A 113318-nucleotide genomic window follows, 5' to 3' on the forward strand; every position below is an offset into this window, starting at 1 on the left:
ACATGTTAGCATTAGCATGTAGCTTAAGGCATCACTGGGCTAACCTACAGCACATAGCTGCTTGCATGGCCATAGACTCTTAATAAGTTTATTACATCATTATCTTATGGTTTGTTTGAATAACTACCTACATTTTTTTATTTAAAAGCTGTAGGCTAGCATGGTTTGAATCTGAACGTCAAAACGGCTTACAACAACTAACAGTAGACGTGTCCCAATTCAGCATCTAAGGGCGCGGTCACACTGGCCATCCGTACCGTGCTGTACCCAAGCACGATTACCTCTTGTACATAACGTCTTAATACAACACATGCACACTTTATGTTATTATGAAGCGTGCTCAGTTTACAAACAGGCGGACGAGAGAGAGAAAGAGACGCACAGTCGAGTCCGCGTCTGCACGAGCATGACAGCTACTTTACTGACTTTACAGCTTTATTTTAAGCCATTTTAATCAGACACAGCAATAAATAAATGAATTGTTCTCCGATGTGCGGGCGTCCGCGCGGACTCGCGGCGCGGACTCGGCCGCGCGGACGCCCAGACATCGGAGAACAACACAGAGCATGACAGCTACTTATATTGTGTCATGTTAGTCAGTTACAGCCATGAAACTCTGGATTTCTCCATAATGAAGGCTGTCAGCGTTGTGTACCCGCGTGCTTGTGCTCGTGCATGAAGTGAACCGTGCCTGAAGCACACCTCTCTGAAGTGTGCCAAAGCCAAGGAAGTGTACCGTGCCTGAGCACGATACGGAGCGGTCACACTGGCCAAACGAACTGGACTTTAGCGTTGAAGCGTGCTTGGGCACGGTACGGATGGCCAGTGTGACCGCGCCCTAAGGACCCAGCCTTCGTAGCCTTTGTAGATGTGCTCAGACCGATCCAAAATGAGACATTCCATTCTCCTGTTTGCATCACCAGCTGTTCAGGCTCTTACCATATCATTACTAAGAGCCACACCTAGCAACCTTGACAGCTGCACCAGAACTAGCTATCATAACCAACTTCACATAACTAAATCTATCATTTAAGAGATTAAAGTTTCAAGATTATTCTTGTTTACAACATTAGATTTTTTTTTAGCTTTTCCATTGAGTTGAAACTAAGTACTTACATTTAAAAGTGTTATCATCACCGGCTTGAAAGCCTGCCATTTCAATTTAATTGGCGCAATATGTTGAAAAGTGACACGCATTTGCAAGCAAAATTATAAGGCATGGGACCGGCTTCATAACGCAGCTGTGATGTAATCGGTCTTTAAATGTGCCCCTCAAGGACTCCGTTCCTGAATTGAGATACAACTCACATAACGTTGAAGCATCTGCACAACCAGGGTTCACCTTCATTGGGATTTAAAGCATTTTCTCTGACCTGTGTGGGCATGTAGAGACTGCTTTTGTCCCTCACACAGGTGTTTGTTGCACCTCTAGAATAGTTTACACCTTGAGTTAATAGGGTTGTCTTTATGTAAGCCCAACAACAGCTCTGCCTATTTTTGCTTCATATACCACTCACGTCCTCTTTGTATGAGGGATCATTTCATATCATTGCATGTTCAGTCTGCCAACCTGCATGGAGGTATAGGTGAATGTGACTGCAAACTATCCAGTCACAATTTAAAACACCGAACAACCCAGAAAAAGAAAATAAGACTTGTCATTTAAAGCCTCTGCAGACATGCAACAAACCTGACACAAGGTGCATCAGTGGGGAAATATTGTGATAGTAATGGTTGCCAACAAGTTTGCTGTCCCCCTTCATTTCATTACTGCCATCTTGTGCTTTCGTCAGCCTTACTGCATGTCTCATATCAGTATCTCAAGACTCATGTTTGAATCCCTTTTTACTGTCTCTTTAATGTATTTATCTATTCTGTATATTGTACACGTGTGTGCCAAGATGGACTTAGGTTTTAAGATTTTTCTGTAAACATGCTTTGTAGTTTCCTGTGGACTGTGGAATAACCTTTTATAGCCTGATAATAATGTATGCTTTCTCTGTATTTATCAAGTGTTTGTGTTCTAAATTAAAAAAACATCTTGACCGTATTCAGCCAGTATTTCTTTTGGACAATGGAGCTTTATGGATTTACATATACTACACTGAATGCCTAAAAGGGGAAAAACAGATGGATCACTTCAAGGACTCATTATAATTCTCTTTGGTTTCAATTTGCATTAATTAGCCTTTAGGCTACCATGACAGACTGTACAAATCTCACTTTGACTGTTTTTCCAGTTTCTTTGCTTTAAAACTCAAAACTTACACCTCAGCATGCAAATAAAATAAACAACAGTCAGAAAAGAAAATTAATTATCTAAGCAGTATCAGATTTGGTGCCTGTAGAGAGAAGTTTCTGTCAATAATCAACCCTGTCAGTATTTTTCTAATGTGGGGGTCATATTCTCTGTCACACTGAGAGTATTTCATAAAGCACTTGAGTCCCTCTGGATACTGTGCGGGCTGTTTAAAGCTGATAAATGCCTTACTTCTAAGGAGTTTTAATGATGAAAGAGATGTCACAAGGGTCGAAAGAAAAGAATCAATGAAGGTTTCACTCACAGAAACCTTCAGCAAAAAGCTGTCAGCTGCTCTCTTCGACCCTCAACGACCATTTCTAATTCTCGTTTTAGCTCTTAGATGTAACAAAGGATCTAAAGACTGTTTTTGAGGGGTCGAAAAACTTTTTTATCATTATTATTTTTAAAGGTCACATATTATTCTCCTTTTCAACAAGTCTAAATAAGTCTCAGAGATCCTCAAAAAAACACAAAACAAAATCAAAATCAAAAAAGTTTCTAGCTCAAAATCCACTCCAATCCTTTATTTTACCATGCCTATAAACCCCTCTATTTCAGCCCTTCTCAGAACAGGCTGTTTCAGTGTCTGTACCTTTAAATGCAAATGAGCTGTGTCTGACCACGCTGCTCTCTGGAAGGGCTTGGATGGCCCTGGCTTTCTTGCACCATGCCCAATTGTTTACGGTGGAAAGACAGACTCACAAGACATAACAAACACCTAGCTGTGGGAGTGTCACCCACCTGGGGGAGGCGTTACTGCCCTTTGTGATGTCATGAAGGGAAAATCTCTAAATGTCCTGAATTTCTGAAAAGTGGAGCAGGCAAAAGACGGGGAGGACGGACTTTTCTCATAATTTAGGGGTTTGCCGCAGGCTATGGAAACATATTAGTGTTAGAAGAACATGATAAAGTATATTTTGCACACCTTTAAGGATTTAATCACAATGTTACAGTCTTAAAACCTTGCTCTGCTTGGTGGTTCAAATTTGGTAAAAAAAACTTAAGGTTCGAGACAGACACTAAATTCAAAAGTCATGTTGATTTTCACTTCTTAGACAGCAACAACTCTTATAAACAGTGGCAGGGTAGCCCATTATATGGTGTTGTTTGACAGCATGCTCTGCCTAGTAATGGCCTTTTATGTGACTTGTCAGACCAGAGATTTATTCAGTTTTCTAGAGAATGCAGCCAGTAAGTGTTGTGATGTCTAACAGTATTTGCCTTTACATGTATAGCCCAAAGAAAGAATACATCAATTTATAGATAGTTTTGCCAGCTTTGTTTCCCCATAGATTGTAAAAAATAGCTTATGTTTAAGTTACGGTATATTTGTGGTTATTTAGGCCTACGCTCTTGATTATCTTCCACTTTACACTTCAGGATATGCAACTTCATTTCAGAAGAAACATGAGTGTTTTACTCCACCTCTAGATCTATTTCTTCAACGAATAAAACACGAGATAATCTTTTAAAATCTGTTCATTCTTCTGTTAAGACAGTCTCTTTAATAGAGCATTTAAGTAACTAATTGATGCTCCTCCTCAACCAACTTAAACATGAGGAAATGTGTTTTACAGCTTTTAAGAAACAGAATTATAATCGAGTAATGCAAAAACAGGAGGAGCCATCCTGAGTAACAGCTACGGTGGGTAGCATTTTAATCTTTAATCTTTCTAAAAGCGAGGACAAAAAGTGATGCACGTCTGTGAAAATGAATAATTTATCATCTGTATCTGTCAAGAGCTCTCGCCTTGTTAACATCAACAGAAATAATCAAAGGCCAGTCCGAGTGTTTCACCATGTTTCAGGAGGCTCATTACGCTGCTTCAACAGAGTTTTTATTACTTGTTGCCCATTAACCCTCCAATGTTTGAATGAATGTATCTAATACGAAGGCTGCTGCAAAGAAACTACATAATGAAGAGAGCAGACGTCGATTAAACACAAAGTGAGGGAGGAGATGGCTTACAGCAAATATCTAACAAAGTACTCTGAGGTGTTAATCTGTTGAATATGTCTTAACGACCGACGTGTATGTTTTATTCAATATTCCTTAAAAAGAGGGAAAAATATGGATGTAGTTGGATCTAATGGAGGACCCTGTCTATTTAATATCTGTGTCCCTCCTGTGTCAGTTCATACGTCTTCTGTTCCAGTGTCGGACTTCTTGGATTTGAAACAGTGAACTTTGGTTTTTGCCTTTTTTTGCCTTTTTTTTTTGTTCTCTGCAATTAGGTCCACATCCTCTTTGTTTTTTTATTACATTATTATTTTATATAAATGTTTAAAGTTAATTTATATACATGTTAAAGGTTAAACATTTGTGTCCATCGCAAGCAACGATAAATCTGCTTAGGAATCGATGAACAAAGAAAGAAAGCTCCCTTTCAGCGACAGATACCTGTGCAGTTATCTTCAACAATCAAACCTGCATTTGTTCAATGGCTCCAATTTTACAAAAATTAACATATGTTGGGTTTTTTGTTATGAGTTCAAGCTCCCAGACCCCTGAAGTCACCAAATTAAACCTACTGTTGTTTCAAAATACTCATCCTTATGCTGCATACTACTTTTATACTGAAAGAATATCCTCTAAAAAAGTAGCAGCTATATTTGCTGATGATTATGTGTATGTCCAACGTGCTCATCTTCCATAAACAGTCTTTTAGAATCATGGGGCTATTAGCAACAGAGACCGCCTTCAATGTGGACGTGAAGAAGAGGTTGCTATGAGACCGTCTGAGCTTTTATCCTGTGCTGTAGATTAAAGGGAGGCTGGAGAACATGTCAGCTGCTTTATATGTGAATCTACATCATATCTGGGGTGAATGAGCTTTTGTCTGTGACCGTATCTTTGTGGGATATTAATTAGCCCTGTGCTACTAACACGCATCCTTTCATGACATGTATACGCTCTTAGAATATGTTTATTTATATTACATAAAACTAATTAAGAATACGACGTGTAGTGTAGAGTTGAATTGCACACTTCGATATGATACTGGTCAAATTCATACGATATCAATATGTGCTTCAGTACAAAGATAGTGTTGTGGTCTGTTGCACTGTAAGCGACCGAAAGCAGACTCAAAAGCAGGATTGTGAGTTCATTGGGATTTATTTCAGAATTGGAGACTGTGCAAATGGCTGACCGGCAAGCTGGTTAGGAGACAGAACGCTATAGAGGAATTATGGCACTGGTCGAGCTCCCTCAGCAGACTGAGAATCTTTGGAGTGGAAAGAGTCTGCTGACACGGTAAGAAGTCTGGGTGCAATGATCTGCGGGAACAAAGGAAAAGCACGTTAGGAAATAGATGAGTCATTCGAAACTGTTTAAAATTGAGTGAAAGAAGAAGTCAAAAGTATTTTTCCTTTTTTTTTTTTTTTTTTTGGTAATCAGTTTTCCCACACGGAGGTACCAAAACACCTTGATCATGATAAAGCACAAGCGCGAATAGATGCTGAAGTAGACGTGCAAAGCGTTAACTGTATCATTCTCTTTCTGTCCGCACGTCAAACATTTCGATAATGATCCGACATCGGTGCTCTTTAAGCTATTCTGAGGCCTAAAAGCATGTTTGGTGTTCAGTCCACATCACTGATTAAGATGTAGCATCAACAGTCACTAAAACGAACAAGTGTGGAGAACAAACAGTGAGAAATGAACTATTGAATAAACTTGTACGAGAACTTTGTGTAAAAGTGCTTCAGTGGTCAGGAAAGTGACCTCTGAAGCGCTGCTGTTCTGTGTCAGTAAGTATGACAATCATGTCACACACACTAATGTGAAGCTGAGGAACATGACAGCGTTCCTGGAATAATCATATCAGTGATTGATAATCTTGTACCAGTGTGATCATGCATACTTCCCATGTTAAACAGACACCCGGGCATCAATATCTCTCACTCATAGAGGGTCCAATGTGTCACCATGGTGATAACACATGTATTTCATAGTGTGTCTATTGGCTCTCAAGTGTGATATTAAATGTCAGAGCCTCTTGCTGGCTTTGGTTCAGGCGGGAGGAGACGAGCTGGAAACCAGGGGAAGATGGGCCGTGATGTCCGTCACCGCAGACCCGCCAAGCGGAGGATGTTGTGGTTCAGGGTCGAAAACGTCCGACGAAAGTTGACGACCACCCCGATGACATCTTCCCCTGGTTGGAAGCTGCAGCCACGAGTGACTGTAGGCACTTGCTGGTGTAGGCATTTCGATGTATCTTATAGTCAAATTAACCTTTAAATCATTCTTTGGAATTTCTGTGTTCTGAGTATTAAATGGGTTGATGATAAATCCCTGTCATTCAGGTGAAACATTTAAATACTCCAACTTTATTTTCTAACAGAGCAAATCTTTTTTTTTTTTTTTTTCAGTTCATGGAGTCGATATAACTTCCCTCCAATGGCCCTTTGAGTCATTCAGGTGAAAAGTATATTTCATGTGCACGGCTGAGAGGGTCAGTCGGGATCAATACTCCCTGCTCTGCAATCAAAAACATCATAAAGAATCGCTCACAGCGAGGTCTCACAGCTCGATAACCTGTGTGTTTTTATATTTCAGAGAGCAACAGGGACATCAATAGTGTGTTGTTAATTCATATCTGATATGCCCCTGGTGGAAAGGGGTTTTCCTCAACCATATTCTCTCCTACTTGTAAATTATTTTTGATATGTCGAAATTTGGTTTATATGTAACGGAAATAGAAAGGGCTTCTTTAAGAATAATTTATTCTCAATAAATAAACTTAAAAAATAATTAATCAGCTAAAGTAAAAAGCTTGAGTATAGAGTATTGTGGAGCCCTAAGCAGTATTTCTTTTTCTGAGGTTTTCCTTACAGTCACTTTACTCTAAATGAATAGCCTGAATACGTCACAAATGATTGAGACGTTTATTGTTTGAAGCTGCTGGCAAAGTAAACTTATTGAATTCCTACAGGTGCTAAAAAAGAATCAAGGCTAAAACACTTTATCCAGTAGGTTAGATTATCACAACATTTATCCCACTTTACATTATTATCTAGGCCTACTTCTTTTTGTGTTTACTCAAAAAACAAAACCTTGAATCTGTTTGTTTTTCTCCAGCCCCCACCAGACACTAAAACACCTCGCCTCTCTTCATATACGAACCAGACTGCCCGCCTTTTTCTGTCTCTCCCTCACTTCAGTCGGGTTACTCGGTTCATCAGCAGTATGTTTCATTAAATCATCGTAAAACACAACCCAAGCTTTTGTTCGTTTTCAAACAGTATGTTTTTTTTTTTACAGCAGCTGAGTTAAAGATTGCTTGTGTTAGAAAATGTCAGTATCTGAATGTACAATGTTGTAGTTTCCTCGAGGTTTGGAGAGATTAAGAAATGAGTGAACTCATGAGGTTCAGCGAGATATATCCTCTGTGGACCCTGAATGTATGTTCAAAACTAAATAGGCCTACATGTTTTTGCATTTTAGTCAGGATTATGATAAATAATGGACAGAGAAAAACAGATTTATATTTCCGTAAGTAAAGCCAAAAATAGATAAAACAACCCCTCCATTTTTACTCACAAAGTACATTTTGTCCATTCTTACCATACATCTACATTTTCGAGCGCACTCTCTCTTTTGATCTTTTAAATCAGAATATAGAAAGACATCCTGCACTTGGCTGATGAATACAAGCTTTTACCGTCTTTATTGCCCATCCCAAAAGTGGACTTTAATTATGTCAGACAGCCTCATTTCATCTGCAATGTTAACCTTATTGGAGCTCAGTGTTCCTGCAGTTATGATGAGCTCTGTTGTCATTATGAACCTACTCCTTCCCTCTTGACATTTTCTGTTGTGTTGTGCCATTATTCGTTCACTGTTGTGATGTGGGGTCCTTCATGCTCTGATGAACGCACAAGCTGCTGCTCTCCGACCTGCAGCAGGAGACATTCAGTTTCATATCAATGTGGTGTCCAGGGAAATTAATACGGCTTGAAGTTAAACCATCATTAAGATTAAGATTTACTTTTATTGATCCCCGCAAGGGGACATTCTGTTTTTACACTCTATAAGTCATGCAACACACACACATAGGCTGAAATATACACACACGCTCAAACAGGATCCTGTGGACATGCACTAATGGAGAGATGTCAGAGTGACGGAGCTGGTGGTGGGGAGGGGGTTTGGTGCCTTGCTCAAGGGCACCTCGGCAGCGCTCAGGAAGTGATCTGGCACCTCTCCAGCTACCAGACCAACTTCCATATTTGGTCCGCATCAGGACCATCAGGCGACCCTCCGGTTCCCAACCCAAGTCCCTACAGACTGAGCTACTGCCCATAGAAAATTAAAGGGACACATAAAATACACTTTTGACTCACTACTCTGACAATGCCAAACTGGTTTAAAAAAGATAATGTGCAACTTGTCTTTTTTCTTACCTTTGAACATTGGTTGTAGACACACCAATTCATTTGAATATTATCTACCAGGCAGATCTCAGCGAATGCATCCTCACGATGTCACTCCTAGTCCTAAGAGTGTGTCTAAGGTGTAACAAAGGCAGAATGCTCTAGCTCAACACTGGAAGGACTTGAATCTGGAACCATCTGGCTGTGCCACCACACAAGGGAAGTGAACCAAAATGCAGTTCATCGTGGGTGAATATCTGTAAACGATGTCAGATAGGTTTGCCAAGCCTGTCTTCTCATTGATTGTCTGGTTTGCTTTTAAAGCAGAAGCATCAGAATTAAAGTGATTCTGTTTCATAACCTATTAAAATCTCCTCACAGTCCCTTTACTTCCTTGTTAAATAAAGGCTGGCAACGGGTTGTTGTTCATAGACCTCGTATTGTTGTGTGAATTATTTCTCAGAAAAGGCTAAGCAACAGAAAAGAGATTAAATGAGATTATTTAGAAAAGTCCCAGAAGAAATAAAAGATTGAAGGGATCACAATAAGGTCAACAGGTAATGTGCCACACTGCACTGTAAAAACAAAAAGTCATGATAACATCAAATTCTAAGTTAGTTTTACTTCAAGTCTATGAAAATGTTGTGTTGACTCAATATGTCACCTCAACTAATTGAAAGTTTTCCATCTTTGAAAAGTGATTCATATTAACTTAAAAATGGCGAGCTCTAGTTTCGATTGAGAGGAGTATTATTCTCACCTCGGTGTAGTGAGGGGGTTTCGGGGATGTGGATGGAGATGTACCTGTGCTGGGCAGTGAGTCTGAACGTGCTCTTTTGTAATCTGGAGAGTGGCTGGATTTCACAGTTTTTCTTGGTGAGTGAAGTTGACGTGCTCATGACGTCGAGTCTTTTGGAGCACCAGTTTAACCTAAAATAGCATTTCTTGAAATGTCTGACAGTCCACAACAGAATTATTTTAACACATAAACAAAATACATTTTTTTCCCATTACAATATTCACACATTGACTTCTTTATCACCAGCAAACATTTCAGACAATAAGATCCACCCCATCATCATTAGTGACCATGCTTTAGTCTCATTCAAATGGGATTCACCCAGTTTACATAAACCCATCACTATATGGTGCAGAAAAAGCTTTCGATAGAGTAAACTGGTCCTTTCTAAGAAACACACTACACAGATTTGGCCCTCGGGGAATCATTTATTAACTGGGTCAGTACACTATGACCCTGAACTGTATGACCCTCAGTCTTATTACAAGAAACAATTAAACTTATTCAATCATTCTCCACTATCTCTCATTACTCCATTAACTGGAACAAATCCTCCATTCTTACATTATATATTAATGGATGTGGAATCCCACACAACACAAATCTCTTTATGCACGAGACACATCTAATATATAGGTATTGAGGTGTCCCTCAGGCTGTCAGTTGACCAGTCTTATTTTCAGTCCACTACTGAAAACAATAAATGACGTGATGAAATCTCCACCGCTAGATGAACCTCCCACTATCCATCCATAGGCAGAATAGCAACCATTAAAATGAAAATTCTTCCAAAGATTCAGTACCTATTCACAATGATTCCGACACACCCATCTCGAGATCTCTCGCATGTCTCTCACATAGACTGTCTCTCACCAGTATACCTTTATGTCACCTCAACTAATTGAAAGTTTTCCAACTTTGAAAGGTGATTCATAACTTAAAAATGACGAGCTGTCGAACCCTCCTTGCTCGCAGAGACATCTGTTGTAAGTGCAACAGAGGATGTTGTGGAAGAATATTATAATCATTGCTATAACCTGACGTTACTTATTAATTCATTTATTATTATTAATAAAAATATAACAATTATTGTCATTTTTTGTGGTTTGTTTTTCCTTTCCTCTTTCTTCCCAGTCTGATTTTCCCTCAGAATCTCCATAGCCTTCACCAGAGAGCCTATTAAACACACAAGCACACACACTACCCCTTATTCTGTTCTCTTAAAATTGTGTGTTAAAAAAAAAAAGGCGAGGTCTCCCAAATATCAAATATTGAGTTAGTGTCAGGAATTTAACCCTTTAAATGCCAGTTTGATTACATGATTCTGGCATTTAAAGGGTTCAATTCCTGATAATTATTCAATATTTGATAGTTTTGAGCAGGGCTGGAGTTGTTGAAGAGATTTATGCAAAAAAAAAAGTAGAACAAAAGTATGTAAATTGGACATTTTCGCCCTCCAATGTCCAAACAGGGAACTACATCTTAAATCTGATGCTACACAAAAACTAACAATGCATTAAAGTCGATATTTTGGATAATCTTTGACATATCCAAGACTGATTTGAAAAAAATTCCCCAGCCACCAAATATTTGTTATATGGAAAATAACTCATTCAATTTTTTAAATTACTGACATCAAGTAATCAAACTGGCATTTAAAGGGTTAAATTCCTAAAAATGATTGAATGTTTGGTAGTTTTGAGCAGGGCTGAAGTTGTTGAAGAGATGTATGCAGAAAAAAGTAGAAAAAAATATCAATCTGTTCTATTTTTATAGCAGTTTTTTGTAAGTGGACATTTTTGTCCTTAGTGACTTAAGAGGGTAGTAAACATGTTTCACAGTGTTCCACTGATCTATTAAAAAAATTAAAATGTGCATTCCAAAATTTGTCAAGAGAGAGTCTTTCTTACAAAAAATGGTGCCATATGCACTAACACAGACAAAAAGATGGCCAGATGAAGAGGTAAAATTTGACCAAAGGGACAAAAATGTCCATAGTGATGGATGAGGGTTAATTACATACTGTTGCAGGAGGAAAGAAACCCCCGTGGTCTTACTGGGCGATACTATATTTTGTGCTCAGTTCACTCACAGTTCACAACAAATCAAACAAACTCGTGTCATGTTTTTGTTTTGTTATTTTGTTTGATAATTAATTTTCAGACCCAGCACACCCAGAGTGCCCTAATTTTTTAACATTATCATCCATCACACCAACTTGTTTCTCAGAGAGTTTTACAAACATTTCACAGTTACATCTATTTATTGTCACTGTTATTTCTAGACACTGAGGACGGCATAACAAAGGATACAAACGTCGGCATCCTCCTGGTAATAGAAGATGAGCTCGTCCTGGAGGATCAGGTCATTCAGCATGTCATGAAGGAGTATTTGTATGTGGTAGCTATGCTCATGGGTCTGCTGTATGTAATTACACTGACTAACAAAAGGAAGTGCAGTATACATTTAAAGTCATACAGAAGAACCTAATGAATATAGGCGGTGACCACTGCACCTTCAAGGGTCCATGGACTGAGAAAAAGACTTCTTCGTAAAGCTTTGTAGGCACTACACTGAGGTGGGGAGTTTTCTGAAAGTTGCCAAGAAATATTTGGACATAGTCTCAGATCTTTTCTGAAGTGTTTTTTTTTACCTACTAAGATCACCTCATTAAATGTGTAAATTATTGATTTTATAAGTTTATTGCATCTGAAGGCGCTGAGAAAAGTGACCGATAAATGGTAAACGCAGCAGAAGAAAGACGACCGTTTTTTGTACATTCTTGGGTGGAAATGTTTTTACCAACAAGCCAGCACAGTATTTTAAGTAAACACATTTGTAAATGTTTAGATGTGATATTTGATCTGATCTGCTATTAAAGGTTGAAGAACTTACGCTGGTTTCTATGATAAAACGAATAACCTGTAGAGATGATACCTTTTTTTTTATTGTTATTTGAAAGGAAGTTGAAAGTTTCACTTAGAAAGAGAATCACTAAAAATGTATAAACTAAACTGATTTAAGTCGACTAAAATAAAAATATATGTTCAGTTTAAATTGATGAATTAATTTAACTCAATATTTTAGGCGGATTCAACTTTTGATGAAGTATTTTTAATTTTTGATTTCAAGTCAAAAGAAATTGAAAGACCATTTTGCCGCAACTAGATAATATCACAGGAACTGAATTGTGATTTAAAGTTTTGTGAACTTAAAGATTTAAGTACAAGTGTGTCAAAAAAGAAAATTGTATTTCTTTGGAATAATCACACATTTGTCTCAACTTATCTTTTTAAGTTCAGTTAAGTTAAAATGTAAGGCAGCCCAGACACTAACTTTTTGAAGTTATAGCAACTAGTTTTTTTTGTTTTTTTTACAGTGTGAGTGGATTGGAGCTGTCAAGTGTTGCTGCAGACAGAGAGGATCATGGACGGTGAGAGCTGAGCCCTCATCTGGCTCGGCCTTGGACTTGGCAGCAGATGGTCTCCCTCTCAGACTCAGGCGTCAGCTGCTCACATGCAGTTAGACGCTGAGGTTTGCAGAGGGAAGCACACAGTCACACTCCTGACAAACTCCTGACAGCTCGCTCCCTGCTCAGTTTACTGGAGTTTCACAAACTCCCACTGGAGACATTTGATTCTGAGATTAGGCTCACATTCATACTCTGAAGATATGCCTCATTCCAGGTAGGACACACATATGTTGCTTTTCTTTTTGTGCCTTCATTATTCAGATGTTTTAGATGGGTGTCCTTTAGTAATTTGTTAGATGATGATACCCTCACTTATTGCAGAATGAAGTTACTAAAATTGTATACATGTGGGCTTTGGCAAACAGACTTTCATCAAATAAACAAGGAATACTCACAGCAGCTTGTCATCCTCCATATAGTTCTTTTTTTAAATTTTCTACCTGTTAAAGTGTAAGTGTTTCTACAGTTTACATTCAGTTTAACCAGAGGACAGCAGGATCACTCACCTGCCAAAGTTCCTTTAAATCCATTTGCAGCTTAAAAGGTCCCCACTGTAAACAAACACTGCAGCTATCGAGCGTTTCAGGCAGAATGAGAGGAGCGTGTAAACATGCTACTTGTCTGTGCAAAGCGTTTTTTCTTTTCTTTTGGACTAAAAAGTCCTCATACACATTGATTTATCAGCCCTATTGGAACTTGCATTATTATTATCCTTGCTTGTGTTGTACTTACTACTTGATGTACATCAAAGTGTCAGCTAGATGAACTGTAGAAATGTAGAATTACTAGTAGAAGTCATCTTACTAAAGAAATTGAACTGCTGGTACTTTTTGTATTTATTTATTTTTATTTTGTAATTCTGACCAACCAGAATCACAATCCAGGGGCAGCAATAAATGAGCTATTATAATATTATCACTAAATACATTTTTGACAGATTAATAAGGGTTAAGAGGTTTATTCAATCTAATCATAGTTATATGATATTTAATCACCCCCATTTTACCAGCTGCAAAGTCATAGTCATGCAACATTAGTTCTAATCCAGTTTTCTGTACAGTCTGTACTTTAGTTTTTCTCTAACCTAATTTTGGTGATGAATTTTTTATTGTTTTAATTATATTTTGAATGCAGGACAGTAACTCCAAACAGGCAATATCCACATTTTAGTATTTCTACTTTCCCTTGAACTAAAATAACTTTTTAGGCCGCTTACTTTTCGGTGGTGGTGGTGGGGGGGGGGGGGGGGGGTTAGCTGTTTGTTTTCGTTTATATTGTTCAGTAAACAGATTACCAAACCACATGCTCAGAACAATGAGCCCATGTGAGGATGGCACAAAGCCACCAGGTCACTTCCTCATCTGCATCCTGCTCTGGAACAAAAAAAAAAAGAGAAGAAGCAAGAACGAGCGACGTTTAGCTCAGAGGGGATCCTCAGTTTCCTTCTCTGGTTCCTGAGCACGGGAAAGACCACAAACTCCCCTCGGACATCCTCTTAAATCAAAAATAATGTCTAAAAATGAATCGTATTTAGAGGAATTACTTGTCAGGAGGGTCATAAAACCAGATGATTAATAGTTTTGAGGTTATAGACGTTATTGTGCCACGGCAGCTGAAAACACTCTCGTCCTTTTGCAGGTGCACAATAGGAAACAGTTTAGCAGAAGTTCTCCGTGCAGGAGCTTCCTCTCTCCCTGGACGAAACATGCAGGATGCTGTGTGCTCCCACTGTCAATGAACAAAGTGGAGTCCAACAACAACAACAACCGTCCAACAATAGAAGCAATAATCCTCCAAGATGGCAGTCCCTTCATTCAATGTCACTGAGGAGCCTGAAGCTGGATTAGCTGAGGTGGACATATGTGCACTTGACATTAATATCAAGCATGAAGTCATCCCATCTTTTGTGTGCTCTATTTGCCTGTCACTCGGACTCATCTACTGCTTTTTTGGTACGTATGTGCTCATATTAAATGTGCATGTTCACAGATCACGCAGCTAGTCCAGGATATTAACAAGGTGGTCATTATCTCTCTTGCATCGTCATGCTGTTAATTTGTTGTTCTGCTGTGTCTCAAGATTCATGACTCACCAACGCTGAGAATCTGACAAAAAAGTTATTCCAAAACCCCCTTCCCAATTTATCAGCAACTGAAGAGACAATTTAAAGTGAAACTCAAGAGGGATATGTTTGGCCTAATCTCAAGATAAAACAAAACATTTGATCAATACCTTAAGGCAGGGATTGGGCAACTTTGGTCACAGCAAGGGGCCACATTCATTTAATTCTCACTGCCAGAGGGCCAAATTGTAGAATACAAAAACGATTACAGTCAATTATGTCTCAAATTTAACTCAACATATACCAGTGATCAAATATTATTATGGACATATTTCTGGTTTTCACTATTTCATGGCAGATTTTGTCACGTTTTCTTCATGTTTCCAATTAATTGATGTGTAAAAATTGACCTGAGGGCCACGTTGAGGGTTGATGTCCGCATGTGGCTCCCGGGCCGCCAGTTGCCCAACCCTGCCTTAGGTGGTTAGGTGTTAGCTAACATTAGAATTCAGTCACTTTCTAGCTAATTTTAACGCTTAATACTGTTCTATCATATCATAGGAGGGCTGTAAATTTGGTCTTTATTTGTGTCGTCACTTGATATATTTCAGTAATCTAGAAAGTGGTTGGATGCTAACGATAGCCTAGGGTTAGCCCTAACCCTAACCCAGCTCCTGAATTTTAGCTGCTCATATATTAAAAAGCAGTTTAACAATTTGTAAACCTATAGCCATGTCAAATCAAGTCACATTTATTTATAAAGTGCAAAACAGCAGCACCTGACCAAAGTGCTGTACAGAAACAATATAGCCTACAGGAGTTTACAACATTTATACGAACAAAGAAATAACACTGAAGAAAACCTGAAACAAACGGCCTATTCAGGACGAGTGGACTCAAATGCTAATTTATAAAAATGTGTTTTGAGGCTGGGGGGGGGAGAGGGGGGGGGGGGGGCAGACCTGATGGCAGGGGCGAGGCTGTTCCACAGTTCAGGGGCTTTGACTGCAAAAGTAAGATCACCTTTGAGCTTGGAGGCCCATGTCGGACAATCTAAAGTGTCCAGGCTACGGAGGTCGGTTTTTAATGCTGATCAGTTAAACAATTGGCAACCTGGAAAACAGTGATTCAGCATTATCTTTAGCATTAGCGCTTCCCACCTTTAGCACCGTACAGAGAAAAATGACCGCTGTGTGAATATGGCGCATTACAGGTACCTGCTGTTGGAGTTTTTATAGTCACGTTTAATTAGCTCACCTGACAGCTTACAGCGCCGGTAGCAGATGTCTGTACGCTGCCAGGGGTTTAGTGTGGATAAACTGGAGGAGGCAGATGGGTCGTCCCGTTTGAATTTAACAGGCGGCGTGAACTGAACTCCCATCTGCTGCATTGTCTGTCGTTTCACTGGTTTCACTTTGTTAAACCTGACAGAAGCTCATGAGTTCAGTCACTGATGTGGTGTTTATGTACGTCACAGGTCGGAGCAGCTTGTAGAGCGGTACGTTGAGCAAAATGCTGCGAATGAGAAAACACAATGTAAGAAAATACACAGGACGTTTCCGAATAGGGAGTAGGGAGTTTCAGTATACTGAACCCTCGTGGTCATTCAGTATGCATTTTCTGGGTCCACCTCAGTATACTGAACATTTCAGTATGGATACTAACTTCCGGGTTTTATGCAGTATGGATCGGATGCGTGCTTTCAGGAAATGAATTGTATTTTACCACCCACAATGCTGTGCGAAATTAAACGTAAATCGTCACGTCACGTCCGCCTCCAAATCAAAACAAACGAGCGTGGATTAATATAATCAATTTTTAATCTACATTTAAAGTCCAGACTGAAATCGCTACTTTTAATTAACAACAGAAAATATAACAAATGTCTGCATTATTATAAAACCTTTCCCCCTCTATTTAAATAATGATGTCACTATTTAAATGCGTCTTTATTGGTTTATTTTTACTTTACTGTATATTAGTCTTTCATTTGTACTTTTCTTTATGTACTGTATGTTATTTAATCTGTCTTTTACTTGTGATATTGTTTTTTGTTTGCCTGACTGTATATGCGCATTACTCTTCTTGAATAAAGCTAAACAAAAAAAAAAACGGGTGGATGCGGCCGGTTCGGGTAACGTAAATGACGCCACTTCCATACTGAATGAATCAGACGAAGTAGGAACAAATATCTGCCTACTGTGTGTGCCTACTGAATAGTAGGTACTAAACAGTATACAGCACGGAGAGTAGGTACTGCCTACTGCCTACTGCCTACTGCCTACTGACAGATTGAGTCGGTACTTGGCAATTCGGACACAGCCATAGTCTTATTTGCTGCCACTGTTTTCTCGGGGAAACTATGTGGACACAAATCCAATAAACACAAACTGTGAGCGTGTTTGTGAGTAGTGTGTACTTTGCTCCCTAAAACACGTGACATTATGCAAACAATCAGCTGCCAAAGTCTGTTTTCTCATTAACTCTCACTCTGTTAGTGTTGCCTGAGAGGACTTTTAAAAATGCAAATAACTAATCAAATGTTCATAAAAAAAAACTACAGAGTCAGAGGTGCAGGTGTTTTATTGTGTTTAATCAAGAAGTTTGCTGATGTTACCAAAAAGGGGGATGAGATGCTGCTCTGACCTGCTGATTAATGCTCACATTTAAACACTGTATGTTTATTAGAGATGTTGGAGCTGGACATGAATATTGGAACGAATCCACTTTCAGCAATCTGTGACCCTTCAACTTCTCTGAGGTCATCCAAGCAGCTCAGTGTGTTTTCATTCAAAGAAAGTCAAGAAATCTGTGAAAGTACAAGTGTTATGCTACATGTACTCGATGGTTGAGCTTTAAGTGTGTGAGGATAACCAGTAATCTAAGGTAAAAAGTCAAATTCCTTTTTCCTCTTCCCAGGAAAATTATAAGAAATTATTTTCCAAATGTTTCACTTCTCCCATAATCCTAAAATAAGTATAAATGCTGAAAAACAATCATTTAAATAGCTTTACTGAGGCATGTGCACCTGTTTTACACTTCTTACATAAGAAGTCTATTCTTGACTTAAAGTAAAGAATTTGAAAGTCATTATTTCTTCTTTATAAAGATGTACAAAGGCAGATGCTACTCTCTGTAACCTTTGCTCTATTTTACTTCCCAGGTTACCGATGTTACAAGATGGTCATGTTCTTCTCCGGCTTCATGTTCAGCTCTGCGGCGGTGCTCCTGTTTTACCACAAGGAGCCCGTGTTGGACGTGACGCTGGGGGCCGAGACGAAGGCGGGGATCGGTCTGGCTGTGGATGTTCTCTGCGGGCTGACGACCATGCTGGTGCCCGCCCTGGGACTGATCTTCAGCGGCATGCAGCTGGGTGGCCTGCTCTCCCTCCCCCTTCTGGTGATCATGGGACAGTTTCACAGCCTCACTCCGGTGTGGGTGCCTCTCAGTGCCTTTTTGGCTGCTGGCATCGTCGCCGCTGTCTTCACACTTCAGTGGCAGAAACTTTTCACCATCATTTACACATCTGTGCTGGGAGCCACCACTGTGATGCTGTGTGTGGATTATATGATTGGGACGTTTGTGCTGCCAGATCAGGTGTACGATCTGCTCTGTCAAGCCGCCCCACGTCGGCTCTGCTGGTTCAGCTGGGCCATCACAGGGATATGGCCTACCTTGAGTCTGATAGGCGTGTTGGTGCAATGGAGGTTTACTGCCAAAGGAGTATCCCACAGAGACGGTGAGTTTACTCCAATCTGCCACTACTCATGCATTCAAACACTGGCCCCCTTGACAGCTCAATCCCTCCTCCTGTGATATTAAATACTCATTATTTTCTTTATTTTTTTTCCTCCCCTTTGGATGCTGCCCTGCCACAGATAAAAAACAGAAGAAATATGTAAAGAAGCACAGACACAGAGAGACGAGGGCAAGGCCTCGAGCTTACCGTCGGCGCAGACCTCCTGTGCTGAATCGCTACGCCGGGGACGTCCTGGCACCGGTAAGTGGCTCAAATAAAAGTTTTGTTTTTTCGTTTCATGTGACGTGAGAAATAGCCTGATCCTCAGAAGTGTGCCACCAAACTGCTGAAAATGAAGCCAATGCGGACTGGCTCTACAAAACAATAGAGCCCAAATTAAAAGCCCATTTTAACAGCAGAAATAAAAACCTGTTCATAGTCTGTTACAAAAAAAACTGTTTTGGTCTATTAAGCTCATTTTTTTTATTGAAAAAAAGTGCATGAGAAGACTTAATGGACGAATTTGAAGATGAAGAGTTGTGCATAATTAGACATAGTTAGTGCAGTGGCTAAACTGACTGACAGGTGGTCGTAGCTGTTCAATTGAGTTGAAACCAGTTACATATACCGATTATAGTGTCGTGGTCAGCTGCGTTAAAGTCCGCTACTTCCTTTGTATTGGTGCGCAATGAATCTCGGGATATGTTAGACCCTGAAGGATGCACCAGATGCTTCTTTCGTGACCCCGGAAAAGAAGGACTCGTTTGTTTGAGGCTGAAGCCGTTGACGTACCGCTGTGACGCAGTCGATCTTTAAATGTGCTCTTAGAAGGAGGCAGCTCCTGAATTGAGACACAGCTCATGTCTGCCACTGGGAGACGAGCGAGTTAGACTTGGTTGGAGAGGTCACTGTAGGGAAGACGCTGCCAGCAGAGATGTTTAAACAGCGTGTTTAACTTCTAATCTTTTAATGTAACAGAGATTTTTTTTTTTACATCTCATAAACCCATGTAGATGTTCGGTGCAATAACAACCTGTTGTACATCCGGTTTCTCTTTCAGAGTTATCTCCGGAGCCTACAGGAGCACCGGATGGGAACAGGCTCCTCCACCAGCAGCGTCAGCACCATCACCCACACACTGATTGACTTTGACTATGAGACAGGCTCCATGGTGCCTCTGACTGCTTCCTCTCCTGTCTTTAATTTCTGAAGGAACTCACAGCATCAGATATCTTTTTTTAAACTTATAGTTGAACAGTCATTCAAAAGTTCACTTCCGACAGAAACATATCAACCACTTCCCCTGCTGGTAGAGCCACTCTATAAGCAGTCATCATCAGACCCCCGCTTCGTTTGAACAGTTTGACTCACAGACACTTTTTGTTTTTAATATTGAGATGTTTTGTTTTGCACACCGCCATGATAAACTTAAATACTACCCAATGTACATCGTGCCTAGATTAGTTTGGGTTGTAAACAAGGAACTTGCTCCAACATATGTGAATAAATTATGAACATGTTTCAGAATAATATAGGAGAATGTTGTACAATTAAAACAAATAAAGCCTTGATTTAACAGAAAGCTTACCTGCTGTTGGAGTAATGTCTCGTTTCACTGTCTGTTAAAGCAGTGATGGGTAAATATATTTATATTTTGCAATTTTGATGAGTCATAAAATGTGTGAACTGACTCAGCAGTAATACACAGTTGCATGATGCGGCTGGTAAATGTTGGTGCAAGCTTATAAAGCTTAAAATAGTGTTGTACAATGTGACTGGATTTTTATACAAGAATAGAAATAATTGATATTTAACGTTTTTTTTAAAGATTTTTTTTTTAATTATTTCAGTTCTGCTTAAAAAAACTGTCTAGCAAATTCACATAAGAGGTATGACTTACCCTGGTTAATAAGAGACCTGCTACAAGCTGGAAGTGATCACAGAAGTTTATGTACTGATTTCTATTAATTGTATTTTATTTCATTTTATAAAAGTTTTTTTTTTTTTTTTTTTTAAAGAAATGTCAATTAGCCAGAGTTACCCTTTACAGATAATCGGCACTATTTCCCTCTTGCAAAATAAAAAAAAGTCATAGGAGCAATTAGCAATTAGCTTATACAATAAATACTTTCCCCAAAATATGTGAATGAAAAATGTTTGTATGAGTCACAGCTGTAAAGGAGGCTCAATACTGCTGAAATTCCTCACAGAACTTTTTTTTTTAAAATAATGACAAAAATACCAATGGCTGAATTCCAATTAGCTGTTTCAGTGAAGGTCCTCGTACGGTGTGTGCTGGCTCACTGTCATGGATGTGTCATCTAAAAACAACAGAGCCATTGTTATTTCTTAAACCTTTATTTTTTCCTACAATCACAAATCAAAATGTGAGCTAAAAGAAGGACCTATTCATTTTATACTGCAAGTGAATTTATTTTTATTTCAGGAACATTGAGCCCGTCATCAGTGGATAAAAACATCATACACCATCATTTTAGAGTGAATGGTTATAGCTACTTGAAAAAGATATTGTCTTGCTACAAAAATGTCCTTTGAAGCCAGAGCTCATACATAAATATCCCTCATTGTTATGTTTCTGAATGGTTGTGCAGGTTGAGGGTTCGTGTTGTGTCTCCGCTGCCCTCTGGTGGCTCAGTTATTACAATGCATCCAGCGTGCGGCCGTCCTCTGAGGATACCCCTTCTCAGCTGCTTGGTGGTTCTGGTTTACACGCCAGTACTCGCTGCCTTTAAACACGTAGATGTGACCGTTTGTCCACGTGAAAGCAGCATCGGTGCTGCTGGGTAAACCCTGAAAGAGTTTTCCAACGGGTTTGGGATATGAGCTGAAGTCTGTCGGGCCAATTTCATCCCACTGCCAGTACACGGAGCCCTAAAAATAACAAGTGATTAACTTCAACAAAACAATGACTTAAAATCAATCCAAGAAAATGTTTAAAATTGTATGGAAGCTCAAAACAGCCATTGTTGCATTGATTCTTTCTTGTGTAATCATTTTGAGACTACAGGTTAATTAGGCTTTTTATTTTTCATGTGAAAAAGTGTTATTCGTTTCAATATCTTGAGAAGACAAAAGCCTGAAAACAAGAGTACTGACTAATAATATCTGTGAGATGTGACTGAAGGAAATGGACAGCCAAAAAATCTGGCTCATGTGATCACACCCGATCTCAGCCTTCAAGATCTCCATCATGACTTACGAGGAGGATTCACAACTGAACAGTGATTACTACAGTCTGATTGGTTGAACTATTATGAGCCTAAATCAATTGCTACAGTTTGCCATGCTGGGATGGCAAACCTGATCTTTTATAAATATTATAAGTTTTTATTATAAGAACAGGTTAAAATTCTTATTTTATTAAGGAAAATAATATTCATGAGACAATAAAATAATGAATTGTGATCTTGAGATCAAGTCATTTAAAAAAAAGATTGGGTAAATGGCCATACTTGGCCTCCGTACTTTTGTACTTACTTTGATAAAAATAAGTTGTTTGTTCTTATTGAAGTAAAAGGCTGAGTCGATGTTAGCGGGGATATTTGCCAAGGCTCTTGGGAAGCCCTTGTCAAGTTTAAAGTTGGTGTATCTCCATATTTTGTTGCCTGTAACAAAAAACAATACGGTAATCAAGGATAGTTTTTCAGACATTGTTGAAATCCTGCTAACAATGTACATCAAACATGTGAGAATCTATACAACTCTGAAATAGAGCCACCCTTGAGAAAATAGGTCTTGCTGGTCCGCTGAGAGTGAACTGCTGCGTTGAGGCTCCCTGGAAGCTCCTTCCACAGAGCAGAGATCAGGACGGGAGAGTTATAACCGATACTGGACACTGTCCACACGTACTGACCGCTGAAGACGTACGTCTTACGTAAAGGACCTGCAGGGACACAAGAGGAAACACTGCTTAACACAGATGCAGTTTCTTTTGAGGGAAAATGTTGTATATACATATTTTCTTTGAGGATTTGTTCCCTGATTTTTGAACATCTATTTAAGAAAGGTACATAGAGGGGGAGACATATTCTAATTATTCTTCTGGCACTAAGACATCATCTGTAAGAGTTTGTGGCCTCTCTCAACTTTTGGGTTCCCTGAACTTGATGTAAAAGTATGTTTTTCCACATAGTGCAGTCTGAGTCTTTGTACCCAACATTACAGCATCCAGGCTGGCCTTGCAAGGATCTGGAGCTCCCCCAGGAGCTAACGGAGCTGGTTTTCTGGATGGAGGAGTTTTCTCTGGCTTTCCTGCAAAGAAACAACACATTATCATATACATGTGTATCATACACCCTGACACTGTGGTATACTCTTCTGACATTACCATATAAAGTCTGGATGCCATGTATATCATCCGGATGAAGCTTGAAGTCGGCTCGATAACCGTTGTACACAGGCCCCATTAGAGCGCTGTAGTACTGCGAGTGACCCAGACCGAGAGAGTGGCCAATCTCATGAGCGGCAACTATCCTCAGGTTGGAGCCGGAGGTCTTCCCTTCGGTCCACATTTCATCTTGGTCGAAATGCACAAGTCCTGACTCAGGGGCATCAGCGTGGGCTAACACTTGACCTTCAGGATAAAGAGAGACATCGTATTTAACACGTGAACATGTTTTTTTTTTTTACATGTGACATTTGTTACAAATTAAACAAAGATACGACAAAACGCTGCTGTGGGCTGGGGAAATATCCAGATGATGTCGTAAATATGACGAGATCTTGAGAAAACTAACTAAATGTACGGATTGTCCACATCGGGCTTCCATATATTTTACACAGTTTATAGTTTTTCTACTTTGTACTTGTAGTTTAATATTTCAGGATTGTTTTTCTATTTTTCAAACAGGACCTCGATGTTGCCTCCTTTCATGCACTAATTCTGAAATGACAATAAGACCTCCTTGAAGCCTTAAAGATTTTTTAAACTTCTCAGTTTGTCTTTAAAACATGCATATTTCTGTTGTTCCTACCTCTCCCATCAAAAGGCACAGGGCACGTCTTGTCTTTTCTGTGAAAGGAGATTTTGATGTCTGCTCTTCCTTCCTGCAGCTCCTTAAACCTCAGAGGTGAGACATCACTCCAGTACTTAAATGCACTCTGGATGGCCAACCGTGTCTTTCCTTTCCCCAGGTCTGGTGCGTAATTAAAGACGCGGTAGGTCAGCAGCTTCTTGCGCCAGTAACCTGTTCAAATGGAAAAGATTTAGGAGACTTTGAGTTTGATGTTTTTCCACAAACTTATGAGTAAAAATGTTCGAATTTTGAATATGAAAGTTGCTCACCCATGACTCGATATTTGAGGGATTTGTTATTGAAAGAGTCTTCTAGACCACATCGAGGTTTGCTCATCATTGCCAGAGTGGCTGAATCCAGTTTCCCAGATATTTCCACGTTTGTTGCCTTCTGAAATATTCTGACATACAAGCACGAGACATAACTATAGTTAAAGAACCCGGGGGTTAAAAACAGAAGGAGGCATTTGTTTGGAAGAAAATAAAATATGGTCACCTCAGGGCTTCGACTATCTCCTCTGGTGAATGGTTTTTGTCTCTGCTGTCCAGTGGGATGTGCAGGTAGCCATACTTCCTTAAATATGCCTGAAGAAAGAGAAATCATTGCAACACCAGTGGAATAAATATTCAGTTTTATAAATGAACAAATGTACTAACAGAACTCTGGTCCTGTATTAAAATAAGTTAAATGACTGCAAAGCACTGCAGCTCCTTTCTTTACGTGTATGAAGACTTCCCTTGTTAAATTAATTAAAACAAAATCAACCAATGGGATTTTTTTTAATGACTATTTATATTATAATCATACACATTTACCAAACAGCATCACTATGGTTTGTTCAAACTGACAGTTAAACTTAATAATTAACAGCAGAACGTTATAACATGTAACATAACCAGACGTATTGACAGAAATTATAATATTTGATTATTTCTATCGGGGTTATTAGGCAGCTTTTAAACAGTTTTTGTGCAGTTAAAACGTTTCTGAACCCTTTCCAATTCTGAATCAGAGTAAAGACTTAAAACCATGCAGTATAAAATATGAAATAATCCGAGGTCTGTAGAAAAGAAATGTTTCCGCATCTCCACAAAGTAGTATATTCTTACCACCGCCTCTGTGAACTCTTCTCTGCTCAGGGCGACAGATGAAGCTGTTGTCAGCAAAATTACAAGAAATATTAACTCCAGTCTGAAATCCATTTTTTGGTTTAAGCTTTCTTCTTTTTGCATTACTTAGGGAAAAGAAAAAAAGTCTAAAAAGGAACCAACACTATAAATTGACCTTAACGACAGATTAAAGGTTCTGGGTGTCTCTAAGCATCACAGAAGACCACAGCTCGTCCGTCCACATCCATCCTGCTGCTCGGAGCTGAAGCTGCTGTCTCATTTTAGAGATTCAGTTTTTATACCACCAAGTATCTGCTCGGGAACTGCCTCCAAACCACAACATCAACCTTCAAGAGGAATGTGATGAACAAAGAACTAAAGATGTTTGAGACACTCACAGCGGGATCGAGCACTCTGACACCACCGCCGAGACAGGACGGCCTTGAGGTGTTTAAGAATAACCTCTGAGTGGTTTTGTTTACGTCAAAGAAAGCAAATAAATTCATTATTAAGTGTGTTAGAATAAAAAAAAAGTTGATCTGCCCACCATCTATAAAAGGTGATGACTTATAACCTGTTATGTCATTGTGGTGGGAAAGAATCACGGATCTGGAGATCTAATTAAGCTGCAGGAGTTTGTGGGTACATTTTCTTCCAGACGTCATAAATTAAATTGTGTGAGATGTGACGATGTTTATATTTGTGAAACAATGTTCCTCATGAGTCTTTACATAGCTCACATAGTTAGAGCTCTGTGAAGAAAACAACTAACCGCACATCCTCCACGGGACAACAGCGAATTGTATTGTTCACAAATGTAGGAGCACATTCAAGGGGAAAAATAACGCCCCCATGAAACCAGCGCTACAAATCGTCTTCAGGAGGCAGACGGAGAACGCCTCCTTTGTAGGAGTTCAAACTGAAAAAAAAACAAAAAAAACACAGCAGACAGATGTGCTTGGAGACACACTTCCGCCTATGTGATAAAAAAAAAAGGATCACGTACTTTATCATACTGAACTTCATCAAAATAATGATTTTATGTCTCAAATGAAATGACCCATTACCAGAACATAATGATAGACTTTCTTTGAATGATGACTTAACATCACTTTTGAGTAGTAAGAGGATTTCTTAAAAAAAAAAAAACTGTATCTAAAAAAATGACTCTGCAAAATAATAATGACTAAGTGTGTAATGTAAGCAAGTAACTTCTCAAAAAAATGTTGACTTTTGGTGAAATGGTGAAAATAGTCTCAATGAAAAAACTAAAAACAAAGGCGCACACATCCCTGAGTGGGTGCTGGATCCAAAAAAACAAATAAAAAAGCAACAAAAAACCAAAAAAAAAGTCGTTTGACGAAGAGCATGTTGCCTCAAAACGTCACTTGTTAATAAATCCTTTAAACTGGAGCTCCTTGGTGTGCAGATCGTTTTTAAACATACAGTTGTGCTCATAAGTTTACATACCCTGGTCATTTTTCAGAGAATATGAATGATAATACAAAAATGTTTCTTTCACTCACGGTTAGTGGTTGGGTGAAGCCATTTATCATCAAACAATTGTGTTTTCTTTTTAAATCATAATGACAACAGAAACTACCCAAAATGACCCTGATCTAAAGTTTACATACCCTGGAGGTTTTGGCCAGATAACATACACACAAGTTGACACACATGGGTCTAAATGGCTACTGAAGGTAACCTGCCTCACCTGTGATCTGTTTGCTTGTAATCAGCGTGTGTGTGTAAAAAGTCAGTGAGTTTCTGGGCTCCTGACAGACCCCTGCATGTTTCATCCAGTGCTGCACTGACGTTGCTGGATTCCGAGCCATGGGGAAAGCAAAATAATTATCAAAGGATCTGCGGGAGAAGGTAGTTGAACTATATAAAACAGGAAAAGGATATAAAAAGATATCCAAGGATTTGAGAATGTCAATTAGCAGTGTTCAAACTCTAATCAGGAAGTGGAAAATTAGGTGATTCTGTTGAAACCAAGCCACGGTCAGGTAGACCAACAAAAATTTCAGGCACAACTGCCAGGAAAATTGTTCGGCGATGCGAAGAAAAACCCACAAATAACTTCAGCTGACATACAGGACTCTCTGAAAAACAGCGGTGTGGCTGTTTTGAAGATGCACAATAAGGAGGCACTTGAAGAAAAATGGGCTGCATGGTCGAGTCGCCAGAAGAAAGCCAATGCCACAAAGCAGCCCGCTTACAATACGCCAAACAGCACAGAGACAAGCCTCAAAACTTCTGGAACAAAGTTATTTGGAGTGATGAGACCAAAATGGAACTTTTTTGGCCACAACCATAAACGCTACATTTGGAGAGGAGTCAACAAGGCCTATGATGAAAAGTACACCAGTCCTACTGTGAAACGCGAAGGTGGATCGCTGATGTTTTGGGGATGTGTGAGCTACAAAGGCACAGGGAACTTGGTCAAAATTGACGGCAAGACGAATGCAGCATGTTATCAGAAAATACTGGAGGAGAATTTGCACTCATCAGCCCGGAAGCTGAGCACGGGGCGTACTTGGACGTTCCAACGTGACAACGATCCAAAACGCAAGGCCAAGTCGACATGTCATTGGCTGCAGCAGAAAAAAAGTGAAGGTTCTGGAGTCTCAGTCTCCTGACCTCGATATCATTGAGCCACTTTGGGGAGATCTCAAACGTGCAGTTCATGCAAGACAGCCCTAGAATTTACAGGAACTGGAGGCTTTTTTGCCAAGAAGAATGGGCAGCTCTACCATCTGAGAAAATTAAGTGCCTCATCCACAACTACCACAAAAGACTTCAAGCTGTAATTGATGTCAAAGGGGGCAATACACGGTATTAAGAACCAGGGGTAATTTGGGTAGTTTCTGTTTTCATTGTGATTTAAAAAGAGCAAACACAATTGTTTGATAATAAATGGCTTCACCCAACCACTAATCATGAGTGAAAGAAAAGTTTTTGTATTATCATTCATATTCTCTGAAAAATGACCAACAAATTCTGCCAGGGTATGTAAACTTATGAGCACAACTGTATACATATGTACATATCATGTTTTTTATTTGTTAAGCGTCTCGAGCCGGATGCAACAGAATGTGGTTCTCCTGCGTACTTGTCTGGTATAGAGTCTGAATGACAATAAAAGGAATCTTGAATTGAATCTTTTGCTTCTTTAGCTAAAAATAGTGACAGCAGTTTATAACGCATGACTCACTAGCGTAGCCTGATGAGAAACTTTCTTTAGATGATTCAGTGTCTCGAGGTAATCACTAACTCCCACAACTTAAACCACTTTCTTGTAATATTAGAATCTCAAAAAGTAAAGCGTCTAAAAAGGTTAGTATGCCAACGTTATGAGAAACCTCCATATAAAGACTCAAAGGTCACATATGATGCAAAATACACTTTACCATGTTTTTCTAACACACACGTGTCTCTATCGTGTGTACAATCCCCCATATTATGAGAAAAGTCCATCCTCTCCGATTTTAAGAAAATGTGTGCTCAAACAGGCCGTTTGAAGATTTTCCCTTCATGACATCACAAAGGGCAGTAACCCCTCCCCCAGGTGGGTGACACTCCCACAGCTAGGTGTTTGTTCTGCCCTCTGAGTCTGCCTTCTCACCATGAACAAATGGGCATGGTGCTAGCAACCCCAAGCCTCATCCCCTTCCAGAGAGGGGGCGTGGTCAAACACAGCTCATTTGCATTTAAAGCTACAGACACAGAAACAGCGTGTTCTGAGCAGGGCTGAAGTAGAGGTTTATAGGCATGATCAAATTCAGGTCCAGAGTGGATTTTGAACAAGACACTTCACAGAAATGTTTTTGGGGAGCTCTGAGACTTATTTAAACTTGTTGAACAGGAGGATAATATGCGACCTTTAATCTTTCAAAATTGTGAATCAGTCTGAAATGAATGACTTTGTATCTTAAAATAAAGACAAAAGCTGTTCAGTGTGTGGGTCCTCTGTAGCTCCGCAAACTTCATGAAAGTGAAATCAAGTTATCAAGGGTTCCCTTTCATGCGATTCCTGAGAAGCTCAACTCAGGGCAAGAAATCCCCACACAACGGAAGCTGTGCCGCAAACATGAACGTATTTCAAGTCAGAAAAATGTGAAGGAGAGACATCTTCTGCTTCAAGATTCAGGTTTTATATTTTTTATTGAGATTGACATTTATTCTCTATGAGTGTGTTTCTACTGAAAACAAACATCTTTTAAACACATAGCAGTTTTTTTTAAGCTTTATTTAAAAAAAAAAGGCTCAGCCGGTTCCTTAATCAGCCGGGCACTGTAGAAACAGAAGTAAATGGTGTTTTGTTTTTTTTGACTGTGGTAAGTATTTAGGACATCAGTATGGTGTATTTGAGTTCAAATAATATAAAAAGGGGTCCATGTTCATTAGGGTAAAGGAACCTGTCATCCTCTGCAGCAGTGTGGCTCAGTGTGGTGAAGCTCTGTGGCACCGTGCAATAAAACTGTATCTGGCTGTGATTACACATAATACTTTTGGGTTTGTCTTGTGACAAAACGAAAATATACAACTTCATAAGCTGTATACATTAATTGTACATGTTTCCAAATGATCCAATCACAACAAAAAAAGTTAAAAAAAGTTACGTCCTGACTTCTGAAATACTTTCATTCAGGTAACTCACAGAGTTCCTGTCCACTCTTCTACCAAAAAGCAACATGACATAAACACCTGATGCAGCATGTATTTTTAATTGATGTAAAGACAGTTCCTCGACATTAGTGCGACTTCAAGAGTGTTGATTCTCAGAGCAAACAAAATCTATTCTCTGGAACAATTTCATGTGTCAGTAATACCTGATGATGCTATGAAAAGGTACAAAAATGGAGAGGACAGACTAACACAAAACAATCACAATGATGTCTTTAAAAGATATTTATAAATGAGTGACCTGGCCAGTTAAAGTGTTTGAGCAGGAGTCATTATAATGTAAAACTAGAAAACAGACTTGTCAGTTCTGGAGATGTGTTGCCTGCTACATAAGCGTCTTGTTATTCTCAGCTTAAGACATGCCGAGTCTGAGGTCTCGTCCAGAGTTCATGATGAATATCAAACAGGTAGAATTTTTTTTTTTATCTTAAAGGAAGCTATGATGACGGAGCTGTAAAGGTCCCTTCGCTGTCTTTCAGTATGTTTAGTCTGTCTGAATCTTTCGGCTTTCCTTTAATTGCTTCAAGAATCACGCTCGAGCTCCTGTAGCTCCTCTTTCAAAGCCAGTGCCCGAGCCAGCTTTTCCATCTGATCCTTTGTCAGCTCTTTAATTTCCCCTGAGTCCACTTTCTGTTGCAATTCCTCGACTTGTCGCAGCTTCTTTTTCAGGTTTTTGATCTTCTTGGCCTTTTCGGCTGCTGCTGAGGAATCATCGGTGGAAGAGACTGACTCCGGCGCCGCTGCTGCTGTCTTGTCTGAAGACTCCCCGCCCTCTGATATTGACACGTTCTCGACAGCGTCGCTCACCAAGTCCACATCGGGGTCCTCGTCCTGGCCCTGATTCTGCTGTTTTCGTTTCTCTTTACGTTTCATGTTTCGTTTGGCAGACTTTGAGAGACCGGCGTTGTCGCTGTCCCCGCAGCCAGGGATCTTTTGCTGCTTGGTTGGAGCGTCCTCAGACTGGCTCATCCCAGGAGGCAGGTCTGGTTTGCTCTTAAAAAACTTCACATACTTGTTTTCATAGCTGAAACAGAAAGAAACGGGATAATGAGATGAAACACAAGTCAGAGAACTAAGTCATTTTTCAGTTTCTGAAAGCATTTTTGCCCCTTCTGAGTACAACCCCATCGTGCTTTCACACTAACGTTAGGATCACTACGTCCTGTAGGAAGGTAAGAACTACACTTACACTGGCACTTCCTCCTGGGGGACATAACCATCCTTCACTCGTCGTGGCTTCCTCCATGTTCCATCAGGTCGCTGTGTGGAAGCAATGTATTTCCCTGAAGAGCAACAGGGACAAATCTTAGAGAGGTGCTCATAACTCATTGCATGAATAACTCTGCACATTCTTAGGCCAGCAGACCCTTAAATCCCCCCCTGTCCACTTGAACATTTATCATGACATAGAAAAGTTGAAAGCTGGGACTAAAAGGAGAAAACATCAACAGACACTTCTGCTTTTGTTATTGCTCTGTAATGTTATCCACTATTTATTTATTTTATTTTAAATGAAAATCTTTTGTCCTATGTTCCTTTTTTTAGTTTGACAGTGTAACATCTATCAAATAGAGTCTATAGATAAAATATATCCTCATTACCAAATTAAGATTTACAACGTTGATTACTGTTAATGGCCCTGTTCAGTAATATAACTGGGGACATAGTTTTAGATCTTCTCTGATCATTTGATACCCATGTTGATGGAATCAAACGAGAGGAAAATAAATGAAATATCAAGTGATGTGTTTGGAGAGAAAACAAAAACATGATTTTAACGGATGTCATTATACAGTCACAAAACACGGCTAAACGATCAAACACACCAGCCCGCAATGACCCTGGACTAACAGCACTCAAATAACGTGGATCATTAATGGCAAAAACAAATATTTTACATTTAGGCACCAAGTTCAGCATTTCTGAACTAGAGTATTGGAGATCAAATAAATTACTTATGGGTCCTTTTTGGACATGGACTGCACACATATAATGGGAACTATCAAATAAGATGGAGCTGTGGTACTTTGGTCTCATTCTGGTGAAGCTGCTTTAAGTTTTCAGGCCACCAGATGTCACTCTGCATTCAGAATTTAAAGCCGAGGTTTGTAGGAATCAACTACCATCTTCTTTTGAGGGTTCTTTAGTTCATTTAGACAACAAGGTTGGGAACAATTTTCTAAGAACATTGTATGCATTACAATCATAAAATAATTAGGCACGCATTGATTGATGCATCGCTTTGACATCGGTACCGGCTGATATATGAGAGATCTTAGGTCATCAGCACAAAACCTTCTGTCGCTGCCTAGATCGAGGACGAGGTGCAACGAGGGCTTTTTTCTATTGCAGGACCAAAACTATGGAACTCTTTGCCCCCAGACATCCGTCTCTCTCCCACTATTGGTGTTTTTAAAACTCGCCTTAAAACATATTTTTACTCAATTGCTTTTAATGTTCAGTAACCCATCAAGCACAAAAAACCCACAGCTCTGTTATTCTTGTGTTACACTGGAATTAACTGTCACTTGTTCTTTTTTTTTTATTGTTGTTGTTCTTGTCTGTTACTTTTTAATGCTTTGTTTCTGCAATGTTCAGCACGTTGCATCAATCGATGTTGTGTTTAAAGTGCCATATAAATAAAGTTTATGTGATTAGTAATTTGATTTAAAGTAATTTGAAGTAATTTGATTTGATATATGGCAAATAATGTGGCATGAACGACGTCATTAGTGCTAAATCAATTTAAGGCTGCCATCTAGTTCACCTAACTACTGATTAGGAGAAGAGGTTTTTAAATTAGGCAGATTAAGTCACCTGACTGAAAATGGTGGCATCTTGGGAGACTTACACCAAAAGAAGCCATGAAACAAGACTCGGCTAAATTGTTATTTTAAATATCGGTATCGGCCCTGATTTTCCCAAATGATGCATCTCTAATAATAATAATAATAATTATTATAATAATAATAATAATAATAATAATAATGATAATAATAATAATCAGCAGGACTGTTTTAAGTTAAATGTGTTAATTGATGTATTATGTCATTTAAGTATTATGAGTATTATAATACACTCACCATGTTGTTTTATCTTTTAAATGATAAATACAATAAACAAATATGGAATTCCAAAAGACACGTTGTTAACGGCTCTTCGTCTACAGAGATTTTTTTAAAAGGAAACTGTCTTCACATTTAATCCATGAGGTCAACCTTTTGCATATATAATATATATTTCTTTTTTTTCTCCATCAACTCACTCATTTCACTCCATTTTTAATAGATGAATGCCTGTTTCATTTAGCTGATAGAGGGTTAACACTCTCAGTCTTTCTATTGTATGTATGTGTCTAAGTGTGTGTGTGAATACGTGTATAGGTTACTATATGTGTGTTTATATTTTGTTTTGAAATTGTGTAATTGGATTTGTTTAGTTGATTTATTTGTCTCTTAAGGGGTGAGTTGTATAAGCCTGTTGGCTTCTTGACCTCTCCTGACCTTTTATCTTTTTGTTAATCCTATTTTGATGTATTCTTATATGTGTGCTAATGAATAAATAATGTAAAATAAATAATAAATAATGAACAATAAATGCACAACTCGCAACTCTAATGTAACAAATGACAGTCAGGCATCAGGATAGTTAAATAAAAACACAATTTAAATGTATTATACATCTGAGTTTTGTCAGATCTGTTTTAATAATCAATGAACTCAATGTGCAATCATAGCAGAAATAGCTATGTAGCATTTATCCAGCTAATGTTATTGTGGCAGCTGCAGTGTCTATGTAATCTATAAAAAAGGTTATTTACATTAAAAACACAGAAATTCGTAACGAGGTGTGTGTTACCTGCAGCTGCATACAGGACACTATTTTCACAATAACGTTAGCCATTTGAGCTAAGACTAGCATCGAGAAGCTACAGCAAAACAACAAACACTGAATCAATAATAACAGATACTGTTCCAGAATATTACATGTAAAATAAATAAAGTAATTCTGATCAAACTTGTGGCTGCTGTTTTAAATTCAAATGATTCGTTTGTACAAAGAGCTGGCACATGTATTCGTCTTACCAGAATCATCTGTGACATAGGGGGTTGCCATTTTGGTGTAACGTGTTGCTCCGCTCCCCTCAGTCGGTTTGTTGTCGGTTTGTTGTCGGTTTGTTGTTCGGTTGTCTCCAAAAACGTCCCCTCGCTCACTTTGATCCCGCACAGCAGGAAAATAAAACTTTCTTCTCGACGTTTGCTTCCCTCGGGGTGAGAGCTGTCATGGCAGCTATCAGGGTGATGACTTTTTGTGGCGCCGCGCGGGACAGCTACCGACACCAGTGTGTTGCCAGATCTCGCGAGAGAAACAAGCAACCAACCAGCTCTATGAGAACAACAGGAGCGACCTGGCTCCTCATAGAAAATAAATGAAGCCCAACAGGTGACATAACCTACCACATAGTGTAAAAGAGAGGCCACTTGATAGCAGTATATACATAGATACATATAAATAAGATATATATATATATATATATATATACAGTATATATATAGCAGGGATGGGCAACTTTGGTCACAGCAAGGGCCACATTCATTTGATTCTTACCGCCAGGGGGCCAAATTTTTGGATACAAAAACGATTTCAGTTAATTATGTCTCAAATTTAACTCAACATATACCAGTGATCAATTATTATTATGGACATGTTTCTGGTTTTCATGATTTCATGGCTGATTTTGTCATGTTTTCTTCATGTTTCCAAATAATTTATATGTAAAAATGGACCTGAGGGCCACGTTGAGGGTTGATGGGGGCCGCATGTGGCTGCCAGTTGCCCACCCCTGGTATATATTGTGTCATTTTGATTTGATTTGTGTCACGGGGTTGTGGACGGATCCTGGAAAAGTTTTATTGTGGAGAGTTGGGAGAGAATCGGTCGGGGTTCATACAAGGGAGCAAAACAAGCCCAAACAAGCAACTGCACTTTAGAAAACAAGCCCAAAAAACCTGCAACCCGCGACTGACGATATTTGCAAGCTACTTTACAGGAAAAACAAGCCCAAAGTCGCTTATAACAAGCGGACCTGGCAACACTGCTACCGACACAACAACCGCTCAGCTGTGTTTCAAAGCGGGCGACGCCGGGCGACAAACCGAGCGAACCGAGCGAACCCTGTTCTTCGGCTTCGGAAATGACGACGTGGATCATTCGTGTTGCCATGTTTGTTAAATATACTTAGCGCTGTGTAAGAGCTTGTTGGAGTGGATAGTATCTTCCTATTTAGCTTATATGAGCATGCGGATTTACATTTCATTTTATTATTATGCACTTTGCTTTGCATTGTGCGAAGTTTGCATTAAAGTATTTACCTCCTGACCAAGCAAATAATTTAATTCAGACAACTATCAGAGTTCCTGTCTACTCTTCTATTAAAAAACAACATGACATAAACATTTGATGCAGCATGTATTTTTAATTGATGTAAAGACAGTTCCTCAACATTAGTGCGACTCCAAGAATCCATCCAAACATTTACAAAGTGTTAATTCTCAGAGCAAACAAAATCTATTACCTGATGATGACTCCAATCAACTTAGTATGATCAACTTATTTGCATTTAAAAGGACACTTGACTGAATAAACACTGCGGTCAGTGTTGGCTTTCTTCTTGATAACCTTATTCAACCCAATACAACACCTCATCAAGGTTTCTAATGTCCAGTCTTTTGCTGGATTTCTAAAAAAAATATGTTGATTTAATATCACTTATTTTTTTGTTGATGAAATCTCAGTTCAATGTTGTATTGATTGAACAATATTATACCGGGAGATATATATATATATATATATATATATATATATATATATATATATATATATATATATAGGCCTTTTAACATCAGGGTCTCAGATATTAGAGACAAGTGTTACTATAAGACAAAGTTAACATCACCAATAACTATGAAGTCAGTGTTAAAACATGTTACTGTAGAATATACCTCACTAGCTTTGTTAAAATCCTTTCTCAACTTAAACAAAATCTCTTAAAAATGTCACCCATTTATTGATTCCTGGTATAGAAACATAAATCTGCATTTTTGCATGACTAAGGCTACTCACATTTAATGTGAATTAAATATAACTTTATAAAAATGAAGAACATTAGTCTCAAGTCTACATTTGGCATGGACTACAAATCTTGCAAATGTGTGACCATTTTTTCTGTAGATTCTTTTTATTTATTTATTTAATCTAGATGGAATTATCTAAATTAATCAAACTGATTGGTCAAAGGTGAGTTTATGTTATGATATATTTTCCCTTTGGGTGTATAAGATTTTTTAAATCACACATAGCGCATCACATTATATACATTATATTTTAATGGCTGTGTCAAGTGCACCACCAGTAGCATAATAAAATGATTGGTATCTGGTATATAAACAACACACCTTCAGAAGGTCAACACTTCTTTATTATTTTATATTCAGGTCTAATTACAGATTTTTTTCCCTCAACTGTTTATTGCTTTAAATTAAACATATATTTTCATCCCTGCACGGGTTATGTACATTTCTTGTATAAATCTATTTTTAATTTCACAGTTTATTCAGGTATTCTTTAAATCTTTTCTCGGGTTAATATATATGTATGGGAGGGGGGAGGGGCGTCGGTTTGTAACAAATGTTTCATGTCACGTACGTCTTTGTAACCTGCTACTGGATGCTTTGAATTTCCCTCGGGATCAATAAAGTATCTATCTATCTATGAACTTAACTGTGAAGATATGCACACAAAATGCGGTGTACAAATATTAAAATATGAAAAACTTTAGAGTAGAGTGAGTTTCCTTATTATCCTGAAGAATAAGTTGTACAGCTAGACATTTACTCAAAGTAGATCCTCACCAAATGACGATTGACGGAACAGAACACATGTTGAGACACGTCTCTACGCAAACAATGTGTTAAAAAAAAGGGGGGTTGTTTGAGTCCGACCTGGCAACCCCGGAGGAGTCTTGTCTAGGAAAATATTGCCCACAGCAGACTACTTGGCAGTGAAGACGACTGGCGACAGGAGCTGCGGCAACCCGTTACCAGAATCTACTGTGCAGTTTTTTTTCCTCCAACACCAAGTACGTATTTAATATTATTCGGCCTCCAGCACGTAGAGAGAAAAAACCCTTTTTTGCTGTTAAATTTAACGCTTTCATTGTAGCATAGCTGTTCAATTGAGTGGCTAAATGATGCCTAATCTTACAGCACACCATTGAATAACACGGCTAGCTAGCTAATGCTGCATTCAAAGCTCCATCACTAAAGAAGCATTCACACTTTAGTCTGCTTTCAGTCGTGTTCAGCGTCGCTTTGGTCATTTCATTAACGTTTGAACGCAGATTCTCCTGGTCAGTGACGCGGAGTATTTACAAAGCTAATTACAAAAAGCTGTGATGGTGGCAGGGCTAACTAAAACGGAACCCTCCGGACTTCAGTCTTTTTTTTATATATATATATAGATGTGTGTGGAATAATGTGCCGCTTTTGAAAAAAACCAAAAAAGACCCCGTTGTGCCAGAAGGAAATAAAGCTAAAGGTTGTAATTAAAAGTTGTAACATTTGACACAGTCATCATGTGTCATGATTAATTCACGCCGCACAGCAGAGGTTTTGGTGAGCTGCCGTTAACACCAAGTTTGATGTTTCATGACCAAAAGTCGTGAAGCTCTTGACCCAAAAGATATTGTTGGAGATCCTGTCCAGTTTTTTTTTTTTTTTTTAAATCTTGCATTAAAACTAATATTGAATCCCAAGCGGTGTAGATAAATGCATCGATCAATTATCGAAGATCGAGCCAAACGATTCTCGATAAATTGCTGCGTGAAAACGGCACAGCCCCTGTCCGATATGCGAGTTTTAACTTAATTTAAAAACCCCGTTTTAATCTTTCTTGCACGGCACGCGTAGAGCCCCTTATGTTAAAGCTCGTAAACTAAAAGATGACCGGTGATGATGTCATTTTTGGAGCGAAGTATGCCTAGAAATTGCACTCATTGACCTGCAGCCGTTTTGACTTAATTATGCTACTGCGACAGAAAATAATCTCTTGGTTTCCGTTCCACGTGTCACACATAACCACTTTATTTTTAAGCTCCGTACTTCTTCGCGTTCAAACAAACTTTTGCAGCGTTATTTGAGTTCTGCTGACTTTGCGCTTCTTCCACGTTGCGTCACTCAACACACCTGGCTCCTCTCTCTCTCTCTCTCTCTCTCTCTCTCTCTCTGTCGGCGGATTCATGCACCATCCCTCTTGGTAAACATGAATGCATCCTCCTGGTGTTTGCGTGATCGCCCTGTTGCAGTGTCACTTGTGTTCATTGTGCTTGTTGTGTGAGTTTTGACGTCTGCAGGAAGGTGTGGTGGAACCTGGACCGTGGCATGCCTGAGTCCTAATCAGGAGGGTGTGGGGTTTGTGCAGCGTTTAAGTTTCCCTTTCTGCAGAAGAGGGTCAGAAAGAGAAACCGAGAGGAGGAAAAAACAGCTGCTGGCCATTAAAAACCAGCCCAGATTGCTGAAGGCCTTGTTGACACATTTTTAAGACTTGAAGGGTCATAACTGAAGCAGACTCGGTTTTGGTATCAGTAGATTATTGATTGCTCAGCAGGGGGGATGACATGTTTTCAAACTCAGATTATACAGTTGTTACTTTCTCCTCCTTCAAAGTGAAGAAATGGAAACAATCCTTTTATTGTTGTATTGCAAAAAAAAAGTATATAAAAAAAATACAGTGCAGACTTAAAGCCCATTCTGGACCCTTCTACATGTATGCTGGGCTTCAAATGACCAAACAGTACACACATTTAGCCAGAACATTTTTTTTTTTTCCACCACTGACCAGTTCTGAACTTTTAAGTTTGCTCTTGTGAGCAGATCAGTTGGATGAGGGAAGTTTCTGAATCAGCTCTGATGTCATCTTTTGGCAGGTTCATTTTTATCCACGTTGCTTGTAGTTTTCCCAGTTGGACACGGACATTGCTTTTATGAGACGCCTCTTCACTCGGGAGAGGGGAGAGGGGGAGGGGGGTGTGTGTTTTTTTTCTCTCTTTTCTGTTTCTTTGTGAAACTTCTGTTTAGTCTTCATCAACCAAGCATGAAATGCACTAACAGATACAACAAGAAGTCGTCTTTTTATGTGCATGTGTTACCCGATCTGTTTAGTGTGGAAATAATCTTGAAGTTAAAAATTGTAGCGTTCAGTGTCACACGTTGAAATGAATTGATAGCTTACCTTTTAGTATATTACAATTAATAACTGTGCCAAGTTTGGGAATGTAAGGAGTACGGGTGACCGAAAAGGGATCTTTGGGGCCGATACCGATATTAGGAAGAGAAAAAAATCAGACGCTTTAATCATTCTGAGATCTGTAGAGGTAGACGGATTTAGAGATATTTTTGCCTTGATCCCTCAAATGCAGTTTTTAAAACACTTGTAATATGTAATGTTGACAAGATGGTCACTCAACTGGAAAGTTACTGTGCATGTATGTGCATCACCGTGTGACACTCTGGAGAGTGGTGACGCTTGTTTAAATCCTTGAAACCCACTCTGCTGGTGACAGCCACAAAGAGAACTGCTCGTGTTATACAATGATACTCACATGAAATGCTGTTTGACTGGTGAACATATCTAGTAACATGGTAATGATTTGTTACTGATAGTCACTAGTAAGGAGTATAGAGATATCTGTGTATAAATGTCAGGGCTTAAACAAGAGGGCGAAAAATACCGGAAAAAATGATACTCAATATAAGAGCCCACTTCTGTAATCACTTCCTGAAGTGTTTGCATTTCATTATTCCCTCCTCTGCTTGTCTAACAGCTAAAACAACGACTGTGTTCAAATAAGAAATGTGTTGTTGAGTCATCAACCTTTTTTAATAAGGTATAAAATAACAACGTACCTGTACTATATCAGCATGACTTCTAGCAGTAGGCTTCTTCTCTGTTGCAGTTTTTCTGTCGAAACGAGAGTTACAGATTTGAAAAGTTAAGCGCCAATCCCTGTTCAAAGGCACAAATTCAAAAATCTCAGTTATGACGCTGACTTGATCAACAACCGTTTGTGCAATCGTTCATGAGTTTGGCTAAGGGAAACTCCAAAATGCTTGCCGTAGTTCTCAATCATGACTGTGAAAAAACATGTCAAATTCTTGACTGCACAGTCATCCAAAGGGCCCAGACCATGAAGGCGTTGTTGACATACTGTGTTTCCCTCATCACATTATTATCAGTCCCCCCCTCCTGCAGAGAAGAGAGAAAGGGGGACGTTTTCTTTAAAGATGTGCGTCTGTATTTTCTGTCTAACTTTCCTTCCTCCAAACTAAACCCAGTGTTTCTGCCAAGTGCAATATCAACTGCAGATTTTTTTTTTTTCGAGAATGCTCTGCCAGACAGACAATAACTTACAGAAATCTGTTTTTCATTTATAATTCATAGCCGGAGGAAACAGATTTCAGTTGATTTATATTCACATTATTTTCTGATCGTACAGAAGAGGAGATTTGGTGGCTGAGCATTTTGCTGCACACAGCATGGAAACAGGTCATTTCAATGCAGATGTTTGTTTTCCACATCCTAAACCGTGGCACTAAACCACGTTCAGTGTCTGGTTATTTTAACACATTTCTTTCTGCCTCCTCCCTCCCCCCCTCCCCCAGATTTGGATCAACTGAGCGGAGAAACAGGAGGAAATCCTGAATCCTAGCCTAAATGGTGAAGACGTGATCCGAGCCTCATTCTTCCAACCTTCCTGCCAGATAGTTGAAAGCCTTGTTGGCATCTTCTCTAAAAGTGAAAGTAACCAAAACGAGGAGCTCTTTTTCAAACACCGGCCTCAATCTATCTGAAGGGTTAGAACAGTGTGAAGAAGTATATGACACAGCGTTTCCTGGACACTTCTGTGTGACAACATGGCAAAGAAGAACAGCCAGAGGGGTACGTGTTCGCTTTATTCACTTATTTAAAAGAAATGAGCTACCGTAAAACTTCAAATAAAAGCCCATTCCACTCTAAGGCCCAGTCCGCTTTACTAACGCGGCCTTGCACCACGTATTGACAAATAAAAACGGGTCTCAATTAGAGTCCCTGATGCGTTTAGTGTTTGAATAATTTTATAATAACTTCAACATCTGTCCAAGAAAGATGGAAAAAAATGCGAGAATGTTTACCGGCCGTGCTCTAGTAAGAAGCAAGATCAAACTAGAAATTCATGATTCATTTTGTTTATTGCACATTACTGCAAGTATTGTTTGAAAATAATTATGGGCCCGTCTCGTATTGAAGCCTGTCCCAAATAAAGGCAGGGTTATTTCATGACTCACTGAAGTCAGTAAAAGCTATTAATAGAAGTTTTACGGTAATTAAACATCAAGATTTAATTGTAAATATTAGTTGAAAAACATGTTGCTAAATGATTGAACAGGTTAGGGTATGCCTCCTTGGCTTTTGCCAGGATTATAACGGAGTAGTTGTAAAACTTTGAGTGTAGTCTAACAGATGGCGTTGCTTTGAACCGAATAGTTATTCAGGAAATAGTTGTGGACATTTACAGTGATATTAACCTACTTTCACTTACAGGGAAAAACAACTTTTATAAGGGACCCATATTTTCTTTTTCCCCGTCTTGTCTTTTTAAAGGTTGTAGATTAACTCTGGACTTTACTCTGCTCCCTCACACTCAGCTGTTAACTTTTGTTTATCCTGTAGAAAAAGAAAGAAATGCCCTCATTTATTCCTCACCTTCACTCAGCTGCTGAACTGATTGGTTTTATTCTTTAGTCTGATAACAGAAACCTTCAGGTTTTTCAAAGCCGTCACTGATTGTTAGTCATGTAAATAAGATGCAAATTCCAGACTGTGCAGCCACAGATGTGATGACTTTTTGTCATGTCCTGGCTGGTGGCTGAAGTGGCGATGTGCTCAAATGTTTTAATAGCTCATCCTGTACTGACACGGTGCCGTTGGTTGTACAGTGATGCCTACAGAAAAAAGTATCAGGCTTCAAAAGAACAAATAATGTGATTTTGATGCATACACGTGGCTGACTAGTCTTTCCAGGAAATCTCCATGTAGATGTCTGTGGCTTGTTTTGATTTGCAAATGATGTGCCACAGTGGTTTTGCATATGTGATCCAAGCCCTGAACCAATAAGGAAGTCTGGTTTTTGACGTATTTTTCTAGATACGTCCGGAGTCGTGTTTGACACTCGCTCAAAGATGGTGATGTCCCAGGGAGGAACAGCTGAGAGGATGAAGGAGAAGGTAAGACATATTACACCTGCTGCAATATGAGAGCCTGCGGATTCATATCTAAGGGATACATTGACACCTAAAACCACAAAATATGTGTAATAATCAAGGGCTTCTTTTCTGCTCACTTAGTGAAACATTTCCACGCTGTGTTGGTGGATTTGTTCCTGAGCATTGACATTCAGTTCCTTTACTTCTGGGCTCTGAACAGCAATTGCCCAGTGGGCTTTTTTTTGGCAACAGAAAACACAAGAGGGCAAGTTATCGGAGCATGAGCAGTAATACTAAAGAGAAAAGAAGACTCTTGAATCTTACTCCTGCCTATGCGCAATAATTTATCAGTGTCTGTAACTATTACTGAGTAATTCAAGAGTTTAAAACCCTTAGAGAACCTGAAAGTCTGAGGTGTTTGCTTGAGGTGCTTAATTTATATAATGCCATATCCTCTCAAACTTGTCTTTTTTTTAAAACTGCTAATACATAAGAAGGCACTTTAGGGAAAATTAGACTGCACAGATTATCACCGTGGTTTCATTTTGTTCTCCATTGAGAGTTATTTATGTTTTTGTTTTCTGAAAAATATTTTGTGGGCTTTGGGCCGCATCATCATTTTCATGATCTATTAATCTGCCACATGTTTTTTTTTGTAAGAAATCATTAGAAGTTTGACTTTTGAATCATACAAAAAACAAGAGCCAAAGTTGATGTCTTCAAACAGCTTTTTGAGTTGGAGAGAGTCCAAAACCAAAGAGTTATTCTGAGAAGTTCAATATGCGACTGGAAAGACGGTTACTGTATGCCCACTGTGGACAAGCTGGAACAATCAAAATGTTTACATTATTTGATTAACTTTCTAAATGTTCTGTTTAAAATGTTAATCCAGTACTAGTGACTAATGTTTTAGTATTCATACCTTCTACCATGTAGTAAGTGTCAGTGGCAAAACTTCTGAAAAATGCTTCTGTGTGCTTTGGATAACAATTAAAAAAAATAAATAAAACTACAGCATTGGGTTTGTGTACACATCTTCAGACTCTATAAGGATATTGTTTCATTTATTCTTTAGTTGTGTGTTTGCGTCACAGACTGTATAAAACATGAACGTAGTCTCGTAGGTGTTATGGAGCCTTACGGTGGTGGTCGCCATATTGGAGGTGCTGACTCTATACTTGACTTTTGGTCAATTTGGAAATTGGCCACATAGGTGGAGTTGAGTTGGGCCTTTTAGCCTCTGAACAAACAGCTACAAACCTGTCGATCAAATCAGCCATGGCCTTAGTATTGCAGATCATGTATTCTTTATGTAATTAAAAGTGATGGGTTATTGGAAAATAACCCCGGCGATCCTGAACAGGCAAAGCCTCAAAGTAGTATTGGCTTCAGGCTTGTTTCACACTATTTACCTTACTCTGAAAGATGATGATTTTGAAAATAAGCAAAAAATAATCCTTGAAAAGATTGTTTACATTTGTGGAATACAAATTTGAAGCACAGTACATTTTTCTGCCCTTTTTAGTTAAATGTTTTTTTAATGTTGAGACTCATTCTTGTGAACTTCCTGTTGAGTCACCTTGGACGCTATTTGAGATGGTGTTGAACCCTGTTCCTCTTGTGCCCTTCTTTTTTACAGATCAGTGCTGTCAGGGCAGTCGTCCCCAACAAAAGCAACAATGAGATCGTGCTGGTGTTACAACATTTTGAGAACAGTGTGGACAAGGCCGTCCAAGCTTTCTTAGAAGGTATGAGGATGTCATTGTTTGGCCTTAGAGCCTTCCCTATAAATAATAAGAGCATGTATTTACATGAAGTCACACAGAACTGGTAATGTGGCATATTTAAGGGCAATTATGGTTTAAAGAGCGTTAATCACACCACATAAAGAGAAGAATGAAGAAAGCATCAAGGATGTTTTTTTAGTATTATGACACACACCTCAATGACACACCACTGGTCTAATGAGTCCACGAGAACTTCACAGCACTTCACTTGCTTGTTCACTGCATTTTACTTGTATGTTTTGTCCCGGCATGAAGTCCACGTTGCTAAGTTGAACCTTGAAAAAAAGAATTCACGCCACGCTTTGCATTCAGACGTCTGAGCGTCATTTACACGCCTCTAGTTTCACAAGTTTAAATTTAGAAACAGGAGGTTCTCCCTGCACGTCACACGTCTTTGTTCCTCTTTTAACCGGTATCTAAACATCGCCTGAGGGCCGTCAGATTTTTCAGATGGGTTATTACGACATTTTACAGCCTGTGAAGTGTCTCGGTGTGCTTTCGTCATCACTGTTTGCTTTACGCCACAGGCAGTGCAGTGGAGATCCTGAAGGAGTGGAATGTCACCGGTAAAAAGAAGGTGAGAACAGGAACGCCGCCCGTAACTTGAATACCTGTATGTTGAGTAAGCATTGAGATATTTAAAAGTATACAATGTCTTTCTTCATTTGTAAACCATCCTGGCCGGGCTTCAGGCTTTATTTTAGCTTGGGCTCAAATCAAACCTTTTTCACTGTGTGAACTGAGTTGTTCCGAGTCACTGCTCTGATTAGTTTAGAGATAATAGACAAAAGGAATTTAAACAAAGAGGTTTGACATTGATATCTCCATGTCCAGCCCAAGAAGAAAAAGAAGCCCAAGCCTCAGGTCGAGGCCACGGCAGAGCCCGCTCCGCCAGATGCAGAATTGCCCGAGGAGGGCAAAGACGAGATGAACGGCTTTCATGCCAACGGATCGGTAATGGACGGAGATTCAATTGATTCTCTGAGTGAACAGTTGGACTCTGCCTCCCTGGATGCAGCCGAGCTGGACTCTGAACTGGCTACATCCGAAACCACCGGTAATCACAGCTCTGACACACGATGAAGGCAAAGAAAGAGAAGGCTAAAGTCTGCGCAGATCAGTTCAAAAAGCTCTGTATGGGGTTTGAGCTAGACTGTAGTCACTCAGTACGCTTACATGCACAGTTAAGTCTAGCTTGGGTGATGGCTCGAGTAGGTCATTCAATTGGACTGCTGTGTTAGCATGTGGCAAACTGGATGTTTGTGGAGGAGTGAAAAACGTGGACAACTTAACTCCTTTTTTAAATTTCAAACATACTGAACTCTTTTGCTTTTTGTACAGATTCGATGCACACTATCCCTTTTAGTTTGTGTTGATATCTTAAGGCACACAACAATGCAACTTCTGCTATGTTGATCCAGTTAAGGGGCAAACATACAAAAGTTATTGGATCCCTAACCACATTTACTAGATGTGTTAGTCCGACCTCAAGAAATTCCACTTTGTGGGATTTCAATCGGACTAACATGTTGACATTTCTTTAAAAGTCCAGTTTGAGTCGGACTAACACAATAAATCGTCTTTTTGTAAGTGCATGTAAACATACTGAGAGGTCTTACTATATGTGACTGAATATTTTGTCCTATAATATCCTCCTGTATACCAATTTCTCTTGGGGAATCTTAAAGAAAACCTAAATATCCAAATAATCTGCTGACTTTTCCGAAGCGTATCTTTCTCGTTTAAGGAGCTTTAGTTTGCAGACCGGTGTATTTACTTGTTGTTGTTTGTCGTCTCTAAGGTCCAGAAGCAGAAAGTGTTGGTAGTGCCCCAAGTCCTGCCTTACCCCAAGTGGTAAGGAATCACCATGGTCCCAGAGGCAACAAGAACCGACACAGGGCAGGATCAAATTCACAATCGTCTAGTTCCTCATTAGCACTGACCTCTGATGAGCAAGGATCATCAGGAGTCAAGAAGATGGGTAAAGAAACCTTTTAACTCTTAACGTTCAAAATGACCTTGTCCCGCATAGAGTTTATTGTCAGACGACCGTAATAAAGTGATGCACTTTGGGTTGTTACCAAGGCACGTCTTCTGAAAATATGACGCTTCCCTGTGTTCCCCTGCTGCCTCAGCTCCGAACATCGACCGCTCTGTGAAGGACCTGCAGAGATGCACTGCCTCGCTGACTCGCTACAGGATGGTGGTCAAAGAGGAGATGGACTCCTCCATTAAGAGAATGAAGCAGACATTTGCTGAACTTCAGACTTGGTGAGTCCTTGTCTTTTGTTTGGCTGTACTTGAATCTTACGTTGACAAAATACACATTTTTTTTTTTTTTTTTTTTTTAAGGGAGAGATAACAAAACTCCTTTTAAGGACTTTTCCACTGCAGGAACATAGATTGTGTTGCTGTTTGATAGTTCCAGTTCTTAAAGGCGTTTACTCCAGGTGGAGTACTTCACTAATGGTTCCAAAGTGTAGAGATGAGGGTTGCAGGGTTTCCCTTCACTGCTTTACTCACTGAGGACTACGAACTGTTACTCCAGCAGAAATCTCAGGACATATGATGGCACTTATTGTTTTTTGTTTATTGACATTTACAAACAGAAGTCTGATTTTCTGCACATTTCTTTGAACATTTAGTCCCAGGTACTCCTTTTTTAAAAACATGGATTATTATGTAGCCAGTTTTTGTATGGGTTTTCACAGTCAAAGATTAGGGACCTGTGAAACTCAGAGCACATTACTCCACTGATGTAAAAATACATTAATTAAAGGCTTTGTTTATGCCAAACTGTGCGTGCAAGTATACAACAGAGATGAGTAGTTATACTTTATTATTGCAGGTTGTGTTTTGTAATATTGCCGTCCCTGCCTTAGTTGCATGTTCGCTGATTCCGGTGGGGTGTTATTAGTTTTTTATAGGTCATGCTGCAGTCAAAGTGCATTTTTCGTACCTTTGTCCGACTTGATGACACTGGTTCACCACTTTGCATAAAGCGAAACTGACTGTTACAGGTTTCACAATTCCTCTGAATGATGATGCACTATTCTAGAGTTTTTGAACACTAAGATGTGGTGGAGTATTAAAACTATGAAATCCATTCAAATAGAAAAGAAAAGAAAATGTCTTGTGTCATTATGTTTAATAAAACGTTAAGCTGTCAGCGGGATGTACTGTGCATATTAGTTATACCTCAAAACAAGCACAGTGCAGGGGGCAGAGTTCATCCCCAGGTGCTTGTTCCCTGATTAGATCACAAACTTCATAAACACCACAAGCAGACTGAAGATTCACTTTTTCAGCTGTAAAGCAGTGATAGGGGCATGATTACTCAGCAGGATGAGATGACGTTAATGATGGTGTTATGGATCATGCAGGGTTATAGATAAAGACTGAAGCTTCAATATTACACGTTCATACGGGATCATTATATTTTCTGTCACCATTATCCTGGACGTGATAGTTGCAATGCACGATAATATCCTGATTATCACAATAAGCCCTGAACTCTTATAACAGTGCTGGAATATGTTCAAAATGATATTACCTACTATTTAGTGGGGGAGGGAAATGACTGTCTACTTTAGGTGTTGATTGAATATTTATTTAATAATCTAAATAGAAATGTAAAGTCTAATCCAACCCATAAATATCTCAATTTAAAGAATGGTTTTCCTTTTTGAATGATTTTTGTTTTTCTGTGACGGGAAAAAAAAAAGTATCTTGCCTTGAGTGGGATATATTGGGCAGATGATTTAAATAATTTTTTTGTACCACTGCATCCACTGAATGGCCATTAACATGAGTGAACACAACGTCAATCAGAGCTTCCATGGATTAAAGGTGATGTGGTTTTTGTGTAAGTGCCAGAGAGAAACCACAACTTGGAAATTGTGCGTAGTTTTAAAAGTCAAGTAACCACTATCCCTTAGCTTGCCAGTTTACATAGTAACTCAACTCTGAGTACACAATCAAATATTAGACTGACATCGTTGAATAATGTCATATTAAAAAGTATGACACAACACTCAGTGAAACACCTAGCCAAGTAGTACAAGGCCATGCCATTAAAGTGATTATTGTAGTTAGCGGTGCGTTAAGGAATGTCGATGAATAGCCACAACATTTACATGTTGAATAGAGGTGTAATGGTACAGTTAACCTCACATCTTTGTTTGTTAACTTGATGCTAACACATAATGATAATACTTAGCATTGTGAGCGTGGTCATTTTAACTAGGGCCCGGCCGATATGGGATTTCTTGGGGCCGATACCATTATTGATATGAGTGAGCGAAAAATCTGATACCGATATATTAGCCGATATCTTTCTTAGATCTTGATCTATAGATAGATAGACATGTACACATGTATTGTGTTGACGCAGTTATCAAACACTTGTGGAAAAGAGCTGTGCATCACCGCTTGAAACTCTGGAGAGTGATAATGCTCGTTGTAATCTATTTAACACACTCTGCTGGTGACCGGGAACTGCTAGTGTAATACAATGATTCTCACATGAAATACTGTTTGACTGGTGAATAAATCTAGTAATATCTGAGATAAAATTAGCCGATACTGATCACTGGATAAGCTATTATCGGCTGGACGATAAATCAGTTGGGCTGAAATTTTAAGGTAAAAAACAATTAATATGAAATATACGTAAGCTATATTACTTTACAATGTTAATGAATGTTTAAGAGATTCTAAGTTAGTTTCTTAGCAACTCTAAAGTATTGAATGCTACAGTTGTGTAATTGGTCAAAAGGCGGTGTTTAATTTAGCTCAAATGATCAGCAAATCAAGGGGGCGGGACACTGCACCTGTCACTCATTTACCTTACAGAATGGAAGAGGTTGCTGAGTTGCTCGGCTGTCAAAAAAGAAGCCCGTTTAGAGAGATGTTTTTATTGTAACTTTAAGGGTTCTCCTAATCCGTTGTATATTTCAAATGCTGCCTTCGGACATGAACTTCTGACGTTAGGACAGTCGAGTTCTGAAATGTTCTGGTGTTGACTTTCACACGTGCACTTCACAGCATTAGTCAGTGTTGAACTCACTTGCATGACTTGATAAACATTTTTCGATTTACGTGAGTGTGTGTACCTTGGTAGAGGCTGCAGAAGAAGCAAGAGGATTATTATCTACTGTTGATAGAACATATAATACAGACCAATAGTGTGAGCAGTCATGAAGAGAATAAGCCAATGACACTGTCCTCAGTGTGAGTGGAACATTTACTTTGAGTTATAGGGCGGGGTGATGAATGTTCAGACTATTATCCTGTGTGTTCAATGGACGCCCGAGGCAGACATGCATTCATACATTTTACTCTGTTGCGTATAACAACAAGTACATCCAGTTGTTTATTTTTAGACCTTAACTATTTTTAGTCTCATATCCCCAGAGTTTCAAAGGCACCCAAAATCATAGAAATAAAAATGACTTTCCCCTCTCGAGTGGGGCAGAAAATGATCACAAGAAAATATGCTTTGTTATCTCGAGAAATTGAGAGAAACTAATAGGTTAACATGTGGAAACAAGCTTTGTTAACTTGAGACATGTCAGTGATTTAATCTGTGATGGAAAAGCTCAAACGTACCGCATCACAGGGCACTTAGTTTGTAGACGATAAATATGGATGATTAAAGGGTTAAAACGGAGCCACTCAACCAAGAGAAAGATACTGGTAAAAAAAAATGTTGTATTCTACTGTCAGAGTTTCCAAGATTTTTTAAAGTACCTGTAGAGTGAGCGTTAAAAATGCTTCTGTGCAGTAAAAACATTGAATTCATCTCCTTATTGTGGTGACATTTTTGGCTGTTATGGGATCTTTGTGACTTAGCTTTTAAACTCTGACAGTCTTCATTTACTTCAAGTGTTTAAGCAGGAAACATCATTTTTTTCAAACAACTTGGTACCATGTGGAAAATAACAGATGAACTCATGCAACAACGTGAGCTTGATGCAGGAAGCAGCATCCACTTTGTTAATAATTCTTTAATAATGACCTGTTTTCCTTTTTACATATTTGATTTTCCACCACAACATGTTAGTTCCTGCATTCTGGTGAATATGTATCTAAGTGTTGGTTATCCAAAGTGTCTGCTGTAGTTTTGCTGTTTTGCTGTTTTGCATTGTCATTCTGTGACTCTGCTCCAAAAGCGGCAGCTGCCTCTTTGTTTAATGTTATTGGAATTGATTCTTAATCTCAGTGCAAAGTCAGCGTTCACAACATTTCCTCTTATCTTGAAGTGAGCAAAGAAAAATGACCCCCCCTCCCCCCCCCTCTCTTTGTCTTCTCTTCTTTCCAGTTTAATGGACAGAGAAGTGACCCTACTGGGGGAAATGGACAAAGTGAAAGCAGAGTCAAGTAAGTACAAGTATTTTCAAGATTGTAGCCTGAACTTAAAAAAAAAAAAAAAGCCTGCCTCCAACACAGCACCTGGGAGCTGTTAGTATCCCTCATATAATATGATCACCTGACTCGAGGGCTTCTGACCTAAATCACTTCCGGAAAGGTAGTAAAAGAGATTTCTGTGGAACAGCAAGCCCCAGTTTCTTCAAAAATGCAGCAGTGCCCCTGAGGGCTCAGGTATACCTGGAGCATACCTCTGTGTATGTATGTGTAACATGACAGAGCAAGACTGCATAGTTGTACAAGTAGGCCATTCTCTCTCTCTCTTTATTCTGCCCTCTCAGTGTGGAGTGTTGTGTGTTCCAGGCCTGGAAAAAGAAGTGAATAGTGTCAGGTGTCAAGGGAGACTCAATGCTGTCTTTGTGCGAGGTGTGTGGGGAATAGAGAGGAAACCAAGAAATGCGAGTGTTTCTTCGGCTTTACAAAAGACAGGTTTCCCGTAGATGTGTTTTTGCTAATCAGCTTCCTCTAAAACTCCTGTGTTCCTCTTCGAACCCTCTGCAGGAAATGTGTAACTGATAAACTGCTCTGCACACAGAGATATTCAAATGAAAGAACCCTCTAGCCGTTTTCACATGTAGTCCAAAGGAATGACAACATCAACAAAAGAGCGGGGGAACAACTTACTTGCGAATATCCTGCGGCGTTCTCACATCGGCCCACTTGGACATGCAATACAAAGTTTGGCAGTTTGCGTTCACATGTAAATCTCCTCCGGGAAAGATCCAGAGTTTTTCAGGAGATTTCTGCAAGTGTGAAAGCTTTATCTGACTGTTGTTTAGTACAGTCCATTGTTTATGATCCATATAGATCTTCAGCTTACATACTTTAATCTTCAAGAAGACATTTAAACGTTATTTATTTTGTCTGATCAACATTTCAAAGCCTGAAACATTGAGTTTTATATCCCAAATAGGACATAGAGCAGCAGCTCTTAACAATGAAGCAACTGGAACCAGGATGTTTTTTTGAATGAATGAAAAACTTATCGGTTAATAATCAATGCTAATCTTACCAGAAACAAATTTTAACAAATTAATTCTCTCACCTCTCATCAAAAAGTCTGTGGATGTTTTTCAGGCGTTGGTTTGATCCTTTCACCGCTTCATGCTCTTTTATAGAAGTGTGTGACACAATTTCCTGGAGTCAAATTCTTTCTTGTTTTGTCAAGGCAACGGTCCAAAACCAGAAGATGTTCCCGTAATATTTTATCCACACAGACAGGGACAGCAAATCCTCCCATCTAGAAGCTTTACCCACACAATGTTAAGTCATTCGATGATCATTAGATTATTAAAAGAAGTGATTGACATTCTGTTTGTCAACTAATCCGTTTATTTATGCGTCATTTCAGCTTCACATTAGTGCAGTGTATGTTTCTTAAACGGTGCTGCATGTATCTGGTGTCAGTCCTTCAGGATCAAAAAACATCCACTTTATTTTAGTTTCTCCTTTGCCAGATTTTCAGCATCAAACAGAAATAGATCACACATTTTCAGAGCAGCAGGAGATTTCTTTAGATTTTCTTCAAGTACATCAGCAGACAGGACAAACACGAGAGATCTTGTAGAGCTGAAGTAAATGAATACCTGCTGTCCAAAGAAATGAGTGCTATTGAGTTTGAGGTTCAAAACTGAATCCAGGTCACTGAGTTTAAATATAGAGAAGGAAAAAAAAAAAAAACGTGTTTTAGTGTGTGATGACACTTGGGTGACATGTTTGTCTTTACATCAGCACGTACAGAACATCTTGATTGGAAAGCGGCTTTATCTTCGACCTTTGTTTGCCTTTGGATGTCACAGTCAGTCAGACACACTTTGAACTTTGTCATTTCAAAAGACCGCAGCTGAGTTCTTACGGGAAAATGAAACTTAAAGGGAAGGGAAGCATTCGGGATTGCAGGGAGTTTTCGTGCTGAGACGGAAATGATTAGTTGATGAATTATCAGCAAATAGTAATTGATGGTTATTTTGAAAATGAATTCATCACATGAGTCACTTTTAAAGAAAAATACAAAATCTACGTCATTCCTTACTGACATGGTGATATTCCCTTAAATGGACCAAATCTGTCTGAATATATTTATGGATTTATAAGAAAGACAAAAAAACACAGTGCTTGAAATAAATAGAAAAATGTCCTTATGATTGGTGACCTATGTTCTCCTCATGACAGAGTTGCATATCTGTTAAAGATGACATTTTGTATGTTTCAGTGATGAATTTAGACGCCCGGCAGAAGAGAGCAGAGGAGCTCAGGCGGCTGACAGATCAGTCAGGTTCTATGTCTGAGGAACAGTTGACTGAGCTGCGTGCAGACATCAAGGTACTCTTAACAATACTGCAGCTCCGGTTTGGCCTTGTGTGTCTTATCTCTTAATGCTTGACTCGGTACACACTACAGCTGAGAACATGGGGAAATGGGGGTTCATTTTTGAGGCACAGCTGAATGCAGATTTTAAACACGTGGACAAAGAGGTTTTTGTCCACTCCAAGGTTAGCAAAAATGTGATGAATATAGGAGAGTAACTACATATACATTTACTTACTGCTATGTGGAGCGTGCTGGTGATTCACATGATCTCTCTTTCTTTCTTCACAGCACTTTGTGAGTGAGCGTAAATATGACGAGGACCTTGGAAAAGCTGTGAGATTTACATTTGATCTTGAACCGCTGAAGGCGAGCATCATTGGGTTTGGATCAGGTACAGAGTCCTTTTTCATCTGTTATGTCTCCCTTTTTTTTTTTTGTTTGAGTTCTCTAGTGAAATTTCTAAAAATAAACTCCCCTCCTCCTCCATCTTATTATAAATTATAAAAACATCTTCCCCACCAATCACGAAACACAAACGCAAGCATATCAGCTTTTCAGGATTTTATCAGCGGCAGCAGACTGGGAGTACACTGAGAGTGGCTAATACGCTTTGTATTTAAAAAGGTGTATTTTCTCTCTAAATCCCTTAAAATGCCTCATTTTCAGAGTTAAAGAGCTGAAATGAGAACGAAAGACATGACTTCCTAAATCAGATTTTTTATCTCCCTTTTTTTTTTTTACCCATAATCATCCTAAAACTTAGTCAGGCTTAACGTTACCTTGCTATATAAACATATTCCTGTCAACCTAAGATGAGAAAATCAAATGAAGGAGTGAAATATACAACACTATATTTAACCATATACTACAATACGCATACTTTTTTACTCTACTACAATATCACTTTGCATTTTCCACAGAATTGTTTTAGCTCCCACGCATATTCTTGAGGTGATATTTTAATAAACAGAAATGTGTTTTAGACTTCACATCACTTTGCCGACGCTCACGCGGGGATCTGTTTCATAAAGTAGGACTATAAACAATCCCCTATAGAAAGAGCAAACTAATATCTGAAATAAAAAGGGATTTCTGTACATCTTCAAGCCGTCTGCAGCTCAACCTGTTTCTCCTCTCTGCAAACTTAAGAGAGAATGTCTACGCTCACCGCACGCCGCTGTGGGCCAACCTTTTATTAGACTCATGTTACACAATCCGTCTCAGACTGTACCACATCACTTTTTAGATGGTTTGAAGAACGCCCTGTGAATCACGTCATGAGATGTGTTTTTAAAACGGATATCCGCTCGTCTATCAGCAGCACTCTCATGACGTGAAAATATGTAACACAAATACATCTTACAGCTTTAAAGCTCCAATAAATCTGCTATGGAGGTGCTTTTTGATTTCAAATTATAACGTGTTTCCTGTAAAACCAGAATGATGTGGAGGGACTTGTTATTATTGATTTGTGTTTAGAGCAGCCAAAACCTCTAAAGGTTGGAGCTAACCCAATCCCCATCATGTTTAATGAAGAAAACACAGCATCAATCCGTCTGACAGTAAACTCTGCAACAAGCCTGGCTAATGACACTGCTTGTTTATCGGTTCATCGTCACTGTCAGCTTGTGTGTGTTTGTTTGTTTGTGTGGCTGCTCTTCCTTTGAGACACAAATGACAGATGTGGAAGTTGTGTTTATAATGACAAACATGAAGTTGCTGTGGTTAACGTTTGACCGTCCACTTCCTCAGATGGTGAGGGGAACTTTGCTATCCCGCTAACTATCTTGCAGGTCCTGAGCTACGAGCTAGTTAAGTCGGTATCTTAAGTCAAAGTGGAGGAACCTTAAAAATCCAAGTTTTTTTTGTTGGATGTAAAATAAGTATACACCCCCTAGGAAAAAACATGAATTCAATATTTGATTAATATACACAGTGACTTGGATTTTTAGTTTGATTTGATGGGCACTTAAAAACCTACAGCCCCTCATTTAGTAACACTGCTTCATAATCCAGTGCCATGTTGCACTGTTACTGATTGAACTTGTTTGTTTTTTTCACAGTTTACCATCCACGTACAGGCTACTCAAATCGGTCCCGCTGTAGCTCGACATCCTCTTCTGTCACCAGCCCAGGCCTGCTAGAAACGCCTCCTCCTCCTGTTGTGACCCAAAGCGCCCCCAGCGAAAACCGCCCTCCGCCAAACAAACAGGTCGGCTGCTTGAACCTTCTGCGGAAGCCTCGACGTTAACTCAAGTTTTGTTTACTTTCGGGGCGACCTGGATAATTCTCGTGTTATTCTCCCCTCAGATTTTCCAAGGCAACCGGCGTACTTTCCAGGGACAGGGGTATCACTCGGGGGGTCAGCGGTATAACGGCGGCTCCTACCACAACAGGAATGCCAGTCGTGGGAACCACCGCTACCACGGCGACGGCGACGCTCCTTCGACTCACTCTAACAACTCGAGAGGTCCTCCCCGCTCCTCCTCATCCGCCTACAACCAAGATCGACCCTCTCATAACGGGCTGCCCCAGAGGCCTCCGCGGACGCCCTGCCCTTGACATTGGAAACCCTCGTTCTCAATCAAACCCGTCTACTTTCCCTCGCACTCTCCTCTCCTCTCATCTCCCCCACACCCTACACACTCTTCCCCCCCCCCCTCTACTAACTCCTTTCAATGAAGAATAGAATACAAGTTTACATATTTCTGTAAGTTGAGCTATAGTGCCACCTCTCCGCATCAATCCATTCATTCCTCAAACTTGAAAAAGCTCTCACTGCTCTGTAATCGCTCCTGCTTTTGCATTTCTTCCATTCTGTTTAAGGTAACAGCTTCTATCTTTAGGCCCCCCTTGAGAGATCTCATTGCTATGCTACAGTCAGTTCTCTGGCATTAATTTGGGCAGAGACTGACAGGACTACCTGCAACAACTTGTGCACTATTGAAGTTGAGCTCTTAGTACTATTTCTATTTTTGCCGTGGCTTGTGTCAGCTCTCTGACTTTGCACCTCAGATATATATATATATTTTTTTTCTTTTTGTCTCCCAGAACCATTTCAATGCCTTCACCGTGGAAAGTGAAGTGACAGCGCAGAAGTAGTTCTAGCATTAAACAGGGCATTTCTGTCATTAGGAGAGTAGACATGCAATCAACACTACAGACTATCGTTAATCTTTGTAGGCTTAAAAAAAAAAAAAAAGAAGAAGAAACATATCAAACTGTAATCCAGAGCTTTTTGTATGGCTGCTACAAACTGTGGGAACGTGTTGACGCTCAAAGAACTTAGGAGTGTTTGAGGGTAACTGAACAGAGAGGTTGCCTTCTTAAAGGAATAGTGGGACATTTGGGATGCTACTCTTTCCTTTTCTTAATGGGTAATTTGATACCACTCTTATTTCTGTATGCCCAATTTGAAGCTGTAACCTGCAGCTGGTCAGCTTTACTTAGCATGAAGACTGGAAGATCGTGGAAACTTCAATGTGTTGGCCTGCGAGCCTCTTTGACCTCATGTCTAACTAAGTTTAAGATCACAAGTCTTAACGGTGTATCGTTTATTTGGATCATGATTTGAATTCAAAAAGCCTGATATGATGCCCCGCATAATCAGCTCAATAAGAGGTCTGCAATAAAAAAAAGAACAATATCATATGTCCATTTAATACAATCAGTTTATTACTATCAAACAACAACAAAAATGCTTTAACAATATAGTTTCTGACCTGTGAGACATTTATCTGGGAAAACAATCTGTTCTTCATATAATCACATATCCACCTGAAAGATGACAACAGGGAGGTTTTGGGCTGTCATTGATATTGTTAATCATTAAATAGATATGTAGATCAATTTATCATTACACTCGCACTAATTAGCTCTGAAGTTTTTACAGCTGTAACACGCACACAAAACAAGTTTGTGGTTTAATGGACGGGAAGAGCAAAGCGATCTGTTGACTCATCTGCGGTTAGCTTACCAGCCCGTTGGTTTTAGCTTCTTGTTTACATTACAGTAAGAGTGACATCAATCTTCTCGTCTCAACTGCCCAGAAAATAAATAAGCAAACAAACGTGGCACTGTTCCTTGACACGCTTTCCTCAAGTCGGTGATGAATCGCCCTCCCTACGGCCAGCAGGGTTACCGTGTGTTGCTGTTGTCCTCGGCTTGCTGTCCGTTCTTTTATAACGAAGAGAGGGCTCATTACCTTTTTTGTAGAATGATGTTCAATATGTTCAAACTCACAACAAAGAAAACTGTCCACATGCTGTGTCTTGACATTTACTCTGGATTTTCTTCCACTATCATCTGTGTGATCTTTTGTCTTTTGTTATATGCACATGAATGGCATATTTCTGACGTGCTTGCCTTCAGTCACAGAGAGACTTCACATTTGCCTTTTCTAGAAACGTGGATGTCTGCATTACGATGGCTTGCTAATCAGATGGTACTTGTAGAGCGGACACGCAGTTTATGAATATATGTGAGAATAAGATGCAAGGTCTTTTCTTCCCCTTTTTTTATATTCTCACTGTACCCGTTATGTGAAAGTAACATTGATCAAGCTGATGAATGATTAGGATGGTTTTGTTGATTTCTCTTTTTTTTTTTCTTTCTCTATGGCTGCCAAGTAGATGCGTCATGGCTGTTTTGTCTCTTTCCAGCTTGTAACTAAATGCTGGTGAGCACCTCATTGGTGATCTTTTTCATGGCGTGTTTTCTCACAGTGGGCTTGTATTTTAGGGAAAGAGACCCCTGGTGACTCCTCGTCTTCTTGTAGTTATGTACATACAGTTTGTTGAGCTGCAAGGCTGTGGTGTGAAACTGGTGGTAACATTATTGCTGCGTCTTCTTCATAATGCGTCGTCTTCCCTTGAGCAGACTTTTGGTAAACATGTATTTAAAATGATATCTCCCCCCCCCTCCTCCTCCCCCCCCCCCCCTTTTTTTTTGTGATCATAGGGAGATTCTTATAATTTGAGATTTAAAAAAAAATATTTACCCCAGTCATTATGTTTTTGAATAGAAAGAGAAAGGGGCACCATCTTGTTTGCTATCTTTGACAGTTATGTGCTGTAATGACACATAAATATGTAACCTTGACTTTAAAGAGTAGTTCAACAATTTTGGAAATACACTTCTGCCCGTTTTACTCTTTAGATAAAGAATAAACTTTACTTTTTGGTGTTGCTTATTGAGGTGTGTTGTCAAGGGAAGAATGTGCTCATTGTTGCCCCTTGTGGCTGTCGGGTGAATAACACCCAGTCATTCACAACTTGCGGCTTTGGTGCACTGCAATGAGGAAAAGAAGACACAGTTCAAGAAACTGACTTGGCTGATGAATTAAATAGAGAAATTTAAGCTTAATTTAAAGTATTTAATAACATTATTTTTCGATTTTTTATGGGGGGAAACACTTGTTTTGTTAACGCTATGTTTAATAAACTGCCCGCTCCTGTTAAAGAACAGCGCACAGCTTAGGTGTCTCACCTTTGTTCGACGTTTAAAGATTTATCCAAAGTTAAACAAGGCGACTTAACAAGGAAACTGTTTCAGGTCTGAAGTTTAAAAAGTCCTTGTAGCAACCCTGCACCAAAAGCTCTTGTTAAAACGCTGTATCTTTATTGATACAAGACTACATGGTGATCTGGTAATTGGTACCCAATTGGTTGCCAGGCAACTGCTCGTAGCAGAGTCTAGCTAGCGCTTCCCCACTTTGTGAAATACCGATTTACTGTGTTTACACCTGCGTATACGTGTGTATTTCAGAATCAACAAGTTTACGTGTTAGTGGGTCTTCATGCTACCTGTTCCCCTGTCGACCTGCTCAAATCTAAGCTACCAACTGCTTCTTAGAAGTCTCCTTGTCTACTGCCAGAAAGCGTAGAAGTGTATTTCCAGAACTGACTATTCCCATAAGTCATTTTGAGGTGTTCTCCTATGCTATAACGTCACAAAGAGTTTTACTGACTGACACATATTGTACCAAACTATTTTCCTCATACAGTTCTCTGCTTGATGATAGTGGGCTGCAGTTTCCAGGCAGCAGATGATAAAAAAAAAAAAAAAAAAAAATCGGCTTTTATTCCAACATATCTCCGATGTTGGACTTGTCAAGACTCGGAAGAGAGATTTTGTTTGTTTCACTTTAACCACTTTTTATTTTTTGTTTTACATTCCAAACTGTAGGAATTTTTAGTTTATCGCCAAAGAAATGATTTCGTCCTGTTTAATGTGTTGCCTTTTTTTTTTTTTTTTTCTTTCTTCCTCTTCTCTTTCAACTTGTAAAGATGTTCCAAAGGGGATAAATTCAACACGTCACCTTCTCTGCTTCTCATTCCCAACCCACTATTATTTCTGATTCCTTACTGTATATACATTATGTAGCTTTATAAGTTTGTGCTCACATGGGGCATTTTGTATGTGATATTCATATTAGGCATAATGGAAGTTAAAAAATTTAGTTTGTTCATTGTTTCAGTAATCTCTGTGTCCTTCCTCTCAAGACGACCTTTCTGAGACAACTGTAAACTCAAGTGCCTTTTTCTTGTCTCCCACCGATTCTTCAACGTCCCCTCCACCAGAATATGGACCAAAGACATAAACCGTCCCAAACACCCCTCTCCTCTCTTTGCCCCCCACTCACTGAATTGCACACTTTTCATTTACTACAAATAAACAGTTTGCAATATTGAATGTGCTTGTTTTCTTTCAGCAGCTATAATCAGATTAACTGAAGGTGACTGAACTGAGGTTTTAACAGGAGGTCAATGAGAACAACTGCAGGGTAGGAAGTCATTCTATGTACTCTCTTCTTTTGACTCCATGCGCTGCAAGTTTGTGTTGGGAGAAATGTGAGCAACAGATTTATTGGTTTGCCTTAAAAGCAGATCTGAACAGTTCAAACACAACTTTTAAAACACACAATGTCTGCACAGCCAGCAGAGGGCACCCTTACTCTTAGAAAAGGCTTGAGGAATTTCAAGTGTGCACTATTATAAAGAAAAATCTGATCTACATAAGCAACAAAAATACAATGCAAGTGTATTCTGCTACAATTAATTGTCCTGCATTCATAATCCTAGTTCAGGAATAACAGAAATAAGTATTTGATACCTAGAAATGTTTCGTCAATGAACAGGTAAGTGTTTTTTAAGAAAGCTGTCCATGTAGTCCTGTGATTCCTGTCCTCGGTTTTGGACCCCTTCTCAGGAGAAAGTAAAATGATGTCTACCTTTTACCTTTTTTGTTTGCTTAAATATGAATCGCACTCTGAAACTGAAGCGTCACCATATTACCAATGAATGTAATTCTCCCGTAACGTGCCTTTAGTTCACTCAGGTGTTCATAGGTATTTGTTTATTTTACTGTAAAGACACTTTGAACAATTTACTGTAAACTGTTCAACATCTCGTTATTCATTTTCATTTAAACAAAACTATGCAAAAATGCTTTTCACAGAAATGTCACCTTTGCTCTTCAGTTCATATGATTCAAATGTTTGTTGTGATTACATCACTGGAGCTGCCCGTAAAGGTTATCGAACCTGTCGTGAAAGGTTACTGGAGAAAGTGAAACCAAATATGCTTAATACTTCTAACTCAAACAAAACTTAATTGATACATTTGAATGGACTTTTCTGAAACATGCGAGTGTAAAATGTTTCTCACTCCCTGCTGGTACCACACTACTCATCCTCTAGATCTCATGATACATTTATTTACATGAGCACAAAAGCAAAGATGGATGAAATACAAATAGCTTTATTACAAATTGAATCATTATTTAAAACTGGCCGCAGTGCTGTAGCAGAATGTTCAAGCAACGAAGACATTCATAAACGATGGGAAAGTTAAATTGGGAAAACGAACAACGTGATACTAACTGAAGTGTCAGAGATCAGCCCGAAGTGTGGAGGGGGTGGGATCGTATCACGGTGCAGGTCAAAGCCCCATCACAGAGGGAAACGCAGCAGCACCTGTTGGAGGAAGAAGAGCGCTTTCAATCCACTCTTGAGACTCTGTTTCTCATCCAGTCCAGCACATAAACCCGCGATCGCTTCCTTATCATCCGCATTAAAACTCATTTCACTGTAACGTCGTACTTTTTGGGCTACCTTGACCATCGCCTGGGTCCGATTCGGGGACTTTCCAGTCCATCTGGCGGCCTTTTTCGTAGAGTCCCTTCAGGACCTTCCTAACTTCGTCATTCCCGCCTCCTCGACTCAGCTCCAGGTACTTCCTGTACAGCTGTAGAGCGGTGCGAGCGTCCTCTATGCTGTCGTGGGTTTCCCCCTGGATGCTTAGGTCTGGGAAGAAAGAAGTCGGAATGATCCTCCATAATGCTTTCCAACTATTAGGCAGTGACGCAGATATTGGGATTAACATCCAAACGCTTATGTTACAAAACATAATCCCAGAAATCAATTCAACTTGATTTTCAAAACAACAGGTCATGTTTAAGTCACTTTATAAACAAGCCAATATGTCAGATTATGAATTAATAATTGGGAGCAGATATGCAGTTGTGATAGTTGAGTTGCTTTAGCCCTCAACCTGTGCTGCAGTCAAAGAGTTTCATTCTTTAACCTGCGATCACAAAGTCGGCCACACCTGTTTCTGGTTATGATAGCTAACTTGAAGGCAAACATTTCTTTAATTACACTTCATCCAGTAATGCATGATCATTACTTTTCATTTGGACTTGTGTTTGGTCAGCCTGATGAATAAAAAGGTCAAATATTTATCCTCTTTAATCTCTGTTTTGTGTTTTTACTCCACCCACTCCTGAAGGGAATATCTCTCTCTCCTTGCACCGTCATCACACTCTTTGAAAGCGCCCAATTAACCACAAGTTTTCCTTTGTTTTTAATGTTGTTTATTCCTCTTCTTAACAAACAATTTTAGCATTCTTTTCTTACCGGGATGGAGGAGACACAGGCCGGTGCGTTACCTGGCGATAGATTCTTTTTTCGGAGATTTTGTGGCTGCTTCGCTGCGGTCTAAAAACAGTGCGACTGCAAACCTGAGAACCCAGTTCCCCGACTGGGCACAGCTGATATTCATTAGCAGCCGCTCTAGCTCGTTCAATTGTGGGGCAGAGTTTGTATTATCAATTAATAATTAATTTAAATAATAAATAATCAATAAACAACTCAAAATTGAAATTTTTCAACTATTTGGCTTCAACGCTCTTATTAAGTCATCATCTGAAGTAGGTGATCATTCTCCGTACATTTTACCCTTGTGAATGTTTTTGACTGTACTAGCCGCGACTTACCTAGAAAATACCAGGCCAGGAATCTCAGAGAAATCATCCTCTTGCGTGGCAAATGGAACAAGTAGACGGTGTCGACGACTTGGTCTTTGAGAACCTGAAAAACAGCAAAAAGACAATTTGAAGCCTGAAGCTGCTCCAAGGAAACAATCTGCAGAGATGTCTTACAGTTGTTTAACAAGGGAACTCTGAAGTAGCTGTGAAATAATAATACCAGTAAGTTGATGACCCGAAAGTCCTTCTGTAAACCGTGGCCGACAAAGCGGACTCCTGTGTCGATGAGGAAGCGCAGCTTTAAGTAGGTGGACTTCAGCGTGGTCAGATGCTTTGAAGAAATCTTTGCATCCAAGTCTCCTGGTTTGATTCCCGAATATTGTGTCAGATAGTCTACAACCTGAAAGGGACAAACGCATGAACACACATGAGCAGCTGTGTTTTATACTTCTTCCTGCTCCTTTTCAGGCATATCAATTGAATATATGTAATTTTCTTTTTCTCTTTCTTTTTTTTGAAATTATTTGAACATTTTGTATTTTTGATATGTTTGATTTTATTTGATATGTCTGAAATGTAATCAATCAATCTGTTTAAAATGTCAGGAACAGTTGATCCTACGATGACCTCCTTTAATGTTTTGAATGAAATGTTTCCTGACTTAGAGGAGGAGTACGGAAATCAGATAATATTCAAATCAAAGAAGGAAGAATCAGAACTTTTTACTCTCTGGAATCTCTCACCTGCTCCTGAGTGGAGATGTAGTCATCGATGAAGGGCACCCCCTCGTTGGGGCCCTGACCCCTCACGCAGGTGATCCTGGCCACAGACATCTGACTGGGCTTGATGGTCGACTTGGTGCCGTCACTGCGCAGCTCTGCCTCTTCCTGCAAACACACACGAACATAAGAAAGTTTGATTTCTAGGATCTGAGTTTGATAACATTTAAGTGTTTTGCCTCGTCTTGTGTAGAACTGACTGAAACACCACAAATGCCTTCTGGGAAAAAAAATACCTAAAGGTTAATTTCTATTGAGTGTAGGAGACTAGAGCAACCTGTTCAGCCTATCTAGATTGAATCTGCTTTATTACAAAGAGTACCTGGAGCTTGTTTACAATGTGAGTTGCCCTTCTCGACTCACCTGGTTGAGCGTGACAAACTCAGCATCCAGCCCCACCAGGTCCCCGGCCTGTGGCATCTCGCTGACCATGAGGGGGATGAAGGTGGCGTGACTCTTCCTCTGTTTCCGAGCCAGCGACGCCTCAGTCAGCAGCACGCTGGCATCGATCGGGTTTTTAACTAAAACGAACGTACAATCAGGTCAGAAATGTATTCTACCGGCGAGCAACAGCTCATGATTTGATGTCCTGAAACTTACTGCGGAGGTCGTATTTGGCGTGGTAGTTCCGTTTGGAGTAATACAGAATGGCCGGCACTTTCCAGCTCATGTCAAACTGAGCCACTTCAGTCTTTGACAAATAAACAACGTCAATACTTTTACATGACTCCAAACGTGATATTTTATCAGCTGAATTCACCAAATATTTACCTTGTCAATTGGCTCAATTAGGAAATCATTGAAGAGGTACCACTGCTGGTGAGTGACTCCCTGAAACAGAAATGATTATCAAAATCCGTTTTCAAACTCAGGATCAACGAGGCCAACGTTGTCTCTACTCAAACAAGCAGTCCTCTCTAATCTGAGCTTCAATTTACCTCTTTTCTCTGATGGTACGTCTCCCCCACTTTGATGTGCGCCACCAGGTTTCCTCCCGTGCGAGCGTCCAAGACGTGCGGCACCGTGACAACCAAGTCGTAGAGAGACGTGCCCTCCGTCTCCTCCTCGGCACTCAGCTGGTCAGAGACGGTGAGAGGAGGCATCAGACGCACCGGAGATTAAAAACCCAGCCAATAAAATGTTCAGCGAGAAAAAAAAATGATCCAAATGAGTGTTTGATTCTAGAAATGTGTTGTGAATGATTCCCCCCCGCTCTCACCTCCTCGCCCTCAGGCCAGCTGCTGATCTCCAGGCCCTGACTTTTGCTGATGGACATCTTGAGAGAGAGAGGGATCCAGACGTGCCGCAGATCCTCCGCCCGGGTGTCAAAGGTGAAGCCTTCTGTGTTGCAATCCTCCCCGCTACAAGGATGCAAACAAGCAAGAGTGAACATTACCATCAGCGTCGTCTACCACCAGACTGCCGAAGGAGCTTGGAATCCACGGTCAGGCTCTGCGCAAGACCGTCAGATCACTTTCAGAGGCGGGCCGAAAGAAGCAGCCGGTGGATTTGGATCAAGCGGAAAAGATCCACGCTGGGCCCCAAGTATGTCAGGGCGAATCTTTGGGACGGTTTGACACGGGACACACGCTGAGGGCTGATCATCCTGCAGCGGGCCGCCCCTTGTGGAGGGTGTATGGTGAAAGGCCGAAACACCCGGTGATGCAAGGGTACACTACTGATGATGTGGCCTGTGCTCAACTGTCCTGAAGATTACCCAGGCCAAGAGAGCGTCTACCACTCTCAACAACTCAACAAATGCCGTGAAATGCTCCCCACCTATTGGCACAAAGGATTTCTTAAACATCACGTCCTGTGTATTTGATTCTTAAGTAGAGTGCTCACATATTATTAATTACATTGAAGAAAAAGCTTCAGATTTTATTTCATTGAATTGGTTAGTGTTTTGATTTATCAGTTACCAAAACAGAGCATTAATACTTTGCTGTTTTTTTTTATTAACAGTAGAATCCAACGCTAAAAGATAATTCATGATATTTTTTATTCTAAGGCTTGAATAAAGGTGTTATCGTCAAACTGGAGAAGCTGGAAGCCACACGTGTTTTTTAATCCTTAGAATGGACATTTTCAATAATCAATGATTGCTGGCAGTTGATTTTCTGTCAATACAAATACTTCAAACAACTGTCATTTTAATCTGTGTTTGTACGGGATGTTAAGATGAATTCAGCTGAAACGTTTGATTTGTTTGTTCCGATTCATTAGATGATAGAAATACATTTTCATTGGGAGCCACACAGATCCACTAGAATTCAAATTTCCTGATCATATCTAAGGATTTGCTGCTCTCTCTCTCTCTCTCTCTCTCTCTCTCTTTTAAATTAAAGGTCATGCACTTCACCATGTTTTTCTAACACTTATATGTGTCACGCTCCATCCTCTCCATCTTTAGTCTGCTCCACTTTCCAGAAAACTTGTGCTCGAACGGGCCGTTTGGAGATTTTCTCTTTGTGACATCACAAAGGGCAGTAACCCCTCCAGCAGGTGGGTGACACTCTCATAGCTAGGTGGTTTTGGGTTGTGACATGATGATGGGCTTTTATTTATCATTTATTTCTGATGTCTTATAGACTAAGGGATAACGGATCATATTTAAAAGAGAATTTCAAATGGGAACAATCAACATAGCTATCATAAATGTCCACGCAAATATGAAACCCTCATTATCGGATATCAAAAGAGGAATCTTACTCCAAGCACCACTCGGTGGGCATGGGTGGGGGTTCTTTGGGTTTTGCAGGTTCCATCGCCTCTTTTTGCTTTGCCTTGTTGAAGGCGTACTGTGAAGAAAACCAAAAATAATGACATCATTCAACTGCAGGCTTGTCAACAATCAGCTTAATCAATACATTTGAAAACTTACCAGGTAGAAAAAAAAAAAAAAAGGACCAAAAAGTCACTTACATCTGCCTGGACCTTCCAGAATTCAGCCTCTTTAGCGCTGTTCACCTCACAGTTGATGACAAGAACATCAGGCAGACAGCGGATGTTGCGCGTCTGAACCTACAGTAACACAATCGAACAGTTCTCATCAGGCAGAGTCATCTGACACCAGAGAGCTGGTGTCTGTTTGAGACACTGCGGCTCAGTCTGAACGCGTGTTGTCACTCACCGTGGGCTGATACTTCTCACAGTTCTCGCACCACGCCTGAGTGCTCTGCTCCAGGCAGATGCTTTTCTTTAAGATCTCAGCAAAGTCGTACTCCTTTATCGTTTTGTCTGTCGGGTCAAAGTGAAATAATTGTATCCGTCATTGCACTACGGTCACTTTATTTATCTCATTGTTATATTGTATATATTAGTTCTGTTGTTCCATTATTCACCATGCACCTTATTAACTTATCATTTAGTATTGTCTACTTGCACATAGCTCTGTATATACATATTTATTTCTCGTTTACTGCACATAGTTCTGGTTACATCTGTTTACATCTGTTAGTCCGATCACTGTCCACTCATATCTACTCTTTTATATTTTATATTTTGTATTTTTAAGTTAAGTTTAAGCTTTAAGCTGTATTTAAATTGACACTTTATATTTAGGTTAAAATGTTTCGTCTACTTGCACTGTTGTTAATTTACTGCTCTGTGTGTCTTTGAATTGCCCCCCCCCCCCCCGGGAACAAATAAAGTTTTTTTGAATTGAATTGTAAGCTAAGCAAATCACAGATCGTCCTCAATGTGACTTTTCTGACCATTGCTGTCCAAAACACTTGTCAAGTGAAGAACTCGAGACTATCCAAGCACAGCGGTGACTAAAGGAGGACTAGCAACTCACCTTGAGAGCTCTGCTCAGGGTAATGCATGGTGAAGAGCAGCGTGAGGGAGGTGCGCACCGTCTCCTTGCCACAGCGACACAGACTGCTGTTCTCAACCTCACAGCCGAACAGTTTTCCGATTTCAGACTCACCAGAGGAGCCCAGAGAACTGCATGAACACAACACCGACAAATAAGTGATTCAAGTCCCCTCAATCTTCAGCTTCTGTGACAGCTTTGTTTTCCGACCCACCCCCTGACTTCCTTCTAGTTTTTGTCACCGCAGTGAGATGCGTCTGTGTGGCCTGTTCCCACCTGCTGCTGGCTCCCCTGTAGGCCTGCGGGCCCTCCTGCTCCTGGGTCTCCTGGTGGAGCTGGGTGAGGATGAAGCGGTTCCAGCTCTGGATTAGGCGGCCGAGTCTGGCCTTCCCCGTCTGCTCGTCTGAGTCTGCGAGGATCAGACCCAGCGCTGAAGCCTCAGGGATGGTTCGAAATGCTCGGAGAAAGTTACTGGCCTTGAAAGGAGGAGACGGGAGATTAGTTTGGAAATCTACATCGGAGAAAACAGCTGAGACAATTTGACGTCGACATTTTTTAACACCACCGAATAACCCACAGGGATCCACCCCGACGGAAAAAAAACCTACCTGGCATGGATCTCCTCGCGACAAATCCAACATGTGGAAGAGGAAGCCGAGCTCACAGGCCAAACAAAACTCCTTTTGGCACAAATGATTCTGGACTAGACACCGGATTGGCTCCAGGAAATATAACACCTAATGTGCCAAGAGAGAAACAAAAAGGATTAAATCTGCTGTCATGAAATCAAACCGCGTTCTTTCAAATCTCTAAAAAGCAATTCTACAGATACCGTCTGTCTTTCTCACCTGGATCATGCAGTTGCAGTAAGCATTGGGAATGTGAGGCTCCAGACCAGCAAACAGAGTTCTGTTGTAATGTTTGAAATCAAAGTCCTCCAGTCCAAGCTTGGAGTATTTAATTGTGACCTGGTCAACGACAAATATGTTAGCACAAATTCTTTTCCTACACAGAGACATCAAACAGATTATTGTAAGATGTCTTTAGTTTTTATATGGAACCATAAATAATCACGGTGGGTCTAACCTTTCTGTACTTTTTAGGCACCATGTAGAGGTGTGGCTCTTCATCTCGGCCAATCGGTGACTCGGGCACCTGGTTGTAGTTATCGTAATCCAGCTCCACGTCTTTAATTTTGTAAGGAACCTGAAGGCGACACAGAAAACGTCTTTTAAAAAAGCTGGGACCTATTCATGAACAATATAATACTAAGACTGTTGAAAGCCTTTACAAAAGCCAAAGACTGTGGCAAAAGATCGACATCGCGTGTTATTGACGTGCCTGGTTCCGGGGCCGGGTACGAGGATTTGCTGCGTAACCAATAAAGCCGACAGTTTTCATCGTGCGCAGGATTTCTGGGTCCACAGGAGGAGCTCGCCTGTGACAAAGAACAGTTTGTTTTTACAGGAAACACTTTAGTGAACAGTGTCAAACATGTCCCCCTCTGTTACATCAATGAGGGCAGATATGAAACAACACAATTCAGCATGATGAACTGCAGACTCCGAATCGACCCACAAGTTACAGAAACACCACTTTTAAACAGCTTCAGCCAAAACTCAACGTCACTACTGTTGCGGAGGACTCGCTGGCCGACGTCGTTACCTGCCAAACTGGCTGTAGTAGAAATAATGTGGATTTTGACCTCAGTTGATTATTTGTTATATTTTGCCCCTTTAATTATTATTTCTGGTAATTAGCAGTGGGCGTGGTTCACTTTGTTTTTACCTGTGACATTGGGGGTGGCAGGAGGCTAGACAAAGAGGGTGAGAGAGTCTGAAATATGTTCTGTTGACCGTCATCATCATCTTTATCACCATCATGTTTTGGACCTTTCGTTTCGAATGAGTTTTTCCCTATTTTGTTTAATAAATCTCTCAACATATCTGGACTTAAAGGAATTTTCTTACACAAACAAGTCACAGGTAAAAGGCCCACTTCACCTCTGTGCGGTATTTGATATCGTGCCACAACACTGGCAACTGAGTGAGTGAACATTTTGACATTTTAAATGCTGCAAGGCTGGATCCAAAAGGAAACTGATCTTTCACAACTCATCCTGAAGACTTTTTAGACGGAGTTGAACTTTCAATAATGGTTAAAAGTCTGCTGTGCTGTCAGAAGGGCTGGGCGATACATCAAGTTTTTTAAGATATATCTTTGTATTTGGAATAGGGTAAGACAATATTGTTAATATTTATATAGTTAATGTTGCATTAAAATAACGTCTTCTACAGAGCTGCACCTACTTCTCTTCTAACTGCCTGTCGCTCTTCACCCCGCTCCTCCTCTCTCCCTCTCTGAGCCAAAGTTAAAGAAAAACTAAACACACAGCTGTGTTTATTAAGTTATGCAGTAAAGGACAATTTTATTTATTTATTTTATAATATTCCTATTTAATATCATAAACTGATACTTTATATTTCATGTACATGTTGATCTTGTGCAGCTGACTTGTAATTCCCCTTGAGCAGAAACAGAGAGATTACATTTGCAACATATTCAAATTCTGCTGGTTTTATCAAATCGAGCGTGAAAAAACAGTTTCACAAACATGAACATCATGTCAACGTGACGTGATGTAAAACACTGACATCACCTCGGGTGCAGTCACACAAAGACGACTGCAGTAAATGGAATTAACAAGTTCCTTACTGTGAATCGATATTTTTTTTTTTATGGCGAGGAGGAAGATCAAACATGTCAACTTTGATAGATTGGTTTCATTCTGTGAAATGGCTTCACATCAGAGATAAAGCAGACTATATTGTACAGTTCTGCAATTGTCAACAAATCCCATGAACACACACATGAAGCAACAATGACTTTGTCTGTCTCTAAACTCTTTCCCACTTCCCTCTCTGGTTTGTGGTATGACGTCCCCGAGCCCGCCGCTTCCTTCTGAAGAACTAAATCTTGAAAAACTGCTTACGGGTGTTTACTTTTTGTCACAGACGCTCAGTATTTTTCTTAAATGGTTGTAAACTGCTCTTTTTATTATAAAAGTACTGAAACTAGAGATAATGGTTTATAAATTGGCAATTAATTAAGTGCACTTGTGATTATTTTCAGCAGCAGGACAGGGCCTCTGAGGTGAATCAATGTAAACACAAGCAGCTCCTGTGACTGTGTTACCTGGGGCTGGGTGTAGCCATCGTGGAGGACCAGTCCGACAGCAGCTGCTCGGTGCTGGTCAGCGGCATGGGGATGAGCGAGAGGGGCAGCAGGTCGTGGTTCCAGTCCAGCTGAGGCAGCGTGTCCACGAGGCAGGGCAGGGCGAACTCCGTCTCCCGGGAGTAGTCGTTGAAAGAGACCTCTGGGGCGTCCGACCACAGGTGCACGCACCCTCCAGAGTCCCCGAACGCCATGCACTGCTTGCTGGCCGACACGTCGAAGCTCATGAGCAGCTGGCCCACGGTGTTGACGTGGAAAACGTCCGCCATGTTCGCAAGACCAGTTGGCTCGCAGAACTGGCACTGACCTGGAGAAAGAGGAAGATGGAACTTTAATTACAAGGTGCATGAGAACATGTTTCAAATACATGAGTGGCTAAGGTGAAGATGTCTCTAAATGCTTTTACATGTAGCATCAACAATTACTTCTAATTACCAATATTAAGAAAAACAATGTATTGTAGTGACTAATATTTAGTAATGCAAAAAATTATGCTTTTTTGCTGTTGTTCTTCCTGTTTTATTAAGATACCAAAGAAAGAGACACATGTATCAGTCTACAAACACACCGACTTATGCACCACATTAAGGAGACCCCACATTCCCGTCGGTACCTGACTGTGAGATGATCGCCAGCCGTGATGTGTACGTAGGGATGAAACGCAAGAACAGAGGGTCCACGTGCACCTGGAGCGGCGTTACGGCCCGCATCATACGGAGGTCAAACACCATGAGGAAACGGTCGCATGCCAACCCGTTCAAACCTCGACTGGAGAACCCGCACGCAGCCAGGAGGTTTCCGTGGACGTCGAAGTCTGAGAGGCTGCCGGAGAACGCGTCAAACTCGTGCTCGGTCTTGAAGCTGCGCAAATCCCGCAGGGTTACCTGAGAAATCAGGAGTTTTTGTGTGAACTGAACAATCATCTCCCATTAACTGATGATGAAGAAATGGTTACCTTTCTGTTTGTTTATTTGATTTAACATGAAGAAGATTTACCAACAAAGATAGGGAATGAGTCGAAGGGAAAGAATTCAGACAGCCATGGTGGAAAAGATGATTGTACAGCTTCAAAACTAAAGATCAAGTAACTGTGGTGAAATACTGAAATGAGTTTGAATAACAAGAAAAATACACATGATGAATAAAGATAAAAACATACCTTGCCAGACGTGTGCCCACAGAAGAAGAAACGGCTGGTTTGTCGCATTATTGCCACTCCTGGTACCTCAACATTGAACTGTTACGTACAAAGAAAACAAATCAATCTGATGTGTTTATTTGTGCTGTTTGTGTGTTTATTATGTCAAATGTGCTCCAGTCGTCCTACTATCTCACCTTCTGAGTTTCTTGAACAGTATTTAAGTCCACTTCCACCACGTAATTTTGTAATCCACCCATAAGCAAGGTGTTGTTATCCGTCATGAGGAGACTGTGCATGTCAGCGCCTTCCTCCATCCTGGAATGACAAAAATGTTACTAGAATTAATTCTTTTTTTTTCAAATTTATCTTATTTTATATTTCTGCAATAATTTTACATTTCATACTGTGCAATATTTATTTTATATTTCTGCAATATCTATTTATATTCTGTCATGCTACTACCTGTAAATAACTCCTACCATACATTGCCCATCTTACCTGAATGAGAGTTCCTGTTTTTTATTTTCTTCTTTTGTTGTTTTTAGCTGTGGATGCTTGTATGTGTGTGCACTTTAAGGTGAAGCCAAATAATTGTATAATGACAATACAGACATTCTATTCTATTCTATTCTATCATTTTGAAGCCGCAAATTGTCGACAATCTGTTTCAGCAGAAGAGCATTTACCCCAGTTAACGGTTATTTGTGTCACTTACGGGTAATCGAACATAAAAAGGCCCCCACGAGTGTGACACTTGAGGTTAGACTTGGAAAGGAAGAGGACGCCTGTTTCCAAACTCTGAATGTGTCGGATGTCGTCGGATCCGTGCGCTTGAAAAGAAGAATGGCGGCCCATTGTCGGTCCGAAGAACGAGGTGACGTGACCCTGAAGAGAATAATGAAAGGAATCAGAAAGAAAAACAAGGCTGCAAAGTATTTGTTAATTTCCATAACACTGAAAGACATGTTTTAATAAAAATATATATATATATATATATGCTGTGTCCATCACATAGAATATGTAAAGAGAAAATTGTGTAAATGTATTTGTGTTTTGTACAGAGCAAAGGACAGTTTGGATTCTGCTTCTCTCCGTATGTTGTACTGTTCGCTTACTCTTCCATATTTCACTTATTGCAATGAGGTATGTGACCAACACTAAACCTTTGTTTGTGTTACAGAAAAGAGCGATCAGACTTACAAACAAACGTTAGAGAACTACACTAACAGACTGTTTAGAAGCTCACGTGTGATGAATATTCAGGATCTAGTTCACTCGAAAACATTATTAGTCATGTTTAAAGCCAAGAAATAGATCGTTACCCGAAAATGCACAGCAGCCGTTTGTGTTTACATCTAATGAGGAGGATCGTAGACGGCAGATTTAATTTGAAAAGTCCATTTGCACGCGCTACATTAAAAACAAATCTCAGTAAACGGAGTTAAACTGTGGAATTCTCTCGATGATCATTTAAAATGCTGCTCAAGTATCATTCAATTTAAAAGAATGTATAAAGAAATTATGAACGTATTGAGTTAATCTAACTGATTGTATTTGACTGTTTCTATATTTTTTTATCTATTTTTGTTTTGTGAAAGAAAGAGAAAACAAACAGGTTAGCCATCTTATCATTCCAAGTCACTTTAATCATCACTTGTCACTTTATCTTGTCATTCTCTGCAAATACTGTCTCAATTCTCAATTCCCCCCAGTTAACTTCATCATTCATTTTGTACTTGTATATACCCCCTGTTCTCATTTTTATTTATCTTATCTAATCTGTTTAATGTGTATTGTTGATCTTTCTTGTCTGTGCTGCTGTAAAGCCCGAATTTCCCCTCTGAGGATCAATAAAGTTTTATCCTATCCTTATTCTGTTAAACAGTTTATTGTGTTGTTATGAAAAGGGGGGGGGGGGGGGGGGCAGGTATTATATCTTCTTCCTGCTCCTGTTTGCTCATGAACAGTGTTTCAGCATTATGAGAAAATATTATTTTTGTTGTGTATTATGGTGTTGAAAGCAAACACTGAATTGAGCAAATAAATCAATCAAATATGAAATGAACTAATCCGGTTCTTACTCTGTGGTTACCCATCCAGAGCATTTCCTCCTGGAGGTCAAAATGTGTGGCGGTGACTGGGATGCCCACTTCAGAAACTGCGCTGTGCAGCTCAGAAAACATCCCCTCCATGAGGTGCACAGACTCGGGGCCCGTCACGGCCAGCCCCTCCGGATCGAGCTCCACACCCTGCAGTAAGTTGGGGTTCAGGTGCGGGTCCATGGAGGGCTCCATCCCCGCGTCCAGAGACCCGTGAAGGCCGGCTGGGTACTCACCCATCCCGGCGTCGAGACCGTCAAAGTTCATCATGGATACAGTGAACTTAACCTACGGAGAAACGACAACTTGTGTTAATAGTTTCAGTGTTGTCATGTGGTCCGCTGGTTGATGTTTACCGCTTGTTTACGGAGCTAACGTTAGCACACTGTGGCTACGTTTAATTAAAGTTTCTACACCCCCCAAAATAAAACTCGCGTTACTAAATAACGGCGTGCGTAACCTTTTCAAAGCAAAGCGAAATACTTGAATGTGAATGTAAAGTTTGCACTAACCTATTCTTGTGTTTTTGTTTTGCACACAGGAGTCCATGCTCGCTTCATTCACAACAATAACACAGATTGCGAAAACACTTCCGGGGCAAACCGGGTTGCGTTCAAGAGCAGAGTAAAAGCTCCAATTCTACAATTCAACTTGTATTAGCAGACGCTTTTATCCAAAGCGACGTACATCAGAGAGTAAGAACAACACAAGCAAGGATCTAGAAAAAAAAATGGAACAATGTCAGTAAGAGCAAACGATCAGCTTTGAGTCTGATTGGACACACAGGTGCTGACAGGAAGTGACCAGAGGCAAAGCACAACATTGACGGCAGTTCTTGAGAGCTCTAATCAGTATAGAAACCATCTTATCAGTCGTCGTTATCAAACAAAAACCATCGTCACAACCATCACCATCATCAATAATATGGAGACCATCATCATTAAGTTAGTAGGTATTCATGAAAGAGCAGGGTCTTTAGCTTTTACTTAAAGGTGCAGAGGGACTCATTCCACCACCAGGGGGGGCGACAGAGGAGAAGAGTCTAGTCCAGGGGTGGGCAACTGGCGGCCCCCATCAACTCTCAACGTGGCCCTCGGGTCAATTTTTACACATCAATTAATTGGAAACATGAAGAAAACGTGACAAAATCTGCCATGAAATCATGAAAACCAGATATATGTCCATAATAATATTTGATCACTGGTATATGTTGAGTTCAATTTGAGACATTATTGACTGTAATCATTTTTGTATACTACTATTTGGCCCCCTGGCAGTGAGAATTAAATGAATGTGGCCCCTTGCTGTCACCAAAGTTGCCCAATCCCTGGTCTAGTCAGCGTCTTAGGACCCTGTTGTGAAGGTTGGATCAGACGCCTTTCATTGGCAGAGCGTAGCGGGCGGGGGAGGGGGGGGGGGGGGGGGGAGTGTAGACCTGGATGAGAGAGTTAAAGTGAGGAGGAGACGTTTTTAGTCGCCGTTTTGTAAGCGAGCAGCAGAGTTTTAAATTTGATGCGAGCAGTAACTGGGAGCCAGTGTGAGGAGATGAACAGCGGAGTGACATGTGCTCTTTTGGGAAGGTTGAAGACCAGTCGCGAAAGCTCTAATCAGTATAGAAACCATCTTATAAGTCGTCGTTATCAAACAAAAACCATCGTCACAACCATCATCATCACCAATAATATGGAGACCATCATCATTAAGTTAGTAGGTATTCATGAAAGAGCTGGGTCTTTAGCTTTTTCTTAAAGGTGCAGAGGGACTCATTCCACCACCAGGGGGGCGACAGAGGAGAAGTAGTCAGAGACTTCGGACCCTGTTGTGAAGGTTGGATCAGACGCCTTTCTTCTCCTACACTTCTGACCTCCTGACTGGTTTGGTTATTCGCAGGTGTACGAGATCCTCTTTTTTTAATTATTATTATGCACCACAACCTTTCTACAGCTCATTTTCGACATTGATATTCCAGTCATGGTTGAAAGGGTACGATGTCGAAAAACGGATATTTGTGTAGGCTCTATGAATATTCGACTACCTCTGCACCCCCTCTGGTCAGAGTATGAACTCTTGAATTCAGGGCGCAGGTACATAATGCCCAGGATGAGGACTAAAAGAGGCATTACATCCTTTGTACCGCGCAGTATTCAGCTGCTTAACAAGAGCTGATTATACAGGACGAACTCGACACTCTGCACTTTATTTAACCTGCTGAAATCCCTCATTGAATCATGTGATGATTTAGTGTGTTTTTATGTGTTCTTACGTGCTGTCCTGTAAATTTTTGTTTGTATTGTGTTTTTTTTAGCTCTCTGTGCAAGGCAAATTCCCCTAGGGGCAATAAAGGTTTCATTCATTCATTCATTCAATAGGCCACTATCAGACAAACGTTCTTCATCGTCGTTAAAATAAGCAATATTATAACAACTTCACAAAAAGATAGTAGGTAATCGTTAGCTATATTTACACAAACAAAGCAAAGTAAGTGACTCCAGACCATTTGAAGGACCCTGAAGGCACCACGGTTAATTTGTAGAGCTTATTTTTATTTGTATTTTTATTTGTATTTTTATTTGTATTTTTAATTTATATTTTTATTTTAATTTTAATTTTTTCCTTTTTGCTCACTCTTCTTTTCTGTGGTAGAAATGAGCTAACAGAAATATTTATCCATGCCTGTATAGATGATGCACTTACATGTAGATCTCTGCTCATTCTGACAGTTTATGTTATTTTTCTTCAAAACTATCAAATAAAAAGTATTAAAAAAAATAATAATTTGTAGAGCTGTCATGATTGGTCGATAACAGAAATCAATCAACATAAAATACAACTTTTTTTTCCCCCGAACAATATTCAAAACCTTATTTATTTTACCTTTAAAATTGCCTGCTGAATACCACTAAATAGGTAATATCTGAGACATCCAGGACTACTTTCTGGACCCTTGGTCATAGGCTATGAGTACCACGTACGCAATGTCACCTGAGCAGTAAATTAAGCAGCTTTACGCACTTGGTTTGACTTTGTTAATAAAAAATGCAGAAGTAGTTCCGGGATATCTATTTTTTACGAACCCCTAATTTGTCTGATTAGACCATGACGTCTAGTAAACTGGTCAGTTACGGGTAGATCCACATTAGGCACTATACAGATGATTAAACATAAAAGAGAAAGATAATGTCAGCAGAAAAAGGTTTTCTCTGGAAGAGAAGAGGGGCACATCGCGGTCTCATTATGGAAAGTTTGTCCCTTAAGTGCGGAGAATTCAGCTCATCTGAAATGTTTAAAAGGTTAATTTCACTTCCCCGGCACATTCAAAGATGTGAAACTTGATAAATAAAAGCAACCCAAATTTCACAGTTAAATGATGTCTAGAGATGAGACAAAATATGAAAGATAAAAGTAAAAAATAAATACAATAGCCATATCCCAATTTAAGTGGGATAATTCCCTGTGAATTGTTGCCTAATTAGCCTACAAAACGCGAGCCTGATCCTTTTCTTCCCTTTTTGTATTCAATAACAATAAGATCATATAATGTGTCCATTCATGACTCATTTGCTCACACAACCCGTTCTGTGTCTTCCTGCCGATGTAATGTGCACTCACCATGAACTCACCTGAGGGATACCCAGGAAAACCCTCCCTGACTCACTGCCCCCTCCTGCGCTTATTTACACGTTTAAAAAGCAGGACTCACATCACATCACATCACAACACTCACAGGAGGGACAAGCACATCAGAAAAAAAAACATAGTGCACTTGAAGTAAAATTTCTTAACGATGGCTTTTTGTTTTGCGACTTTTGCTGCAGCTCTCTTTTGGCTCCTCGCGGCAGCGTCCTGCGCTCCAGCCGGACACAGTCTCCAGGACGCATGCGCGGCTGTACGGCGCAGCTCTCTGGAGCTAAACCGCCAAGCCAGGATTGTGTCCATAGAGGTAAGTTTATTCATTTGTTTTTAGCATTTCTGCTCATCTAAATGTTGGTTTTCGTATAATTAAGATACAACTTTTACAAACATGTATTTTGCTAGTTCTAATATGTTGAAGTATAATAAAATAAAGCAATATCCCAGGTTTTTGTAGGTCTACAGAATAGCAGTGGTGATATTCTGTGAAACATCTGTCACTCGAGTGTGATATTGCTTAAATACAACAGTTATACATGCAGAAAGTAGCGCTACTAAGTAGAATACAACAATTTTTTTAACTCCACCAACTCAAAATGTTCCACAATTTAACTGAAACTAAACTGTTGCCAAGCAACCCAAACATTTTATTCTACTGCTCTTTTGCTATACTCTGTTGGTGTCCATGGTTACCACAGAGCAGCTACTTCAGTATGCACCTTTACTTGTATGTTTAAAAATTATAATTTAATCATGAAACCAGTGAAATGAGAGCATGTTGTGGGATTATGAGGTCTGAGATTGATGAATAAAGAAGAACACTGGCAGCTGTAAATGTCAATTAAAAGTATTCAGAACTCATAGCGTCACTTGTGGAATGCCTTGTGTCCAATCAGATTGCTTGGCTGTTGAAATCCACAATATAATAATATAAACAAATAAAAATGTATGTGCTGCTAACTTTAACTTTGTGGATTTATCATAATGTTTAATTATCTTTAACATTACACTTAGCATTAGTTCCATAGTGTCTTCATCATTTATGTAACGCAAACAGTGCACTGAGCTTGTGTTTCTCAAATGGTCTTTAGGCACGAAACGGTGACAAATCTGAGTCTAATTTCACCACCACCCTGGCTTGGTTGGAAGCTAAAGACATGTGTGATCCCGAGGCGCTCAAGCAGAAGTCATCGGTCAGTAAAATGACCACTAAATATAATATTGATTTTATTATCACATCAGTGATAGTAAGAAGTGATGACTTTTCTGATTGTGATTCTTTTCTCTCTCTCTCCCCCCTCAGACGTGTGTTGGGAAGATCCTCGATGTCCTGAGGAGCTACAACTCCTACGTGGAGATGATTGCTGGATTTCCGTCCTGCTCACAGTTTGCCAACAAAGTGAAGCCGGCTCTCCACAACCTGCTGAGAGACATGAGCAGATGTGTGAACTCAAGGACGGGGATGAATCAGCAGGAGGTAAGCTCAATAAAAAATATCCCAAAAAAAAGTTCAGAGAACATTTTTAATTATTCCTTCAACTTCAGATGCCTCATAGCTGAGATCAAAGTTTAACAGCAGCTTCATTCATTATTATTATTTTTTTGTTGTTCTGATTCTGCAGGAGACCCCCATCAGCACAGAAGACACGCAGCCCCCTCACTACTGGCATGATGCTACGTTCTGTCACTACACCCTGGACAGGCTCTTCTCCTTCTCCATCGTCAGCGCTCGAGTCTTCGCTTCGGGTGATCCGGCTCGTCACTCAGACGGCTCGGCTCAGACGTGCATGTAGAGCATGAAATGTTGCTGCCATGAATTGTAAAAGAACGCTTTGTTTGATCATATTGATCAAAGTCTCTCGTACAGCTTTCAGGAGCCGATGATTTATCTGCAAAAGGGTTTCTTTCTACAAAAGTTTCACTCTTGTTTCTCCCATGTGTGCATGGAAGGTATTTCCAATGGAATTATATCTATATATTATTATTATATTTATTGAAATCATATTTATCGTATTTATTTATTTATATTTATTCTAATCAGTTGTGTTTTTGTATTTATTTGTACGTATGTATACAATGTGCAAAATAAACAACCTGACTCCAATCTAAGTTATCTTGTGTCCCACAGATTCTGTTTTCTTTATTAGTTGTGTTTCCCTCCACTGAAAACAGTCATGATAAATATGTCCACAGTAAAAAAGTAAGAGGTAAACTTGCACTGAGAATTTTTCTTTTTCCTTGAATGAATTTCCAAAACAAAACAGCCAGTCAAGCACACTGAGACGAGGAGGAAGTTGTAAATTCCTAAAAGAATCCTCCAGCTCTGTGGAGATCCACAACTTCCTGCATACTTCCTCCCAGAGAGGCGGCCTGTCCTTTAAAGCAGCTGTTACCTCACACTCTGATGATGCCTTGTTTAGTGGCACTTCAAAGCATTAAAAAAGGAAGATGTTTAAATGAAGTAGGAAGTAGCTCAGCGTCAATGTACAGGATTGCTCAACGAGGACGCTTGTTGTCACTGTGACGTCATATCCAGAGCTCAATGAACCGTCTTCATGCCCTGCACACAAAAAAATCCTGTCTGATGGTAAAACGTTTTCAAAGTCAGCCCGTCTGTTTTAATCACCTGTATCTAAACACTTCACAAAGTGCATGACATGGAAGGTAAGATGATGTCATGATGACATAATATGAACAAGGGCACAGAAAGGGACAGAAACAAAAAAAAAAAACTAGGAGTACAACCTGCTGCAGTGAGTCTGGGTCAAAAGAAGAAGGGAGGTGAAAAAGGAGTAGAGGAGGAGACAAATGAGAAGAGTTAGCAGAACTGTCCGGACCAAAACCATATGTATCAAACATTCAGTCATCAAAAGAACATTTTAAGAATATCTGTACATTTTCTGGACAACATATTGGTGTGACATACTGCAGCTCCATATGTCAGACATTGATGCATAAAGATGCTTATTTCCATCAACTGCAAATTATGTTTATTACTTTATAAGACTGTCAGGGCTGTGGCTCAGTTGGTGGAGTCGTCACCTCTCAACCGGGAGGCCGAGAGTTCAATCCCCACCTGGGCAACATGTCTGATGTGTCCTTGGGCAAGACACTTAACCCCAAGTTGCTCCCACTGCTTCAGTGATGGTGTATGAATGGGATTAGTTACTTCTGATGTATGATACTACATAGTGATCACTACCATCAGTGTGTGAAAGGGTGGGTGAGACCTGCGGTGTAAAAGCACTTTGAGTAGTCAGAAGACTGCTATATAAGCTCAAGTCCATTTACCATTTCAGGACATAAAAATGAGATGATGAAGAAGATTTTTTTGGTAATTACATAATGAATTTAAACAGGCAGACTTATAAACTCTATAAAAACACGTTCACATTAACACTCAGCCAAGACAGTTACTGAACCTCAGCTCTCCCTGATCAGACACTCAGCACATTATTCCCTCATTTCCCCGCAGCCCCAGGAACACTTCCATCTTCCCAGTGGTCTTGTGGAAGCAGAAGTCCAGCCTCAGCCGGGCTGTATTTGATCCCTTCGAGTCAGGTAAACCGCCAATTTAAAAAGAAGAAGAAGAAGAAGAAGAAGAAATTGTGCTTTTGGTGAATTGACACCAGTTGAGCGTATAATTAATAAACCCCTTGCAAAATGTCAGAATACTAATCTTTGGAAAACTGTACGAGCAGGGGTTATCTATCTGGGAGCACGGAAAGTGACAAACAGTGAAAAAATTTTTTTTTTTAATGGCCGTGACGCGTTCATGGCTGTGTTACTTCAAATAGATTGTTTGTGTGAGGTGTGCAAGAATGAAGCTCAACCTGTTAAGAGATTTATGACATCATTTACAGCGTTGGCTGAGCCTGTAAACAAGAAAGTTTGACCTGATTATGGTGCCAGACAAGAGAGTAAGAGGTCAACGAAGACATCCCACAAAAGAACCAACAGCTGCCGAAATAATCGACTCAAGGGTCGTAAATATGTCCAAATAGAAACGTTTACCAAAAATGACTAAGTCAGCAAGGCAGACTTCATCCTCTAATCAACATGTCATTTGTATTGCGCAATACATCACTTCCCTGTTTCATTTCTTCACACACTTCTCGTTATAGCAGGAAACAATCTGCAGGGTGCCCGGTAACCACCTGTGCGCCTTTGTTTTCATTCCTGTGCGTTAGTCATTCGTGTTTTCATGCATGAGATTACATTTCCCTGCATGCAGGTGACAGCTGAAAGTTTGAGCTGTGACCGTTCGAGGGAGATCAAAATAAATCTGTAGACAGACGAGGGACGGACACATATTAGTGTTCGATTAAAAAAAATGGTAAAGTTCATGTTGCTGCATAATATGTGACCTTTAAGTCACGAAAAGCCTTTATTAAAATGGTATTATTAGCTCATATCAAGTCAAGTTATAAAGACAAAAGTTACATTGTAAAGTAAATTAAACACACTACAACTATGATAGATGCTATCGTTACCAGCAACAACATCTAGTCTAGTTCTTTCATACACAACTCGGCTTTTTTACACATACATTATCCTGATATGTATCCCCTATAATAAACTATTCTATGGGCTGTGAGGTTATGATGTGGTGAAATATAATTCAAATAGACTTATATTAAAGTAGGTGAATGCTCAAGTATTATCTGCAAGATGTCCTGAAGACTGTTAAAAGTATTCATGCTGCACAGTGCATGTTTCAGAAATGTCATATTATCATATAATGTACTTTAGGTTATGGAAATATGCTGCAGGTGTATTTTAGCATTTGCAGCCTTTAAATGTTGGAGGTGCTTGAGGTGGATATTCTTCCCTCTACTCTACAGGCTGCTTGGTAAAAAAAAATTGTACCTTTTTGAATTGTCATACATGTTTTCAACATAAATAGCAACAGACAGAACGATCTCCACCCACCACTCATAGACGCATACATAGAAATATAAGATGTGCACATGAAAAATGAGTTACAGTAAATGAGTGTCAAAACAAGCCTTACTTCCACAGGATGTCACAGACATGTAAAAATAAGTGTGTCATTTTTTAATTACATCACTTCCTTATTTAATTTCTCTGCACACTGTTCAGCATGCCGGTAACTACCTGTTTGTTTTTCTTTTCGTCCTGGCTGCAGTCCTCTTACTGTATCTTTTTTTCACATAAACTGATCACATGTTCGGTATCCCATCTCAATCCACTACGTTATGAGTACCTTTTGCTATAAAAAATAAGTCAAACTGAGTGAAAAGTACAATACTTGCCTTTGAAAGGTGGTGGAGTGGTTGCGTGACGAGATTAAAACCCCACCGCTCGTCTACTGCCCTGAGATGAATGTGACTTTTTTGTTGCCACCTCAAAGGTTGTGCATCCTGGTGAAATGCATCACGTGAACACAATATGAACTAAAGCTTTAAACTATTTGTTCACAAACCTCTCAATGGATTAGCCCCTGAATATACAACAGATCTGCTGATTCCTTTTACAGCCCACATGTCACCGACGTCATCCTCACAACATCTCCTCTCAGTCCCACTATTACGCCTTAAATCCAAAGGTGACAGGGCTTTTTCTGTTGCTGCCCCCCCCCCCCCCCCCCCCCCCCGGCTCTGAAATACATTCCTGTCCCACATTTAGTCATGCTCAAACAATTTTAAGTCAAACTTCAAGATTTACTTACATTTCTCCTAATCTAAACCTTTTATCCCTCATTTTAAACTCTCATCCATATAGTTTGTACATTGTTATTTTATTATTGTATGTTATAGTGTCTGCTGTGAAGCACTTTGGTTTGGTTGCTTTTAAATGTTCTTTATAAAAAGAAGTGACTTGACTAAAGCTCCTATAAAAGCGGTATATAGACCCAATGTCCCTCTAAGCACGTGAAAGTAACTTTAGCCAATAATTCATGATTAAATTGATCTAATGTTGTATTTTTGTGGTGCATTAAACAGGAGTACTTGAAGGATAAGGATTGCCTCACTATATATTTCTCTTATTGAAGTAATAAATAATATTTAGGCCTAAGTCTCAAAAAAAAAAATCCACATTTTGGTGGTTTGTCTCTGAAATGTTTCCTACTCCTCCAGCAGAAGATATAAATGTTTAACAACACATCGCTAACTTTTCACCTGCTCTTTTGTAATGTTAACAGACAAAGAGGAAGGTATTTTACCTGCTTTTTGTAAAGTGTCTCGAGATAACACTTGTTATGAGTTGACGCTCTACAAATAAAAATTGATTGATTGATTGATTGATAACACATCGCCTACATTTTACTTAAAGGCTCAGTTTTTTTTTTTGGAAACAGCTAGAAACTGTTCAGCAAACGCTACTCAAGCATGAGTTAATGGTAGGTTACTTCTTATACTTTTACTTTGTTACTGCATTTTTTTTTCTTAGAATACTGATGCAGTCTTATTTCTTTTAATGTACATTATGGTAGGCTATAAAAAAAAATCAAGCAGTTAGAAAATTAACCGTACCTTACCTGAAGTATAAAAGTTTTAAAATGAGATTTATAATATTTTTTTTTTTAGAAAAAATAAGTTAAGATTTTTCTATGGTGGTTGTTTCATGTTTAACTGTTTATTCTTGGATAAAGGCACCTTCCAAATTATAAATAACTTTAAGGGGGGGTGGAGAGTAAAACCTGAGAATTACAGGTGAAACATCATCCCTGTGTATCCGGTTTCATTGTTGACATTTAGTAGAATTTATGAACTCTTAACTTTTATAATGAACAAAATGTACTTTTGACAATGACAAGGCTGTTCGGGGATTTTTTTTTTTTTTTTTGGAAGACAGCTGATCTCTTCCAGAAGTCGTGCTTCCCCTCCTCACACCTGCCTCTCACCTGTACACCGAACAGGACACCGGCTGGAGTTTTGACAGCAGAAGAACCAGCCCAAATCTAAAAGGAAGGCGGGGTTAAAGAAGAAACAAGGAATTTCCTGGTGAGCTACGACAACGCAGGAAGGTAAAGACTGCTCCGTTAAAATGTCAGCTTTAAGCTCCAACGTGCTGGACGAGGCTTGTTAATGTTTACTTTAACAGATGTTACAAACTCCACCTGGGTGAACTTAATGTGCGAGACATCGGGATTAAAGTAACTTTGAGCTAACGTTAGCATGTTAACCTGTGGGTAGAAACTCAGCTGTTAACTAGATTTCACACGTTGTTGAACTTTATTTTTGAAGCTGGAGATGTTGTGATATAAAATAACTTTTCACATTTGAACCTTATTTATTCTTTAACGCAGTGTTTGGCAGCGTAGTGTCTGAATGTTGCAGCTAGCTGTAACTTTAGCTGAGAGAAGGGGGGGGGGGGGGGGGGGGGGGGAGTCCTGTGAGAGGAAGCGCGTGTTTTGTTACTCAGAGCAGCTCAGCTGGGCGGGGTCTTCACCTTCCGATGATGCCATCTGGTTTACACGATAAAAATCAAATTGAAAGCTCGAGAAAAGGTGCAACCCTTTAAATGTCCTACCATAGATTCATCTACTATTGAAGGTTTAAACACGTGTAGGAGTGTAATGCTCGCAAAACGAAAAAAAGCCCCTTCAAAATAATAGAAATGTTAAAAAATATATATTTTTTTGCTGAATAGATGTCTGAAACAATTAACAGTCTTCAAAGTAGATGTTCATTAAATGTCCTTAAATGTATTGTCGATAAACATACTAACCCTTGCATCTCTAAACTAGTCAGACCGTGTTTTATTTTGAAAGATTAACTATTTTTTTGATCTTTTGTTTTTGCACCACAAATAACTTCACTAAAGAATCTAAACCAGGGATGGGCAAACTTTGGTCACAGCAAGGAGCCACATTCATTTAATTCTCAATGCCAGAGGGCCAAATTATAGAATACAAAAAACAACTACAGTCGATTATATCTTAAATTTATCTCAACATACACCAGTGATCAAATATTATTATGGACATATTTCTGGTTTTCATGATTTCATGGCAGATTTTGTCATCTTTTCTTCATGTTTCAAATTAATTGATATGTCAAAATTGACCTGAGGGCCACATTGAGGGTTGATGGGGGCTGCATGTGGCCCCCGGGTCGCCAGTTGCCCAACCCTGATCTATACTGTCTGTACTTTTCTGCAGCATAGTTTTCTGTTCAAATTAAATAACTATTTTTGACAGCCCTAGCACACAAATGTATCAATTCAAACAAAACATGATGGTTGAATCAAATTTTCATACCGGTATAACATGAAAAAACAATCATTTGAATCTCTACCAAACCTGTGTTGTTTGGTGGTAGTCTGAAACGTATTTCCATTAGCAGTGTTCTGCATATAGTTCATTGGGATTTTACTTTAATTTGATTTATACAGATCAGCCTCATCACTATTTTTAAATTCCTTATGCGTTATTATACTTTTATTTATATAGCACCTTTAAAACATATCAACTGTTTTCTGTGTCAGTCTGCTTGCTGTAATGTTGTTGGAGAGGCAGGATAACCCGTCTGTGGTTGGGTCAAATAACATCCCCCTGTTTGAATGTCCTCCTGAACATTTCCATTTTGCATTTCCTGATATCGAAGATGAACGTGGGCGTAGCTCACAGCGAGGTGAACCCCAACACGAGGGTGATGAACAGTAGAGGAATCTGGCTCACCTACCTGCTGCTGACTGTGGTGTTGCACATAGTGCTGCTGAGCATCCCCTTCTTCACCGTGCCGCTCGTCTGGACCCTCACCAACGTCATCCACAACCTGGTCAGTCAGAGCCGTCCTCTATAATATCTCTGGTTGATGCCCAATACACTTTCACATCTGTCTGTTAAATATCAAACTAGCTGTTAGATATCAGATTTCAATTGATCTTTTTTGTGGCTGAATATAATTGTCTCTCTTTGTCCCGTGCAGGTGATGTACCTGTTTCTGCACACCGTGAAGGGCACCCCCTTTGAGACACCGGACCAAGGCAAAGCTCGTCTGCTTACGCACTGGGAACAGATGGACTACGGTGTCCAGTTCACATCTTCTCGCAAATTCCTCACCATCTCACCAATTGTTTTGTAAGTATGTCTGCTGCTTGTATTGACAAATTCATCTACAGTACAGGACAGTTTGGATTTTATTTTAATCCTGCATCATGATGGCTAAATCAACATGTAGTTAGAATTCATCTTTTAGACCAGGGATGGGGCAACTTTGGTCACAGCAAGGGGCCACATTCATTTAATTCTCACTGCCAGAGGGGCCAAATTGTAGAATATAAAAACGATTACAGTAAATTATGTCTCAAATTTCTCTCAACATATACCAGTGATCAAATATTATTATGGACATATTTCTGGTTTTCATGTTTTCTTCATGTTTCAAATTAATTGATATGTCAAAATTGACCTGAGGGCCACGTTGAGGGTTGATGGGGGGGCCGCATGTGGCCCCCGGGCCGCCAGTTGCCCAACCCTGTTTTAGACCATCTGAAAAAAGAGCTCAACAGGGACCGCCCACTTTTTCAGATCTGATTCAGCGCCAAAACGGCTTTAAAAAAAAGAATAAGGCCGAAGGTACAAGACTGTACATCATTTTCTTCAGGAGTCAAGGAACTACCCATCCCACAATCCATTGCGAAGGATATCACTTCTTCTTAAAAGCTGTATCATGGTTTTAGTGTTATACTGATAATACAAGTGTTGTAATATCTTGTAATTGTGTTGTTGAATATATACATGTAACGAGGTTATTAGTACATTTCGTGTTAGCTAACTAACTAGCTTGCCTGCTAATGAAACTACCCGTTCAAATTCGGCGCAGGAAACATTGCCATGGTAACAGCGACCCCCATCAAACCCAGAAAATTAATGGGATTTTTACTGCCAGAACCACAGTGAGGATCAGGACAATTCACCTCTCAAGCTTTCCATTGTAATTCCGCTCATGTGCATGTGATTAACGATTTTTTGGAAATACATTTCTAGAGTTCTTCTTCAATCGGTCATTTAGGAAACACAATTTTTTTTAGGCTCCGTTTTACAAAAGTAGATTTTTTTTATTCATAAGAAGCCACCATTGATTGAGGTTTAGACTTTTCAAAATAAGGTTTCTCCTGACATGTTGATGCTACATTGACACTATTCGTCTCTCTCTGCAGGTATATTCTTGCCAGTTTCTACACAAAGTACGACCCCACACATTTCCTGATCAACACGAGCTCCCTCCTAAGTGTCGTCCTCCCGAAGTTGCCTCAATTTCACGGCGTACGGATATTCGGGATCAACAAGTACTGACAGAACTGTCGAACCACTGGATTTTAACCAGACACTGGACTTGTAGTTTTCTGTTTCTGATGAACTTTTTATGTTTAGAGGTTGAGGAGAAGGGGACCAGATTGTTGTTTTTTTTTTGTCTTTTCTGTACAGACTGTGTGGAGTAACATGGGAAAGATGCAGTCTGTGCTGCTTGTTGCAGTCAGGAAAAGTAAATGCACTGCTGCTGTTTCATGACAGTCATTTTTGTCTGCACTGAAGTTACTGATTTATATTTCTCCCAGCTTTCAGATGCATGTTTGTGCCTTATTTTCTTTCAAAAATCATCAGCCTCTATTGAAGTTCTTCTGTGACAAACTGCACTGGCTGCAGGTCTGCAAAGCTGTCCTTTTGTTGCCTTATGTGTGGATAAATTCATTGTGGCAACACGTTACTTTTTCCGTTACTTGTACAGGTTTTTTTGAACGCGTTTTTCTCTCATTTTACTAAAATACTAAAGATTTCCATGCAGCATGCATTTCCACGCTAACAGTGCACACTGCAGTCTGTGTTTTGCTACGATACACACGATTCTTTCATGTTATTTACTGATCGCTATGAAGCTGGATTTCTTTTCCTGCTTATAAAATGAGCAGAAGGACCTACATGTGTAAGTGGTTGTCTTATCTTTATTGCACAAGCTGCAAAATTCTTACAGCGAGGTTTGTGAGATTCATTTGTTGCAGTGAGGGCCAGGTTGTCAGCTGTGGGGAACTCCAGGCCCTTTGCATGAAGCCCGTCTATAGGAGCTGTCAGTGTTTGAAATGTGCTCATAAATCCAAGGGATTCCCCCACACTACTTCCTGCAATTGCAGCGAGGTTTTCCTGTTTTGTAGCATTTCTCTGGGAATGTGAAACATGCAAACAGTGTTTGGTGGATCAGCTGTTTTATACGCATCTGTGTAATCAAGCGTAAACATTTGAAAACCAGTTATCAGGGGTGTTCCCTGGCCTCAAGGGCTGCATGTAAATCACAGTAATATAAAGAAGCCTGCAGTGGGATGTCGAGGACAGCTAGGCTAAATGTTATCAGATATGGATCAGAGTGGGAGAGAACCGAGAGACGACATCCTTTTTCTCCCAACATATACTGTAGAGTAACAAATTCAGAAGAGCACTATCTCACTTAAAACAGCAAGTTCTGCTTCCACTTTTAATAAAACATGAACTCAGTAAAACTTGCAGAAAGGTGTTTTAAAACTGACACTATGACTCAGTTATGTAGCTCCAAGAAACACATGACAGTTGTCATTTGTATTTCAAGATCACTGACGAAAGATTTTACTAACAATGCTCACATTGAATGATTCATTCCTCGATATGCAGATTCAACTTTTGAACGGTGGCCCTCACAGTGAAATGAAGCCACTGTATGTTTAGTTTAGTTCAGCCATCTGTGGTTTCTCAGGTGGACATTCCACAGATAATTTTTATCTTCTTCCTAATGGCCATTTTTCTTCAAACAGCTTAGGCTTGATGCTTTATGGTCTGTTTTTCAACTTCTAAATAAACTGTTGGGTAGCCTCATCTCTAAACGTATTATCTCATTCTGACAAAAAAATCGTGTGACAAGCCTCGAAGCAGGACACCCCCCCCCCCCCCCCCCCCCGATCCTCCTTCATAAAGTCCAAATCGGACCAAAAATCGGGGATACAATCGTCTAGTGTGTGGCCAGCTTTAGGAGCAGATAGTAGCTTTATCATTCAGATAAATGCAGTATGATAAAAAGGGAAATATAACCCTAAACCTTTGCAAAGAAGGATTTAAAAGGGAGAATTAAATTGAAGTGGTATGTGCCTCAGTTTTTATTTTGGTAAATAAGATAATGCACCTAGCGGTTATTTGTCCCCCTCCACATACATTTTTTTTAGTATACATTTGAGCCAAGAAATTCAAAATCAACTCAATCACTTAATTTACCAGAAACATGATCATAGTCTTTTAAAAATAATGCTAATGCATGACTCAAATATATATATTTTTTTATTCAAAATACTTTGGGACCCTTCCACTGATCTATGTCCGGTAAAATGAAAACAAGTGAAAAACAAACGTTCCCAATCTCCTCCCCGAGCAGAATACTAAGCGTCTACCTCCCACCACGTGGTGCTGCTGTTCAGAGAGGGGAGAACGGCCTCATGATGTACTGGAGGGACAAGTGGATGCTCTCATTGTTGTGAGGCCAATTCAGAGCCTTAAGGATGTGAACACAATGTTTAGAAAACTAAAAACAACATACACCTTTTCCAAAGCTTCAGCTAAAGACTACACAAACTTCACACAGTAAAAGTTCTATATTGCTTTGACCTCCAGCTTGTTTCACTGTATTTGTAACTGTAACAGAAGCCTGTGTTCCCTTAAAAAAAAAAAAAGAAGACACTTGGCTTTAGTGCACATTTTTTTTGTAACTACATTTCTTTGCTGATAACAGATCCGACCACACCGTTCTGTTGTGATCATCAGTGTTTTGTCATTGTAAGGCAGAACATGCGGTGGCTCTTGTGGCCGACATGAAAATCCTGACTTTTCTCATTGCCGCCCATCACAGGAAGAAAAAAAGAAGTCAGTCAGGACATTTGCACATGAGCCACTGTGGGCTTCTCTCTGGTCACTCCTCAGTGAAAGGCAGTATTCACTGTTTTCGTTTAGTTTTTTTTCCCCATACATGTGCGGTGTCACTCTGGTTTCATTATAGGTTTCAGATCCTCGTCCTCGTCGTCCGTGTCGAAAAATTCATCTTCAAAAAAGGATCCTCCAAAGCCATATTCCTGCGCGTGGACAGACACCTCATTGGACATCAAGTGAGGAGACCCTTCAACAAAATCAGCAAATCTGTGGATCAAAGTCACCATAGCATGTGTGATATTTAAACTGTTTACTGGTATTAGGACCCAGACACAACAGATCAACTTGTGATAGAAGCTAAGCCGGTTCATGAGGTGTTTTTATTTTAGCAAAGCGAGGTATGGGGCTGAGCCTTATGGTAATCATTTATCTTAATGAATTATGTAAAAGAACTTCACAATAGTCACCTTTTAGGGGACTGGATTCTGGACACGGTCTTCCAGGGGCTGAACTCGGGACTGTTGCAGTACTTCCTCAGCTCATCCAGGGCACGCCGAGTCTCCTCCTCCCCCTGCCTCTGATACTCCTCTTCAGTCAACAGCCGAGGTGGTTCTGGCTTCCAATAAATGTATCGTTTCATTTTCCTGCATTAAAAAACAGCAAGTGCTCAATAAAATAGTAGCAGAAATAAATCTGTTTATTGAGGTAAATTGCGAAATAAGAGCATGTTTGTATTACTGCTTTGAATTTCAGTACTTAAAGCAAACTCAACTCTTAATCAACAAGCGTGGCTTTCCAAAGAACAAATTTATCTTAAATTGTCAGTAGTATTAAATCACCTTCACCATAAAAAAACATTAAAAAAGTTATTGTTAAAACATTTGTGCCACTATTGTTTTTAACCACCGAGCACTGTAATTCATGAAATAACAAAAGTTAATGAATATTGTCCTATTGCGCCACCTCCTGTCCACATTGCAAACACCCACCTCCATGCAGCAAACGCCAGAATGATGGGGTACTCCAGATATTTGGAGATCAGAGCTGCTACGATGATGGCGAAGGCAACTTGCTGAATTTGAATCCCGAAATAAATCAGCAGCAGACCAAAGATCTGCAGCATCCACGATAAGATGTTAATGCGCTTCTCATCCACAAGAGGGCCATAAAGGTAACACACAGCGAAACTGACGAATCCCACCACTGCTACATAACCTGACAAATACAACAAGACACATGTTTTATTTCACAGAAATGAGGAGGAAGTTTAAAAAAGACAGATGAGAGTTCAATTCAAAGGTTATTTATGATACATGTCTTAAGGTGAAACATGTATGAGATGCTTAAATTACATTTACACTGAAGTACTATTCAGTTAATCTTTTATATTAAAAGTCTTGCTTTGGTTTGATGTTTCAGAAAAGACACTAGCTATATAAGGTTGATGTTCATGAAGAGTTTGTACCTAATGCCATGTGCCAGTGTTCTTGCACAATAAATTTGAGGTTCTTGAAGACAAGCTGGATGGCATACAAAGAAAACGACCAGCCGCCAACGATCAACACATAGAAGGGGCTTTTCTGCGTGGATAAATAAAGACAGAGTAAACAACAAATAGGAATAATTACTCTATAATTCATAAAATGATGGATATTGGAGGAAAATTAAAAACCTTACCTTTGGCAAAAAGCGTGCCAAAATGAAAAAGAGGATGATGAGAGAAGCGATCATGCCCGTGCTCATACCGGCAGAGTAGAAGAAAACTTGACTCCTTTATGTAAGGGAGAAGAAATGGTGAATAACATATCATAGATCTGTTAAATACAAACAAAGGAATATAAGTTAGAAATGTTACCTGCTGAGTGATTCTGCAAAGAGAAACAACAATATTCCAGCAAGGAATACCAGAAACAGATAGATATCAAATTCTGCAAGGAGAATAGAAACCTTGTGTTGGCCATAAAAAAAATCTCGTTAATAAACTAAAATAAAACGTTCGACTTGATGTGTTTTACACTCACTGCGGAGGGGCTTGACAGTGTACCGACTCCCGTCAGCTGGTTCAATCTTGAAGCACGTCTTCTTGCTGAACAGGCTGACGCTGATAGTGGTTTCATTGTGTCGCTCCCGTAAAAAGCTCTGAATAAAGCCCCAGATACTGAATTGGTCCAGCTCCTGCAGCTTCTCCTCACCTTGCACAGTATCCACCTTGAACACATTGGAGCTCCAAATGTTGACCTGTCAGAAATAAACAGTTACTATTGAACATATTAACAGAGTTTTGACATCAGGAATTATAAGACATAATCTTTGTTAAAAGCAGCTGTTGAAAATACAAATGCCTATCAGATTAAATTCTGAGTTTTCTTTTTCTTCTTCTGTGTTTCACAGATCACAAAATGTGCACATTTAAACAACACATATCAAATCAATGCACTTTGACGTAAAAAAAAAAAAAAAAGTGCATTAAAAACACTTCCAGTTACTTACCTGAATTCTCGTCCATGTTTGCCTCCAGGAGGGAACTACTGAGTTTTTGTAACAGAACTTGTTGGACCCTGACATGACATAGATCTCCCCATCCTGGAGATCAGTTATTGAATGCGTGTTACCTGGGTTCGACAAGCAGAGGCATGTAAGTAAACGATTGCATCATATGTGACATTAGAAGTTGCCTTGTACAAGAGAAACCTGAGGTTAAAAAAAAAAACAAGTTTGCAGAATGGAAAGTCATTAAAGGGGTAACAGCAGTGAAGTAATATGATTTATATTTTCAATGTGTATCCATGCCATGAGAAGACTAAAACTAAACACACACTTCCTATATCAGCACTCGTGAAATAAGTAGTTTTCTCTTTTTACCCGTCTTATTTTCTAGTCAGACACTGTAACTAAAGCTCAATCAAGGATTAAGATAAGATATACTTTATTCATCCCAGCAGGGAAATGTAGGTGTTCCAGCAGCCAGCATACATACAAACACACAACACATATATACATACAAACACACAACACAACACATATATATATACATATCCCACCCATACACAAAAAAAACATGAGCCCACAATACATAGCCAGGATAAAAAAAAAAGTGGTATGGATGGTCCATGTGCATAAGTAGCTGTTACTCATAGATAACAGTACAAAATACTAAAACTGCCAGTGCATAGTATGATAGATAAATAAATAATTATTATAAAAAAGAAGTCAAGTGTGCAAATACACAGTTTGATATATATATGCAGCTCAGGCTAAAGTTTAAAAGTGTAAAAGTCTTCTGTCCTTACTTAAAGGGGAGTCGTAGTGTAGTAGTGCATATGCTCAGTTTATTTTTAGCTGTAGGTGAATAGTTGTCTTGGGTGTGTACAAACCTGTATTTTTTTTTTTTAATTACTCCTTGTAAAAAAAAAAGAAAAAAAGAGCAGCTTCATGTAAGTGTTTCTGTAATTGTGTCTACTGAACCCTTCTTGTAAATCTAGGTTAAATCAGAAAACTGTATTGCAGCTGTTCTACGAGTCCACAGATATTCCTTCAGGGTGACTACATTGGCAATAAAAAGTCCATTACATAAGTTGTTCATGTTGTTGTCTTTGTCTTTGCAGCATCAGTTACACATTGAGCATGCTGTAGCAGAAGAGCAACACCTTTCTGTTTCTGTTTCTGTGTAACGCACTGATTTTTAAAATGTGCATGTTTTGATCCTGGAGGGTCAGACATGTAAATCGAGCAACGACAATAAGGTTGTTCATGTGCTGTTAAAAGACACAAGTACAATATGTAATTGAATGAAACTAAATGACTATATAACACAGAATCGGAGGACAAATCAGCAGTGACCGGGCTGTGAGGTTAGGTGGCCCAAAAGCTTAGCTCCAAGAAACTTACATGAGAGTTTCAAACACCAAACACAAGCTAACACGAGTTAGCTAACGTGTTACTTTTTCTATGTACGTATCGTAATAAACGCCGTTATGTGTAGTTGCTGCGTTAAAATACTTCTTACCCGTATTCTGGTGTGAGGTTTGAGGTAAACAGGTGAAAAACAAAGTGAAAACAATTAATTTAGTGCTGATAGAAACGAAACCGTTTGTCATTTTCATGCATCCCGCCATGACGATAGCACCATATCATCCCTCCTCTCATGTTTGGCACCGCCCCCTTCCTCCTCCGGCAACCTGATTGAGCGACAGGACGTCCAGCCAATCGAAAAAGCCATATTGGGGGACGTCATCGTCGTTGTGCATTCAACAGTTCAACGTCTGTGCATACTGATAGTATGGAGGACTAAAAGTGCCAAAATGAAATATATAAATATATAATTAATTAAATCATTAAATGTGTCATCAATTATTTAATATTGGAAATAAATCAACAAATATATAAATAAATATAGAATTATTTAATTAATTAAATGCACGTGTTATTATGGAGGACTAAAAGTGCCAAAATGAAATATATAAATATATAATTAATTAAATCATTAAATGTGCCATCAATTATTTAATATTGGAAATAAATCAACAAATACATAAATAAATATATTATTATTTAATTAATTAAATGCTTGTGTTATTAAATAATTAAATAATTATTTAAATGTGTCATTAATTATTTTAAATTGGTAATATATAAATAAATACATAAATAATTTATGAAATACATAAATAATTAAATTAATGTTTAAATACTTATTTAAAATGTTCATTCATTCTATGTAAAAACACATCTATTTATTCCACTATTTATTTAATTATTTCATTATTTCCTGCTCCTCCATAGTTATAAGCTGCTGACAATGAAACTGTTTAAAATCATAAATTATGAATGAAATGCTGAAATATGATTGCTGGTTGCTTATATGTTGTCTTAATAGCCAACTGTTTTAAATACATAGTAGTTAAATTATAACCATATTGCATTGGATTTCCATTTTGAAGCTTTTGACCTGGCTGGATTATTAAAATATCTCAAATCTGGACACCTTTTATTTAAGCCTACTTCATATTTTTTTTGTACATTCTTAATTTTTATTTTTTTATTTAAATTGTAATGTGTTCACTTTTTGTTTGCAATCTTTGCTCTTTGCTGCTGTAACAATGTAAATTTCCCCGTTGTGGGATAAATAAAGAATTATCTTATCTTATAGTTGGGGTTCAGTGGTCTCGGATACATCAGACATTACGGTAACTGAAGTGACTTTGTTGCTTTGCGCTTTATGAACACCATTACGGTAACTTCGCTCCCTTCCACCTGTCAAACATGGCGCTGTCCTGTTCGAGTCTGTGTAGCCATTTGTCTTTCATCCGACTATGTGGCCTCAGGACAAACATAATAATCAATGGCCTTTACTCTCCTGTTAAGTCCTGTCAGCCCAGGTATGTCCACGCCCCCTTGGCTTATTTCTAAACGTGTTGTCACTTTGTTTTTGCTCATAGGACACTGAACCCTTGCTAAGCTAGCTGCACATCTTGATGATGAATGATAAGAAACATTTCAGCAGACGGTGCCACGGTGTGAAGAGATGTGTGTGCACAGTAGATTTAGTTCAATATCAGACCTACACGCCTTGCACTTAAACACCATGTTACTTTATATTTTGTAGTACCAAACACTGAGGCTTACAAAAGGGTGTAGCAATGATTTCCGGGTAGTCTTATGCAGATATAGTTGATAACTCTTTGTTGTTTACCTCCTCTTCTTCTTCTTCTCTGCAGGTTGTCCCTGTGTAGACACTACTCATCATCCAAAGCTAGACATGGTGTTGTCCGATATGTCACCACTAAGCTCCAGAGGGTAAATAGCAAATACGAAGCTTTCCTCAAAAGGCGATTTCCTCGCTTTTTCCTGCTTTACAACACGTTTGTTAAAGGTAGGTCAACTTTAAACTAACCTTTAAAGAATAAATCCCACTTATCAAGGCCAAGACAGTTTGGACAGATGGCTGTTTAAAATGAGTTCTGCTTTTGCTTTAGTTTTGAGGCAGTTTCTCCTTGCCACTGTAAGGCAAAATGTGGATTAATGTTGGGTCTTTGTAGATAAAATAAAAAAGAGTAAGTTATTTTAACTTCTCTATTTTTTAACAAAACATAAAAAAGAGTAAGTTATTTTAACTTCTCTATTTTTTAACAAAACATAAAAAAGAATAAGTTATTTTAACTTCTCTACTTTTTAACAAAACATAAAAAAGAGTAAGTTATTTTAACTTCTCTACTTTTTAACAAAACATAAAAAAGAGTAAGGTATTTTAACTTCTCTATTTTTTAACAAAACATAAAATAAGAGTAAGTTATTTTAACTTCTCTATTTTTTAACAAAACATAAAAAAGAGTAAGTTATTTTAACTTCTCTATTTTTTAACAAAACATAAAAAAGAGTAAGTTATTTTAACTGCTCTATTTTTTAACAAAACATAAAAAAGAATAAGTTATTTTAACTGCTCTATTTTTTAACAAAACATAAAAAAGAGTAAGGTATTTTAACTTCTCTATTTTTTAACAAAACATAATAAAGAGTAAGGTATTTTAACTTCTCTATTTTTTAACAAAACATAAAAAAGAGTAAGGTATTTTAACTTCTCTATTTTTTAACAAAACATAATAAAGAGTAAGGTATTTTAACTTCTCTATTTTTTAACAAAACATAAAAAAGAGTAAGTTATTTTAACTGCTCTATTTTTTAACAAAACATAAAAAAGAATAAGTTATTTTAACTTCTCTATTTTTTAACAAAACATAAAAAAGAATAAGTTATTTTAACTTCTCTATTTTTTTTTACAAAACATAAAAAAGAGTAAGTTATTTTAACTTATCTATTTTTTTTACAAAACATAAAAAAGAGTAAGTTATTTTAACTTCTCTATTTTTTAACAAAACATAAAAAAGAGTAAGGTATTTTACCTGCTCTTTTGTAAAGTGTCTTTAGACAACATTTGTTATGAATTGGGGCCATACCAGTAAAAATGGATTGATTGATTAAAGTCTTATATACTCTATTTAAGATAAGAAAAGATCATCCTTTATTTATCCCACAACGGGGACATTTACATTGTTACAGCAGCAAAGAGCAAAGATTGCAAACAAAAAGTGAACACAGTACAATTTAAATAAAAAATAAAAAATAAATTAAGAATGTACAAAAAAAATAGATTATAGATTTAAAAAAAAAAAACAGTTGGGGTGCAGTTTTGACAAAAATGTAGTCCGTAATATTCTGTGTAACACAGACATGCAAACAGTGCACATAAAGTGCAACATGTTATTGCACAACGTGGATTGGTAAACATAATATAACATTAATATAACATTATTATTGCATAAGGTCAGAGTGAATTGTCCGGTTGTGTGTGTGTGTGTTTCAAACGCTATAAGGTAATTATAATCTTTGTAAATGTTGAGGGTTCTGTTTTTAATGTGTCTCCTTTCTTTTTTCTCGCTGTTCGCGTTTAAGAAAGACAAACTAGACTCATTGTGTGTTGAGTGTTTTCATCTAAAATTCGTTTGATAAAAAAGTAGTTTATAGTTTATTTTCATCACCGTGAAAAAAACAAAAAGTGTATTTACTTTTTTCTTTTACAATGATCTCATTCCAGGATTCAGGCTACTGTACCAAGATGCCAACTCTGTGGCAAGGATTAAAAGAAAGATGTACTCTGACGGAGTGCAGTTCAAGGATTTGCCCTACAGGGAGATGGAGTTGCTCCGACAGGTGAGTCTCCTGACTGAAAATGCTTCACCATATACGTATACACACAGAGAGAGTGGGGAAGAACAGAAGTGAATGAGGGTACTGTATCTGAATATCCTTAAAGTTGTGAAGATTAATGGTCTTTAAAGTTCTTACAAAATAGGAGGTCTTTTTATTAAAGTCCAAAATGAGACCAATAGGAGAGCTTTGTCTCGATAGATGATTGTAGGAGCATTAATTAGGAGTTACAAGGTGTGAGACACAACTTGTTCCAGCAGGTGTCACCTTTGGGTTCAGTTTATACACTTTATAGGCATGAGCCTTCACTTGGGTGTCAGGTGTTGCTGGATGGAGAGCACAAACACGTTTTTGACCTCTACACCAAACTGAATTCAGAGCTGAGATGTTTATTTTGTGGTTGTAGCTGTACTAACTTTATGCTTGTTTCTCAGTTTCGCAGAAACGTGATCAAAGCCGTTCCGCTGGTGGTGATCTCCATCCCTCCTTTTGCCAACTACCTGGTTTTTGTCTTGATGTGAGTTACTTTAAAATAACTTTTTTTTTTCCTTTTCACTCGGCACCGTTTGATTCATACTTAGTAAATTATTCTGAAAACACTGATACAAAAGTTAATTTACGTCCCTCCTAGTGTTGTAGCGCTCGAGACCAAGACCAGTCTGGAGACCGCTTTCGGAAGCTCTCGTCTCGCAATCGAAAGCATTTTTAATCAGTCTTGTCTCGGTCTCAGACTGGGCGGACTCCGGATTTTTAATCAAGACCACCACTGATTGGCTATTTTTCCACATCAGTACTTTGATTAGAAGGAAAACACCCCTTTCTGAAAGAACAAGTAACTTCAAAGTCTGCCAAAGCTTGATTTTTATCCCCGGTTACGGCTGGCACCTTCCCGGTGTTGCAGACTAAGGATGGGACACGCCCCCCTGCACAGAATGATTTTTCATTGATATTCATGGTCTTAGTCTTGTCTCGGTCTCAGAGCACTCTGGTCTCGGTTACTGTGGTCTTGACCACAACACTAGTCCATCCTGAAAATAATACATTCTGTCCCACATCCTGTTTGATCTTCCTTCCTCTCCTGCCCCTGTTGTTACATATTTTCACACCACTTCATGTGTCTCTCCTCTCTCTCTGCTATCATCCCCTCCTGTTCACTGCCAGGTACTTTTTCCCCCGCCAGCTCCTGATCCCGCATTTCTGGACTCCAAGCCAGCAGGTGGAGTTTCAGGGAGTGTACCATTCCCTCAGGGCTCAGCATCTCCGGCCTGTGCTCAAAGGGCTGGAGAATACGAGCCACCAGGTCAAGGACCGTCAGCTTCAGGGTCGACTGAAGGACCTGTGTACTAAAGTAAGTGAAATATTGACAACCAATTCCTTCACACACAGCTATAGAAACCTGGCTTCTGTTGCAAATATTATCCAACATTCATTTAAAATCGTCTTTTATAAGGTGCCTGAAAGCACTGTTTAAACTGTGCCTGCTTTTTCACATCTGGTTCTATTTACCTGTGTGCAAAACCTGTGTCTTCTATCTGCTTAAACATTCTGTTCCTTTTTAGGTGCAAAATGGCGTAAACCCTCGAGTGTCAGAAATCCTAGCTGTTCGGAGCCTGTTTTCAGGACCCCCTCTGGGTTTGAAGAGGATGAGCACGCAGCAGATGGTCAGTAAAACCCCCTCACTCTCTCTCCGCTCCGACTCATTCAGTTTACATGAAGCAAAAACAAGCTTGTTCCAACCTGAACCCCGCCGGCAAATATGTCTTCTGTCTTCTTTGCAAAACGCAGAGACACATCAGCCCCCTGCTCTTCCTGACGCCCCGCCTCCCGGGTTTCCTGATTGGCTGGCGGCTGAACAACCACGCCATGGAGCTGCTGCAACTGGACCGGGCCCTCGGCAGGCTGGGCCCTCACCAGCTGAGCGAGGCTGAGCTCAGACAGGTCAGCCACTCTGTACCCCTCTAAATGTGACAAATATTGTGATTTCTTCAGTAAGTTGCATCATAAATAGATGATGTTTTTTTTTTTTGTTTTTTTTTTTCAGGCTTGCTATGTCAGGGGGTTACATTCTACTAGACTTGATTCTAACCAGTGCAGGGAGTGGTTATCCCAGTGGCTCCAGGTGTCCTCCTCATTGAAAGGTATTTTCATTTGAATGTGCAGTATTTTTAAGCTGTTACTTCAACCCCATCAAACTTTTCTGTTTTTAGATTTTATTGTAAGGAATAAATCAAAAATGTCCAGAAAATGCTTTTTTTTTTTGTTAGACTTGGATGAGGAGATTAATTCCACTCTCATATCTGTACATTAAATATAAACCTACAGCCAGCAGCGGATTAGCTTAGAATAAAAACCCCTAACAGAGCTAGTCTATTCTGTCTGAACGTTACAAAAGAAGCCTGTCTGCAAGTATTTCAAATTAAACACTACATTTTGCGTGTTTTGTTTTTGTTTTTATGTCGTTACCTTCCGAGAGGCACATGTTAGGTGTTTCTCTTTATTTCCAGTCTTTATGCTAAGCCTTCATTTTAATGGCTGTAGCCAGTTAAGCTCTCTACTCCGATTAATGTACGGAGGCTTTAGTCCTTCAAGCGGGCGGCCCGGGTTCAAATCCGACCTGTGGCTGCTTTCCCTCAAGTCGTTCCCCACTCTCTCTCTCTCCCCCCTATTCACTGTCATGTCTCTAAGTAAAGGCATAAAAAAGCCCCAAAAAAACCTTTGAAAAATTCTCAGTCTCACAATAGATGTTAAAAAATTATCAACATCCATGCATCAGAATCAAAGATATTAAAACTTAGCTTGTAATCCTTTCTTGTGAAACGCAAACGAGCGCCTACATTACCCACAATACTTTTGAAATCTTTGGAACCATGTAAGGCTAAAGGTTTAAGAGGCATCTCTCGGGGCAAGTTTCTCGACTTCATGTAGCGCCCTCTGGTGGTGTTCTCCTTTAATACACAGATATAAGAGTGGAATTCGTCTTCTCATCTGACCCTCCACTAAAACTGAACTGTCCCTTTAAGACCCTACGGTGAAATATCTTGTGTTGAACTTTATTTCTGTTCTTTTTTTCACTGAACTTTTTCAGAATCAGAGGTCTCCCTGCTCCTGCACAGTATCGTACTTCTCTCAATCAACTACCCAAAGGGTTCCAGCGGACACTGACAGGAAGCCTGCAGCAGTCTGATTTAGTGTTTTATCTTCTTTTTTTTTCTTTTTTTTTCATGCACTAGGCAGCACCACTTCCTAGGAGTTGTCATAATTTCCTTTATGCCAAAGAAAACACGTTAAAACTGCTCTTGGCAAGATTTTGAGGGTTTGGAGTGAAAGAAAACCGTCTTAGTCAAAAAGAAACATGTAACAGAATCTTTCAGTGTAAGCTTTGAACACACCACAAAGTTTACATACAGTTATCAGGATTTCTTTTGAAAATGAAGGTGAATCTGTTGTGTTTTTAATCAGGGGTGTGGTATGAGATTCTACATTATAAAAAAAGCACGATGACAGAGTTAGATTTTGACTGAAGAAGTTGAGGAGTTCTTATAAGGGGACTTAACTGCTCATGATGCACTGAGCTATGTTAAATTGTATCTCAAGCTTGCCTGTACGGCGCAGACTGGTCATTTGTTTACTTTTAAGCTTACACATTATTACAAAGCAAAGCAGGGATGTAGTGGATTTGATTTAGAGAAGCTCAAACTGTTCAGACACATTCCATTCATAAAATATAGGTTTTAGGTGAGCATGTTGATTCTTTTTGTATCTCCTGATACATTTACCTCACTTTGAACTCTGCTTTTTTACCATGAATAGTGCAGGTCATGGTATAGATATCATGTTAACGGGGAATTTTGACACAGGAAGTGCTGTTTTTTGTGGTCGATGTGGAACAAAATTAGATGACACAAAAGCACCTTCTTAACGAAACAAAATGTTAAAAGATCCTCAATAGAGATATAAAGAAAAAAAAGCCCAATACTCGCTACATTGCAAAGACGTTCAAGCTTGTTTGTGTGATGAGAAGCTCAACTTCCTATTGTGGATTCAAATTCAGTTTTGGTGCTGTAGCTCAGCGTTTACAAGCTGTCTGAACAGAGGTGTGATGGCACTTTACTTTGTGTACTTGATCTTCTTTCTATTCTGCTCAGTCCACACTCCGGCACCATTTCACACACTGCTACTTCTGGGTTCACGCTATGAGGAAGTGCACGCCCCCCCTCTGACGCCGTTCGGTGTTGTGTAGTGTAAACTAGGAAGTGTCATTTGCTTCCTGTGCCTTTTGCATGGATGGCACGACACATCGGGATTATGAGTTTGATTCTGTGGACGATTGATTCTACAGGATGTGATATTTTTTGCTTAAAAGTTTCAAATGTGTTTTGGTGCCAATATGTTAAACATTGTAATGGATCTGTGTCTGAATTAAAAAAAAACCTTCATGATGCATTTATTCTCCTTGTTTATTAACCCTTGAAAGCAAATGCAACATCCTTTAAAGTGTCTTTAATAAAAACAGAAACTAGCAACCAGACACATGTAAAAACTCCCAAACAGATATCAAGCAGAAAAAAGATGTTAGAACATTTTACAACAACCACCAACAACAACAAACAGAACGCTAATCTTGTCTATCATTAAAAGTCCAAATGGAATACAGTATCAAAGCAGGAATATTCTTTATCTATGAAAATATAATCCAAAATCAGTTTGCTGGAAAATAAATTGTTCTGTGCATGATATCTGAAGTATCAGATAAACATACAAAAAAAGGCCTCCGAATGAAGCTCACAATAACATGGCGCCTGAACTCCTCGATCACATGACTTCGTAGCCGCTGCGGATGCCTCTCATCAACAAGCAGGCGAACACGATTCCCATTATCTAAAAAGGAAACAATCAGAAGAGGACGTTCAGAATGTTTGAGGTGGCACTACAGACGTACAGTAAAATACTTGTTTATCATGTTAAGATATCTTATAAGAGCAATTTTATAAACGTTAATGATATTATTTTAAAGAACACTAACACAAGCTTTCAACTGAAGTCATATAAATAGGAGTTCTAGGGTTGAGTACAAATGCCTTCAGAACTTACAAGATAATGTCTCTATTATACGTTATTTATAAATCGGAGTTACATACCTGCAGGAAGGCAATTACGAGAGCCGCGATGATCACCCACTGGATGTTTTTCTTCAGGAAAGCCTCCATAGCATCGTGACAACCCTGGAAGAAGACAAGAAAGAAGAGTTTAACTCACAGGTTTGGTTTGAATTTGAGAAACACGGCGGTGGTAGACTAACTTCTAATTAACCATTGTGTTTAGTTTACACTGTCTTTACGTCTTCAGTCTTCTAGTTCCATATGACACCATGCTGTATGTGCAGGAATAATAATAATGATACATTAGTTCTATTCTCTGCTCACTATAGCTTCTTTATCTTTTTCTTTTCATCTGGTTTTATTGAAACTTCATTTTTGAGGATTGAATGGTATCCTTTAACTTTGTGCACAATAAAGAATTAACTTGATATTTCAGGCCATATTGGTTTTTCATGGGCAGATATATCCTTAGTGTTTGTCTAATGTTTAGGGTCAGTCATATCAGACAGGACAGAGAACCTGCGTTAACACACACACACACACACACACCAAATGACTCAAGATTCTAATATTGACTTTTCACGGAGCAGCGATTTCTCCACCATTCCTCTTCCAGTTTATCTTTGCTTGTTCAAATAAACCTGCCGCTGTTAAAGACGAGGACAATAGGCAAAGTAAAGCTGCAGAGTTGGGTCATAATCCTGTTGTCGTTTCATCAGGACAGACCAGTCTATTTCACTTCACACAGGAGCTAAACTGATAAGACAGCCAGGATAGTTTCAGCCCATGTTAGGTTCATGGAAATATTTCTGTATTGGGAGGGGAAGCCTGCGGGTAATTACCAGGAAACACGTTGCATTATGGGAAAAGGCAGAAAATATATTGTCTATCGGCCACCCATCCTTATCAATTATCTAACCAATTTGTAAATCCAGATGGGCATTTTAAATAGTTTTTAGCAGTGTGAGTTTTCCAGTGAATGTCTTTATCTCGCCTGATTTACTTTAAAGATGAAACCTTCTATAATTATATCTGTGGTTATAAAGTTCACAGGATGGAGAGAAACTCAGGACAAAAAGTATAACATTTGAAGCTTTCGACATAAATGTACCTCCTTTCGTTTGACTTTGTAAGTAAGCAAGAGGCAAACTGTTCGTATGTAGAACAGTGAAAACGTGCACATCTTTACAGCTCTGTACATTTGGTACGTATTGAACGCATTACATTTGGTAGAAATGGGAGAATGTGCAGAAAGCCCAGGCTAGTTTGGGTCCGGTTGAGAATAAATACTTTGTGACCTTTACACTGAAAGACACAAACAGCTCTTCAAACGTGCTATATTCAATGTGTAAATATTTGTTTACATTTAGTGGGGGGCTGGTCGTCGATAATGACCTCTGGAAGCGAGAACCTCAAGAGAGTCTGCAGGTTTGCGGACTCACCGTAGGTGTGTAGTTTGCTATGAAAAGCCCTCACACATTTGATGATGTCATAGTGGGACAGTACTCAAGCACCTCGAAGTCTGAGTTTTAGTTTCAGCCAGTGAGTGTTTGTTGTAGCAATACATTGCAGTTGGCGTTGCCACCAGCAACCAGAGGACGCGCCAAATCCCCCTGTTCTGAAGTCTATCTTAATCTCATGCTTACTGACATCAACCACAGCGATTTACCTCCTTGTGCAATTTGGCGGGGGTTGACAAGGCTCCTGATCCACAGTTTACAGTGACGTTGACACAGCAGGAGTCAGGCACAGAGTTTTGATCAGGATAGAAGTTTTTCCAGTCAGAGGTACTGTTCACGCCGCAGCAACTCAACTGGAACACAAACAAGCCAAAAGGGAAAACCTCATTAAATATAACAAGTCGGCAGTGTAGTAGTCAGATGGGCCGTGTGCATTCACAGGAATATAGCATGTGTCAACAGATGGTGCTAAAGACAACAATGTCGGGTCATGCATCGCGGACCAACAGGATGCAGCAGTGTTATGTGAAGGTGTTGTCGGAGTTAAGTAAACATTGAGTTAGACGCTTTACGATGAACTCACATCCTTCTGCAGTTTATCCACAGTTTCTTTGAATTTAGACGAGCTGTTGTATTTGGGAATCATATCAACGAGACTGTCCTGGACGATGGTGGAGAGCTGGAAGGGAGACACAACACGGAAGCCGGGTTAAACTTTCCGTAGGGTCACAAATAATGCAACCGAAACAGTGACACAGACACTCACTTTCTCCCTGAAGATGTATCCAGCGATGGCTGCTGCAATCTCAACAATGATGATCAGAGACAGAAGGATGGCAAACTGTGGGGGGGGGGAAAAAAAAGAAAAATGAAAGAGTTAATTACTGTTCTCAGCCTCATCGTATGCATTTTATGGACATCTTTCATTCATCTGCACCGCAGACTTTGAGTCTGATTTCTGTTTAAAGATACCACAAAACATGTGTTACCGTGGTGACCATGCAGTAGTTCTCCTTCCAGGCGCCACAGCAGCCGAAGAAGGCGATGAAGAAGATCACCACGCCGATCCCGATGACGACAATGGGAGCGCCTGACGCTGACGCATCCTTGATCGTGAGGGTTTTGTGCATAGCCACCTGAACCATGATTCCCACGACAATCAACCCGAGGCCACATAACTGCAGAGAGACAGGGGGGGGGGGTTTAGTACAGGGTGGAAGTTATGGGATCATTTCTGTTTTCATGTCAATAAGTATGAGGCTTTGGTTGGAGCATACAGTGGTGATTATTTATTATCAGATAATCTGGTATTATTTGGTTTAAACTGGTAAACAAAATGATTTCATAAATTCTAAATCTTCTCAATACAAAACACAGTAAGGCTGCAGTTAAACACCGCTGAGTGTATTAACACAGACTTATCAAACATTGGCTGCCATCCAGCTGCATAATTATGTCCCTCTGAAAAATTCCTGGATAGTTTCAGGTAGGCGTATGGCGAGTGGTTAGTTTGCGCGCCCCATGTACAGAGGCTGTACTCCTCTCAGAGCGGGCGGCCTGGGTTCAAATCTGACCTGTGGCTCCTTTCCCGCATGTCATTCCCCACTCTCTTTCTCTGTCCACTGTCCTGTCTCTCTAAATGAAGGCATAAAAACCCCCCCCAAAAAAATCATATTGGACATTTACTGTCTCACACATCTGTTTTCTTTCAATGTTCAAAAACACTTAATATTGTAAATACTAAATGTTCTAAATACTAAGAATTATGTCAGAATCCAAATGTCTGATCACAACGTAAACAGGTATTTGAACTGGTCATTCAGCGCGGTGAAAACAAGGAGAGTAAGATTATGTAAAAGAGTCAAGTATGATATTAATACAACAACTTGCTGTATACATGTCTACACACTGAGATGCTTCATGTTGTGGTTACTATATAACACAGCTTAATGTTGTATTAGGAGTTTCAGCAAAGTCTTTGATTAATCAAGTTTTTCACTTCATGGTGGAGCTAAATGAAAAGTCAGTGGATGATCAAAGCTGTAAGGAGTCATCCTCTGATTTTCATGGAAATCTTCCTGAAGGTGGTGGACCAGACCAGAAGGCCAACATTACAATCACTTGAGCCGTCCTGTTAGAGACGTTTAAAAATACTGGAAACTACGTGATATCATGTTTAGCTTAAAAAAAATAAACAAATGAAGGCAGATCGTTCTCCATGCGAAAGGTTACAGAGGAACTTCAAGAATTCAGTTAGTATTAGGACATTCACTGTCATGAGACTCGAGCAGTTCTTTGCTTCCACATCCACACATCGCACCGCAAAATGAGTAAGCACTATTTCAGTTCCTGAGTGCACATGTAAAATGATCAGAGGATAAACTGTGATGTTCATGTGTCGTTGTGTCGGTTGTGGGGCGTTCACAGTGTTTCATTAGATCTCTTGCAAACATGGTGTGTGGGTGAACTGTTTGATGTGATCTGCTGGGATCAACGAGCTCTAAAGCAAACAACACAGCGAGCCACAGAGCCTTTACTTTGACGCTGCTTAGGACCGCCCAATCAGAATGAGCTTTTTGAAAACCGAAGGCCAATTAACCATAAACAAGTCAGTATATGAATCTGTCAAACTCAGTGACTAAGACTTGTTACTGTCTTGTGATTGTGACTTCACCACAATGTTGAAATGACCGTAACATAGTGATAAATAAAACCAGAGCTAATGTCAATCTTATCATTTTAGTGAGATCGTTGAATTCATGGATCTCAAACAATAAATATAAACGTTTGAAACATGACATGTCAATATAACAATCATATAACCTCTGATAACCTATGTTGACTTGTTCTTTGTTTGTCTAAGAGTTTAAAACCTGTTTTCTTTCAACAGACCACCAACATGTACATTTGAGGAGCTAGAACCTCTGTTACTTTGCTCTGGTTAGATTTAGAAATAAAACAACTGACATGAATAAGTGGGCATTCAAACTGTTGCTGATTAATGTTTTCGACTGATGCTTAAAAGAGGGTGCAGCATTATGAAATATAATATCAGAATAAGAGGTGATACTTCAACCTATGTATCACTCTTGTGAGGTGTCACCTTGTTCAAAACAAACACACTAACAGGAAGCAGCACAGTGTGAAGACAATAATCCCCCAAAGAGTTATTATATGATTAAGAGACAAGTCATTTCTGTTTTTTTTGTCTTATCACCAATTAAAAAGAAAGTCAGTCAAGTGGCTGTAAACAAATTACCAGAAGCCCAAAGGGGACAAAAACTGGTCTTACAACTCTTCAATGTTCTCATTTAAGATTTAAAAGTCAAATTTTAGTGCGCAAGAGGCTATAGTCAGCCAAGCAGACGGCCTGAGCTGAAACCTGACCTGTGGCTCCTTTCTGGCATGTCATTCCCCACTCTCTCTCTCTCTCCCCTGTTTCTGACTCTATCCACTGTCCTATCTATAAATAACAGGCATAAAATAAAAACAAACCTTAAAAATGTCTTGCTGCAGAATTCTGAATGAGCAACAGTTCATTTTTTAACATGACCGACGATAAATCAGAAATATGTTAAGCTCAAATACAAAATGATTTGTTTCCCCTCAAATAGCCCGTGTTAAGCTCTTAATGCAGCTGCAGACCTCTCCATGTTGGCACCACCAGTGTAAATATTTGAGTGTGAGTCATTGAGGTGGCTAATGATTGACTTGGGAAAACATGAAGGAGTGAACAGAGCAGGCAAACAGAGCGATGACAGTCACATTCCCAGATCAGCATCCAATAAGGAACGTGAAACAAATGAAACTCAAATCAAAGTGTCTTTTTTTTTTGTCATTAGTTGACCAAACTTTCTTGATGACAAATTTCATGGGAAAGTATCTAAAAAAAAAAAGATTCTCAAAATAGATTTTTTTAAAGATCAAATGATAGAAAGTGTAAAAAAATATATACATATTGAAAGGTGACCAGAAGGTGGCCTCTTAAGTAAACAAGTAAATGCTAAATAAATCAGAAAATATTCAAATTCTTCAAATGAGACAAGTTTGATGTGTTTTCCTGAATTTGAAATAAACACAAGGTACTTGTGCCCTAAGCCCTCAGTGAAGATGCCCCTCATCCCAATCATGACCTTATGCCCTACTGATAAATGACATAACCTACACTGTTTGGCCCTTAGTTGCCACCGAAACCAAAACAGCTTTGCCACCTTCAACAGACTCGGGCTGTGTGGACACGAGCTCCAGGGAGTGGCGACGCTGATACTGCCCACCCTCCCACATGGTCACTTCTGGCCCCCCGCAACTCAACCGTGTAGACCGATGGACGGCAAGAGTCCATTGTCGCAGCTTTCTTTTTAAAGATATAGCCACGAACATAATGATTGAGAAAAATATATTACAAATATTAAAGATGTTTTTAGTACATCCAATTTAGCATTAAAAACCAGTAATAAGCACAAATAATGAGTTGCAGTCCTAAAGACTTGCACTTTGTAGAGAGGAAAACATACAGTATATCTTTGTCATTCTGGACTTCCTTGTTTTCCGCGAGAGATCATTATCAGGTTTCTACACCGTTCAGTTTCAAACCCTGGTGTCGAAAGCTTTAACTGGCATGAAGCAAGTGAAGAAGCCGGTCAAAACAAGAGAGAACATTGCGATTAGGACGAGTCACATGTTACGTTTCAAATCTGGTCATAAGATTCACAACACGACCCCCTCGCTTGACAGCTCTAAAACATAAAAGAAACTACAAACTGTGACGTCCAGGAAATGTTCAGGTTAACTCGGAATATACGAGATGAATGCACTCGTCTATTCCTGCACGCTTTTCACGAAGCCCCTCTCCGAGTGTCTAAGGATAAATCAAGCGGATGTCACAGGATGTGTGGGTGTGTAAATGCTCATCAGCTGATTTCACAGATGATTACAGCATATGTTAACCTTACAGACGGGAGTTCACGGTCAAAGTCATGTGGCTGGAAGAAATATGTCACAATACTTGTCTAGCTTGGGAAAAAAAAAAAGTCAGTCTGCTGAAAACATCATCTGATCCAGCACAAATCACACTTCAAACCAAACCTGTCCTTATATCCTGTTTGCTCAGTCATTGTTTTCATTTTTGTTCCACCAAAACAAAGTACCTGTAGTTCTCAGTGACAATGTGACACTCTTTAGCCTTTTGATATCAAACACTTAAAAAAAAAAGTTGTTTTAGCTGCTACTCACCCAGAATATGAAGTTAAAAAAGAAAAGCAGGACCTTGACACATTTCATGCCCCCCTCTAAACCCATGGCTGCTGTCGATCAGTTGGTTTCCTGGATCAAAAGGGGAAAAACAATTAAAGTTATATTTAATTTTCAAGGCAGACTTATAGTCTAGGAGCTACATGGGCATTACATCAGCTGCAACTTATGCAGGAGCACCACGGAGGATCTGAGTCATTTTTAGGAGGAACCTGGACAGGACAGCTGTGGTTGTACATTTAGTGTATTAATAAATAATCAGCTCCACACATATTCCCATTGTTTGACTGAATTTAATTACATCCCAGGCGATGACTTATATTCATAATGACTATGACTCCAAATCAAAAATGTAGAGCCAGCTGTTTTAATATTGTTAACAGACAATAAGCCGTGTTTTTTTTTTTTTTTAAAGGCAGAGTTTTGGTTAAAATGTAACAGACATGGGCAACAACAAAGGCCGTCTCGACACGTTTTCCGGGTGGGGATCAAAACCGTCGCTTCGAGGAAGAGCCTGAACACATCTCTAATCACGACAACAAAACCAGCTTTGTGAACGGAGACATTAAAACGCTCCTTCTCTCTTATCTCTTATTGAATTTGTTAAGACTGTGACAAATGAATTAGTGTTAGGTAAACAGAAACAGCTTAAGCAACAGTGGCAGAATCGTTTCGTGCTGCTTTACAGCCGAGGAAAACGCTACAAACTTTTTTTTTTTGTGAACGAATACAACAATAAAATGGTTTTTTTTTAACGGTCTCTTGAGGGTTACCTTTTTTGAAGAAGTATCTTAAATCCTGCGATGAGGGACGAAGACTACGATGTGTTGATGTGTAGATTAACTTTTTTTTTTTTCCGTTTATAGTCTCTCCCCGCCTGCCTCCCTCTGGTCCCCTCCTCTTTCTTTCTTTCTTTCAGCACTTCTCCTTTCAGTGACCGGAACTTTCATGCTGCCTTCAGGGGCTGCTCGTTAAAAACAACACCCTCAATATCTACGCAGTGTCTGGACGCTGCCGGTGGTCGTCTGAAAAAGCTTGCGCAGTGGCGAACTCAGAAAGTCTGGGGGCGAGGGGGCGAGGGGAGGGAGGGCTTGAATAATGAATTATGTATAACTATTTATAAATTATAAATACATAATGGCACTTAGAACAATTCTAAATGTCAAAATTAATCATTAGATCCTATTGACAGGATTTTTTTTCCTCACAAAAAAAAATGATAACAAGTTTACATACTTTACTAATCCCAGAGGGAAATTCTAGTTTCACCATCTGTTATTAAGAGACATGCTTCTCACACACATAGGTCTGGTACACTTTTCAATACTGCCTTCCATAATAACCTAAGATAAATAGAGATTAAATATTTATACATGATTTCGTTTTTTTTGTTCAGCCCTTATCCAGAAGCTTGTCAACAATCTGTAAACAAACACCTATCCAATTTATGTTTGTTTATTGGCCTTTCAGTGTCACACTTCAGTATCAAAAACAACAGTAGCCTATATATTAATTAATCAATCTGGGTTTTGTTTTCCTGTCACAATACTAAATTAAACACAAAATCTAAAATATCACATTACAATGAAGCAATAGGCTGCTGTTAGATACCAAAACGTTGAAAATGGAGTTACTTTTAACCAAATAAAAGATACCATTGTCTCAGGGGGAAAAAAATATCACTTACTGTAGATTTGAAGTTAAAACTAGCCACTAGGCCTAAAATAACTAAAATACTTAAATATATAAGGGCGCGGTCACACTGGCCATCCATACCGTGCCCAAGCACGCTTCAATGCTAAAGTCCAGTTCGTTTGACCAGTGTGACCGCTCCGTATCGTGCTCAGGCACGGTACACTTCCTTGGCTTTGGCACACTTCGGAGAGGTGTGCTTCAGCACGGTTCACTTCATGCACGAGCACAAGCACGCGGGTACACAACGCTGACAGCCTTCATTATGGAGAAATCCAGAGTTTCATGGCTGTAACTGACTAAAATGACACAATATAAGACACAAAGTAGCTGTCATGCTCTGTGTTGTTCTCCGATGTGCGGGCGTCCGCACAATTATTTTTTAATTTATTTATTGCTGTGTCTGATTAAAATGGCTTAAAATAAAGCTGTAAAGTCAGTAAAGTAGCTGTCATGCTCTGTGTTGTGTTGCACGCTTCATAATAACATAAAACGTGCATGTGTTGTATTAAGACGTTATGTACAAGAGGTAATCGTGCTTAGGCACGGTTAGTCCTGGCCAGTATGACCGCGGGCCGTACCGGGCCAGCGTGGGAATGGCGCAGCGGGGGAGCAATCGTGCTTGGGTACAGCACGGTACAGATGACCAGTGTGACCGCGCCCTAAGAAGGTGTTGGCTGCAGCTTCATTCAGAGAGCTGAGGGGGGAGCCACTTTTTACAGCGCACCAATAAAAAAGTATAAAATGGTAAAATGAGAAAAGATTTTAATTCTTCTTCTGACAAACAATTACTCTTATCAACATTTGTAGCTGTAATCAGCTGCGCTAAGCATGATTTCAGACCAAACAAGGCACCGATCTCAACAACTGAATTAAACATAAAAGCCACACTTTCAGTTAAACTTCATTTGCAGTGTCACTTCATACCTCTGCATGTTATTATCTGATAAATGATTAACATAGCTTGACAGAACAGCTCATAAAAGTTATGTAGCACACACTATTGGAAGGTACTGTTGTAAGGGTGATTAATCTTCTATGAAAATCATCGTGTGAAGTGTACGCATGTAAGAGAGCCAGTTCCTGAAACATTTCCTCTTTTACCCACAAAGCAACATCCTCAGAATGATGAGTAACTCTCTGCTTGTGCAATAATTTCAAAAGACACAATGACCACACGAATGTTTGTGGAGGAACGATGCAGCAGTTGTCGGTTTACTTTACTATTAAGAAAGGGGAAATGTTAACAAATGAAGCTTCTTTATCCTGCAAACAGTGTTTAGACCAATGATGAACACAAGGCAGAACAAAGTGATATTACTGCAGAAAGTTATGACCATGTTGTGAAATTTGTGATAGGGTTTTGTTGAAAGCTCACTTTTTATTTTTCAGTTCCAACCAATAATTTTTCTTAGTCTGAATTGTTTAATGAGGGATTGGCTTCAGCTTCTACTTCTTTATTGTATGCTTTGTAATATCAGTGCTGACCTCATGGAGCAAAACACATCAGCTGATTTCCCTCCCTCTTATCATACCACAAGCATATCAAAAAAACCCAACACCTGAGTGACCCAAATACCAGAGCATCAGCTTCACCTGGTTTACTGTAAAACGTCTCTGTGTTGTTCAAGTCATACTGAGAAACCGAATTAAGTCAGAGTCTAAATAAAAAACTAACACATTCATTTTAACTGATCGTTACTTTCATATATATCTCAAGCAAAAGGTTTCAGTTCCATTTTCTGTTTGGTCTCAAATCAAATCTGTTTCAATGCACACATCCTGAATGCGACAAATAAACTGCCTTATATCACTTTAAAAAAATGCCAAGGGAAATCCATTTCTCTAACAGAATCATGTGCACACCTTCATGACGAGCAGGCCAGACTGTTGCAATGCATATTTTTGCTTTGCAAATTATGTTGGTGTTAACACCAGACCAGAATGACAACACACATTAGACCTGTTTCAATCCATTGCACGGGGTTATTTGAGAATATTATAATGTATTTGGGCTCTATAAATTAGGTTTCTCCCTCTTTATTATCATCTATCATTCTTACTGTTCACAAATAAACTCTAGATAATTCAGAATTCTGCAGCAACACATTTTTTTAGGTTTATTACGGGGCTTTTCCTGCCTGCTATTTATAGATAGGACAGTGGATAGAGTCAGGAATAGGGGAGCGAGAGAGTGGGGAATGACATGCAGGAAAGGAGCCACAGGTCAGATTTCAACTCAGGCCGTCCGCTTGGAGGACTAAAGCCTCTTGCGCACTAACCACTAGGCTATCAGCGCCCCTGCAGCAAGATCTTTAACAGAAACCAAAATGTCTGAACAAATCACTCCTGTTTTAAGCACACTTCATTGACCCCCTGTAAAACAAATAATTGATTTTAAAATACTTTAAATTGTCCTTCTATTCTTGACGTGCTCACAGAATGATCACTCGACGGCTTTTAAATCTTAAATGAGAACATTGAAGAGTTGTAAGACCAGTTTTTGTCCCCTTTGGGCTTCTGGTAATTTGTTTACAGCCACTTGACTGACTTTCTTTTTAATTGGTGATAAGACAAAAAAACTGTTTCAGAGAAATGACTTGTCTCTTAATCATATAATAACTCTTTGGGGGATTATTGTCTTCACACTGTGCTGCTTCCTGTTAGTGTGTTTGTTTTGAACAAGGTGACACCTCACAAGAGTGATACATAGGTTGAAGTATCACCTCTTATTCTGATATTATATTTCATAATGCTGCACCCTCTTTTAAGCATCAGTCGAAAACATTAATCAGCAACAGTTTGAATGCCCACTTATTCATGTCAGTTGTTTTATTTCTAAATCTAACCAGAGCAAAGTAACAGAGGTTCTAGCTCCTCAAATG

At 39.4% G+C, this 113318-nt stretch overlaps 10 protein-coding genes and 1 long non-coding RNA gene across 14 annotated transcripts; 5 read left to right on the plus strand and 6 right to left on the minus strand.

Annotated features, from left to right (window-relative positions):
- Positions 1-12920: 12920 nt before the first annotated feature.
- LOC132989988 (transmembrane protein 198-like) lies at positions 12921-20339 on the plus strand. The gene is made up of 5 exons (XM_061057982.1): positions 12921-13165; positions 14590-14903; positions 18177-18752; positions 18892-19013; positions 19813-20339. The coding sequence occupies exons 2-5, from the start codon at positions 14750-14752 to the stop codon at positions 19960-19962; spliced, it is 1002 nt and encodes a 333-aa protein (XP_060913965.1). The 5' UTR covers positions 12921-13165; positions 14590-14749; the 3' UTR covers positions 19963-20339.
- Positions 17028-17458, minus strand: LOC132989989 (uncharacterized). The gene is made up of 2 exons (XR_009675952.1): positions 17332-17458; positions 17028-17269 (listed from the first exon to the last, which is right to left on the minus strand). It is a non-coding gene; the product is annotated as an uncharacterized LOC132989989 (long non-coding RNA).
- A 969-nt stretch (positions 20340-21308) lies between the features above and the next one.
- LOC132989531 (matrix metalloproteinase-19-like) lies at positions 21309-25147 on the minus strand. Its single transcript, XM_061057220.1, has 9 exons — positions 24898-25147; positions 24284-24372; positions 24058-24188; positions 23747-23959; positions 23101-23346; positions 22926-23024; positions 22492-22656; positions 22251-22378; positions 21309-21644 (listed from the first exon to the last, which is right to left on the minus strand). Exons 1-9 carry the CDS (start codon positions 25018-25020, stop codon positions 21405-21407), a joined length of 1434 nt encoding a protein of 477 aa, XP_060913203.1. The 5' UTR covers positions 25021-25147; the 3' UTR covers positions 21309-21404.
- A 3898-nt stretch (positions 25148-29045) lies between these two features.
- On the minus strand, positions 29046-33910 carry pym1 (PYM homolog 1, exon junction complex associated factor). The gene is made up of 3 exons (XM_061057863.1): positions 33672-33910; positions 30776-30869; positions 29046-30610 (listed from the first exon to the last, which is right to left on the minus strand). Exons 1-3 carry the CDS (start codon positions 33700-33702, stop codon positions 30109-30111), a joined length of 627 nt encoding a protein of 208 aa, XP_060913846.1. The 5' UTR covers positions 33703-33910; the 3' UTR covers positions 29046-30108.
- Positions 33911-36635: 2725 nt separating this feature from the next.
- On the plus strand, positions 36636-59104 carry spats2 (spermatogenesis associated serine rich 2). 2 transcript variants are annotated; one of them, XM_061057889.1, is made up of 13 exons: positions 36636-36724; positions 40305-40581; positions 41827-41906; positions 43525-43633; positions 44200-44249; positions 44507-44729; positions 45474-45653; positions 45808-45943; positions 49995-50053; positions 52314-52423; positions 52700-52802; positions 54475-54623; positions 54722-59104. In XM_061057889.1, the coding sequence occupies exons 2-13, from the start codon at positions 40557-40559 to the stop codon at positions 54971-54973; spliced, it is 1476 nt and encodes a 491-aa protein (XP_060913872.1). In that variant the 5' UTR covers positions 36636-36724; positions 40305-40556; the 3' UTR covers positions 54974-59104. The 2 variants fall into 2 exon arrangements, with proteins under 2 accessions (XP_060913872.1, XP_060913871.1); XM_061057888.1 differs by lacking the exon at positions 36636-36724 and having other exon boundaries at positions 40272-40581.
- A 1051-nt stretch (positions 59105-60155) lies between these two features.
- pan2 (poly(A) specific ribonuclease subunit PAN2) lies at positions 60156-73373 on the minus strand. 2 transcript variants are annotated; one of them, XM_061057887.1, is made up of 26 exons: positions 73261-73373; positions 72731-73036; positions 71365-71534; positions 70844-70964; positions 70668-70745; positions 70122-70392; positions 69470-69815; positions 67616-67712; positions 67361-67480; positions 67123-67242; positions 66883-67011; positions 66551-66750; positions 66257-66405; positions 65591-65697; positions 65383-65481; positions 65170-65258; positions 63677-63818; positions 63396-63533; positions 63229-63288; positions 63058-63148; positions 62821-62978; positions 62422-62565; positions 61899-62078; positions 61688-61781; positions 60525-60716; positions 60156-60386 (listed from the first exon to the last, which is right to left on the minus strand). In XM_061057887.1, the coding sequence occupies exons 2-26, from the start codon at positions 73016-73018 to the stop codon at positions 60352-60354; spliced, it is 3618 nt and encodes a 1205-aa protein (XP_060913870.1). In that variant the 5' UTR covers positions 73019-73036; positions 73261-73373; the 3' UTR covers positions 60156-60351. The 2 variants fall into 2 exon arrangements, with proteins under 2 accessions (XP_060913870.1, XP_060913869.1); XM_061057886.1 differs by having other exon boundaries at positions 60513-60716.
- A 3092-nt stretch (positions 73374-76465) lies between these two features.
- LOC132990297 (uncharacterized) lies at positions 76466-78487 on the plus strand. The gene is made up of 4 exons (XM_061058467.1): positions 76466-76688; positions 77470-77571; positions 77682-77855; positions 78001-78487. Exons 1-4 carry the CDS (start codon positions 76533-76535, stop codon positions 78169-78171), a joined length of 603 nt encoding a protein of 200 aa, XP_060914450.1. The 5' UTR covers positions 76466-76532; the 3' UTR covers positions 78172-78487.
- Positions 78488-83234: 4747 nt separating this feature from the next.
- Positions 83235-88192, plus strand: ormdl2 (ORMDL sphingolipid biosynthesis regulator 2). Its single transcript, XM_061057867.1, has 4 exons — positions 83235-83369; positions 84952-85125; positions 85276-85427; positions 86510-88192. The coding sequence occupies exons 2-4, from the start codon at positions 84952-84954 to the stop codon at positions 86643-86645; spliced, it is 462 nt and encodes a 153-aa protein (XP_060913850.1). The 5' UTR covers positions 83235-83369; the 3' UTR covers positions 86646-88192.
- Positions 88193-88594: 402 nt separating this feature from the next.
- nemp1 (nuclear envelope integral membrane protein 1) lies at positions 88595-93383 on the minus strand. Of its 2 annotated transcripts, none has more exons than XM_061057870.1 (9): positions 93235-93383; positions 91719-91840; positions 91250-91466; positions 91084-91156; positions 90906-90999; positions 90694-90808; positions 90218-90443; positions 89696-89872; positions 88595-89475 (listed from the first exon to the last, which is right to left on the minus strand). In XM_061057870.1, exons 1-9 carry the CDS (start codon positions 93341-93343, stop codon positions 89451-89453), a joined length of 1158 nt encoding a protein of 385 aa, XP_060913853.1. In that variant the 5' UTR covers positions 93344-93383; the 3' UTR covers positions 88595-89450. The 2 variants fall into 2 exon arrangements, with proteins under 2 accessions (XP_060913853.1, XP_060913851.1); XM_061057868.1 differs by having other exon boundaries at positions 88595-89495.
- A 1068-nt stretch (positions 93384-94451) lies between these two features.
- Positions 94452-100283, plus strand: letmd1 (LETM1 domain containing 1). The gene is made up of 9 exons (XM_061057872.1): positions 94452-94606; positions 94946-95100; positions 96820-96935; positions 97367-97449; positions 98094-98280; positions 98492-98593; positions 98718-98870; positions 98974-99070; positions 100018-100283. The coding sequence occupies exons 1-9, from the start codon at positions 94491-94493 to the stop codon at positions 100092-100094; spliced, it is 1086 nt and encodes a 361-aa protein (XP_060913855.1). The 5' UTR covers positions 94452-94490; the 3' UTR covers positions 100095-100283.
- A 1134-nt stretch (positions 100284-101417) lies between these two features.
- Positions 101418-109670, minus strand: cd63 (CD63 molecule). Its single transcript, XM_061057873.1, has 8 exons — positions 109517-109670; positions 108724-108814; positions 104481-104669; positions 104258-104332; positions 104075-104170; positions 103701-103844; positions 102071-102154; positions 101418-101810 (listed from the first exon to the last, which is right to left on the minus strand). The coding sequence occupies exons 2-8, from the start codon at positions 108787-108789 to the stop codon at positions 101745-101747; spliced, it is 720 nt and encodes a 239-aa protein (XP_060913856.1). The 5' UTR covers positions 108790-108814; positions 109517-109670; the 3' UTR covers positions 101418-101744.
- Between the last annotated feature and the right edge of the window lie 3648 nt (positions 109671-113318).

The sequence above is a fragment of the Labrus mixtus genome, chromosome 15, assembly GCF_963584025.1.
Source record: "Labrus mixtus chromosome 15, fLabMix1.1, whole genome shotgun sequence".
NCBI classification, from domain to species: domain Eukaryota; kingdom Metazoa; phylum Chordata; class Actinopteri; order Labriformes; family Labridae; genus Labrus; species Labrus mixtus.

What these genes read in the sequence shown, in the direction of transcription:
- LOC132989988 (XM_061057982.1), top strand. Translation starts at nt 14,750, where the DNA reads ATGGCAGTCCCTTCATTCAATGTCACTGAGGAGCCTGAAGCTGGATTA. An exon ending in AGGAGTATCCCACAGAGACG is followed by an intron (nt 18,753 to 18,891) that starts GTGAGTTTACTC and finishes GCCCTGCCACAG; the next exon opens with ATAAAAAACAGAAGAAATAT. An exon ending in CCGGGGACGTCCTGGCACCG is followed by an intron (nt 19,014 to 19,812) that starts GTAAGTGGCTCA and finishes TTTCTCTTTCAG; the next exon opens with AGTTATCTCCGGAGCCTACA.
- LOC132989531 (XM_061057220.1), bottom strand. Translation starts at nt 25,020, where the DNA reads ATGCAAAAAGAAGAAAGCTTAAACCAAAAAATGGATTTCAGACTGGAG. An exon ending in CCTGGATGCTGTAATGTTGG is followed by an intron (nt 22,657 to 22,925) that starts GTACAAAGACTC and finishes GTGTCCCTGCAG; the next exon opens with GTCCTTTACGTAAGACGTAC. An exon ending in CAAGACCTATTTTCTCAAGG is followed by an intron (nt 22,379 to 22,491) that starts GTGGCTCTATTT and finishes TTTTTGTTACAG; the next exon opens with GCAACAAAATATGGAGATAC.
- pym1 (XM_061057863.1), bottom strand. Translation starts at nt 33,702, where the DNA reads ATGGCAACCCCCTATGTCACAGATGATTCTG. An exon ending in CTATGTCACAGATGATTCTG is followed by an intron (nt 30,870 to 33,671) that starts GTAAGACGAATA and finishes GTTGCTCTTCAG; the next exon opens with GGAAATACATTGCTTCCACA. An exon ending in CCCCAGGAGGAAGTGCCAGT is followed by an intron (nt 30,611 to 30,775) that starts GTAAGTGTAGTT and finishes TTTCTGTTTCAG; the next exon opens with CTATGAAAACAAGTATGTGA.
- spats2 (XM_061057889.1), top strand. Translation starts at nt 40,557, where the DNA reads ATGGCAAAGAAGAACAGCCAGAGGG. An exon ending in TTTGCTGAACTTCAGACTTG is followed by an intron (nt 45,944 to 49,994) that starts GTGAGTCCTTGT and finishes TCTTCTTTCCAG; the next exon opens with TTTAATGGACAGAGAAGTGA. An exon ending in CATCATTGGGTTTGGATCAG is followed by an intron (nt 52,803 to 54,474) that starts GTACAGAGTCCT and finishes TTTTTTTCACAG; the next exon opens with TTTACCATCCACGTACAGGC.
- pan2 (XM_061057886.1), bottom strand. Translation starts at nt 73,018, where the DNA reads ATGATGAACTTTGACGGTCTCGACGCCGGGATGGGTGAGTACCCAGCC. An exon ending in TCTGGATGGGTAACCACAGA is followed by an intron (nt 71,535 to 72,730) that starts GTAAGAACCGGA and finishes TATTCTCTTCAG; the next exon opens with GGTCACGTCACCTCGTTCTT. An exon ending in CTGTTCAAGAAACTCAGAAG is followed by an intron (nt 70,746 to 70,843) that starts GTGAGATAGTAG and finishes TGTACGTAACAG; the next exon opens with TTCAATGTTGAGGTACCAGG.
- LOC132990297 (XM_061058467.1), top strand. Translation starts at nt 76,533, where the DNA reads ATGGCTTTTTGTTTTGCGACTTTTGCTGCAGCTCTCTTTTGGCTCCTC. An exon ending in CCAGGATTGTGTCCATAGAG is followed by an intron (nt 76,689 to 77,469) that starts GTAAGTTTATTC and finishes AATGGTCTTTAG; the next exon opens with GCACGAAACGGTGACAAATC. An exon ending in CGGGGATGAATCAGCAGGAG is followed by an intron (nt 77,856 to 78,000) that starts GTAAGCTCAATA and finishes CTGATTCTGCAG; the next exon opens with GAGACCCCCATCAGCACAGA.
- ormdl2 (XM_061057867.1), top strand. Translation starts at nt 84,952, where the DNA reads ATGAACGTGGGCGTAGCTCACAGCGAGGTGAACCCCAACACGAGGGTG. An exon ending in CCAACGTCATCCACAACCTG is followed by an intron (nt 85,126 to 85,275) that starts GTCAGTCAGAGC and finishes TGTCCCGTGCAG; the next exon opens with GTGATGTACCTGTTTCTGCA. An exon ending in ACCATCTCACCAATTGTTTT is followed by an intron (nt 85,428 to 86,509) that starts GTAAGTATGTCT and finishes CTCTCTCTGCAG; the next exon opens with GTATATTCTTGCCAGTTTCT.
- nemp1 (XM_061057868.1), bottom strand. Translation starts at nt 93,343, where the DNA reads ATGGCGGGATGCATGAAAATGACAAACGGTTTCGTTTCTATCAGCACT. An exon ending in CACTGTCAAGCCCCTCCGCA is followed by an intron (nt 91,157 to 91,249) that starts GTGAGTGTAAAA and finishes TTCTCCTTGCAG; the next exon opens with AATTTGATATCTATCTGTTT. An exon ending in CTGGCGTTTGCTGCATGGAG is followed by an intron (nt 89,873 to 90,217) that starts GTGGGTGTTTGC and finishes TTTTTAATGCAG; the next exon opens with GAAAATGAAACGATACATTT.
- letmd1 (XM_061057872.1), top strand. Translation starts at nt 94,491, where the DNA reads ATGGCGCTGTCCTGTTCGAGTCTGTGTAGCCATTTGTCTTTCATCCGA. An exon ending in TTACAACACGTTTGTTAAAG is followed by an intron (nt 95,101 to 96,819) that starts GTAGGTCAACTT and finishes ATCTCATTCCAG; the next exon opens with GATTCAGGCTACTGTACCAA. An exon ending in GGTGTCCTCCTCATTGAAAG is followed by an intron (nt 99,071 to 100,017) that starts GTATTTTCATTT and finishes GAACTTTTTCAG; the next exon opens with AATCAGAGGTCTCCCTGCTC.
- cd63 (XM_061057873.1), bottom strand. Translation starts at nt 108,789, where the DNA reads ATGGGTTTAGAGGGGGGCATGAAATGTGTCAAGGTCCTGCTTTTCTTT. An exon ending in GATACATCTTCAGGGAGAAA is followed by an intron (nt 104,171 to 104,257) that starts GTGAGTGTCTGT and finishes TCTCCCTTCCAG; the next exon opens with CTCTCCACCATCGTCCAGGA. An exon ending in CCGCCAAATTGCACAAGGAG is followed by an intron (nt 102,155 to 103,700) that starts GTAAATCGCTGT and finishes GTCTTCTTCCAG; the next exon opens with GGTTGTCACGATGCTATGGA.